Source organism: Ovis canadensis, chromosome 24, assembly GCF_042477335.2.
Source record: "Ovis canadensis isolate MfBH-ARS-UI-01 breed Bighorn chromosome 24, ARS-UI_OviCan_v2, whole genome shotgun sequence".
Classification (NCBI taxonomy): domain Eukaryota; kingdom Metazoa; phylum Chordata; class Mammalia; order Artiodactyla; family Bovidae; genus Ovis; species Ovis canadensis.
The window spans coordinates 28,000,370-28,144,548 of NC_091268.1; the positions used below are offsets into that span (position 1 = coordinate 28,000,370).

The 144,179-nt window shown below is 42.7% G+C and overlaps 1 protein-coding gene and 2 long non-coding RNA genes across 4 annotated transcripts; 2 read left to right on the plus strand and 1 right to left on the minus strand.

Moving 5' to 3' along the window:
- Positions 1-3,053: 3,053 nt before the first annotated feature.
- LOC138429066 (uncharacterized) lies at positions 3,054-41,937 on the minus strand. Its single transcript, XR_011252661.1, has 4 exons — positions 41,634-41,937; positions 41,426-41,533; positions 41,197-41,330; positions 3,054-3,663 (listed from the first exon to the last, which is right to left on the minus strand). It is a non-coding gene; the product is annotated as an uncharacterized lncRNA (long non-coding RNA).
- An 87-nt stretch (positions 41,938-42,024) lies between these two features.
- Positions 42,025-83,417, plus strand: ERCC4 (ERCC excision repair 4, endonuclease catalytic subunit). Of its 2 annotated transcripts, XM_069570164.1 has the most exons (11): positions 42,025-42,288; positions 43,913-44,093; positions 55,568-55,763; positions 57,070-57,277; positions 59,709-59,889; positions 60,871-60,996; positions 63,264-63,374; positions 65,436-66,033; positions 67,814-67,906; positions 76,690-76,802; positions 78,863-83,417. In XM_069570164.1, exons 1-11 carry the CDS (start codon positions 42,085-42,087, stop codon positions 79,594-79,596), a joined length of 2,745 nt encoding a protein of 914 aa, XP_069426265.1. In that variant the 5' UTR covers positions 42,025-42,084; the 3' UTR covers positions 79,597-83,417. The 2 variants fall into 2 exon arrangements, with proteins under 2 accessions (XP_069426265.1, XP_069426266.1); XM_069570165.1 differs by lacking the exon at positions 43,913-44,093 and having other exon boundaries at positions 42,035-42,288.
- Positions 83,418-114,493: 31,076 nt separating this feature from the next.
- On the plus strand, positions 114,494-121,172 carry LOC138929814 (uncharacterized). The gene is made up of 3 exons (XR_011445990.1): positions 114,494-114,572; positions 114,784-114,906; positions 120,921-121,172. It is a non-coding gene; the product is annotated as an uncharacterized lncRNA (long non-coding RNA).
- The last annotated feature ends 23,007 nt before the right edge of the window (positions 121,173-144,179 follow it).

Consider the following 144,179-nt stretch of genomic DNA (forward strand, 5'->3'; position numbering starts at 1 on the left):
TAGCATATAGGAAGAAATAAGTATTAACCTTTAAACATATAGGAGAAATAAGTATTAACCTTTAAGACTAATCATGTTAACCTTGGGTAGAATAAATTCCTTTCTTGATTGTAACTCACTACCCCCTCACCCTATAGGAATGTAACTTTATTTGGAGGGTGGTGCCTGGTTTAAGAAAAAACACCCTTGGAAGAAATAAGTTTTTTGGTTATCAGAAAGAAAGGATCATAAAATGTCAGCAGGTCTCACTCATGGCCAGAAGATGATGTAATATTCCTAAGACCTTTTTTTTATACATTTATGTGAAGCACCTGATTTTGATAAAGGTCAGGACTGCTGACCCCCGCACGACTCTGTATTCATCCCTATGTGTAACAAAAAGTATATAAGCAAACCCAAAAATAAAGAAATCGGATCAGTTTCCGGAAAGACTGATTCCCCCATGTCGCTTCTTTCTTGCTCCCGTTTTTCTGGCTGAATTCCCATCTGGAGCATAGATGCTATTCCACGTAATCCAAGTTATTCAGCCTCCTTTTCTCCACTAATCTTCCTACTACACTATCCATTTCTAATCTCTCTATATCTGTGATTAAATATGTATTTTTCCAAAGACGCCGACTCCGTCCCCCCACCTTCAAATCACCCTGGATCCACCGGGGCTGGACCCCGGCAAATATGCTATCTAGGTTGGTCATAACTTTCCTTCCAAGGAGTAAGCATCTTTTAATTTCATGGCTGCAGTCACCATCTGCAGTGATTATGGAGCCCCCCAAAATATAAAGTCTGACACTGTTTCCACTGTTTCCCCATCTATTTCCCATGAAGTGATGGGACCAGATGCCATGATCTTCATTTTCTGAATGTTAAGCTTTAAGCTAACTTTTTCACTCTCCTCTTTCACTTTCATCAAGAGGCTTTTTAGTTCCTCTTCATTTTTTGCCATAAGGGTGGTGTCATCTGCATATCTGAGGTTATTGATATTTCTCCCAGCAATCTTAATTCCAGCTTGTGCTTCTTCCAGCCCAGCATTTCTCATGATGTACTCTTCATATAAGTTAAATAAGCAGGGTGACAGTATACAGCCTTGACGTACTCCTTTTCCTATTTGGGAGTAGGAATACACCCACACAAAGTTAATTCATCTGTGAACAGTTTTACATAACAGCCCTTTTATAAAACCTATTGATTTAATTTTTGACTTAATTTTTTTAATAACATTTTTGGGAGGATGATGACAAAAAATTATGAAAGACCCAAATTTTCCTCTATAATAGTAGAAAAGCAGTGATTTTTGCTTCAAACTGATAAATGAAAAAGTGGAGTAGTAATCACAAGCATATTATTTAGAAGTATAGGCTAAGAAGGACACTTGGACAAACATGGAAGCTCTGCTTTAAATAGAACCTCTGCCTTAAAATCTTTGTTTTTTTGGCCTTTTGAAGTTTGGGTTTAGATTTATTTTATAACACAAAATATTCATATCCACTAATAATAGCAATAGTTTTATTATTTTATATTTTATATTGTTTTTATTTTTATCATTTTTTTATTTATTTGGCTGCGCCAGGTCTTAGTTGCAGCACACAGGACCTTCATTGCACCATGCAGGATCCTTCATGCTCCACACAGACTCTCAAGTTGTGGCACATGGGATTAGTTGCTCCACAGCATGTGAGACGTTAGTTCCCAGACCAGAGATTGAACCCGTGTCCCATGCATCGCAAGGCTGATTCTTAAGTACTGGACTATCTGGGAAGTCCCCTGGTTATCTATTTTAAATACAGCATTGTGTACATGTCAATCCCAAACTCCTAAGTTATCCTTCCCGCCACAATCATTCCCCCAAGTAGCCATAAATTCATTCTCTATAAAACCTTTTAAATCTGTCTGTTAACCGATAGGTATAGGGCAGACCTCTTATTAACCTGGCATGTACAAACCTTCTCCCATGGTCCACCAACGACTTTCCACGTGACCTCGCCACCGTGTCTACATGATCCGTGTCCATGATTTTCTTCATGCATGCAGACTGCATCTTCTGTTTCTCTATCTGCTGAACCTGTTCAAACCCTCCTTCCCCAAATATAAACTTTGAAGATTAATGCATGGTTTAGATACCAAATAATAGTCGTTATTATTTGCTATTTTTTATCATCATCATTACTGATGACTATTGCTATGGTAGACAAATTCTTAGGGTAGCCCCCATCATCCCCACCTCCTGGATTTCACATCCTTGTCGTTATCCTCCCCTTAAGTGTAGACATGACCTGCAACTAGGAGATGTGGTACATATTAATATATGCAATGGAATATTACTCAGCCATAAAAAGGAATGAAATTGGGTCATTTGTGGAGATGTAGATGGATCTGGAGTCTGTGATACAGAGTGAAGTAAGTCAGAAAGAGAAAAACAAACATTGTATGTTAACGCATATATGTGGACTCTAGAAAAATGGTACCGATGAACCTATTTGAAGGGCAGGATTAAAGATGCAGACATAGAGAACGGATACATGGACACAGAGAGGAAGGGGGAGTGAGATGAACTGGGAGACTGGGATTGCCATGTATGGCAGATAGTTGACGCACTTCACTGTACAGTAGAAATCAACATAACATCGTAAAGCAACTATAAAACTCCAACTTCAAAAAAAGGATACGGCAAAGACAACATGCTCTGTGTGATTACATTACATAAGCTTTCAGCACGTGTCTTGCTGGCATCTCTCTCTCCTTTGTTGGCACAGAGGAAACAAGTGGCTGTGTTGGGAAACTCTGAGTTGAAGAGAATACTGGCTGCCTCTGAAGGGACTGAAGATAAGAGACTGAAACCATCAGCCCTACAGCAAGGCACTAAATTCTTCCAACACCTGCTTGGAAATAGATTCTTCCCCAGCTGCAGATGAAACCACAGCCCCAATTAACACCTTGATCACAGCCTTACAGAAGACCCAGTCAAGCTGTGTCCAGATTCCCCAGCCAAAGAAATGGTAAGATAATATGTGTGAGTTGTTTTAAGCTCTTACATTCATACTAATATTGGCATGCAGTGAAAGATAACTAACACATTACATTTTAATGTACTGAGTATTAATACACGAAGTATTAAGTGATAATACATTAAGCATTCGTGTATAAGTATGAACTTACATTAAGTAGCAGAAAGAACATAGAAGAAATGATATTTAAGGAATATAGATAAGGAAGAGAAGTGTAACTTGTAGATGACTCCTAATAAATCCAGAAGAGCAATCTTTCATGCAGTAAAATCACAAAATGCCTCATTTCCCCATTTTCCAAGGACATTTTGCCTCCTTTCTGCTTCCCCCCAAATAAACACCACTTTCGACTACCAAAGAAAAGTTGCACGCAAATGAGACATCCCACTAGAAAAGAAGGATGATCCCAGGGTAGGAGACCAAACAAGAAATTTTATTTCGTGGCTCCTAACCAAGGTGCTTATGAAGCCCATGTTTCAGGGCCTAATTTATAATAAAACGCTCAGCTGGGACTTGATAAAGTGCATCACTGGAGAAAGGAGAGCGAGGGAGAGAGTCGCAGTCCTGCAGCTGCTCTATAACCATGTGTAGAGCCGTACATGCAGAGATTAATGACTTCTCACAGCCACAAATTCATTTTTTTTCTTCTCTTCGATGAGTCCTAGGGGACAAGAATCTGGTTATAATTGGATGTGTTGCAATATTGCTTTTCACTTACAATTATAGTGCTGAGAAATTAAAAGGAATAGCATAAGGCTCAAGCACGGTGGTGATTTAAAAGGATGCGCTTCAAGGTGCCAGGTGTGCCTCTCTCCCACCCTTTCCTTCACACCTGCTCCGCCCCGGTACGGCCGCCTTGGGACGAGGCAGACTCTGGGAAGCTGGAACAACCATCCTCCCTTTGGCTGACATTCAAAACAAAGCACATTTCTTCCACTTCTGCTCTGTGCTTTACCCATCTCACACAGATTATAACATTATTACCCAAGCTCAGGAATCAAGAGAAGAAGGCAACTCCTTCGTTATCTCTGGCATCTTCAGTTTTCCGCAGTGGAGCAAATGGTCATTCCCCCAGATCTTTGTGTTTGTTTCCATGACATCCACTCTGAACGCATTTACTCACGAGAGAGGACGCTAAAGGAAACAATATATCTAAGACACTTTACACTTAATGTCCAGCACTTGGTAGGTACTTAATAAATGGGGTGCTTCCACCTAGAGACTGTTATACAGAGAGAAGTAAGTCAGAAAGAGAAAGAGACAGTATATTAATGCACATATGTGGAATCTAGAGAAATGGTACAGATGAACCTATTTGAAAAGCAGAAAGAGAGACACAGATGTAGAGAACAAACGTGTGGACACCAAAGGGGGAAAGGGAGGGAGGAGATGAACTGGGAGACTGGGGTTGGCATGTGTACACTACTGTGTATAATACAGATAACTAACGAGAACCTGTAAAGCACAGGGAACTCTACTCAGCGCTCTTTAGTGGGAAGGAAATTTAAAAAAGAGGGGACATATGTATACATATAGCTGATGCCCTTTGTTGTACAGTAGACACCAACACATCATTATAAAGCAACGATACTCCAATAAAAATAAATTTAAAATGGGATGCTTCCTTCACTCCTTCCTTTTGCTGTCCGATCCCTCCCCTCTTCTAACCCTGGCCTCACTCACATTCTCACTGAGATGCTTTGGAATCAGTCCCTGACTGACTCAGTGGTTGTCGAAGCCTAAAAAGTGGTCCCCAGACCAGCAGCAGCAGCAGCATCCCCTGAGAACATGCTAGAAATGCAAACTCTCAGGTGCCAGCCCAGAGCTATGGCATCTGAAACTCTGAAGGTGAAGACTGGACATCTGAGATTTAACAAGCCCCCTAGGGGATTCTGAGCTGGGCTGCAGTGTGACAGGCTGGCTCTAATGGGATAACCACTATTCCAATTCCTTTCAATGCCTGATGGATCATCCACATCAATGTCCATCATTACAAATTCTGAATTCACTGGAGTTATTTTTGAAAAAAAAAAAAAAACCAGACGATTGGTTGCCAGAGCTTAGAAATCTGTTTGAGAAATTTCTCTTGCTACATATGGGAGAGGACTTCACTTGAATACTAGGTATAACTTCAGGATGAATTACTCTGGATCTTTTGTGTTTGCACGCACCTGCTCTCAGAGGTGTGCTGGCAAGTGTTTAACAACTGGCTCTGCAGGGAGAGGATGCCCTGGTGTGTAGCATTTGCCAGTTTCTGTGGTGTAAACACTACCATCACGACATCCACAGATGCAGAGTTGGGAAAAGACAAAATACATTGGTTCTTGCAAGCTGGCACCAGCAGGTTCCAAGACCCCACTGGGTGCTTTCCAACTGGAACCAACATTTCTCAGGGTAGAGCATATGATTTAGTGTTTAGCTGTGCCTCATGGCATACGGATCTTGGTTTCCTAACCAGGAATTGAACCCACACCCTCTACAGTAGAAGCACAGAGTCTTAAGCACTGGACAATAAAGGAAGTCCCACTTGAAGTTTTTTATTTTTTATTTATTTATCTGCACTGGGTCTTAGTTATGGCATGTGGGATATAGTTCCCTGACCAGGGATCGAACCTGTGCCCCCTGCATTGGGAGCTCAGAGTCTTAGCCTCTAGACCACCAGAGAAGTCCCCCACCTGAACTTTCAAGGGAGCAGGACACTTGACTCTTGCCCCCAATATTCTGCCAGCCCCATGAGAAGAGGACTTGCTGACTGGATGGTGACATCCGGAGGCAGTCTGTGGGCACGTTTCACCAGTCAGCAGGGTTCCGTGATAAAGGCAGGAGCCAGTCGCCCCTTCCTCTTTCTCCTCTGTGCACATGAGTGATGGGCCTCTTCCCACATCCTACATCTCATTCCACGTCGTGAGACAAGAAGCCAAAGCAGCACCTGGCTCCTTCTCCAGCAGCTGGCGGGGTCTGCGGGCCTAGAGTGTAAGCCCTCTTGGACCTTCATACACAGACACATAGGCAAAAGAAGTCCAGTTCCAAGGACTGGAGAAGGAACGCACTGGGCACCGTGTTTACCATTAATGCATTTCACATCCCTCTTGACTGTCATCCTTGTGTGGGGGACGACCTTATCCTCAAACCCTAAAGCTCTAACCCTTACTTCGTTGCTCTGACAACAGCAGGTACTTGTTTCTTTATGGCGTAAGAAGAGCCTGGGTTTGACATCAGCCCCATGCGAAGCTCAAATCCTACTCTATCACTTATGAACCAATGGCTCTTGAACAACCACATAACCTCTCTGAGCCTTAGTTTCCTCATCTATAAAATGGCAATAGGGAGAGCAACCTCTCAGAAGGATTCAAACTGAAAGGGATAATATACACAGGCAGCTTGACTGGTGTCTGGAACATAGCTGTTGTTGCTAAGTCATGTCCGACTCTTTGTAACCCTATGGACTGTAGCCACCAAACTCCTCTGTTCATGGGATTTCCCAACCAAGAACACTAGAGAGGGTTGCCATGCCCTCCTCCAGGGGATCCTCCTGAGCCAAGGACTGAACCCACGTCTCCTGCATTGCAGGCGGATTCTTTACCCCTGAGTCACCAGGGAAACCCCGGGAACATAGTAGGTGATCAGTACATGAGACACTTTTTTGTGAGTCTTGTTTCATGGTGAGGGCCAAAAGACTCAAGTTGAGTTGAAATTCAGCTCTGTGTCTTAAGTTCAGCTCTTAAAGGAAAGCCTCAGCCCCTAGAGACCCTGGGGGTCTCCCTGCCAGGTCCTCCTCAGGACAGCCAGCCCTGCAGGGGAAGTTGGGCCCCACAGTAGTCAGGACGGTCCCATGTGGCAGCTGCAATATAGAACTCCCCCCCACCCCAAGCCAGGTTCACACACACCAAGTTTTCCCCTACACAAAGTAATCTGTAGTCAGAGGGTCATTCTCTCTCCCACCTAGCAGACCTCCTGCAGGGAACTAGAGCCAAGTCCAAGTTCTCTCTCTCTGTATAAGGGTTATGCAAATCAAAGCATGTGGCCGAGCTTTTATCTCAGTGCACTCAACATTCAAAGACAGCCTTATGTAAGGATGGGTAGGCCCGGGAGCATAGAAGGAACCAAACCACAAGCAAACTTCTTAGTTCTGACAACCAAAGGAAAGGTAGATTGTAGCACTTCTCACTGCCTATGCATAAGAATCCTTCCAGTTCAGTTCAGTTCAGTTGCTCAGTCCTGCCTGACTCTTTGCAACCCCATGAGCTGCAGGACACCAGGCCTCCCTGTCCATCACCAACGCCCGGAGTTCGCTCAGTCTCACGTCCATCAAGTCAGTGAGGCTATCCAACCATCTCATCCTCTGTCATCCCCTTCTCCAGTATGTCCAGGGCAGGGCCTGAAATTCTGCATTTCTATCAAACTTCCAAGTGAGTCCAATGCTGCAGGTCGATGGGCCATATCTTTTTTTGCCATGTGAGATCTTAGTTCCCCAACCAGGGATCAAACCCATGCCCGCTTCATTGGGAGCATGGAGTTTTAACCACTGGACCACCAGGGAAGTCCCCTTTAATAGTAAAATACTGGACAGGAGTGCCAATATAGGCTGGGAGATGGAAACGCTGGCCTTCAGGGTAGAAAGCTCCAATGTAACAACTTCACAAACAAATAAGATTCTCTAACACCTCACTGCAAGAGAAGCATTTAGGCAATGAGAAAAATTTGGCTTCTTAATAAAGAACCTGCAAGAAGATAAAGTGAAGCTTATTTGCGATCTTATACTTTAAAAATTATCAGTGGTATGCAAATACCATCCTTCTTCTGTGACTCCATGCTTTCATTTTCATGACATGAACTCAGTCATAAATTGTAGTTATTGTGATTTCTAATTTAATTGAGAATTTTCTTTTATGTCATAATCGTGCTCAGAAGGAAATGCAAAATCAATATATCATGCTCTTGTGTTTTACTGGCTAGAGTTTAAATACATTTGTTCATTTGACTACTCACTGATTGCATTTTTAAATATAATCTATCTCAATGATATTTTTCTCTCCTGCACACAAAATATTTTAAGGCCATAAAATTTTGTGATAAATAGTAACTCCACTTAGAAGCCAATGCATCAGCAATTCCTTTGAAGTGTTTCTTGAAATTGACTCTTCAAAGATGTTATAATGAGGTTGTGTCTATGTGACATACAAAAACATCTGAAGCAAAACTGTTTTGTCTACACTGAGCCAAGTCTTAGGATATTTACATACATTTGAAGACATAGAGGAAAAAGAATCCTGGCAAATAACTGATTTTCACTTCACATCCTGCTCACAGCAAGGGAAAAAAAGAGCTCAGACTGAACGATGCTTAATTAATTAAAGTAAAAGCTCATATCTGACTTACAAACATTACTGGATAACCTCATTAACCCAAAGTCCTTGGTTTCCCACACCAGCCAGAAGGTCTTTCAATTTCAGAGAGAATGGAATGAAAACATAACTAAATCATGTCTTCAAAGGAATGCTGGGACAAAGCAGGAGTTAAAGCATCCAAAGATAAATAGGAAGCCAGCAAAAGCCACAAAGCATCCACAACACCCTCATGAAATTAGAGTTCACTGCAATCCAATTAGTGGCAGCCACCAGTGGAATCCAGACCGGACCTAGAAATAGAGGCGAAAAGACTGCAAGGCAGATTCTACACCAGAAGTGACGATTCTGTCTAATTGACGGTAGAGCCTGCGGACTTCCCTTGTGGCTCAGGGCTTCCCTTGTGGTTCAGCTGGTAAAGAATCCGCCTGCAATTCGGGAGACCTGGGTTCAATCCCTGGGTTGGGAAGATCCCCTGAAGAAGGGAAAGGCTACGCACTCCAGTATTCTGGCCTGGAGAATTCCATGCACTATGCAGTCCATGGGGTCACAAAGAGTCGGACTACAACTGAGTGACTTTCACTTCACTTCACTTCACTGGGGACTTCCCTGGTGGTCCAGTGGTTAAGACTTCATCTTCCAATGTAGGGGGTTGCGTTCAATCCCTGTTCAATCCCCGCTTGGGGAGCTAAGATCTCACACACCTTGGGGCCAAAAACCAAAACATTAAACAGAAGCAATATTGTAACAAATTCTTTAAAGACTTAAAAAAATTGATCCATATCAAAAAAGTAATGATAAAATTAAAATGAATAAACTAGAACTTGATTAATTCTGTTGTGATGGGCCCCAAATTGACTGTCGAGGGATCAGGACTACTCTGGGGGACCCCTAGATGAATCAAGCAATTATCACCACAATAATGCTATAGAATGAATACCACCACCACCCTCCCTAAAAATCTCAGTGGCTTATAAAAATAAGCATTTATTCCTGTGTTCATGGGTCTTTAGACTGGGTGTGGGTTGGTTCATCTAGGCTGCAACTGGCTGGATGCCTCCAGGTTACAGGTTCCATTCAGGTTTGTTAAGGGGCCTAAACCAGAGGGACAGTTGTTTCAAGGTCACCAGGATGCAAGAGGATAATCTAACTATACAAACCTCTGCTCACATCTCCAGCTCTAAAATCCCACTGGCCAAGGCAAATGATGCAGCTAAAAACCCAAAGTCAAGAAATGCAGCAAGAGCCTCTATGCAAGGCATGTCAGGAATGGGTATGACCATTCCAGAAGAAAACATCAAGTGGGGAAAAAATTAGGTGTGCAGATAACGTTTTATAAATGCCTTTCTGATCCTCAATGTTCCTTGAAGGAATCTCAGAGATTAAATTAAGCTCTTAACCCTGAAAAAAAAATGGGGGACATCCCTGGTGGTCTAGTGGCTGAGAGTACGCCTGCCAGTGTAGGGGACATGGGTTCAATCCCTGCTCTGGGAGGGTTCCACAATGCCATGGGGGAGCTGAGCCTGTGCACTATTACTGAGACTGTGGTCTATTGCCCTCGAACTGCAACTGTGGAGCCCATGTGCCACAACTGCTGAAGCCGTGGGCCCTAAAGCCTCTATCCCACAACAAGAGAGACCAGTGCAATGAGAAGCCCATGCAACGCAACTAGAGAAGTAGCCCTTGCTCACCACAACTAGAGAAAACCAGCACAGCAGCGAAGGCCCAGTGCAGCCAAAAATAAATAAATTAAATTAGGCATTTAACACACAAAAAAAAGACATGGCATCATGAAGTGAAGAACTGGAACCACTGATCTGGTCTAGCACACTAGATACATTGGTGTTTCTCAATCTTATATTCCTTGTCACCCCCTAGACAGCCGTTTAGACTTTCTTTTTCTGACCTCCCCTCCTGCTGTGAAATGTTACAAGCACCCATATATCATATATCAGTTTGTGTTCTGATTGGTATCTGTGCCTCATACATAGAAAAAGTAACATCTGAGTAACTTTACTCAAGAATCAGGTTTTGCTACCCTGGAGGCAAGAGTGACCATGAGATGCATTTGACGAGAAGTAGAAGCAAAGTCCACTCATCCTTCTCCACCCACTGTTGCAATTTGAGCTTTCTGGGAGGAAGAAACCTGGCCACGGGTAGGACACGTACAATGATCTCTCCCATCACACCGTGACTCCCACTCAGTTTGTTGTATATCTCTACTCAAAGTGCCCACCCCCTGGGGCCTGCTTCTCGCCTTGACAAACACCATTTTTATCTAAACAAATCATTGTATGCACAAAAGCCTCTCAAATGCAGTGTGTCATTACCAATTCGCCCAAGTTCATTTGGACTCTCTAACAACTAGAAAATCAGAGAGCAATGATCCTGTAGCTGCCAAGATCCCTGCTGTAACTGGAAATGCCATCTCCAATTAGGGTAATGACAGACTACAGCTATCTTCAGAACATACTGCAAACATGTATTATTGATATTATTAGCTTAAATTCCCCTTCATAACAGCACTGCAGTTTTTCACATTAATTATGACAGTGATTAATGTGCCTACAAGCATATAACAGTCCTAAATAGCAAAAGATGGTTCTGTATTGGTTAGGAATTGTATTCAGAATCTAAGAACAAATCCCTAAAAGATTAAGAGTGGGTTAAATGAATTAAGAGTTTATTTTTCTCACACACAGAAGAAGACCAGAGGTAGACAGACTAAGGATAAAAGTAGATATACACTATGAAAGCAAGCTTCTGCTTTCTTTCCACAGCATTGTCCTTAGCATAGGGCTTCCATCCTCAGTGTTGCCTCAAGGTCAAAAAAGGCAGCTAGAGCTCCAGATATCACATCCATGTACCAAGCAGAAAAAAGGAGGAAAGGGAGAAGGGCAAAGCTTGTGATTTTCAACTGACTCAAGTGAGTTAAGTACTTTTTAGGTGCTATTGATGTTATTTTTGTGTGCTATCTGAAATCATTTCATGTTCCTTGGGAGGGATGTGCTGCACACTTTGCCCACAAGCATGTGGGCACATAATGGTCACTCAAGTCTGTCTGCCCTGAAACACTTCTCTTTCCTTTATGGCAATGTCTGTCATTCTCCCCAAGACCGCCAACACAAAGTATGCCAGTACACTATTGTCACCATTCTTTACTGGAGACCTGGGTCAGTGGCAGAAGGAAACTTCAATATAAAATGTAAACATTTAAAGTTCTCACTGTTAGGGCTTTCCTTTGAGTTGCAAAAGGAAGCCATCTAAACACAAGAACCCTTCACAAGTAGCAAAATTCTTCAGGTACCATCCTGCCTGCTTTTGATCAGGCTTGCCCAGATTCAAGTCTGCGATTCTCCCCGAAAACTTCTCCAAATATATCTGCTCAAATCTTGCTCACCTTTCTAGACAGGAAGGAGAAGGAGAGCCACTATCTTCTTCCAATTTTCGCTTCTCTCTTTTTCACTAAAAGAACCTCACTTTTATTTCATGGGCCAATGTGACCAGCAGAGTTAGTGAATATTATATGAGAAATATTACATGAGAAAAACGTGTTGGGTAGAGTTTCCAAGAAGGCTTCTTAAAGAAGTCTGATTCATCCAGGAGATGTACCTTTTTCTCTCCTCTCTTGCTTTCTACCTCTTGTCTGGAAAAACTGATATAACTGCAGGAGCTCCAGCAGCCGCTCTGAACCATGAGTTACTCTGACTATGAAAGCAGACATTGTAGTAGACAAAAAAAAAAAAAAAAAAGTAAGGCGTGTAGGTCATTGCTGATCATGAAGCCACAATCAGTTCTAAATTCCTACCTCTGCACTGTTTCTATGTACAAGGGGGGAAAAAAAACTATCTTACTTAAGACACTGTTATTTTGGTTTTCTTTTACAAGCAACTGCTGAACCTTATCCTAACTCATATAGCAATCCTTAGCTTAAAGATTTCATTCTGAATGTGAGTGAATTCAATAGTTCAGTGGTTCTCAAACTTTGGATTGCATCAGAATCACCAGGAGGTTTGTTAAAACACAAAGTGTACCCTCAGAGTTCCTGATTTGGTTATTTTGGGGTAAAACCTGAGGATCTGAATTTCTAACAAGTCCCAGGTAATGTGGATTCTGGTGCTTTGGGTACCAGACTTAGAGAACCACTACAATGGCTCATTCCTAATTTATTTGGATCATTTTCTTCAAGACTGTGAAGAAAACAAGCCACTGGAGACTGAGTCACTCTTGTTTTTCTCTTTATGGCTTTTTGGCCCAAGAATTCTTTCCCCAGACACAGCAAACTGTACCTTTTGCTTGATGCTTTTGTGTCCACATCTACCATTATAAGAATCCTTGCCAGTTTGCTAAATGGACTTTGTGTGCTGGCAGAGATCCACGGAATTAATGTAAACCCACTATTTGTGAGTACTTTATCTTGTACATTTTCTATTTCCCTTGATTTAAAGATCAAGATCAAGATGCCAAAGCTCTCACAGACAACAGCTCAGAACTGTATTGCCAAAAAACAGAGGCTGTGTTTACAGCTTTTGGTTTTGCTGTTTTATTTTACACTTGAAGATAGACGTATTTTTCCCTCTAACATACTGTCTTGATTCATTATCTCTACAAGCAGGTCAGTTCACCTCATTGTGGTTGTCTTTCAGTCCCTAAGTTATATCCTACTCTGCAACCCCATGGACTATAGCCCACCAGGCTTCCCTGCCCTTCACTATCTCCCAGAGTTCCTCAGACTCATGTCCATTGAGTCAGTGATGCTATCTAACCATCCCATCTTCTGCCGCCCCTTTCTCCTTTGCTTTCAATCTTTTCCAGCATCAGGGTCTTTTCCAATGAGTCAGCTCTTCGCATCAGCTTCAGCATCAGTCCTTCTAATGAATATTCAGGACTGATGTCCTTTAGGATTGGATCTCCTTGCAGTCCAAAGGACTCTCAAGAGTCTTCTCCAACACCACAGTTCAAAAGCATCAATTCTTTGGTGCTCAGCCTTCTTTATGGGCCAACTCTCATATCCACACATGACCACTGGATAAACCATAGCTTTGACTAGATAGACCTTTGTTGGCAAAGTAATGTCTCTGCTTTTGAATACGCTGTCTAGGTTTGGCATAGCTTTTCTTCCGAGAGCAATCATCTTTTCATAGCTGTAGTCACAATCCGCAGTGGTTTTGGAGCCCAGGAAAATAAAGTCTGTCATTGCTCCACCCGTTCCCCTTCTATTTGCCATGAAGTGATGGGACCGGATGCCATGATCTTCGTTTTCTGAATGTTGAGTTTTATCCAGCTTTTTCACTCTCCTTTTTCACCCTCATCAAGAGGCTCTTTAGTTCCTCTTCACTTTCTGACATTATAATGATATCATTTGCATATCTAGGTTGTTGATATTTCTCCTGGCAATCTTGATTCCAGACTGGGATTTATCCAGCCCAGGATTTCTCATGATACATTCCCCATATAAGTTAAATAAACAGAGTGACAATACACAGCCTTGTCATATTCTTTTCCCAATTTTCAAAGAATCAACTGTTTCTAATTGTTGCTTCTTGACCTGCGTACAGGTTTCTCAGGAGACAGGTAAGGCACCCTGGTATTCCCATTTCTTTAAGAATTTTCCAGTTTGTTGTGATCCACATAGTCAAAGGTTTTAGTGTAGACAATGAAGCAGAAAAAGGATGTTTTTCTGGAATTCCTTTGCTTTCTCTATGATCCAATGAATGTTGGCAATTTAATCTCTGGTTCCTCTGCCTTTTCTAAATCCAGCTTGTACAGCTGGAAGTTCTCGGTTCAAATACTGCTGAAGCCTAACTTGAAGGATTTTGAGCATAATCTTACTAGCATGTGAAATGACTGCAACTGTACAGTAGCTTGAACATTCTTTAGCATTGCCCTTCTTTGAGACTGGAATGAAAGCTAACCTTTTCCAGTCCTGTGGCCACTGCTGGCATATTGAGTGCAGCACTTTAGCAGCAGCTTCTTTTAGGATTTGAAATAGCTCAGCTGGAATTCCATCACCTCCACTAGCTTTGTTTGTGGTAATGCTTCCTAAGACCCACTTGACCTCACACTAAAGGATGTCTGGCTCTAGGTGAGTGACCACACCATCGTGGTTACTGGGGTCATTAAGACCTTTTTCTATAGTTCTACTGTATATTCTTGCCACCTCTTCTTAATCTCTTCTGCTTCTGTTAGGTTCTTGCCATTTTTGTCCTTTCTTGTGCTCATCCTTGCATGAAATGTTCCTTTGATAGCTCCAGTTTTCTTGAAGAGATCTCTAGTCTTTCCTATTCTATTGATTTCCTTTATTTCTTTGCATTGTTCATTGAAGAAGGCCTTCTTATCTCTCCTTGCTATTCTCTGGAACTCTGCATTTGGCTGGGTATGTATGAATATATCTGGGGGTCTTTAAAGAGATAATTAATTTAAAATGAGGTCATAAAGGTTGGCCCTAATCCAATATGACTGGCATCCTTATTAAAAGAAGAAAGTTGGACGCAGACACATACAAACGGAAGACCACGTGAGGACACAGGGAGAAGACAACCCTCTATAAGTCAGAGATAAGCCTCAGAGGAAACCATCCCTGTTGACATCTTGATCTTAGACTTCTAACCCCCAGAATTTGTGACAAGAAATTTTTATAGTTTAATCTACCCAGTCTATAGCTTTGTATGGCAACCCAAGTAAACTAATACACTCCTGGAGTTGGCAAATTTTTTCTGTAAAGGACCAGAAAGTCAATATTTCAGACTTTCTGGGCCATATGGCCTCTGTTGCAACTACTCAGCTCTGCTATTTTAGGATTATAGCAGCCACAGGCAACACTAAAGGAGTGAATGTGATCATGTTCCAATAAAACTTTATTAACAAAAATAGGCAGGCTGCCTTTGGACTGATTTATTGACTCCTGCTCTAGATGATTGGTTCAGGAGTAAGCATGTGACTGAGGCCTGGGCAATCAGCATGATTCTATTCCTCCAGCCAGAATGTTTCAGTGTCCACTTAGAGTGACTCTCTGAGCTTGCTCTAAATTCAGAAGAAAAAACACTTTCTTTCCAGTGGACTATAGTTATAGGATATGAGGATGCAACAGTTGTTTTCAAAATAAAGCCCAGAGTCCTTTGCATAAATCCAAGGCACCCTGAACTTCAAGCACACAGCTGCCATTTTTCATGTTTTTAACCAGAGACCAAAATTTAGTAGGTGTATACAAATGCCTAAAAAACAAATAAGTAGCAATCAACAACTGAATTTTTAATATCAAAATGAATGGTCTTGGCTACATTTTTGAATCAATGAGCAAACTGTCCATTACCTTGTACCTTATACATTACCTTGTAACAGGAACTTTAAAAGAATAACAAAACCCTGGAGAAAAGGCAAGAGTGAAGTCGTTTGTCCAGATTCTCTGAGAATGCCCACAAACAAGCAGCTTTACAATCGCATCTGGTAAATAATAAAGGGAACTCAGGGCTGGCTGAATTTTTTTCCTCCAACTAAGCTATGATATTTTAATTTAGATCAGAAAAGACTCTGATGCTGAGAGGGACTGGGGGCAAGAGGAGAAGGGGATGAGGATGACAGAGGATGAGATGGCTGGATGGCATTACCGACTCAATGGACATGAGTTTGAGTGAACTCTGGGAGTTGGTGATGGACTGGGAGGCCTGGCGTGTTACAATTCATGGAGTCTCAAAGAGTCAGACACCACAGAGCGACTGAACTGAACTGAAGTGAACTGAACAGAAGAATGCAACATAGTTTCCCAGGATGGCTCAGATGGAAGAAAGCATTAGAACTTAAAAAAGTAAAAAATTGAACGTCAGAAATTATTTTCTTTTCAGACTAATATTTATTTCTATGCAGTAATTGTTAACAAAATCAGATGTGAAGTTGCTTAGGTCAAATAGATCTTGGTCCTATGCTGGTGTTGGATAGAGCAGACCACATTATACTGCAGTAATTGGCAATACCAGTATCTCACAGGTTTTCCCCAAGTTTGTTTCTTGCTCTTGCAAAGCCCTCTGTGTCTAGGCAGATTTCAAGGGAAGCTACCCTCTGTGTGGTAGCTGCTTCCCTCGGTGGCACTTCCACTTCAACAGACACTTCACTATGGAAGGAAAAAGAAGATGGAGAATCATACACCGGCTCTCACATGCTTTCATCTAGGACCGACAGATTTCTACTTGCAGCCCATTGGCCAGAATTAGTCACATGGCTTATCAATCAAAGGAGACTGGGAAATGTAGTCTTTTAGTTGCCCTGGAAGAGAGGGAGGATAAGATATAGGGCTACCACAGTGGAGTACCTTTGGTGCTTTGAGGGAAGGCAATAGATTTCTTGCAAATGAATGAGGAGGAAGCAGAGAGGATTAAGAGATGCAGATTAGTGAAGGAGAGGAGACTATATTCAGTTGCTACTTAGTTCAGCCTTCCTCAAAATACACACCTGTGTACCAGCCTGCCCATGACACTGTTCACTGACCTTTGTGGTATTAGAGGAAAAATAAGGATCACGTCCCAATAAAGCTAAACTGACAACATGGTCCATCATTATTGTTAAGTTGATGATAATGAATGGCCTTACATTTTTTGGTTTTAAAATGTTGTTTCTTAGGTTTCCCTGGTGGCTCCATGGTAAAGACTCTGCCTGCCAGTGCAGGAGATTCAGGTTCAATCCCTGGTCCAGGAAGATCCCACATGCCGCGGAGCAGCTAAGCCCACGTGCCACAACTGTTGCGCCTGTGCTCCAGAGTCCAGGAGTCACAACTACTGAGCCCAAGTGCCGCAACTACTGAAGCCCACATGCCTAGAGCCTTTGCTCTGCAGCAAGAGAGGCCCGTACACCACAGAAAGAGAGTGGCTCCTGCCCTGAGCAACCAGAGAAAACTCGCGTACAGAAACAAAGATGCAGCACAGACATAAACAAATAAATAAACTGTTGGGTTTTTTATGAAATGATGGTGATCATAGCTAGTAAGTACTTATTTGATGTCATAATTTGGCAAAATTAAAAGTTGGCACCCACTCATAACTTTCCCCATTTTTTGAAATTTTTATTTCAGTGTAATTGCTTTACAAGGTTGTGTTATGTTTCTGCTGCGTTTTTTAAAGCTACTGTGTCAGTCTGCAAAATGAGATTCTGGGAGTCACTGACGTAGTTAATGGTTTTGCCTAGAACTTGCTTTACCTGTTGAAGGAAATTTACTTTTTTGAGCACCCACTCTGCGCTATTTAGCATGGAAGGTTTTATTATCTCAAATTTACAGATAAAACAACAGAGACCCAGAAAAAATGGCTCCTGGTTATAATTTCTCAGTCGTTCCACTTTTTGACCCTATAATAAATTCTTTATTTCATAACACTCTCTGTAGCTCTGTCTTTCTGAACCCTTGCTGAAGCACATGGTGATCTTCACCACAGCGTCTGTTTCTGGGGAATCTGACTGGAGGCAAAATGCTTAATGAATGATAGCTACATGACCTCCCAAGGTCACATGGTCCATTAAGGCAACGATGGGCCTCAGTCCAGATCTACAGGACTTTAGTCCATGTGTTCTGTCCTCAAAGCACACTGACTTTAGACACTGAGTTACCCCAAAGTGGAGAATTAAAAGGAACTTCTGGGTCACATTCACCTAGACCATATTAGCAGAAATTCCTTCAGATGTATAGGAATGTATTTTAATATCTAAGTCCATTAATCAAGCACACTCTGCCTGTACACTCCAACCACAAGGAATTACCAGTGCAGAGACTCACACAACAGGGTGTCTGAGAGCAGAAACTGACTAATTCTTAGCACAGGTGCTCTTGGCAAGTATTGATAGCTGGTCTGAAGTCAAAATAAAGTATCTCTGGCTCTTCCTACACCAGCAGGTGTTTCTCACTCCCAGTACCTGAAATGTACGTGCCTTCTAAGACTGTAAAAATAGACATCTCTCATATTTCTCTACAGGAACACTTAGAAAAAAACAAAACAAATATCTTACATGAAGTTGTTCTACTTATACAGGGTTTTGCTAAGTCTGATATGTGATCATAGATATTTGTATATTCATGAATTCCTGGTGCTGAGGTACTTAAAATTCACTGTTCCTGAGAAAGGTAGAAAGAGGCAGGACAACTATGAATAAGTGTTGCTTTTCTTGAGAGTTCTCCACTAAACCAATTTGTAAATATTCAAATTTCTTTATGTTGTTACAACCCTCAGTGTTATGAATTAAGGTTAAAATATCAAACTTTTAGTAGCATATTGAGAAACATCTAATAAAATTTTATTTTTCTAAATTAATAAAACATTACTACCAAAATAAGGCAATTTTTATACCAAATAGTTCCCATCTATTTAAGTGTCTAATAATCTCTCATATCTAGACTGTCCTCTCAGTATATGGAAATAAGTTCTAGAGACCATAAGTTATTTTAAAACTCTTTTTTTCCGGGACTTCAAAAATACACAGAATGTACTTTCTTAGGAGTTCTCTAACTTGGGACCCATAATCCATTGCCACAAAATATCACAGATCTTATTATTCATAAGCAATGTTTTGGTGGAATAGTCAATTAAATGATGCAAAGATTTTCTTTCTTAAAATTATGATTCACATTTAAAGCCTATAAAAAAGGCACTGAAACATAAGGAAAGATAATATTACCCTAAAGGCTCAGAGAAAAGCATAATTTAAAAATGATCTTCTAAAAGAAATGGAAAGAATTTTTTAAAATACTTGTTGGTAAATAGCAAGTAACTGTACACCTATCCACAGGTGATAAGTAGGTAAGTAGGTAAATAGATAGATAGAAAATAAAAAATTGTCTGTTAAACAAAAGCAGGGAGCCTAAAAAGATGAGGGCAAAAATACAACCAAAAAAAAAAAAGTCATGTGAAATTTTAAAAAAGTAACTCAAGAAAATTTAAACTCTAGTAGAAGAATTAATTAGAGAAGGCAATGGTGCCCCACTCCAGTACTCTTGCCTGGAAAATCCCATGGGCGGAGGAGCCTGGTAGGCTGCAGTCCATGGGGTCGTGAAGAGTCTGACATGACTGAGCAACTTCCCTTTCACTTTTCACTTTCATGCACTGGAGAAGGAAAAGGCAACCCACTCCAGTGTTCTTGCCTGGAGAAGCCCAGGGACCGTGGAGCCTGGTGGGCTGCCATCTCTGGGGTAGCACAGAGTCGGAAACGACTGAAGTGACTTAGCAGCAGAAGAATTAAATCCAAACTAAAGATAGTTTAAAGCAGAAAGGACACTAGAAAATTGTGCTACAGAGAACAAATTTCAAAAACCCTAAAGAATATAGAAGAAAAAAAAAGACAATGAAATCCATATTTTTGAAAGATAGAAGTACAAAGGCAATACCCATAAAACAAAATATCAGATATAAGACCAAACAAAATATCAGATACAAGACCAAATTTAACCCAATAAGTATAAATGGGTTAAATTTGTATGGCAAATGGTTAGGAATTTCAAATGATATTTTAAAATCTTAAACTTTATTTTGCTTAAAATATATAGGAAGAGTAAAGTACTAGAGGAAGCTCTATCAGGCAAATACAAAGCATGGATGAAAGGTAAAGTAGGTGAGATTGCAGCACGTAAACACACATGAACAGGTTGTGCTGGAGGTGTCTTGTACTGGCTCACAAAGCTGACTGGAAACATCTTTTCCCACCTCTACATTTGGAGATCTGGTTTGCAAGCATATACTGTAAATACACTTCTTTGCTTCAGTTCACTCCCTAATATTTCCCAGTTTTATGGATACAATTTCTCCTTTTAGATCTTGGTTATTAAGGAACTTTCCATTATAATGATATTATAATATCATGTGCACAGCACATAAATATATATACCACACATACACCACACACACATCCTACTGTTCTGTTTCTCTGAAGATTTCTGATTAATACTCTTATCAGTTCAGTTTAGTTCAGTTGCTCATTCGTGTCCAACTCTTTGCGACCCCATGAATCGCAGCATGCCAGGCCTCCCTGTCCATCACCAACTCCCGGAGTTCACTCAGACTCATGTCCATCGAGTCAGTGATGCCATCCAGCCATCTCATCCTCTGTCGTCCCCTTCTCCTCCTGCCCCCAATCCCTCCCAGCATCAGAGTCTTTTCCAATGAGTCAACTCTTCGCATGAGGAGGCCGAAGTACTGGAGTTTCAGCTTTAGCATCATTCTTTCCAAAGAACACCCAGGACTCATCTCCTTCAGAATGGACTGGTTGGATCTCCTTGCAGTCCAAGGGACTCTCAAGAGTCTTCTCCAACACCACAGTTCAAAAGCATCAATTCTTCGGCACTCAGCCTTCTTCACAGTCCAACTCTCACATCCATACATGATCAATGGAAAAACCGTAGCCTTGACCGTTTCTCTGAAGATTCCTGATTAATACACTTATACATTACATGATTCTCTTTAAAGACTTTTTTTTAATGTTTGCATTGTTCTACAGGTATGTGTGTGCTGTGTGTGTGCTAGTTGTATCTGACTCTTTGTGACTCCATGAACTGTAGCCAGCCAGGCTCCTCTGTCCATGGAATTCTCCAGGCAAGAATACTGGACGGAATTGCCATTCCCTTCTCCAGGGGATCTTCCCCACCCAGGGATCAAACCTGGGTCTCCTGCATTGCAGGCAGATTCTTTGATTCATTTTTCAGTTGTCTAGAATATGGTGGTAATTAATTGCTTTCAGGAAGGGTATGTTAAGGGTATACAACTTGCACATGTCTAAGAATATCTTTCTGTTGCTTTCTCACATGAACAGTGGAAAAGCCAAGTATCAAGATCTTAATACAATATAATATCCTCTCCAAATTCTGTACAAGTTGCCCCACTGTCTGATTATTGGCTTTGCAGATAAGAAAAATCTTGCTCTTACCTTTTTTCCTTAATAAGTAACCATTTATCCTGTTGACATGCTCTTCATATTCTTTTTCTCTTAAAATGCACATATTTCATTAGATTGGCCTATTTCATTGATTAAAGATGAATTTTTTGTACTTTTTTATACTCTCTGGAATCAAGATATACCTTACAGTTTCTGTCTACCATATGGCAATAGTGTCGTCATTCTTCAAACACTTCTACTGATATCTCTGAAAAAATCCAAGTATGAAACTCTCTTAGATTCAATACTGTGTGGGTTATACTTTGTTAGTCTATTTTCATTAGTCTATCTTTGCTCATGCTCAGTAAACCATAAATTTAATCTTTATTCACTTGAAAAGCAAAATATCTTCTGTTATTTATTTAAATTATTCCTTTTCCATATGCTACTTGTTCCTTGTGAAATTACTCTCTTTCTCCCTCTGTTCTACATTTCCTTTCTCTCTTCTTAAGTCAATGTCCATGTCTCTGTCTTCTTCCTCTGAGTTTTGCAGACTTCCCTAGTGGTCCAGTGACTAAGACTCATGCTTCCAATGCAGAGGGCTCGGGTTCAGTCCATGGTCAGGGAACTAAGATCTCACATGCCACAACTAAAGAGTTCACATGATGCAACTAAAAAAGAAGAAGAAATGCCTCTGAGTTTGGGGAGAAATTTTTGAGCATGTCTCCCACTTCACTGATTCCATTTTCTACTATAGTGTGTGTATGCTCAGTCATGTTCAACTCTTTGGGACCCCCTGAACTATAGCCTGCTGGGCTTCTCTTTCCATGGAATTTTCAGGCAAGAATACTGGAGCAGGTTGCCATTTCTTACCCCAGGGGATCTTCCTGACCCAGGGATCAAACCCATGTCTCTGGCATTGCACGCAGATTCTTTACTTCTGAGCCACCTGGGAAGCTCTTTCTACAACAGACAACCTATAAATACATGATTGTGTCATCACAGATTTTAGTTTATCCATCGTGTATTTTCTCCATATAATCCTTCCCAATCTCCACCTCTTTCCTCTTTAAGACAACTCACAAATATAAAGTTTACAAATGCAATACTCTGAAGAATTGCATTAAAACATAATTTAGAAATATTCTAGGGACTTCCCTGGTGGTCCAGTGGTTAAGACTCTACCTTCCAACAACCCAGATGTCCAGTGACAGATAAATGAATAAAGAAGCTGTGAGACATATATACAATGGATATTACTCCACCATAAAAAGGAACGCATTTGAGTTAGTTCTAATGAGGTGAGTGAACCTAGAGCCTACTCATGGAGTGAAGTAAGTCAGAAAGAGAAAAACAAAGATTGTGTATTAATGCACATATATGGAGTCTAGAAAGATGGTACGATGAACCTATTCGCAGGGCAGTGATGGAGATGCAGACACAGAGAACAGATTTATGGACACAAGGGCAGAGGGAGGAAGGACAGAGTGGGACGAATGGAGAGAGTAACATGGAAACATATATACTACCATATGTAAAACAGATAGCCAATGGGAATTTGCTATATGACTAAATCTCAGTGAACTCGAATCTGGTCTCTGTAACAATCTAAAGTAGTGGGAGGTGGTAGAGAAGTTCAAGAGGGAGGGGACATATGTATGCCTATGGCTGATTCATGTTGATGCATGGGAGAAACCAAGACAATATCGTAAAGCAATTATCCTTCAATTAAAAATAAATATATTTAAAAAAAGAATCCACCTTCCAATGCAAGGGATGTGGGGTCTCAGAATTAAGATCCCACATGCCTCAGGGCAACTACAACTACTGAGTGTGAGAGCTTCAGTGAAGATCCCACAACTAAGCCAAATAAATAAATAAATATTTAAAAATACTCTAAACTTTGACTGTTCTCCCATTTCTTGCAGCATCTCTAGTTCACCAGGCAATTTTTGTTCTGACTGTTGTATTTGCTTGCCCCCTTTGGAAATCTGACATTCTTTCATACACTATTTGGTTTCTCCCATGTGCCTTCATATCTGTGGTGATGAGCAGCAATGTCAAAGCCATTGTGTCTGGCATTAATGGTGTGTCTGTCAGGCTCAGAGTTCAGGTAAGACATGACTCACCTCCTCCACATTCAACTTTAGGCAGTCTTTTCTCAAATCTTTCCTTCTCCTCATTCTGCAAGTCAAACTCCTCCCAGGGAATGGAATCATCCAATGTGGCTTTATTAAAGAGAAAGCCAGTTCATCTACTGACCCTCTCCAACATGTCCCTAACCTCTATCCCTCTTCTTCCTGGTAACCAGTATTTTTCCATCTCACCTCCAATGAGTCCCTTTTCCAGAGTCCAGACAACATATCCGACTTGAGTCACTGTATATTTCTTTTTGAAGAATTTGCCACATGACTGCACAGCCATTCCCTAGACCTTCATCAGTCATTATTCCTACCAAGACAAAGTACGCCCGAGAGGGCCATTTTGTATTTCCTAAAATGATGTGAGATAATTAAGATGTTACTAACTACTCCTGAATCATTTTGGAGTCTTTTAAATTCTCTACCTAATGAGATTAGGGACTTACATTAATATTATGGGAAAATAATTTATTTCTTTCATCAAAATAAACAAGCAATTGCTCACATCCCAAAAGATGGTAAACACTATCTATATTTGTGGAGTTATATTAGAGAATAGGACATGAAAAGATGAGAAAGGCTGCATAATTTATTGCTGATTTCATCAAGGTGGAAATCTGTATGCAAGTCAAATAAAACAAAAATAATAAAGCTTACTAACTGTTATATGCACACAGATGAAGGGTAAGTTCTTGCAGCTACATTCACAAATGCTATATGTGCCATGTATTGACAAAGTTCAAATTCATTTGGTCTATATTATGTATTATATAGATGTAATATATTGAGCTATATATTAAGTTGGTGCAAAAGTAATTGCGGTTTTGCATTGCTGAAACTTGGGTTGGAATACGTTTTTAAATAAATGTGGTTTTGTTATACATTACTTTAATGCACATTTCTCACTTTATTTTTGCTAATGACTTATTACTTTCTGTTTATTTTATATTTATTTTAGACTAGGGAAACGATGTTAGACAAAAAGCAAATTCAAATGATATTCTTACTTAAGTTCAAAATGGGTTGCAAAGCCATGGAAACAACACACAACATCAACAACGCATTTGGCCCAGGAACTGCTAACAAATGTACAGTGCAGTGGTGGTTCAAGAAGTTTTGCAGAAGAGTCAAGGGCCTTGAAGATGAGGAGTGCAGTGACTGGCGACTGGAAGTTGACAAAGACCAATTGAGAACAATTATCAAAGCTGATCTTAGTGGGTGCCTCATGAACTGACCACAAATCAAAAAAATCATCATTTTGAAGTGTCATTTTCTCTTATTCTATGCAACAACAGCAAACCATTTCTCAATTGGATTTGTGACATGCAATAAAAAGTGGACTCTATACTACAATCAGTGAGGACCAGCTCAGTGGCTGAACCGAGAAAGAAGCTACAAAGCACTTTCCAAAGCCAAACTTGCACCAAAAAAAAAGGGTCATGGTCACTGTTTGGTGATCTGCTGCTGGTCTGATCCACTATAGCTTTCTGAATCCCAGCGAAACCATTACATCTGAGAAGAATGCTCAGCAAATCGATGAGATACACCAAAAAATCTGCAATGCCTGCAGCTAGTATGGGTCAACAGAAAGGGCCTGACTCTTCTCCCTGGCAAAGCCCAGCCACACATCATGCAACCAACGCTTCAAAAGTTGAACAAACTGGGCTACGAATTTGCTTCATCCACCATATTCATACCTGAGCTCTTGCCAACTATCACTTCTTCAAGCATCTCAACAACTTTTTGCAGGGAAAACATTTCCACAACCAGCAGGAGGCAGAATACGCTTTCCAAGAGTTTGTTGAATCCTGAAGCATGGATTTTTATGCTACAGGAATAAACTAATTTCTCATTGGCAAAAATGTGTTGATTGTTAATGGTTCCTTTCCTATTTTGATTAACAAATAAGTATTTGAGCCTAGTTATAATGATTTAAAATTCATGCTCCAAAATTGCAATTACATTTGCACGAACTTAATAGATCTATAGTATATAGATATTATACATAATCTACATTATATATAGTTCAATACAATATATATACATAAATACACATATAATCTAAAATGCATCTGTATTTAAGCTGAATTGAATCCATATGTCTATTTTTCAGTTCCTTCCCTTGGATTTAATACTTACTCAAAATAAATTCACCCTAAAAGTTAATATTTAATTTCCATTTATTTGCAATCTTCTTTCTTTGGAACCACAGTAATTTTTCTGGAGAAAGAAATGAGGAAAAGTTTCACCCAAATATAATTTATTTAATTTTAAAAATATATTTTAATATGCATCTAGCATTAGGAATAAAATTTGTTGTGAATAAAGAGGAGAAATATTTTCTCAGAGTACTAACAATTTGATATGAAACATAGTTCTTTGAAACTTCAGCTCAAAGTAACAAAATTATCTCTGTAACTGTCTTGACATTGATGGTCACCAAGCTGCTATTCTTGCAGGTATTCACTTTATCCACAAATATCTTTTCCCTAACATTCACTGAGCTCTGACTGTGCAGCAGTTTAGGTCAGTTAATCCTCAACACATTCCCATGAGTTACATTTCATTTCTGTACACTCATTTCACAGGCCAAAATTCTGAGGATCAAAAAAATTGCCTACAGCCTTACAATTAGAAAGATACAGACGGAAGGCTCAAAGACACAGCTCTCTGGGTTTGGGGCCTGTGCTTTGCACTGGGCTGAACCTCCTTGGAATGAGACTTCTTTTTGGCCTCTGTAGTTACACAGATACATTGTCATAGACTTCAAAAGTGTTACCTAATTAGCTAAAACGTCCATGGAAATCAAGAATGGATCATTACTAGGAAATCTAAAATTTAACTTTTATCAAAAGATCAAGGAAAAAATTTGTATGATCATATCAATAGATGCTGAAGAATATCTGATAAAATCCAACAGCCATTCCAGAATTTAAATAATCTACTATAAAGGAGAAATAACATATATGAATACTACTTCAGACCAGAAGAAACATCTTTTTTTTTTTTTTAATTTGGCTGCACCGGGATCTTTAGTTGTGGCATGTGGGATCTAGTTCCCTGACCAAGGATCAAACCCAGGCCCCCTGCACTGGGAGCACAGAGTCTTAGCCACAGGACCAACCAGGGAAGTCCCCAGAAGAAATATCCTAAAATGGAAACAAACAGTCCCACTAAAGCCAGACGCAAGGCAGGACCATTATTCAACATTCTTCTGCAGAAACCTCCCAGCCAGGTCCCAGGGCTCTGGAAACCAGACTCATGTGTCCCCAAGCAGAAACCTGGTGGATTCTTCTCCCAAACAAACAACATTCATTTTTTTTTCCCAGGAGAAAAGACCTAGAGAAGTTGAAGTATGGAAATCCCTCAATGAAATCAATCAGTCCACCAGCCCCACTCACACACACAGTTTCCAGTCAGTCCTTTGGTGCTTCACTCTTTGTTAACAGCGAGCCAGGGATCGCCAAATATATGTATATGAGGACAACCTCTAACAGACAGGATGGAGGCAGGAAAAGGAACTTCTAGGAAGAGACTGGCTATTATATGTCTTTCCAGACCATGAAAAGACCATTCACACACTTTTACCACACTCCAGCAGCTGGGATATGGACAGGCATCTTCATCTGGGGCTTTGGATTTCACACAAGAGATTCAAAGAAGAAGACACAGAGGAGAATATGTCCACCATCCAGTGGTAGCCACAGTGGCTCATACTCCTCCCGCAGAGCAGCCATACCTATGGGCTTGGTCCTTAATTTCCTTGGTTTGTCTTCTTTGTAACCTGGTTCTCTAGAGCTGGTACAGTCATGTACAACTTTTTGATCCTATGGAGCGTAGTCCCCCAGGCTCCTCTGTCCATGGAATTCTCCAGGCAAGAATACTGGAGTGGGTTGCCATGCCCTCCTCCAGGGGGGTCTTCCTGACCCACGATCGAGCCCACGTCACTTACTTCTCCTGCACTGGCAGCTGCGTACTTCACCACCAGTGCCCCCTGGGATTCTCTAGACTTTCTGGCAATTCTGTGAACTACAGAATAGCTTTCAATAAATTCCCTTGCTCTTGAATAAACCAAAATCAACTTCAGTTGCTCACCATCAAGCACCTGTCTTGTACTGATCTCTAAATTAGATTATTAGCTGAAAAGCAATATGGTAAGAACAAAATCATTTGAAAGTGAAAGTGTTAGTCACTTAGTCATGTCCAACTCTTTGCAACCTCATGGACTGTAGCCTCCTAGGCTCCTTTGTCCCTGGAATTCTCCTGGCAAGAATACTGGAGTGGGTAATCATTCCCGTCTCCATGGGATCTTCCCAACCCAGGGATCAAACCTGGGTCTCCTGCATTACAGGCATATTCTTTACCATCTGAGTCACCTTAAATAAAAGCAAAATCTACTCACAAAACAGTTACAACTAAACATGGAAAAACAGACTGGTTCCAAATAGGAAGAGGAGTACGTCAAGGCTCTTTATTGTCACCCTGCTATTTAACTTATATGCAGAGTACATCATGAGAAACTCTGGGCTGGATGAAGCACAAGCTGGAATCAAGATTGCCGGGAGAAATAACAATAACCTCAGATATGCAGATGACACCACCCTTATGGCAGAAAGTGAAAAGGAACTAAAAAGCCTCTTGATGAAAGTGAAGGTGGAGAGTGAAAAAGTTAGCTTAAAGCTCAACATTTAGAAAACTAAGATCATGGCATCTGGTCCCATCACTTCATGGCAAATAGATGGGGAAACAGTATCAGACTTTATTTTGGGGGGCTCCAAAATCACTGCAGATGGTGACTGCAGCCATGAAATTAAAAGACGCTTACTCCTTGGAAGGAAAAGTTATGACCAACCATCATAGAAAGCACATTCAAAAGCAGAGATATTACTTTGCCAACAAAGGTCCATCTAGTCAAGGCTATGGTTTCTCCTGTGGTCATGTATGAATGTGAGAGTTGGACTGTGAAGAAAGCTGAGCGCTGAAGAATTGATGCTTTTGAACTGTGGTGTTGGAGAAGACTCTTGAGAGTTCCTTGGACTGCAAGGAGATCCAACCAGTCCACCCTAAAAGAGATCAGTCCTGGGTGTTCATTGGAAGGACTGATGTTGAAGCTGAAACTCCAATACTTTAGCCACCTGATGCAAAGAGCTGACTCATTGGAAAAGACCCTGATTCTGGGAAAGATTGAAGGCAGGAGGAGAAGGGGACAAGAGAAGATGAGATGGTTGGATGGCATCACCGACTCAATGGACATGGGTTTGGGTGGACTCCGGGAGTTGGTGATGGACAGGGAGGCCTGGCATGCTGTGGTTCATGGGGTCGCAAAGAGTCGGACACAACTGAGCTGAACTGAAACATATATAATAATGTTAAAGTGTGCTTCATAATTGATAAATGCATTTTCTGTCTGTCACAAGTCAGATTTTCTAGGAAGCAGACTTTGAAAAAGAGATTTCTATGCAGGAAATTCACTGGGGAATTCTCAACATCTATAAGAAAGTAAAAATAAAAAAGCGGGACTAGTCAAAAAGAAAAGTTGAATTGTGATATAGTCATAACAAGTGAAGGGTGAAGTCGCTCAGTTGTGTCCGACTCTTTGCAACCCCATGGATTGTAGTCTACCAGGGTCTCTGTCCATGGCACTTTCCAGGCAAGAATACTGGAGTGGGTTGCCATTTCCTACTCCAGATCTTCCCGACCCAGGGATTGAACCTGGGTCTCCCACATTGTAGGCAGACACTTTACCATCTGAGCCACCAGGAAAGTCCTCAGCTAATCCTATAAGAAGTTCTGGAGCTGGGTTGGCCTGGGGCAAGAGAACTTCAACCAATCCCTGCATCAACCAGTCCATAGGTGAAACCACCACTGTAAAGAGTTGTGGAGTAATCTTGAGCAAAGCACCTCTTTATAGCCGAAGGCAAGTCTTAGGAACTCAGCCAAGAAACTGCAGCTGCCAATACCCCCAGCAGATGAGAGGATGAATTTTCAGTCCTGGAAGGTAGTGATCTGATCAGCATATTACAGTATCCACTACAGTCTACCCCTTGTCAGATTCATATGTTGCACATAATTTAATCTGTGAATGGCTCTTCCAGGATTCTATTGGGACGCTTCCTGGGGTAAATTTCCAAATAATAATAAATGTGATTAACCGTGGCCCCCACCACTAAAGCAGGTCCCAGTTCCAAACTCCTTATCTTTATACCCACTCCTACAACTAGCCATTCTAGAATCCCCTCGCCTATGGCTAGCACCTCTGAAGGTCGAGGTGGCTTATCTGGTGCAGCAATTTAGACCCTCTTCTCTGTGGAATCTGAGCACCTGGTCACCAGTGTTTCTCACGCCAATCAAAATTACCATCAAAATTGGGCCAATGACTCTCGAAAGACAGCCAAGGATTTCTTTGGTGAGAAATAAATGTCTGTTGTTTACAAGCCATCCAATCTGAGCTGTCTTTTTATTCATTTTTCAGTGCTGTGATGGGCCTTCATTGCTGCATGGTGGCTTTCTCTTGTTTCAGTGAGTAGGCTTCTCATTGCGGTGGCTTCTCTTGTGGAGGACAGGCTCTCGGGCACCAGGACTAAGTAGCTATGGTGCACGGGCTTAGTTGCCTCATAGCACGTGGGATCTTCCCTGACCAGGGGTTGAACCATGACTCCTGCACTGGTAGGCAGATTCTTAACCACTGGACCATCAGGGAAGTTTCGTGTGTTATCTTTTTACAGCAGCCCAAATGGGCCAATGTCTCCAAAGTACTTTCCATTTCTTGCCCATTTGGTATGTCAATGATGTCATCAGTGTAGTGGGCCAATAGGATGTTGTATGGGATGTCCAGATGACCCAGGACCTTTGGGACTATATTTAGCAAAAGGAAGGAAAGTTAAGATAGGACTGGGGCAAAACAGTAAATGTATACTGCTGTATACATCATAAGTAAATACAAAGCCTTTCTGGTCAGGGTGGAAATCAGCACATTTCTCGGATCAACGGTCACATGCCATGTACCTAAGGACATATTAATCTCCTCCAGCAAAAGATATCATATCTGGCACAGCAGCTATGTTCCAGTTACCTACTTGTAACAAACCACACAGTGCTGTAAACCAATAACAAGCATTTCAGTTCAGTTCAGTTTCTCAGTTGTGTCTGACTCTTTGCAACCCCATGGGCTGCAGCATGCCAGGCCTCCCTGTCCATCACCAACTCCCAGAGTTGACTCAAACTCATGTCCATGGAGTCAGTGATGCCATCCAACCATCTCATCCTCTGTTTTCCCCTTCTCCTCCCGCCTTCCATCTTTCCCAGCATCAGGATCTTTTCAAATGAGTCAGTTCTTCGCATCAGGTGGCCAAAATATTGGAGTTTCAGCTTTAGCATCAGTCCTTCCAATGAATATTCAGGACTGAGTTTGTTCTAATTCTGGAGGTCAGCTGGGCTCAGCTGGGTAATTCTCAGTCAGGGTCTGTCATGTGGCTACAGTCAATTGGCGCCTGGGGTCAGGGTCATCACAAAGGCTTTCTCACTCAGATATGTGCTCTCTGGGCTGGGATGACTCAGGTAGCTAGGGTTGCTACCTGAGCAACTCAAGGGTTGCTCAGGCAAATCTCAATCTCAATCTCTCTCTCTCTTTTTAAATGTTTAACATTTATTTATTTATTTGGCTGGGCCAAGTCTTAGTTGCTACACATGGGATCATCATTGTGGCATGCAGGACCTTTACTTGAGGCATGCAAACTCAGCTGCAGCATGTGGGATCCTGTTCTCTGATCAGGGATTAAACCCAGGTCCCCTGCATTGGGAGCACAGAATCTTAGCCACTGGACCATCCAGGAAGCGCCCTCCCACTCACTCATCTCTATTTCCTTCCCTCTCCCTCACCCATCTCTCCAAATAGTCTCTCAACATGGTGGACTCGGGATCGCCAGACTGGTTACATGGCAACTGAAGGCTCCCAGAGAGAGTGCCCCAAAAGAAACCAACATGGCCTTCACTATACTAACTTTGGAAGTCACGCATCAGCATCATTTCTGCCACATTTTAATCATTAATACAGGCACAGGGTCTTTCTTGGTGGCTCAGTGGTAAAGAATCTGCCTGCCAATGCAAGAGACATAAGAGACCCAGGTTTGATTTCTGGGTCGGGAAGAACCCCCTGGAAGACAGCGTGGCAACCCACTCCATTCTTACCTGGAGAATCCCACGGACAGAGGAATCTGGTGAGGTCCATCGGGTCACAAAGAGATGCACGGGACTTAAAACTTAGCATGCAGACATGAGAGGGATGGCTACCCCTGTAATACTGTTTTTTATATACTCTTCTGGCTGATGTGAGAGAGAAGGGCCATTTCAGACACTTCCTGTTGGCCTGCTCCCATTATGACAGTTTTTACTCGACAAGCCAGGGATGCGGAGTTCTCCCAAACACCTAGTATGTCCATTCCAATCATACTTGGCTATCCCTGGAACAGAAAAGTGACCTGGGGTGAGGCAGCCCTCTTCAGCTGAAAGCAAGTCTTAGAGACTCAGATGAGAACTGTTGGCCTCCAGCATTTCCAACAGATGAGGAAATGAATATTTGTTTCAAATAGAGTGTGGCATACCAGAGCATCCACTACACTGACTGTCCCTCATAGAGTTTGATGAAATTTGATAAAGTTAAAAAAAATCAAGGATTTATCTGGAAGTGGCACAGGAGAGAAAAAAGGAAGAAGGCCATTTACTCATTTTTCAAGAATGTTTAAAGAACTAACCTTTTATTAGTCTTAAAGAGGACTCTCCATGAATAAGCTATTCACAATCTCATTTTTCCCACCAGAATGATACAAAAGCTATCATACTATTTCCTCCTTTCTCTTATTTCAAGCAACTTGTCTTGACTTCTAAACATCATTCTCACTCTAAATGTCAATGCTGTATATCATGACTCCCTGTGGAGGCAAAACTAGGCATGATGAGATCTATGTTAAATAACAATCAATTCTATTTTTGAAACGAGCCAGCTCTGAATTTCCTAAACCTATTTTTTATTGAGAAGGTACCCTGACCCAATGGCATTTCTCAGAAAAACATAAGCAGCAAACTCCAAAGCAAGCATCTAAGAGGTCAAGAAAGGACCAGATCATGAAGAAATGACAAAATGGGATATTTCAAATGGCTATCACTTATTTACATTCATTTATTTAATAAATGAATGCTTTAAACCCCAAAATCTAGTGCCATGAATAATTGATTTATCTTCTACTGAATTATATTTGCTTACTATTATTTAATTTTTAATACATTTAAACTATATGACTTAAAACAGCAAAAAGAATTAAAAGATAAACATTGAAAAAAAAAATCCCCTTCTCATCCTGAATTCCATCTGTTCAATTTCCTTTAACAGTTTCTTAGTTTCTTATATCCTGCCAGATTTTCTTTATGTACATTTGAGCATAAATCTACATTCACAAAAGTGATCTTACACAAAAGGGAGCATATGTTATACACGGTTCTACACCTTACTTTTTTCACTCAACAAAATCAAGAATTTCTGATTAATAAGAACCCCAGGGGTTGGGGGGGATTTTTACAGTAAAATATTACCGGGGATTTTTTGGATAATCATAGGATTGTTGCAGATACGCTAAAATGATAACTATGTATTACTTATAAATTACAGAATTAAGTCTGTCTGCATGTTCCACCCTAATGACAAGGTCCTCCTATAAAACTACATGGCTTATTTCCATTTAATATTAAGCCAAAGGTCACTACAAGCAATGTGGTCCAAAAATCAGACCCAAATTTAATGTTTTCTTCTATCACCCCTGCCCTCTTCTACAAGACTGCAGGTAGAACCACATTTGGAGAAAACATCGAAAGTCTACATTTAAATGACTGGGTCCCTTCTCATCTGAAACTATCACAACATTGTTAATCGGCTATACCCCAACACAAAATAAAAAAGGGTTTTTTTTTTTAATTCTACATTTAAGACCTTTATGAATAAGGTCCCCAGGCATCACTACCCCAGAATTCCCTTCTCCACAGGACTAACTCTAAATCAGGCAAAACAGATTACAACTGCAAGGTCATCAGTGCCTACTAACAAAGACAGGTAACTTAGAACATTGTCATTTGCTAGGTCAAAGCTCTTTGCCAGCGTCAGCTCCAAGGCATGCACAGTCACACAGGCTCAAGAAGGCCTCATGCTTGGTTAATTGCCCTGCTGTCACCACCTGGAAATTCTCCATTTTTTACAAAATGCCCTGAATTTTTATTTTGCACTGCCTGCTGCCTCCTCTCAGAATGCATTATAAGAGAGAAGGTGCAGTAAGGGGAAAAGAATGTCTCCAAAAATAAGGGAAAACACATTCCACAAAGCTTACTGGATTTAAGTATTATTTTCCCCAGGGGAGAGCCTCCATGGGGTTCCCCATAAATCCTTGCAAAAGGTTAATTGCTAATCCATAGGAACCACTATCATTTTCACAAAAGGTTACTTGTTGTTGCAAAGAGGGGCAGGTAATTGGTTTTTGTGTTCAGCTTCATTCTTGCTTTGTTTCTTTTTTGTTAAAGATGAATGGCTTGTCAAAACAGCACGAATATATTTATTTTAATTACAAGCCATCCAAAGTCCTTATTTCCAAGAGAAAAGATTAGTTTAATAATTAAATTCCTTCTGCTTCTGTGAGTAATAATTAGTTAACCAAATGCTGTGTCTTCTTTTCATGGACTTAACTATAGAGTATTAGCATTCAGGTGACTTCATTTTCAGACAATTAATACTGGGCTTCCCAGGTGGCTCAACTGGTAAAGAATCTGCCTGCCAATGGAGGAGACACAGGAGACCTGGGTTCAATCCCTCGGTCAGAAAGATCCCCTGGAGAAGGGAATGGCAACCCACTCCAGTATTCTTGCCTGGGAAATCCCATGGACAGAGGAGCCTGATGGGCTACAGTTCTTGGGGTTGCAAAAGAGTCAGACATGACTTAGCAACTAAACAACAACAACAAATATACGTGATACACACCAATGAATTTCCCATGGACCTCAGGTCATGGGCAGAACTCTACAGGTATTGCAACTGTTTCCCCAGTCCTGTATGTACCAACTATTGCCCACGGACAGAATCAGTAATAGACTGCTCAAGGTCATATACTAAAGTTTTTCAAATGTTTCTATTAATAGATGCTGCTGGAATTAATAAGTTAACAATTGATATGAAAGCATTGCTGAAATCGTGTGTGTGTGTGTGTGTGTGTGTGTGTGTGTGTGTGTGTGTGTTGTGTGTGCTCACTCATGTCTGACTCTTTGCGGCCCCGTGGACTTAGCGCACCAGGCTCCCCTGTGCATGGAATTTTCCAGGAAAGAATACTGGAATGGGTTGCCACTTCCCACACCAGGGGATCTTCCCAACCCAGGGATCAAACCCAAGTCTCCTATGTCTACTCCCTGGCAGGCAGATTCTTTATCACTAACACCATCTGGGAAGGTTTGCTAAATTCACAGCAGCTTTTTAAATGTATTGTCCCAACAAACAAACACAGAAAATCCTACTGCCTTTATGAAGGATGGGTCCAACAGTATTTTGAATTTGTTAAAAGGATATTTGAGAGTGGAAAGGAAGGGGACCATCTGAGCCACATGTTCAAATCTGAATGACTCAGGATGGCGTTCAAAGGCCTTCAGCATCAGGCATTTAAGGAGGCAATAGTTTAATTTAAGGCGGCAATAAGAAAGAATTCAGGTTTAGAAGCAGATGGACTGTGCTCCGTGTTCCACTCTTACCTGGGTAGCTGTGGACAAGTTAGTTATGTCTTCTCACCTGTAGGGCCTTACTCAGTAAAACTTTAATCCAATTGTCAGCTGATGGGTGGGGCTGTGCTCCCCTCCTTTAGTTGTTTGGCCTTCGGTGACCCAGTTCTGGAGTCTATAGGCTTCTACTGCTGTTTTCAGCTGCTGAGTCGGTCGACTCTGCGACCCCATGGACTGCAACACGCCAGGCTTACCTGTCCTTCACCATCCCCTGGAGTTTGCTCAAACTCCTGCCCATTGAGTCAGTAATGCCATCCAACCATCTCATTCTCTGTCATCCCCTTTTCTTCCTGCCTACAGCAACAGGGTCTTTTCCAGTGAGTTGACTCTCTTCACATCAGGTGGCCAAAATATTGGAGGTTCAGCATCAGTCCTTCCAATGAATATTCAGGGTTGATTTCCTTTAGGACTAACTGGTTTGATCTCCTTGCTGACCAAGGGACTCTCAAGAGTCTTCTCCAAAGAGGGCTTACACGAGCCACATCTCCCAGGACTGATGCTGTCAATACTTCTGTCCCCATGGCAGGCCACTCCCTACCCACGCCTGTGCAGGAGACTCTCAAACACTCACAGGTAGGTCTGTCTCAGTTCCTGGGGGGGTCACTGTTCCTTTCCCCTGGGTCCTGATGCACACAAGATTTTGTTTTGTTTGTGCCCTCTAAGAGTCTCTGTTTCCCCCAGTCCTGTGGAAGCTTTGTAATCAAATCCCACTGGCCTTCAAAGTCAGATTCCCTGGGTATTCCCAGTCCTCTGGCTGGATCTCCAGGCTGGAAAGCCTGATGTGGGTCCTAGAACCTTCAAAACAGTGCAAGAACTTCTTTGGTATTATTGTTCTCCAGTTTGTAAAGTCACCCACCAGCAGGTATAGGATATGATTTTATCGTAACTATTCCCCTCCTACCATTTCGTTGTGGCTTCTCCTTTGTCCTTGGATGTGGGCATCTTTTTTTTTTGGTGGGTTCCAGTGTCTTCCTGTCAATGGTTGTTCAATAGCGAGTTGTAATTTTCATACTCTGGCAGGAGAAGATGAGCACATGTCCGTCTACTCTGCCATTTTAATCTCGTCTCTTCTCACTCGGAAAATAAGGAGAATAACAGTTCCTACTTTGTTATCTCACGAGACATCACCCCAGACTCTTTGCAACCCTCTGGACCATAGCCTGCCAGGCTCCTCTGTCCATTAGATTTTGCCTTTTCCTCCTCCAGGAGATCTTCCTGACCCAGGGACTGAAACTACGTCTCCTGCGTCTCCTGCATTAGCAGGCGGATTCTTTACCACTGAGCTACCTGGGAAACCCCTATGGATTATTACAGGATCCTGGAAATAGTTCCCTGTGCTATATAGCAGGTCCTGTTGATTATCTGTTTTATGAATAACAGTGTATATCTGTTAATCCCAAACTCCTAATTTATTCCTCCCTCACCCCCTTTCCCCTTTAGTAACCATAAATTTGCTTTCTGTCTGTGAATCTGTTTCTGTTTTGTAAATAAGTTCGCCTGTGTCATATTTTAGATTCCACAAGTAAGTGATATCATATGGTATTTGTCTTTCTCTGGCTCACTTAGTATGATAATCTCTAGGTCCATCCATGTTGCTGCAAATGGCATTATTTCATTCTTTTTTATGTCAGCTCCATTTTAAAGATTAGGCCACTTAGGTGTAGAGAGGTTAAATAACCTGCATAGGTCACACAGCTGAGCTGGGTTTCAAATCCAAGTCTTTATAAGTTACATCCAGAACCCTTAAACCTTACAAGCAAACTCTAAAGGGCCCAAAGGTGATCTGGTCCTAGGAAAGGAGTTAAAGTCAGAAAGCATTCTCTCTTTATCTTTTCTCCAGCCTCTAGATTTAAGGCAGTCTCCATATGGATGTGAAAAACTGAGGTTGTTGAGAGAAATTATGGTGGCCTACCTATGGCAATCAGGGTTATCTAAGATGTGCTGAGTTCTACCTCAAGTCAGGAGGAAAATGATGCTTAATCTCACTGCAGCCCAGCACCAAACACCACAGGGCTGCTGCCTGACCTGTGTCTTGGTGGGCAAAACTGAAATCTGCAAAGTGATCTAGAGTGGAGATAGCTCTGGTGATCAGAGCAATCTAAAACTAAGGAAAGGTTTGGAGAATTACTGTGACAGTGGTGTGGTGGGAGGAAGAATCTTTTAAGTGAAAACCTTTTGCCCAGGGATGTGAGAGTTGGACTGTAAAGAAAGCTGAGTGCTGAAGAATTGATGCTTTTGAACTGTGGTGTTGGAGAAGACTCTTGAGAGTCCCTTGGACTGCAAGGAGATCCAACCAGTCCATCCTAAAGGAGATTAGTCCTGAATATTCATTGGAAGGACTGATGCTGAAGCTGAAACTCCAATACTTTGGCCACCCATGGAAAGAACTGACTCACTAGAAAAGACCCTGATGTTGGGAAAGATTGAAGGCAGGAGAAGAAGGGGATGACAGCGGATGAGATGGTTGGATGGCATCACTGACTCCATGGACATGACTTTAAATAAGCTCCAGGAGTTGGTGATGGACAGAGAAGCCTGGTGTGCTACAGTCCATGGGGTCGCAAAGAGTCAGACATGACTGAGCAACTGAACTGACTGAGGGGCAAAACTACAATGTCTAGACACATCTGCTAGAATTTATTAATACAAAATTCTGCTTCCCTAGATACCAACTTTTGACATTGTTGCCCAGAACACACATGAAATATAGAATTCACGATGTAATACTGTGCAGTACTGATGAAGTATTTATTTAGTACTTGGGAAGTGTTTTCTTTTGCTTTCATTATAAAAGCAATATAAGTTAATGGTAAGAAAGTCAAACAGAGCAGAACAGAATAAACTGAAATGTAAAGGTCTCACCCTATTCCAACCACCCGTTTCAACTCCCCAGAAGCTATTACTTTTGTTAAGGGCTTTTCTATGTAGTCATAAGGAAATAATGTCTGTTTACTGGTTCTTTAAACAAATGGGACCATTCTATACATTACTGTTTAGAAGTTACTTTTTGTATTATATAATAGCATGGATTTGGTATCTTGTCACATACAGCTTGGCAAATAGATGTGGAAACAGTGGAAATAGTGGCTGACTTTATTTTTGGGGGGCTCCAATATCACTGCAGATGGTGACTGCAGCCATGAAATTAAAAGATACTTACTCCTTGAAAGGAAAGTTATGACCAACCTAGACAGCATATTAAAAAGCAGAGACATTACTTTGTCAACAAAGGTCCGTCTAGTCAAGGCTATGGCTTTTCCAGTAGTCATGTATGGATGTGAGAGTTGGACTTTAAAGAAAGCTGAGCACCGGAGAATTGATGCTTTTGAACTGTGGTCTTGGAGAAGGTTCTTGAGAGTCCCTTGGACTGCAAAGAGATCCAACCAGTCCATCCTAAAGGAGACTGGTCCTGGGTGTTCATTGGAAAGACTGATGTTGAAGCTGAAACTCCAATACTTTGGCCACCTGATGTGAAGAGCTGACTCATTTGAGAAGACTCTGATGCTGGGAAAGATTCAGGGTGGGAGGAGAAGGGGACGACAGAGAATGAGATGGTTGGATGGCATCACCGACTCAATGGACATGAGTTTGGATAAACTCTGGGAGTTGGTGATGGACAGAGAGGCCTGGAGTGCTGCAGTTCATGGGGTCGCAGAGTTGGACATGACTGAGCGACTTAACTGAACTGAACAGCTTGTAAGTATTGTATGATATTCCACTCATTAGGGATGCAGGAAGAAGTTTTGACTAGTCTCCTAGCGTAAGAAATTCAGGAGAAATGTCTGCAAAATAATGACAGTTCACAAAATTGTATGATGAATAAGCATCTTCATACATAAGTTCCCCACAGAATATAAGTTCTACGGTAGCCTAGCTTTTAATCTGTTTTGTTCACTGACAAGTCATGGGTGCCCAATACATATTTGTGGGGTAAATATATTTTCACATATGTATGGATCTATATAGATATGTTAAATTTCCTAATATATTGACCAGTCATCCTCCAAAATTACTTCTTCATTATATACTCTTACGGGACTTCATCTGTAGAGCTGTTTATTGGAAATAGTGAATACTTGTGTATTAGTTTCCAGTTGCTGTAACAAATAACCACAAATGCAGGGGCTTAGAACAACCCAAGTTCATTATATTCCAGTTCTGGGGGCCAGAAGTGCAAAATCGGTTGGCAACAATGTGTTCCTTCTGAAGGCCTCAGAGGAGAATTCATTCCCTTGCCTTTTTCACCTACAAAAGGCGGCATTCTTTGGCTCAGGGCCCCTTCCACATCATTCCAATCAGGGCCCCTTCCACATCATTCCAACCTCTGTTTCCGTTGTCACATCTCCTTCTCAGACTCTCACCCTCTGGTCTCTCTCCTTCCTTTATGTGGATGCTCATAATTACAGTGGGCCCACCATGACAATCCAAAATACACTCCCCATCTTGAAATCTCTAAATGAATAATGTCTGCAAAGTCTCGTTTGCCACATAAGGTAACATATTCACAGGTACCAAGGGATTAAAACATGAACATCTTTGTGGAGCCATTACTTTGCACATCACAGCCGGGAATCAGGTTTGAATATCAGAGTTGTTACTTCAACAGGCATATCCTTCATACGTGTTGAGTCCCTGCTTATCATGTCCTGAACTAAATGCCCTAACTAGTTGACTGGTCTTGGCCAAATTACAAAAGCTCCTTGAGACTCCATTTTCTCACTTGCAAAAGTGGAGGGAGTCACGAGTCTCATAGGAATGGCTATATGGAGAATTCTGCAGACATTCTTTTCCATTTAATCAACATTTAGGAAATACCATATCCGGTTTAAATCTTGACAAAATGTAAGTAAAGTACTAGACTAAGCAGTAAGAGGTAGAGAAACAGATCCTCTTGCTGCGTGATCAGTTGCACCCAACTCTTTTGCCACCCCATGGACTGTAGCTCGTCAGGCTACTCTGTCCACAGGATTCTCCAGGCAAGATTACTGAAGTGGGTTGCTATGCCCTCCTTCAGGGGATCTTCTAGACCCAGGGATTAAACCGCATCTCCTGCATTGGCAGGCAGATTGTTTACCACTGAGCCATCAGGGAAGCCCTGTAAACTACTGACGTTGATATAAATCGGTACAGGCTTTCTAGAAGGTGATGTGGCACCAGGGATGTAATGAAAAACCTTATATATGTTTGTTCTCTTTATCCTAGTAAGTACCTGCTTCTAAGGTGCATCTTAGGGGCATGGTTGAATTTATGTCTGAAGATGCTCAATAAAGTATTATTTACAATATGACAGGGGAAAGTGGAAACAGACTCAATGTCCACTAATAAGGAATTAGGTAAATGAGGATGGTACATTTGCATTGCAGAAATCTCATCGGCCATATATATAAGAGAATTTGGGGGCTTCCCTGGTTGCTCAGTGGTGAAGAATCCGGCTGCCGACGCAGGAGACACAGGTTCAATCCCTGGGCTGGGAAGATCCCCTGGAGGAGGGAATAGCAACCTACTTCAGTATTCTTGCCTGGGAAATCCCACGAACAGAGGCGCCTGGCAGGCTATAGTCCATGGGGTTGCAAAAAAGTCAGACACAACTTAGCACCCAAACAGCAACAGCATTTCTTACAACTGAATGTGTCTGTACAATTATCCTCAATAAAACTGTCAAAAACAGAATTTTGTAGAAGAATATTAAATGCCACATTCACAGATTTATCAGATGAGAGCAACAAACTCTTGATTTAAATCAGGGTTACTCATTATATCAGTAAAATAATTATCTGTGGTGAGAATTTATATACCAAAAAAAAGACAGAAACTAAAAGCTTAGATGATGTTACAGTAGTAATTTCTGGTAATAGAATAACATTATTTCTATTTTTGCTTACTTATACAGTATTTTTTATTTTCTAATAATGGAGGTTGGGGAAAAGGGGACGTACACACAAAAGAATTCCTCTAATTAGATTAGAGGCATTTCTACCTACAGAACCAATACCTAGGTGTCCCCCTAGTGGAAGACAAGGCTACACTGGGTACACCTGGTTGTGACTTTTTACAGAGCTAAGAACCCACCTTGGAGAAGGAAATGGCAACCTACTCCAGTATTCTTGCCTGGAGAATCCCATGGACGGAGGAGCTTGGTGGGCTGCAGTCCACGGGACCGCAAAGAGTCGGACACGACTGAGCGACTTCACTTAAGAACCCACCTGCCAATACAGGAAACGTAAGAGAGGCGGGTTCGATCCTTGGCTGGGGAAGATCCCCTGGAAGAAGGCATAGCAACCCACTCCAGTATTCTTACCTGGAGAATCACATGGACAGAGGAGCCTGGCAAGCTATAGTCCATAGCATCGCACAGATTCGGACACGACTGAAGCGACTTAGCAGCATCAGCAATTATAGTCAAGACCTTTCGAGAGAAACAAGAGCCTGAGATTAACAAACTATTCTGCTTATTCAAAAATTTTTTAAAAGAGGGGCCCATTGCAAAAGAAAGGAGCAAACCTCACCCTGAGTAGCAGATGCTACCAATCCTAAGCGCAGTCCTTAGACTGACAATTAACTTTTTCAATGGACAATGTCAGCGAGCTCAGTTCCTTGGGTTTACATCTCCTCTCTCGCTTTGTGATAGCTTGTGGTCTAGTGGGTCTAGGCCGCCTGACTCTCAAATCTAAACTACAGACGAGGTGAAACCTGAAGCCCGCAGCAGACACCTGTTGAGGGCGATAGCACCTCCCCGCGGAGTCCACGAATCTTCGATTCCTCTAGGTTCCTCTTCGGCTGCGTTCGGCCTGCTCCCGTCCTGTCGGGCTCGGCTCTCTTCGGCTACTTTCGGCGACTTTCGTCTCGGTCTCGGCTCCCTTCGGCTACACTCGGCTCTCTTCGGCCTGGTCCGGCCCACTCTCGTCTCAGACTCGGCTTCCTTCGGCTACGTTCGGCCGCCGCCCCGGAAGGGCGCCCATGGAGCCGGCGCCGGCTCGAACGACTGCTATGGCGCCGCTCTTGGAATATGAGCGGCAGCTGGTGTTGGAACTGTTGGACGCCGACGGACTGGTAGTGTGCGCCCGCGGGCTCGGCGCGGACCGGCTCCTCTATCACTTCCTCCGGCTGCATTGCCACCCGGCGTGCCTAGTGCTGGTGCTCAACACGCAGCCGGCCGAGGAGGTGCGGCCGGCCGCCGGCGCGGGGGACGAGGGGACCCCGAGAGGGCTGGGGAGCCTCCTGAGCGGACGCAGGCCTCGCGCGGAGGCCGGGCCTCTGAGGGCGATGCGGAGCCCTGACGCAGGCGGGAGGGCGTGGAGTAAGGGTCCCCGAGGTAGATGCAGGCCCCTGGCGCGGGTGCGGGAACGCTGAGACGGTGGGAGAGGTCCCGAGGTGGTTGCAGGACGCTGACGGAGGTGCCAGGACCCTGAGAGGGCGGCGGGGTCCTGAGGGAAGATGCGGGACCGTGACACAGGTGCGAGGACCCTGAGAGTGTTGGAGGGTCTCTGCGAGCAGTTAGGGGAGTTCATTTGAGGAGGATGGAGGTGGGGAGAAGGATCGGAGGTCTCTGGAGAGGGTGGGGAGATACTTGCAGGAGGATATGGGTGGGAATAACAAGGCAGTCCTGAGGTTGGATATTAAGGGACTTGCTGGAGGCAGAGCAGTGAGGTCCCTAAAAGAGAACAGTGATGGGGATGGAGGAGTCGCTGAGGGGAGTGAGGACTTAGGAGACGCTGTCTGGGGAAGCCTAAGCGACTTGGCAGCAGCAGCAAGCAGGGAAGAGGACGTCCTGGGGGTTCACCCAGGCTTTGGGACGAGGGGCATAAGGTCAGAAGGGAAGGGAGCTGGAAGCTGGGGGTATTGGGAAAGGGTCCCTGGGTTAGGGAGAGGAGAGGACCCTGAGGAAAACAGGATACACCTGTGTTGTGGGATGGTGACAGGTGTCACAGCCTGCTTGACAAGTCTGATGAGCCCTTAGCTATCTAGAGCATGTGGCCTCAGGGAAAATGCCAGCTGAGAAGAGTGACCATAAACTCCTAAGAGCTGGGGACCAGGCTGGTTTATCTGGGTATCCCTAGTGCTTGACTGGGACTTAGCACAACAGGCGCCCCCCAGGAAAAGTGGCACGGAACTGAAGATGTGAAGGACCAAGGGTCCCACTGACATGATGAAATCCCCTCTAGGGGGGACCCGGACAGAACTAATAGTCTAAAACACCACCTGGGAAAAGGGTACCCTTGTTGTCTTCTCACATGGTACACGTGACTGCAAAGCCACCTCTGGCAGGCAGTATTTTCTAGGTAGCAGTCGTTTAGCCCAGGATTTTAAAGTCTTTTTGTTGCTAAACTGCTAATACCATCTCAAGTGCAATGAGTCTTTAGTGCAAACCCCAAAACAAAAACAAAACCCTAAGTAAATGTCGATGGATTGATTAGTGTTAAGTAGTAATTTGTGTGTTCATTATAAAGTTCATAATCTCTGAATAAGTCTTCATGTCATTTTAATTACAAATGCTGCTGCTGTGCTATGCCGTGGTCAGTCATGTCCTACTCTTTGTAACCCCGTGGACTGTAGCCTGCCAGGCTCCTCTGCCCCTGGGATTCTACAGGCAAGAATACTGAAATGGGTTGCCATTTCCTTCTCCAGGGGATATTCCCCACCCAGGGATGGAACCCACGTCTCCTGAATTACCAGCGGATTCTTTACCTCTGAGCCTTCAGGGAAGCTCTTTAAATACAAACACTTGCAACCTATTAAAAACTGCCTTGTATTAAATAGTCTGCTAATCCAGTTTAATTTGATTTAGGAGTATTTTATCAATCAGCTGAAGATAGAAGGAGTTGAACATCTCCCTCGCCGAGTAACAAATGAAATCACAAGTAGCAATCGCTATGAAGTATATACACAAGGCGGTGTGATATTTGCAACAAGCAGAATACTTGTAGTTGATTTCCTGACTGATAGAATACCTTCAGATTTAATTACCGGTGAGAATTTGAAGCCTTATTGTTATTTGCATATGTTTCTTTTTTTCCCATGCATGTCTGTTCTCTCTGCTAAACTCCAGACTAGAACCTTGTTGTAAACAGCATTGGATTTTTTTTTTGCTCAGCATTTTGCTTCCAGGTGTTAACACAATACCTGACAACATTTTGGATGCTCAGTAAATATTTATGGCCTGAATGAGAAACTAAATGTAAGATTGACATTTCTGTGTTTTTTAAGCTCATATTCAGTCAATGCTTAGTAATTGACTGGCGGTTGCTTTTAGAAGCTAATCAGATTTGAATGTTTATAAATATTCTTTGTGTATCCCCTAAAGTAGTTTGGTTTTTCCTCTTTAAAGAGTATTTTTTTTAACCATGATTTTGAAATTTTCAAAAAAAAATTTTCCAGTGTCTTTCACTTACAGTGTTACATTGGTTTCGGGTGTATAACACAGTTGATTCAATATTTTATAAATTATGCTCCATACAAATTTATTGTAAAGATTGACTGTATTCCCTGACCGGTACGTTACGTCTTTAGCTTGTTTCTTTTATACTTAGTAGTTTGTGCCTCTTGATCTGCTTTTTGTATTTTGCTTCTCCCCGACCCCTCTCCTCACTGGTACCACTAGTTTGTTGTCTGTTCCTGTTTTTTTACATTTGTTCATTTGTTTTATTTTTTAGATCCCACATAAAAGTAAAAACACAGCATTTGTCTTTTTCTGTCTGACTTACTTCCCTTAGCATAATACCTTCCAGGTCCATCCATGTTGTGGAAAATGGCAAAATTTCAGTTTTTATTATGACTGAGCAATGTTCCATTGGATATTTATATATATATGTAGCACATCTTCTTTATCCATTCCTCCACCTGTGGATACTTCAGTTGAATCTTATAGGTAATGCTGCTATGAACTTTGCAGTGCATGTATCTTTTTCAATTGATGTTCTTATTTTCTCCAAATACCCAGGAGTGGAGTTACTGGATCATATGGTACTTTTCTTTTTAATTCTTTGAGGAACCTCCATACATTTTCCACTGTGGCTGTACCAATTTACATTCCCACCAAGAGTGCACAAGGGTTCCTTTTTTCCCACAACCTCAGAAACACTTATAACTTCTTGTCTTTTTCACAATAGACATTCTGAGAGGTGTGAAGTGATATCTCATTGTTTGTCTCTGTTGGCCAGTGTTGGAAAAATGCCTATTCAGGTCCTCTGCCCATGTTTTAATCAGGTTTTTTTCTTTTTTTGATACTGAGTTGTATAAATTTTTTATACATTTTGGATATTAATCTTTTATTGGAAATATTGTTTGCAAATATCTTCTCCCATTCAGTAGGTTGCTTTTTCATTTTGTTGGTTGGTTTCTTTCACTGTGCAAAAGCTTTTTAATTTGGTGTAGGCTCATTTGATTATTTTTGCTTTTGTTTCCCTTGCCTAAAGAGACAGATTCAAAAAGTATTGCTAAGACAGATGTCAGAGAGCCTACTGCCTATGTCTTCTCCTAGGAGTTTTATGGTTAAATTTTGGTTTCTAGTCCATTTTGAGTTGATTTAATACAGTGTGAGAAACATGTTCTGATTTCATTATTTTACATGTAACTGTCTAGATTGCCCAGCACCACTTATTGAAGAGAGTCTTTTCCCCATTTTGTTGTGGTTGTGTAGTCACTAAGTCATGTTCGACTCTGCGACACCATGAACTGCAACATGCCGTTTCCCTGTTCTTCATTATCTCCCAGAGTTTGTTCAAGTTCGTGTCCTTTGAATTGGTGATGCCATCCAACCATCTTGTCCTCTGCTGCCCTCTTCTCCTTTCGCCTTCAGTTTTCCCATCATAAGGGTATTTTCCAGTGAATCAGCTCTTTGTATCAGGTGGCCAGAGTATTGGAGCTTCAGTTTCAGCATCAGTCCTTCCAATAAATATTCAGGATTGATTTCCTTTAGGATTGACTGGTTTGATCTCCTTGCAGTCCAAAGGACTCTCAAGAGTCTTCTGTAGTACCACAATTTGAAAGCATCAGCTCTTCAGTACTCAGCTTTCTTTATGGGCCAACCCATACTCTCACATCCATACGTGACTACTGGAAAAACCATGAATCTGACTGTACAGACCTTTGTGAACAAAATGTTTTTGCTTTTTAATACACGATCTAGTTTTGTCATAGCTTTTCTTCCAAGGAGCAAGTGTCTTTTTATTTCATGACTGCAATCACTGTCAGCAGTGATTTTGGAGACTAAGACAGAAAATCTGTCACTACTTCAACTTTTTCCCTTTTTATTTGCCATGAAGTGATGTTAATTAGTTGACCATGTGCTTGAGTTTATTTCTGGGCTTTCTATTTTGTTCCATTGATATTTGTGTCTGGTTTGGGGCCAGAACCATACTGTTCTGATTGCTATAGCATTGTAGTATAATCTCAATGAAGGTGATAGCTCCAGTGTTGTTTCGTTTTGCTCTTTGAAGTCTTGTGGTTCTAATCAAATTATTTGTTCTAATTCTTTAAAAAATGTCATAGATATTTTGATTTGGATTGCATTAAATCTGTAGATAGCTTCAGGTAGTATGGTCATTTTAACAATATTAATTCTTCCAATTCATGAACAAAATATATTTCCATTTGTCTTCAGTTTCTTTCATCAGTGTCATAGTTTTCAGAAATCAGATCTTTCACCTCCTTGGTTAAATTTATTGTTAGGTATTTTATTCTTTTTGATTAAGTTGTTAAAGGGATTGTTGTATTGATTTCTCTTTTCAATACCTAATACTTAGTGTAAAGAAACACAACAGATTTCTGTATATTAATCTTGTAGCCTACAACTTAATTTATGTATTCTCAAAGTTTTTGATGGAGTTTTTAGCATTTTCTATATATAGTATATATCTGGAAATAGTTTTACTTCTTCATTTCCAATTTGGATGCCGTTTATTTCTTTTTCTTGTCTGCTTGCTGAGGGCAGCCCTTTTAATACTATGTAAATAGAAGTGGGAAAAGTGGACATCCTTGTCATGTCCCTGATTTTAGAGGAAAAACTCAGCTTTTCACCATTGAGTATAACATTAGCTGTGGGTTTGTTATAAATGGCTTTTATTATGTTGAGGTATGTTCTCTCTATCCAACTTTGTTGATAGTTTTTATCATGAATGGATGTTGAATTTTGTCAAATGCATTTTCTGTATCTATTGAGAAGACTATGTGATTTTTATCCTTTGTTTTGTTAATGGTTCAGTATTCACAAGTCGAGTTTCAATATTGAACCATCCTTGCATCCCTGGAATAAATCACACTTGGTCATGAAGTGTGATGCTTTTTATATATTGTTGAATTCAGTTTGCTAATATTTTGTTGAGGATTTTTACATCTGTGTTCATCAGGGATATTTTCTCTTTTTTGTAGTGTCTTTGTCTGGTTTTGGTATCAGAGTAATGCTGACCTGGTAGAATGAGTTTTGAGGTGTTTCCATCCTCTGATTTTTTTGATAGTTTGAGAACCATAGGTATTTACTTTTCCTGTAATGTTGGGTGGAATTCCTAGACCTAGATTTTTCTTTGTTGGGATTTTTTTTATTAGTGATTCAGTTTTATTACTAGTTAGATATTTTATTTTTTTCTGATTCAGTCTTTGAAGATTGTATGTTTCTAGGAGTTTATCCATTTCTTCTAGGTTGTCCAATTTGCTAGCGTATAACTCTTAGTATATTCTCTTATGACTATTTATATTTTTGTGATATAAATTGTAAGTTTGCTTCTTTCATTTATAATTTTATTTGGGCCCTTCCCCTTTTTTTGTCTTGAGGAGTCTTGCTAAAGGATCAATTTTGTCTTTTAAAAAAAAAAAAAAACAACCTCTTCGTTTTATTGATCTTTTCTATTGTTTGTTTGGCTTTTTTGGTCTCTCTTTCCACTCAGGTTTTTATTTTCTTCTTTCTGCTTACTTTGGGCTATGTTTTTTTTCTAATTCCTTTAAATGGAAAATTAGGATGTCTACTTGAGAAATTTCTTGTTTCTTGAGGTAGGCCTATATCACTTTAAACTTCCCTCTTAGAACTGCTTTAAGTGTATCCCGTAGATGTTGGAAAGTTAAATTTCTGTTTTCATTCATATCAGGGAATTTTTTAACTTCCTATTTGATATCTTTGTTGGCCTATTGGTTTTTTAGTAGCATGAGGTTTAACTACATGTGTTTGTATTTTTCCATTTTATTCCTGTATTGATTTCTAGTTTCATTCCTGTTATGGTTGGAAAAGATCCTTGATATAATTCCACTGTTCTTAAATTTACTTAAGGACTTAAGTCCTTCTAGGACTAGTATGCTAGTCTTTCTAGCATTTTTCACTTTATTGTATTTTTTAGTTCTGATTGGCTCTTTTTTGTTCTTTGTTGAAGTTCTCACTATGTTCCTCTGTTCTTTTCCCAAGTTCAGTCAGTCAGTAAGTTCAATCACTCAGTCGTGTCCAACTATTTGTGACCCCATGAACTGCAGCACTCCTGGCCTCCCTGTCCATCACCAACTCCCGGAGTCCACCCAAACCCATGTCCATTGAGTCGGTGATGCCATCCAACCATCTCATCCTCTGTCGTCCCCTTCTCTTCCTGCCCTCAATCTTTCCCAGCATCAGGGTCTTTTCAAATGAGTCAGCTCTTCGTGTGAGGTGGCCAAAGTATTGGAGTTTCAGCTTCAACATCAGTCTTTCCAATGAACACCCAGGACTGATCTCCTTTAGGATGGACTGGTTGGATCTCCTTGCAGTCTAAAGGACTCTCAAGAGTCTTCTCCAACACCACAGTTCAAAAGCATCAATTCTTCAGCACTCAGCTTTCTTTATAGTCCAACTCTCACATCAATACATGACCACTGGAAAAACCATAGCCTTGACTAGACAGACCTTTGTTGACAAAGTAATGTCTCTGCTTTTTAATATGCTGTCTAGGTTGGTCATAACTTTCATTCCAAGGAGTAAGCGTCTTTTAATTTCATGGCTGCAGTCACCATCTGCAGTGATTTTGGAGCCCAGAAAAATAAAGTCTGACACTGTTTCCACTGTTTGCCCATCTATTTGCCATGAAGTGATGGGACCGGATGCCATGAAGTGATGGGACCGGATGCCATGATCTTCATTTTCTGAATATTGAGCTTTAAGCCTGCTTTTTCACTCTCCTCTTTTACTTTCATCAAGAGGCTCTTTAGTTCTTTACTTTCTGCCATAAGGGTGGTGTCATCTGTATATCTGAGGTTACTGATATTTCTCCCGGCAATCTTGATTCCAGCTTGTGCTTCTTCCAGCCCAGTGTTTCTCATGATGTACTCTGCATATGAGTTAAATAAACAGGGTGACAATATACAGCCTTGACATACTCCTTTTCCTATTGGAACCAGTCTGTTGTTCCATGTCCAGTTCTAACTGTTGCTTCCTGACCTGCCCATAGGTTTCTCAAGAGGCAGGTCAGGTGGTCTGGTATTCCCATCTCTTTCAGAATTTTCCACAGTTTATTGTGATCCACACAGTCAAAGGCTTTGACATAGTCAATAAAGCAGAAATAGATATTTTTCTGGAATGCTCTTGCTTTTTTGATGATCCAGTGAATGTTGGCAATTTGATCTCTGGTTCCTCTGCCTTTTCTAAAACCAGCTTGAATATCTGGAAGCTCACGGTTCACGTATTGCTGAAGCCTGACTTGGGGAATTTTTGAGCATTACTTTACTAGCGTGTAAGATGAGTGCAGTGTGTCGGTAGTTTGAGCATTCTTTGGCATTGCCTTTCTTTGGGATTGGAATGAAAACTGACCTTTTCCAGTCCTGTGGCCACTGCTGAGTTTCCCAAGTTCAGTGAGCATTTTTATGACTCTTATTTTAAAGTCTTTATCAGGTAAATTACTTATCTCTGTTCATTAGGGTTTTATCCTCAGAATTTTATCTTGCTCTTTTGTTTGTAGCATATTCTTCTGTATTCTCATTTTACTTGACTTTCTCTGATTGTCCCTGTGAAGTTAGGCAGCACAGTTACCTGTCCCAGTCTTGAATCCATGTCCCTGTGTGGGCATGTCCTTTGCAGTCTATGTGCCCCATGGGTGCTTTTGGTGGGAGAGCTGGGTCTGAAGAGAGCAAAGACTGCATCTTCCCTGAGGGTGCGCTGGTGGAGCTGCCTTGTTGGGGGATAGGGCTGGGGCAGGAGGGGCTGGAGTGGAGCAGGAGCCCGGTGCAGGCTGGCAGAGTGGGAGGGGCGGCAGGGTCCTGCAGGGCAGCTGGAGCACCAGGCAGCTTTCAGTCTGCTGCCTCTGCTGAGACGTCTCTGCATACTTGATCTCTTCAAGAGTGGAGTCTTGGTTTTCTGCAGCCCACTGGTAAGCCCCAGCGGTTTCCAAACCAGCCAAAGGGGCTCGTCTTCCCCGTGCTGGACCGCTGGTACCCAATGTGGGGTTCAAACCCCTCACTCTTCAGAGAGGATCCCTGAGCCTGTGAGAGCTCCCTTATCTTCTGGGCCACCCCCTGGGGCTGTGGGTCCCAACGAGATCTCTTTTCCTCCTCTCCTGTCAGACTCCCTGGGGTTCTTTCTCCATAGCCTTGGTTATAGGAGAGCCGTTCTACTGGTCTGCAGGTCATTCTGAGAGAGAGTTGCTCTGTATGTCATTGTAGTTTTGATGTGTTCATGGTGGGTGGGACGGTGGTGAGCTCAGAGTCTTCAAACTCTACCATCCTGATCCCAGCTCTCTCCCATGATTGCAATTAAACTAAGCAGTTGCTTAATTATTTTGAGAAGAATGGTTTAATGGTAGCCAGAATTAATGTAGAGATGGAATCATTTTTCACTGTTGTTTATCCTTCGGGAAACCTTTTCTGATTTCCCCAAAGATAATTTAGGGGCCCTACCCCTGTCCTCCCCAGTCAGAGAACTTCAGAACACCACACTGTATTTGCCTGTTTGTCTGTATCACTCATGAGATGGCCAGCCTCCTAAGAGTGAGGAACAACTTCATCCCAGGCTTAGGAGCTGGTACGTAGTAGGTACCAAACACATAGATGTTAGGTGAATGATGTATGTATATACTGTGGTCTTTAATGAACTTCTGAAGGGCAAAGAGGTGCTGGAATTCAGAATTGTCCTTCCTACTATATCTAACACATTGCCCTGAGCCTCGAAGACCCTCGGGAAATATTTAATGCGTAAATGTATGAATGAATGTTTTTTAATGGTCATTTGTAATACTTCATAATTTTATGTCTTTGTTTTGGCTGTGCTGGGTTTTCATTGCTGAGTGGCCTTTTCTCCAGTTGCTCTGAGCAGGGGCTACCCTGTAGTTGTGGTGTGGGGGCTGATTCTCACTGTGGTGTCTTCTCTTGGGGAGCGTGGGCTCTGGGGCACACAGGCTTCAGTAGTTGTGGCTCCCGGGCTCTAGAGCACAAGCTTACTAGTTGTGGTGCCTTGGCTTAGTTACTCCATGACATGTGGGATCTTCCCAGATCAGGGATTGAAATTGCATCTCTTTCATTGGCAGGCAAGTTCTTTACTGCTGAATCACCAGGGAAGCCCTGAACCAATGTTTTATATGATTCATGGTGAACTGATTGATGGAAAGTTTTGCTGTACTTTTATATGTATCAGTTATAAGCCATGACAGGGCTGTACAGTTAGGGTCAGACTCGCTTGACTTTGAAAGGTATCGCCACTGCTTAGAAGCGAGTTACTTAATTTTCACAAGTCTCAGTTGTCTCATTGCTTACGTTGAGAAAACAGTGCCTTGTGAAGTTATCATAAGGACTAAATGAGGTAAAATAAATATACTTGCTTAGTACAGTACATGGTACGTAATAAATAATCGATAATAGAAAAAAAAAAAAAAAGCTTTGTATAGCCCCAAATCTTCATACATTGTAATAAAATATTTTACTGCTTGTTGCCGCTGCTGCTAATTCACTTCAGTCGTGTCCGACTCTGGGCGACGCCATAGACGGCCCCCACTAGGCTTCCCCATCCCTGGGATTCTCCAGGCAAGAGCGCTGGAGTGGGTTACCATTTCCTTCTCCAGTGCATGAAAGTGAAAAGTAAAAATGAAGTCACTCAGTCGTGTCTGACTCTTAGTGACCCCATGGGCTGCAGCCTACCAGGCTCCTCTGTCCATGGGATTTTCCAGGCAAGAGTACTGGAGTGGGGTGACATTGCCTTCTCCGTTACTGCTTGTTGGTTTCTTATAAATTCAGCTTTACTTAAGTTGATAAAATGGAAAAAAGTATTGGAATGACCACTAGATGTCAGTATTACTCTGTGACTCCCAGTAACAGTTCAACCTGATTAGGCAGAAAGCAATCTGAGTCGAAGGACTATGCAAACTGTGGTTTATAGGTGGTTCCTAATTAAAATGCCATTCCCATTTCTGATGGATTCCCAGCCAGTAATGAAGCTGGAGCTGTTACTGCTCCTTGGCTGAGTAAAATGCAAATGATCCAAAGAAATGAATCCTTTCAAACGCTGCAACCCCTGGGATCATCGTCTGTCCCCCACATTCTCCCAGCCCCTGTAGAAGCTTTCAGCACAGCTGTTACAGAGCAGTGTCCTAGGAGCATGTAACCCCCTGGGGAGTCCTGAATGCACCAGGCAAAGCTTGTTCTGTCCCTAGCTCTTAGCATCACTGCACCCACCCTAGGCATCCCTGCCAGCATGACTTCTCAGCAGTGGGAGAACTGTGAAAATATCTCCCCAGATTATACTTTCAAATATGCAGGGAAAGAGGATCCTTTCATTGTTAAAGCATATCCTGACATCTCTAAACAGACCTCAGAACACACTTTCCTTGGTAAACTTAAAGGAAAAAAAAAGTTACATGTTAGATTTGCATACCCAGTGCTGTAATTCAGCTTGATTGTCATTCAGACTGTATGTCATTTTTAACATTAAATATTAGTAAAGATCACCTGCCAGTGGTCCCTTATTTGGCAGGAATGAGATCGGTGCTGAAGACAAAGATGACAAGATGGCAGGGTGCTCTGCTGAATCAGGCGGCCTCTGGGTTTGAGCTCACCGTCACCAGATGCCAGCTGTGTGACCTTGGGCAAGTTTCTCCATTTCTGTGTGGCTCAGTTTTCTCTCCTTTCTCTTAGGATTATTGTGAGGGTGAACTGACATCAGGTGTATGAAATTCTTTGCATTATGCATAGCACATAGTAAGCACTGTCGGATTACTTCTTATAATGATCTTGTGCCCAAGCAGGAGGAGATAGGTGTAAAGAAATAATTACAGTGCAGCAAAATGAGATGCAAAAATGCGGCACTAGAATCGCACCCGGAAACCTAACTTACTTATACTTTTTTAAGGGGGAGGGGTGCGTGGTCCTCAGATGATGTCACCTAGTAGGAAGAATAGAGCTGTTACCAGACACTCATGATTTGGAACCTTTGGCCTCCGTTTACTTGTAGGGTGACCATGGTCAAGTTCCTGGTCTCTATAGTAATACCTACCCCATAGAGTTATTGTGAGGATTAAATGAAATAAAAATCTGTAAAAATACCTAAGCCCAGTGCTTAGGGCTGGGATAGAATATACTTCTCTTCTCCCTCCTTCTTCTGGCTTCCAAAAGAATGACAACCTTTTGGAGCACACCATTTTCTTAACTTGAGATTCACCTTTTCTTTAGAAAAGTCTATTTTTATTATTTCTAACTTTCATGTCCTGTTTCATCCAGGCCCACAACTGTGGCCCAGAAGCATACTTGGAAAAACCCACCTGCTAGGTACTGAGTATTTTCTGAGTAGTAGATTAGCTGTGCACATATACTAGTATTGGCTTCCCCTGGAAAAAGGAAGTGGCAACCCACTCCAGTATTCTTACCTGGAAAATCCCAATCCATGGATTGCAGAAGAGTCAGACACCACTGGACAACTAAACAACAACAACATTTACTGGTGTTCTTGAAAATCCTTTGTCTACAAATTCCTACTTAGCTATTTATTTTTACTGTCTTTGAAAAGCAGTTTGCTTGGCTAGAATAAATTTCAGCTCCATCTACCTCAGTCTAAATTGAAATACTAAAATAGTAGAATCTGAATTGAGTCTATTGAACTACTGGGAGTCATGGGTTACTATTGTCATTTTTCCAGATCTCAGGAGTGATAAGAATGGGAGCAAAAACATGCCAGTGAGCTTACAGCAAATATATATGGTACCTGGCTTGGTTTAGGTCTAGAAGGCGAGAATTGTCATAGAATGATTGACATCTGTGCACTCGTGTCAGTTCACGTCTCTAATTCCCCACGAATCCTACTGCACCGCAGAGGCGTGTGTTTGTGGTATACGCACATGAGAAATCATCTGGTCCAGAACTCTCTCTTTCTAATTAAAGAAACGTGTATATCCTTGTTTTTGCAATTCAGAGGTGTCATTGTCACATCCACCCCACAAAACAGATGTTTAGGTATTTTTTTAAGATTTTTATTTCAAATAGACTAATTTATCTTTCAGTAGAATATACTCTGATTCTGAAAGTTGAATTCTTATAATAAGTGAAGCAGATGTTCTCCACACTTCTGAAAGGCAGCTGTTTTGCAAAGTTCACATCTGACTCACAGATAAAAGAACAAATGGCTCACTTGACTTTGAGAAATGCTTCCTCCACCAGGTCAGACACACCCTACCTCAGGGCCTTTGCTCTTACCCTTCTTCGGCTGGAACTCTTGGCCCACATGGTCACAAGGCTCACCCTCTCATCTCCATCCAGCCTTTACTCACTTAAGACCTCAGTGAGGCGTACCCTATCTGAAACTGCAAATCCTAAACAATACAACAAACTAGTGAATATGACCAAAAAAGAAGCAAACTTGCAGATACGAAGAACAAATTCGTGGACTGTCCAGTGGTTAAGACTCCATGCTTCCACTGCAGGGGTCATGGGTTCCACCCCTGGTTAAAGAAGTTCCACACAGCTCAAAGTGCAGTGAGAAAAAAAAAAGAGCATATGAGTGTTACCAGAGGGGAGAGGGAAGGAGGGGGCAATATTGGGGTAAAGAATTAGTAAAATGTAACTATTATATATAAAATAAGCCACAAGGATATATTGTACAACATGGGCAATATAGCCAATATTCTATGATAGTTATAAATGGAGTATAACCTTTCAAAATTGTGAATCACTGTATTATATACCTGTAATTATAATATTGTATATCAACTACAATTTTTTTTTAAAAATTAAGAAAATTGCAAACCACCATCTCTTACACATACTCCTTGTCTTCCTCTGATTCACTTCTTTCCCTCAGCACTTATCCCTTATAACAAGTAAATGTCTTACTTACTTTTATGACTTATTGTAAATGCCACAGGACAGCTTTTCGTGTTTTGTTTGTGGCTGTATCCTCAGCCTAGAATAGCTTGCCTATGCTCAAATAAAGCATTCAGGAAAACTGTGATGAATAAGTGAAAGCAAGCATAAAAATGACATGTCTTTTGTGCACTCTAAATTATGATTTTTCCCCCCTCAGGCATCTTGGTATATAGAGCTCACAGAATAATCGAGTCTTGTCAAGAAGCATTCATCTTGCGCCTCTTTCGACAGAAAAACAAACGTGGTTTTATTAAAGCCTTCACAGACAACGCTGTTGCCTTTGACACCGGCTTTTGTCACGTGGAAAGAGTGATGAGAAATCTTTTTGTAAGGAAGCTGTATCTGTGGCCAAGGTAAATAGAAGTATGTGACCAATTTCTGCAAGAGAAACTGCTGTACTTTGATTTCACACTTTAATGTAGTACTTATTGTCACTGTACTTGACACATGCTAGTCAGGTTTATAACAGTGCACCCAAGTATAGATAAATGGTCACCACAGTTGTTATTCTTTTAATAAGAAAGAGAGATTTGATAGTTATTTTTCCGGTAGTCCAAGGCCACCACTTTCCTTTTCATTTAGTGAAATCCCTAGGGATCTGGAGGCTCATGTGTACAACAGAATTAGGTGAACTACACATTTACTGGCTAAGATTCTCACTTCCACTTTGAAAACTGTCCATCAGCAGCGGGGAAGAGGGTGGGATAGATTGGCAGACGGGATTGGCATACATTACTGTATATAAAATAGAAAACTAGTAAGGACCTGCTGTATAGCACAGGGAACTCAGTGCTCTTTAATGGCCCCTGTGGGAAAAGAATCTAGAAAAGGGTGGGCATATGTATATGTTAAGGCTTCCCTGGGGCCTCAGATGGTAAAGAATCTCCCTGCAGTGCAGAAGACCTGGGTTCAGTCCCTGACCCTTGCCTTATCTGAGTAATACTTCTGGCTCAGATGTTAAAGCGTCTGCCCGCAATGCGAGAGAGCCGGGTTCGATCCCTGGGTCGGGAAGATCCCCTGGAGAAGGAAATGGCAACCCACTTCAATATTCTTGCCTGGAGAATCCCATGGATAGAGGAGCCTGGCAGGCTACAGTCCACGGGGTTACAAAGAGTCAGACATGACTGAGTGAATTCACTTTCATATGATTAAAAGTAATCCTGAAAACATTGTCACCTGGCTTTCTATTTTGCTTCTTAATTACATTTGTTGCTATTTGGTCACTCAGTGATGTCTGACTCTTTGTGAGCCAGGGGTCTGCAGCACACCAGGCTTCCCTGCCCTTCACTATCTCCCAGAGTTTGCTCAGATCCATGTCTATTGAGTCGATGATGCCTGTTTGCTCAAATCCATGTCTGTTGAGTCGATGATGCCATCATTCTCTGCTGCTCCTTCCCCTTCTGCCCTTAATCTTTCCAAGCATTAGGGTCTTTTCAAATGAGTTAGTTATTCACATCAGGTGTCCAAAGTATTGGATTTTCAGCTTCAGCATTAGTTCTTCCAATGAATATTCAGGACTGATTTCCTTTAGAATTGACTGGTTTGATCTTCTTACAGTACATTTACAAAAAGCTGTATTAAAAAGAGTATTAAACTGAGACCGGAAACACAGGGCTCTTACAGCTCTAGAAAATATTTTTTAAATGTTTGTCTTTTTAGGTTCCATGTAGCAGTAAACTCGTTTTTAGAACTGCATAAACCCGAAGTTGTAGAAATTCATGTTTCTATGACACCTGCCATGCTTGCTATACAGACTGCTATTCTGGACATTTTAAATGCCTGTTTAAAGGAATTAAAATGCCATAACCCATCGCTTGAAGTTGAAGATTTATCTTTAGAAAATGCTATTGGAAAACCTTTTGACAAGGTACTCTATTTCTCTTCCTTTTTAAGCACTGTTTGTGATGTTGTAATTTTTAAGTATGCAAGTTATTTTAATATTTATAATGTTCTCAGTAGGAATTTGTTGTCATTTTAAAATTAGGTTGGAGGTGATTTAAGGTATATCTTCTTTGGTTTACTGGAAAGTAATTTGTAGTGGAATGCATTGATTGGCATCTAAGCATAATTCTGATTTTCGCAGTTATACGGTGACTGTCTCTGTTTTTTTTGAGTATATGTAAGAGAACATGTGTAAGAGAACTTTCCTGGTGTCTCAGACGATAAAGTGTCTGCCTACAATGTGAGAGACCCGGGTTCGATCCCTGGGTTGGGAAGATCCTCTGGAGGAGGAAATGGCAACCCACTCCAGTACTCTCGCCTGGAAAATCCCATGGACAGAGGAGCCTGGTAGTCTACAATCCATGGGGTGGCAGAGAGTCGGATACAACTGAGCGACTAAACTTTCACTCCAAGAGAACAATGAATAACCTTTTGCTCTGAAATGACAACATTTGAATATCTACAGGTAGAAGAGTATACATAAGAAGGCTTCATAATTTATTATGATCTCTTATTTGGAATAAAAATAATTTGGATGAGTTTTGATTACTGAGGAGTGTGAAACTTGCTCTGTCTTAAAATTACATTCTGAAGTGAGAAAATGGTAAGACTGTAGTCTAAGAATGTTTATTTCAACTAATTTTTTCATCATAGATTAATATTAATACAGGTACATAAGTGTCTAAGATCAAATTGTATGTCTAGAAAAAACTAAAAAAATTCCAGGCAGCTTTTTTTCTTATTTTTGTAGAACAAGTTCTTATCTTTCAAACTCTGAATCAATCTCTTTGTCACTAAAAATAATGCATAGTGATTTTTAAAAGGGAAAAATTTTAAGTCCTTATTTTTCTGATTCTTCCAAAAAGTCTTTTTACTGTGAAATAATGATGCATAAAAGCCATTCCATGTGTTTTGTGCCTCCGTTTTTAAAATTTATTTTAATTTAGTGCCTAGTATACCAAAACACCTCTCACATTCTTCTGATGGTACATATATCTGTGTGGTGGTGGTTTAGTCACTAAGTTGTGTCTGACTCTTGTTACCCCGTGGAGTGTAGTCCGCCAGGCTCCTCTGTCCATGGCATTTCCTAGGCAAGAATACTGGTGTGGGTTCCCATTTCCTCTACAGGGACTCTTCCAGCCCAGGGATTAAACCCAGGTCTCCTGCATTGCAGGCACATTCTTTATCAGTGAGCTACCAGGGAAGCCCCCGTATATGTCCCTAGAAAAACAAAATATAGCCAGATATGCTTTGCACTAAATTTCTGTAAATCATCCCCTGGCCAGTGAAAGTCAAAGTATTGTTTTACGTATTCATCTCATAACCAAAACAAAATATAGGCATAATTTGCATTTGTTAGAAAATTTAAGTTTTGTTAATGGTTTTAGAAAAGATTTTTACAAAAGATGATATACAAAAGACTTATATGCCCCAGTTTATCTAGGACAGTCACAGTGTCTGCCTGTTGTCCTGGAGTAATTATTAATAGTGTCATTTCATTTTCACAAGAGGTCCAGTTTGGACAGTAGATTATTTGGTCTTCTAAATATTGCTTCCGTTCAGTATTAAATGTGTTAGATAAGATGCCATGTAGTGAGACTGCTTCTGAAGCATGCTGCATTATCCCTTTTAGTAACAGAATCAGCTTGTGAAGGAAACATGCATATATATAGCTGTGGATATACAGATACCTGCATAGTATATACATAAAGCTGTTCTGTGTTTTAGGCAATTTTTTAGGATCTTAAAAAGTATTCAGATTTAGTTGGTTGTTAACAAATATTTTCTCATCCTTGTATCACACTTAAAAATAATAATAAGCACATCTTTTACAGCAGCAAACTGTGGTCTGCTGATACTACTTTGATACATGTAGTTTCCCTGGTTTATGTCTTCTCCCTCATCATCCAGCTGGCTCTCACATCTCTATCCATACAGGACTTGGCAGAAGTTAAATGTATCTGAATTACTTGCTTTGATTCTGCATAAAAGTGAATAATTGAGTATCTGATGTTTATCAGGACCTTTGTCTGCTAATAATGTAAATGCGGGTAATTATGAATTGGCTGTATCTGATCATAAAGATTGTAGTGATGACACTCTGCTTTACATTTGAAAAATTAAACATTCTAATTAGAACATTCTGAGTCTTATGAACTTAAATTTTCTGTCCACTTCCTTGGGAGATAAGGTTTTTTGCTTTTATTTTTTAAAACCATTGTGATAAAGCTTACATAACAAAATTTACTATTTTAACCATTTTTAGGTATACAAGGGATAATGTTTGTTCCAAGTATCATTTGTATTAATAATAGCTATATTAAATATCTCTTAGCAGTATTTTATTCTTGTTTTAGACGATTCGCCATTACTTAGATCCTTTGTGGCACCAGCTTGGAGCCAAGACTAAATCCTTGGTTCAGGATTTGAAGATACTACGAACCCTGCTGCAGTATCTCTCTCAGTATGATTGTATCACATTTCTTAATCTTCTGGAATCTCTCAGAGCAACAGAGAAGGCATTCGGTCAGAATTCAGGTGGGAGATAAAAATACTAAGATTTTTCTAGAAACTGATTTGAATGAAGTAGTAGATTTTGTTGGGGAGTCAGGTGTGCAGAGTGCTATATTCAACTACATGATATACTGAGATGTCAAATTATGTTTTATGTTCATAGCACAAGGATGTAGATTTTATTGATAGCTGATGTTTCTACCTACTTCTGTCCTGTATATTAATAAATATTCATATCCATTCCAGGCAGTTTTATTTCTAGAAAAGACCATATATCACAGGCAGTCCCCAGCTTAGAAATAGGTTGTATTCTGAAAGTTTAGTTGTTATGAACTTAAAATTCATTTCCCCAAAGAAACGGCAAGGGAATATGGAGTTTCATTAGCCAAAGAATGAGAAGAGATTTGTAGAGAAGCGTACATATGCCACTGTCCACCGACTGGATTTTCTACCAGTCACATTCTTGCCTCACTACTGTGACCTTTCTCACTGTCTGGCAAGACCAGCGATTTTTAAAGTGTGGCCCAGGGGCCCCTGGGGCCAAGATTTAATAAAGTTAATATTTCTTATTGCTTCACCAGAGACTTTCTTGAGTCATAAACTACAAATACACAGTGTTGAAGAATGCATTGATTGCTAGTGAACTTTGGGTCCACTGCCTTCATCTGTGCTTGGGCACCAGCAGCATAACCCACTGATGCTTTTGCACCATTATTAGAAACGTCAACGTAGTGGGGGAAATTCAGTAATAGTATTAGTATGAGAGTAGTTTTGAGGTCACAGACCATCCCCCTGAAAACATCTTGGGAACCCCCAGGGATCTGTAGGCCGCACTTTGAAAACCACCAGTCTAGCCAGTGACAGAGACCATAACAAGGGAGGTGTAGTTGGGAGATGAATAAGCTGGTGACTGGTTGATATACAGGTCATGTGACCTTCAGAGAGTCTCTGAAGTTAACCATAAATTGAAGGCTTTTTTGTTTTCCGCTTAACTTTTTATGTTAGGTTGGCTCTTTCTTGACTCCAGCACCTCAATGTTTATAAATGCTCGAGCAAGGGTTTATCATGTTCCAGATGCAAAAATGACTAGAAAAAGCAAACTTCCTGAAAAACTGGAGATTAAAGAACAAGGTATCTTGTATGATTAAGTCTTCAAACTTGTCTTTATATTTGGTGTGGAAATGCTTATCATGATACAGTATAACTTTAAATCTCATTCGACTGTGTGAAAAATATGTGACTGCATTTAATTACTTGTTACATGTAACATATGTGATCTATGTTAAAAAATATTTGGAATGGATTCATTGGCAGGGGATTCCAAATAACAAAACACCAAGTATCAATCAAAAGTATTCTTACTACTACATAAGAATGGTTGATTTTTTTTTTAACTTCAGAATAATTACTATTTGGGCATGTAAGGTCTTAGTGGACTGTTTTAACATCCCATTTCAATTCAGTTCAGTCCCTTAGTCATGTCTGACTCTTTGCAACCCCATGTACTGCAGCACGCCAGGCCTCCCTGTCCGTCATCAACTCCCGGAGTTTACTCAGACTCATGTCCATTGAGTCAGTGATGCCATCTAACCATGTCATCCTCTGTCATCCCCTCCTCCCACCTTCAATCTTTCCCAGCATCAAGGTCTTTTCAGATGAGTCAGTTCTTCACATCAGGTGGCCAAAGTATTAGAGCTTCAGCTTCAGCATCAGTCCTTCCAATGAATATTCAGGACTGATTTCCTATAGGATGGATTGGTTGGATCTCCTTGCAGTCCAGGGGACTCTCAAAAATGTTCTCCAGCATCACAGTTCAAAAGCATCAATTCTTTGGCACTCACCTTTCTTTATAGTCCACCTCTCACATCCATACATGACCACTGGAAAAACCATAGCTTTGACTAGACGGACCTTCGTTGGCAAAGTAATGTCTCTGCTTTTTAATATGCTGTCTAGGTTGGTCATAACTTTTCTTCCAAGGAGCAAGTGTCTTTTAATTTTGTGGCTGCAGTCACCATCTGCAGTGACTTTGAAGCCCAAGAAAATAAAGTCTGACACTGTTTCCACTGTTTCCTCATCTATTTCCCATGAAGTGATGAGACCAGATGCCATGATCTTCATTTTCAGAATGTTGAGCTTTAAGCCAACTTTTTCGCTCTCCTCTTTCACTTTCATCAAGAGGCTCTTTAGTTCTTCTTCACTTTCTACCATAACGGTGGTGTCATCTGCGTATCTGAGGTTATTGATATTTTTCCTGACAATCTTGATTCCAGTTGTGCTTCATCCAGCCCAGCATTTCTCATGATGTGCTCTGCATATAAGTTAAATAAGCAGGGTGACAATATACAGCCTTGATGTACCCCTTTCCCTGTTTGGAACCAGTCCATTGTTCCATGTCTGATTCTAACTATTGCTTCCTGACCTGCATACAGATTTCTCAAGAGGCAGGTCAGGTAGTCTGGTATTCCCATTTCTTTAAGAATTTTCTTTTTAGCTTTTAGGAAACAGAGGTACTAGAATGAGGCAAATAATGGATTCTATTTCACACTTATCTATAACTATTATAATAAATATATAGTGAATATTGTTGGCTTTTTAAGCCATGAAAGTGGAAGTCGCTCAGCCGTGTCCGACTCTTTGCCACTGGACAGTCCATGGAATTCTCCAGGCCAGAATGCTAGAGTGGGTAGCCTTTCCCTTCTCCAGGGGATCTTCTTCCCAACCCAGGAATCGAACCCAGGTCTCCCTCATTGCGGGCAGATTCCTTACCAGCTGAGCCACCAGGGAAGCCCAAGAATACTAGAGTGGGTAGCCTATCCCTTCTGCAGCAGATTTTCCCAACCCAGGAATAGAACCATGGTCTCCTGCATTGCAGGTGGATTCTTTACCAGCTGAACTACCATGCTTATGTCCTGCCTAGTGCAAAGATCTATTTCAAAACGTAATTAAATGCATTAGAAATACGTTTGCGTACTTACAGAAATAAAAGTTTTATTGTTGTCTCCTTAATCTCGTGTTCAGCATTAGGAAAATCATGGAGATTGTAGAAATAATAAAAACTGTTATTCTGTACTGATTCCTTTATTTTGTGTAGCAGTTTATATATAACATCACAGTTGACAACTGACACGTAATCATCTCTTATTAGTGATCATGCATATGACTTTCTGTCAAGGCGTTATGGAGCCTGTGTTAATCTGGGTTTGAACTGTCTTCATTTAGACCATAAGGAGACCTTCTCAAGAATCTGGATTCTCTCTGTAGAGCGTTATGAAGGAAGTGCAAAAGAATGGGCTTATAGAACGATGCTTGTGTTATTTGTTGTTTTCAAAGCCTTTGGAATACTTTATGGATAAACATTATCACATAGAATGAGATTATCGTTTATTTCTGTACAGAAACAAAAAAAGAACTGGTCCTAGAAAGCAACCCAAAGTGGGCAGCACTCACAGAAGTTTTGAAGGAAATTGAGGCAGAGAATAAGGAGAGTGAAGTCCTTGGTGGTCCAGGTAGGAAAAAAGGAGATGATGACATTGGCCTTCAAAATCTGGCAAATGAGTCCTTTTGATTAGCTCTTTAAAAATAACTTAACACTATTATTTTGTCTGTAGAATAAGAAGAATAAGTGCCACATCACCCAAATCTTAGTGACAACTTCCTTTCTGTTCATTGGATGGTTTTCTCCAAGTTCAGTCATTGTATTTTCATGAAAGCAGGTTGTTTTACTGGTTGAGTTCTTGGGAAAACGTCTATTTAAAGATATAGCTAATCAGCTATTACATATAAAATGGATAAACAACAAGGTCCTACTATATAGCACAGGAAACTCAAATCAATGTCCTGTGATAAACTGTAATGGAAAAGAGTATTAAAAAGAATGTGTATATGTCTATACCTGAGTCACTTTGCTGTACAGCAGAAATTAGCACAACATTATAAATCAACCAGGCTTCAGTTTAAAAAAATAAAAGATGCAGCTAATCTCCACATATATGTTCACCAGGCTTTAAAGCTTAAAGTCTGGAATCCCCAAGGAGAAAGCTAATGGGCTTATGTTTTAAGTTGTCAGCAAGTCTTTTCAAAGAAGCCTTAATTGGTCTATGGAGTAACATTGGCCTAGCCCTAAAGAAATTCCAAGTTTTAGGGCTACTCTCTTCAAACATTAGCACCATAGACTAAACCTGAGCTAAGTTTTTAAAATAGATAAAAAATAAAACTAAATTTTAAGGACTATCTGTTGGGACTTTGACTCCTATAAATCAATAAAGGCAAGCACAGAGTCCTTATATGAGTATTATTCTGTGATATTATCATAGAACATATGGTGCTGAGATTTATGACCCTAAGTCATACATACCCACTTAGACAAAGTGAAAAGTATGAAGAAAAAAGAAAAGGGGGAACATTATGTCTTGCAGCCACTGTTAACCCTGACATATTTCCTTCCTAGTTTTCTTCTGTATATTTTCTGTTTCACGTTGTTATAGTATAGCTATAACACTATAAAGTTATAGTGTAGGTTAATTCTGGATGTAGAATTAATGAGTCAAATGATACTGACATTTTCAAAGTTCTCAAAACATATTACCACATTGATACATAGAAAATTTTTTTTCTTTTTTTTTTTTATCAATTGTCATTTCTTTTGGAAATACAAGACCTTGTCTCTTTTTCACCTAGCTAGCATTGACTGAAGATGCTGTATATATTTGTGTGTATCTGCATGTATCACATACATATAACAGTTTTATTAATTTGATTGGAGAAAAATATTTCTCTAGTTAGACATTTTGATGTTTAGGGAACTCAGTATTTTCTCAGATGCATTTCTTCCTTTGTGAATTGTGCTAGTTTCCTTTGCTGGTTTAAGGTGTGTCCTTAGTTTGTATCAGCTTTTTTTCTTTTTTTGTATCAGCTTTTTATACTTTGAAGATACTAACATTTATCATAGTTGTATAAAGTTATATTTTGTCTTTAGCTCTTTTTTAAGATTAGAAATGGATTTATCTAGAGAGAGAACATTCTGTAGACAGAATGCGGTCCATCTCAAAAGGCTTGAGAGCAGCCTGTCTTTACTTTTATAATGCACAGTTAATTCTCCTATGTATTGAGTCAGTCTTAGTTTACGGATATCAATCTTCTCTGAGATTTCTTCCATTGCTTTTAAGCCCGGAAAATCATCCTCATATGGAGAGATGGAGAAGAGTCATCTTTTTTTTTTATGATTTATTATTTAACATTTGACTTTGTAATCCATTTGGAATTTATTTTAGTATTTCCAGATCCTCTGGAAGATTGTTAATTAAAAAGAGCTCCTTTAAAGCCTCCGTTATACCACAGCTATATTTTCATAAGTCTCTAAATATTTCTGGCTTCAACTTTACCCAAAAGATTTAAGTGATCCTGGCAGAGAGGTGAAAGTCTTTGATGAGCATCTGAGACCCTTGTTAAACAAATTGTAAACTATCTTTAGCACCAAGGAGGTGAGATGGGGGGACAGGAGGAGGGGGCACACAGGGAGGAGGGGAGCAAGTGAGCTAATAGCTCCATAACGCTGTTTTTAATTTTAGGACAAGTTCTCATTTGCGCAAGTGATGACAGGACGTGTTCCCAGCTGCGAGAGTACCTCACTGTCGGAGCAGAGGTCTTCTTGTTGAGACTCTATAGAAAAACCTTTGAGAAGGACAGCAAAGCCGAAGATGTATGGATGAGGTTAAGGAAGGAAGATGACTCAAAGAGAATCATGAAATCCAACAAGAGGCCCAAAGACCTCCAAGACAAAGACAGGCCTCCTGCCAAAGAGAAGGCCCTGAGAAAGAAGAAACCAAGGATGACTTTAACTCAGATGGTAGGAAGAGCTGAAGCACTAGAGGGGGAGGCGGGTGCTGAGGAGGGCAGCCCAGGAGAGCTGACGAGTAGCCCAGAGAGCTGCACAGAAGACATTAAGCACGAGGAGTTTGATGTGAATGTGTCCTCCGATGCCGCCTACGGAATCCTGAAAGACCCCCTCACCATCATCCACCCGCTCCTGGGCTGCAGTGATCCCTACGCTCTGACACGCGTGCTCCACGAGGTGGAGCCGAGATACGTGGTCTTGTATGACGCAGAGCTGACCTTCGTGCGTCAGCTTGAAATTTACAGGGCGACTCGGCCCGGGAAGCCTCTCAGGCAAGTTGTAGGGAAGGTGAACTCTCACCTTACAGGCTTCAGCTTCACAGTTCTGTAGGATTTAGCACAGATAGACCAGTTGCACACGGGCTTTCTGATCTTTAGCACTGCCTTGTTGGGATGTTGGCTGAGTGTATGAAACGTTTGACTATTCAGACCAGTCTGGGAAGTACACCTGAGAAGGAGGCCGAATGCTGCAGTGAAACTGGGAATCTGGGGGAGTGCCTCCCTTCTTGTTAACCTTCTCTCCTGCTGTTCAGTGCCATATTCTTAATGCATCATTGTAGCCTATAGGGTGCCGTCTCTGAATAAGCCTAGGAAATTTACAATATCCTAACTTCTCCCACATGTTAATGTAATTATGACTCAGCGAAATCATTTCATAATTCAAAAATGTCTTTCATTTAAATCTGAAGAAGTGACTCTTAAGTTACAGCCACATAAAACTGAAGTATTTGGGGAATTATTGTACCAAGTTTTCTTGAGTTTCAAGAGCTATCAGATGAGAAATCTACAGAAATATCAGATGAGAAAATGGTGCCTCCCCAAGAATATAGTGTTCTGGCTCTCCAATTATCTGAGGGAAATAAACAGCAAAATTAATATCCTGAACTCAGCCTGAACCAAAAGCAGAGCCAAAAGAAACCTTTCCAGCCAGTTTAACGAAGGCAACCCTTCCAAGTAGAGATGAATGGAGGAGGTGGGTCAGAAATAACGCAGGATGGAGAGAGAGATTAGATGAAGCTGGTAAAATAATTACAGGCTGATAAATTTTTCATACTTTGCCATTGATCAGTACTGTGAATAGCTTGTGTGCACCCAAGTTCTCTGCTGCCTGATAATAGAATACTCTTGTGTGATGCTTAGAAACAAAATGTCAGAAATGGAAGGGGCTTCGGAGCTCAACCACTCAGTCCAACAGTGAGAAACTGAGGCTCAGAGGTGGTGAATGACTTGCCCGTGGCCACTTGATATATTCATGGCAGAGCTGGGGTTCTCTGGACTCATTGGCCAGTGGCCTTTTCCACGTTCACCCTTTAAAAAAATGCAGTCTAGGAAGATGAAGGTCAAAAGAAAAATGGAGGGTTAAAAAGGAAAAATATCTCTGATGGAAGGTGAAGAAAAGGTGCTTCATTCAGCTTCTTAGCAACAAATAAGAGAAAGCTGGCCTTTTCTAAGAGAAAAGAATATGTCAAATTATTTCTTGAGGTACTTGATATAATCCATATGTCCTCTGTGTCCTTGTGTTTATATAAAATGTGTGATGGCTTGGTTCTGTTAAGACATGAATAAAAAGGAACTGAGAACTTACTTGTGAAGATAAAGGTCATATAGATTTCATTTGTTTACTTTTCACTAACATGAACTTTCGTAAGCTGGCTTTTACAACTGCTCTCCAACTTTTTAAACGATTGTTTGGCAGGGGTGCAAAGAAAAAATTGAAGAAAGAGAAGCCGCTAAGATTGTGTTTTCTGATTTGTTTATAGTTATGAGGAAAGAATTATTCTATCCCTCTTTGTTATATTTCAGTGTTTACCTAAACTCCATTCCTCCTTTTGGTGAAAGAAGAAAGGAAAAAAAAAAGCCCATGTGGTAATGAGACCTTTAACAGGTGGGGTTTAGGCTGCTTGATTTTAGCAAGTGTGTGATTAATGGAACCTTTTCTTCTCCATCAAATATTTATTATTTGAACACTCTGAGTTGCTGATTTCACACTTTTCCTTCCAGGGATTAAAAATTATGTGTTTGCAGCCTAAAAGAGATCTGTCTTAACTTGCAGGGTTTACTTTCTTATATACGGAGGTTCAACGGAGGAACAGCGCTATCTCACTGCTTTGCGGAAAGAAAAGGAAGCTTTTGAAAAGCTCATAAGGTAAATACACAGGAGATCAGTATGAAGGAATCAAAGGCCTTTGAAGATCCAGAGGCTCCTCTGGATCTAGGTGGGGGAATATCTACTAGCCCTTAGGTGCTAGGGAGAGTCACGTCAAGATACACCCGTGGTCTGATAACCCCCCAGGGTTTACATGGTTCAGCACCCTTTTCTGTTTTCCCTGCCTCTCCACCATCCCCATTTGCTTTTCAGGGGTTTGATGGACTATTAGAAATGTGAAGAAAACTGCTTTTCTGTTTGTAAAGAAATAAAACCTAAAGCACCAGCAATAGAATTCTCCCCCTCCCCCATGTCCAAGATTTCTCCATTACCTTGGAATCATGATTATTTTTTTTCCCTTGTGAAATCTCCATTGTCTTGGGTGGGTGACTGCTTTACTCTTTACCCCAAAATACTTTTATGACCTGGTCAGTTCATATCAGTAGAATCACTCTGAGAAAACATTTTTATAAAAGTGTGACATTTGTATGAACAGATGTGTGTTTTTTGAGAATGAGTATCCTTTAATGTTCCAGATCCAGATAGAAAAAACTTCTAGTTTAATAGAAGGAAAATGTTCCTAAGTGAGATATTGGCAAACTGCATGGCTGCCTCTTACCTGTAGGCATCTGAGAAAGCTGATAACATCCCCCGAGGAATGTTGTCAAGGAGATGGCAGCTTGGTGAGAGAAGATGGGTCAGGTGGTCTCTCGGGGGCCCCAGGAGCCAAGGCAGGGGCTGGACAGGGAATCCTTGAGCTGAGATAGAGAAGAGGCCAGATGAGAGGAGACCGTGGCCTAGCCTGGCTGGGACCGAGCCAGACCAGTCTTAAAAGCCTCAGACGCTGGCAAGATGGCAGTGACAATGAGAGGGCAGAAGTCACTTTTAGTGGCAGTTATCCAGCCAGGACCTCGACACAGTTTCAAAATGGACAGCCATTCTCCAGCACTGGCTGTGGGCTTTCAGTATATGCCTAAAGTAAGTAGATACCCCAGTGCATCCAGGAATGGTTTCCAGACACAGGAGCACTTCCTGAATCAGTGCCTCTGAGTCCCTGTAAAGACACTCAGCACAGTATGGGGGCAGCACCTTGTGCTGTCCTTCCCTCCCCTTCCTCTCCTCTGTGATTGTGGCATGCCTTAGGCAAGGATTCTTATAGCTATCGATCCACAGTTATGGGGCAGTCCTTTCAGCCTGTGAAAATGTATTTTCTTTTTATAGTTTTTATTGAAGTATGGTTGATTTGTAATTTGTGTTAATTTCCACTGTACACCAAAGTGATTCAGTTACCCACATATAACTCCCATTCCTTCCCTCTCCCAGCCCCTCTCCACCTTGGGAATTCTTTTCTCTATGTCTGTGAATCTGTTTCATTGTTGTTCAGTTTTTCAGTTGTGTCTGACTCTTTGCAACACCATGGACTGCAGCACGCCAGGCTTCCCTGTCCTTCACCATCTCCCAGAGTTTGCTCAAACTCACGTCCATTGAATCGCCGATGTCATCCAACCATCTCAAACTCGGTTTCCCCCTTCTCCTGCCCTCAATTTTTCCCAGCATCAGGGTCTTTTCCAATGAGTTGGCTCTTTGCATCAGGTGGCCAAAGTATTGGAGCTTCAGCATCAGTCCTTCCAGTGAATATGCAGGGTTGATTTCCTTTTGGATTGACTGGTTGGATCTCCTTGTGGTCCAGAGGACTCAAGAGTCTTCTCTAGCATCACAGTTGAAAGCATCAATTCTTTGGTGCTTAACTTGTTTTAAGGTCCACTCAACATCTGTACATGCCTACTGTTCCCCTTCTGTTGGCCATGAAGTGATGGGACTGGATGCCAAGATCTTCTTTTCTTTGAATATTGAGTCTTAAGCAAGCTTTTTTCCTCTTCTCTTTCACCTTCATCAAGAGGCTCTTTAGTTCCTCTTCACTTTCTGCCATTAGGGTGGTATCTTCTGCATATCTGAGGTGGTTCATATTTCTCCTAGCAGTCTTGATTCCAGCTTGTGATTCATCCAGCCTAGCATTTCGCATGATGCACTCTGCATAGAAGTTAAATAAGCATTTAAATTAAATGAACAACTCCTTTCCCAATTTTGAACCTGTCCATTGTTCCATGTCCAGTTCTAACTATTGCTTCTTGACCTGCATACAGGTTTCTCAAGAGGCAGGTCAGGTGGTCTTGTATTCCCATCTCTTGAAGAATTTTCCACAGTTTGCTATGATGCATACAGTCAAAGGCTTTAACATAGTCAGTGAAGCAGATGTTTTTCTAGAATTCTCTTGCTTTTTCTGTGATCCAATCAGTGTTGGCAATTTGATCTCTGGTTCCTCTGCCTTTTCTAAATCCAGCTTGTACATCTGGAATTTCTCAGTTCACATACTGTTGAAGCCTAGCTTGAAGGATTTTAAACATTACCTTGCTAGCGTGTGAAATGAGCACAATTGTATGGTAGCTTGAACATTCTTTGGCATTGCCCTTCTTTGCAATTGAAATGAAAACTGACTTTTTCCTGTCTGGTGTTTTGTGGATATGTATTTTCTATTAATGTGTTCTGGAGGATAGTTTGTGGGCTTCCCTGGTGGCTCAGATAGACGGCAAAGAATCTGCCTGTAGTGAGGGAGACCTGGATTTGATCTCTGTGTTTGAAAGATTCCCTGGTGAAGAGAATGGCTACCCACTCCAGGATTCTTGCCTGAAGAATTCCATGGACAGAAAAGCCTGGTGAGCTATAATCCATGGAGGATATTTTATATGTGTGTATACATGCTTTTTGAAAAAAATATCCCAAAAAGTGTTATAACCATGTCTGTTATACAGACTTGCTCTTCCTGTTCAGAACATTTAGCTTCTCTCTCTGTCTCCTAGACCTTCATCTCCTAAGACTTAGTCAACAGATGTTTCTTGAGCATCTATTATAAGCCAACTCCTGTGCTTACATTGAAGTGCTAGACTTACAGTGGTGCAGAAAAAAAGCTCAGTTCTGTCTTCTAGAGCTTATCCCCTAGTGTAAAAGACAAACATTGAATGGTTATGCACAGTCTAATAAACACTTGCAGGCTGTAGCCTGCAGAGGTGAAAAAAATGGTATTGAATGATAGTTTGTCGGGGGGGCGGGGGGCGCTGCGTCAGGGGCAGCATCTCTGAAGGGGTGACCTTTAAGCTGACCTAGGGAGCGTGTGTGGTGGTTGCTAAGTAGACAGAAGTGGGCCGAGGGTTGTGTTGTTCAAGAGTGTGTGTGAAAGCTCAGAGGTGCAGGAGGCCTGTTAAAGATTCAGAGCTTGACTCTGAAGGCCGTAAGACAGCACTGCAGAGTTCTAAGTAGGAGAGTGACGTAGTGTGTTTTCAGAGGCTCTCTCTGGCACCAAACTCGGAATGGATGGAGTAGGGAAGTAGTCAGGAAGCTATTGCGGTTGTCCGATAAGAACCAGTGGCAGCTAAGATTAGGCTGATGGAGAGGAGAGATTTAAGCGATATTGAGGAAATAGAGTCAAAGAATTGGTGCCACTGGATGTGGGCCAGTAACCTCCTGATTGGCTCCTTCACTCTTTTTAAAATATCCTTTGCCTCAGGCTTCTCTGATTAAAGTGACTGTCTCTAGATTACATTGAGCACATGGAACTAAAATATTCAGACGAGGTTGTTGGTGTTTACGTTGAGGGTCCCTAAAGACCACCCTTAGGCTCAGTGAGTCACCAGAAGGACCCACAGGAGTCAGATAAACTGGGATGCTCCCCATTGTGGCTAATTACAGAGAACGGACACAGAGTAAAATCAGCAGAGAGAAAGAACACACGGAGCCAGGAGAAATCCAGCATGAGCTTCCAAGTGTCCTCTTCCAGTGAGGTCCCAGGGAAGCGCATAATTCTGGCATCCGTGTGTGAGAGCACACGCTCAGCATTATCCTCAGGGAAGGTTACCCAAGACTTGGGGTCCAGCGTTTTTACTGGGAGTCAGTCATACAGATGCGGTACTCAAGGGACAGACTCCAGCTCCCTGGAGATGAAACGTATTCACCATAAATCACACTGGGGCCAGCTGTGTGACCCTCTTATCAGGCGCAGTAGTCCACAGACTCAGAGCTCAGCTCCCAGAAGCTGGCCAGGGGTTTCCAGGAATCAAGCTGAGGAGACAAGCCTTTCTTGGGAATGTGCAGGGTTTGAGCATCCCAGGCCTGCTCTCTGAACCCTTTCCTGCCCAGAGCTGTAGCCCAGGGTGCTTGTAGCATCTGAGTAGGTGAGTTGTATGCTCCAGGCCTCCTTCCCACAGCTGTGTCTTCTCCAGCTCATCAGAACGTAGCCTAGAAAAGAGTGCCATTAGTGGACTGTAGCCAGGTGTTGGGGACTTGCATGCATTTCCCAGCTTATACGAGGGACTCTACACTCAACGGGCTCAGTGACAAGGCTCAGATCAGCCTGGTCTTGACTGGAAATGTCCCTCAGCAGAACCCAGGATGTAGGCTTTCTCCTACATTTCAATTTCTAGAGCAATTTCCATACCGGATTTTGGTGTAACTTTATCTATATGGCCTGGCCTAATTTTCTAACTCTCTCACTGGTGACTGTCTGTGTATTATGTTAGGTCTTTCCATATCGCACAGATAGTAGAATCTTAAGATATTTACTTTCCCAGAAAACTTGGGGAATTAGAGAAGTGTTTGTTTTGAAAAGCAAAATATATGTGAGGTGCATGGCTGAAAGAGCATCTGCACTGAGCCTGGACTTAGAGAAAAATGTAATGGGAGGCTGAGGAAATGCACTTCTGCCAGGACCTCCACAAGTGATTTTGTAAGAACAAAAGCAATGCTGCTGTTTAAAATAACCAGAGAGAAATGAATTAGGCAAGCTGGCAGTGAAAGGACTGTTTGGCTGGACTAGAGATCAGTAGATTACAGATGACAAGTAAAGAGAAAAAAGATTACATGTCTCAGTATTGATAATAAAATGTTCCCTGGGTCAAAAAATTAGTAATAACATTATGAGTAAACATAGTTTTGGAGAGGTCATCACTTTTCAAAGGGAAGGGTTAGATTATTTGAAATTTTACAGTTAAAAAAATATCACAAAATGGGTTAGAATGAGGACTTGGATAAATGCCCCATTTGAAGAGACTCCTCCAGTACTTCCTCCCTGTGTTATCACATTGTACAAGTTATAAAGATACCACTAGAGATGTTAGAGCAATATTAAGAAACCACAGTATTTCAGGTGGTTGTAGGACTCTGAATTGTTCGGTTATTATTTTGTATCTGTCACAGACAGTAATTTGATTATGCCTAATGTTGTGAACAAGGTACTGAATATTTTTAAGTATGACAAATTTCTGTTAAACTAATTTGAGTTACTAGTTAGGAAGACTTAATATTTTCTCCACAACCCTGGTTTCATTTCAGGAGTATGTTGTTTTCTGAGATTTAATTTGCAGTTACAACATTTCATACTGAACTAGCTGTTTTGTTTAACAGTATTTTTTTTTTTAAACATTTTTTTTTTAATTTTTATTTATTTATTTGGCTGCTCTGGGTCTTAGTTGTAGCATGTGGGATCTAGCTCCCCGACCAGGGATCGAACCTGGGCCCCCTGCACTGGGAGCTCAGAGTCTTAGCCACTGGACCACCAGGGAATTCCCTGTTTAACAGTATTAACTGAAGCAGTTGCAGAACCATTTGAAAGAAATCTGTTTGTTAGCATGCAAGTGCGTGTTTGGTCGTGTCAGACTACTTGCGACCCTGTGGACCATGGCCCGCCAGGCTCCTCTGTCCATGGAATTTTCCAGGCAAGAATACTGGAGTAGGTTGCCATTTCCTTCGCCAGTTTTTTTTAGCATAGTCATGGATAGTTAGGGGATGAGGTTACTACATTATAGGGCTTCCCAGGTGGCTCAGTGGTAAAGAATCAGCCTGCCAGTGCAGGAGACACTAGAGACACAGATTCAATCCCTGGGTCGGGAAGATCCCCTGGAGGAGGAAATGGCAACCCACTCCAGTATTCTTGCCTGAAAAATCGCATGGGCAGAGGAGCTTGATGGGCTACAGTCTATGAGGGCCACAGACTCAGACACGACTGAGTGACTGAGCACACACAGTTATAATATTAATAAAAGCTAATATATGGTGCTTGTTATGTTCCGGGTACTACTCTGAGTGCCCTACATATATTACGTGATCTTTATAACAGTCTGTTGAGGTTCAGTTCAGTTCAGTCCTGAATCGCCCAGTCGTGTCCAACTTTTGCGACCCCATGAACTGCAGCACACCAGGCCTCCCTGTCCATCACCAACTCCCGGAGTCCACACGAACCCAATGTCCATTGAGTCGGTGATACCATCCAACCATCTCATCCTGTCGTCCCCTTCTCCTCCTGCCCTCAGTCTTTCCCAGCATCAAGGTCTTTTCAAATGAGTCAGCTCTTCGCATGAGGTGGCCACAGTATTGGAGTTTCAGCTTTAACATCAGTCCTTCCAATGAACACCCAGGACCAGTCTCCTTTAGGATGGACTGGTTGGATCTCCTTGCAGTCCAAGGGACTCTCAAGAGTCTTCTCCAACACCACAGTTCAGAAGCATTGATTCTTCGATGCTTAGCTTTCTTTATAGTCCAACTCTCACATCCATACATGACCACTGGGAAAACCATAGCCTTGACTAGACAAGGCTTGACTTGACTTGACGGACCTTTGTTGACAAAGTAATGTCTCTGCTTTTTAATATGCTGTCTAGGTTGGTCATAACTTTCCTTCCAAGGAGTAAGCATCTTTTAATTTCATGGCTGCAGTCACCATCTGCAGTGATTTTGGAGCCCAGAAAAATAAAGTCATCCACTGTTTCCACTGTTTCCCCATCTATTTGCCATGAAGTGATGGGACCAGATGCCATGATCTTAGTTTTCTGAATGTTGAGCTTGCCAACTTTTTCATTCTCCTCTTTCACTTTCATCAAGAGGCTCTTTATTTTTCTTCACTTTCTGCCATAAGGGTAGTGTCATCTGCATATCTGAGGTTATTGATATTTCTCCGGGCAATCTTGATTCCGGCTTGTGCTTCCTCCTAACCTGTTGAGGTTAGGTTTTAGTATTCTTCCCATTTTACACACAGAATTGAGGGACAGAGCCTTTAAAAAGCTCCCCTAAAGTTAACACAGCCAGTAAGTGGTTTCAAATCCACAACATGTGGATGCAGAGTCTGAGTTCTAACCCCATGTGCTCTGCAGCCACACACAGGTAACAGATTGATTAGGAAAGGAGGCTGCCCCTGCCTGTGATGGCTTAGCCAGTAGGATAAGTGGAGATAAAGAGGGGGAAAAATCCCCCATGTTGATCCCAAATGTAAAAGAAATTTAAGAGCAGTGAGTTCTCTGGACAGTTCGCCATTTGTCCCCAGCTGGAGTCTGGTGGGTGTGACAGGGCAGTACTGAGTGACTCTGGAGCTGTGATCACTGCAAAGAACTCTGCCGTAACCACCCTTGACACTGGTGTTGAGAATAATGGGCAAGAACAGAACTGGAACAGTTGGCCTTTGCAGTCTGTTCATAAAGTGTTACACAGATAACAACTTTGCATTTGTATATTATTTCAAATAGTATAGAACTTATAAACTTGAGTTTCTGTTCACCCATGGTACCTCTTTATGGTACCGTGCCCTAAGATATTGTGTATCCAGAGTGGCTGAGGAGTTGCTCCATCTGATCTTATCTTCTTTGGTTGGAAAACCCCTGGGTATGAGCCCTTTTTGGAATCACTAGTTGCTAATGATTCCTCTTGTCTCACCTTCCGCAGACTCTTTTATTGTAGGCAGTCAGTTCCACAGTTGTGTTTCATGTTGCTGTATTTCCTCAACTCAGTTGCAAGCCCAGCCAGGGCAGAGACGCAGTCTTACACATCTTTTCTGTCGACCTGGCACAAAAGGACACACAGCTCGCTGTTTCCTGAGCTGATTCTACCATCATCTTACTGGTTTTGAAAAATCAGATGATGGCAAGCCTGGCTTAGTCTTCTGTGGTTACTGAGGGTCCTGTCATGATTCTGGTTCCTGATTACAAATCTGAGTTAGGACTCTAGAGGCTTGTCAGTCTACCAGCTTAAGGTGCTAAGCTTTCTTGAAGACAGAAATTATTGGGTAACCACATTTGTATCTAAAGTACCTCGCATAGTACGTGGGAGCCTGCCCTAAATATTTTAAATGAACAGCTGAGTTAGTGCCTCAGTACTGCTGTACTGCATAACCGGAGATGTCGATTTTTTTGTTTAAATCTCTGTTGGAAATTTGCTTTCTTTTATTAATCATGACTTTCCTTTAAAACTGGAGAGTGTTTAATGGGCCTCCAACCTAGAGTTTTTCAAATCAAAGTTAGTTTGGCCGTTTATGTTTTCATGTCTTTAATCATTGGTCTTTAGTTATCTTATGATTTCTCTGAAAATATTGGAATATAAATTACTTGAATTCTTTTCAGTGCTCAGTAACACATTTAGCACATTTGTATAAAAAGCCTCAGTAACCTCTTTGTGGCAGTCTCCACATGCTTTTTTCATGACTCAAAGTGTTTGGAGGACATACAGAATAGCAAATAAGTAAGCTTTTTTCTTTTTTAACTCCAGAGGATGAGCAGAAGTACCCAACCAAGAAACTCTTTCTGCTTCCACGCCCCATTGCTTGTCTCTGCATATTTCCTTCTGATGTGTCCTGGGTTCTCTTTTAGCACTACAGTTCTGTAGATCATTTTCTGTTAAAATTTACCAAAGATTAAAATCAGGAATTTTGAAATTCAGAAAGGTTGAAGATGTGTTCCTCCCACCCCCAGGGAAAAGGCCAGCATGGTCATCCCTGAAGAAAGAGAAGGCAGAGACGAAACGAACCTTGACCTTGTGAGAGGCTGCGTGTCTGCCCGTGCTCCCACCGACACGCGCAAAGCCGGTGAGTCCCGCCCTCTGCCAAGCTCTCCTGCTGCCCGTGCTGGCGGCTGTGGGGCTCCAGAGTCTCTCTGCAGCTTGTTTTTTCTCAACAAGCTCTTCAGTGTGGGTGTCTGCTCTCATATCCCGGTCTCAACCCTGCTGTTCACGAACCACGTCTTTCCTGAATCTCAGGCTCCTCACCCATAAGATAAGAGGGGTTGTGTTCTAGGCACCAGCATTGGAAATAAGTTACATTCCAGCATTGGTTGAGATTCAGAATGTACTTTTGCCAAGAAGCTTTTGTGAATGGTGATTAGGTTCTCATGTTAATCCTAAGAGGCCAGTGTCCTCATAGATAAGACACGGTGCATTGTTCAGGGTGCATTCCCACCCCTTCCAGGGTTTGCTGATTGCTTCTTGGCACTTTTCTCGACCCCGGGTATGTGATACTCTCACTGCCCTGCAGCATCCAGGCAGTGGCCTTCCACCGAGACATGCTGGTTGCCCCTTGCACTGTGGTCCAAGGATGACCATGTCCCTCCCACTGCCCAGATCCCCATTTCAGCAGCTGCCTTCAGCCAGGTGGTGTGGGAAAACAGTATGGCTGAGTCGCTTTCTTCTTTGGTGGGGTCAATGCAGTTAAAGCAGTATGTCTCAGAATTCACTGTACTTCAGAATAGCCTCTTATGCTTGTTAAAACTGTAGATTCTTGGACCCCACTCCATAGAAATTCTGATTCGATTGATCTGAAACGGGGTCAGCATCTGATGGAAGTGGTCCTTGGACCATACTTTGGGAAGCACGGCCTCAGAGCATCTGTGTCTTTTGAAGAAGATTCTTAACTCAAACAGGTTGGGGACATTTCATGCAGGACAGCAAGATACCTGGCAATATAAAGGAAGATAGAGCCTGTGGGTACCACACGGAAAGCTATTCACAGAAATCTGCCCTCTGAGTTCAGTCTTCCCTTTTGCTACTGTAACAAATTGCCACAAACTTTAGGGTCTTGAAAGAACATGCAGTCATTATCTAACAGTTATTATACAATCCAAAGTCCAAATGGGTTTCACTGAGTTAAAAAGGTGTTTGCAGGGCTGCGCTCCCTCTGGAGGCTCTGGGAGAGAATCCCTTCCTCTTCCAGGTCATCCAGGGCTGCCTGCTCCCTCGCTTATCGCTCCTTCCTCCGCCTTCAACACCAGCAGCTCTGCCTCTGAGCTTCCTGCTTTCCTCCTTTGCTTATAAGGGCCCTTGGACCTGTCTCAATAATCCAGAAGAATCTCCCAGTCTTGAGGCCTCTAATTTAATCACATTTCCAGAGTCCCCTCTGCTGTGTAAAGTAACATATTTGCAGCTTCCAGGGGTTAGGACAGAGACATCTTCGGGGGGCGGGGGGCTGAGGGGAGGGGGACATTATTCTACCTACAGAAGCCGTCATGTAGTCCTTCAGCCAGCAGCGTTGGCATCACCTGGGAGCTTGTTAGCAATGCAGGCTCTTGGACCCTCTTCCACACTTACAGAATGCAGTAGGTGTTGTCACTCCATTCCAGGCGATTCATATGCACGTTAGTGGGAGAAGCTCTGTGCTCCTGTTTCTCCCAGCTTCTTCCGTTTTTCTGTCTCTGGACTCATTGATACAAGCACAAAAAGCTTCAGAACTTTTCACAGCAGCTCACATGGCAGTTTATTGAGAGGACGTTACTGAGCATCTCCGGCATGCGAGGCTCTGTGCTAGGAATTGGGGTGACAGTGATCAGTAAAGAGTGGTCAGTGCAGCAGCGAGGGACCAGGAGGAGCCCCAGAGGGAAGCCGATGGTGAGTGTTGGTGCCTGTGAACTCTGTGTAAGGAAGTATTTGCCAAGAGACCCCAATTTCCTAGTAGCTCTATTTAGTTTAAGGGAAATTGCCTTCAACCGTAAATAAACCTTTTTGAAAATACGGGAAAATGTGGAATAACGTAATATTGTGTAACCAGGCGTGGGAGATTAATAGCAGGAACACAGACATCTGACTTTAATTGTGATCGTCCATCTTTGAGAGTTACTCCTCAGCAACATTTCTTAAAATGCTTCTTTTTCTTCCCAGGCGGCCAAGAGCAGAACAGTACCCAGCAGAGCATCGTCGTGGACATGCGGGAGTTTCGAAGTGAGCTCCCCTCCCTGATCCACCGCCGGGGCATCGACATTGAGCCAGTGACTCTGGAGGTCGGAGACTACATCCTGACTCCGGAAATGTGCGTGGAGCGCAAGAGCATCAGTGATCTGATTGGCTCTTTGAACAACGGCCGCCTCTACAGCCAGTGCATCTCCATGTCCCGCTACTACAAGCGGCCGGTGCTTCTGATCGAGTTCGACCCCACTAAGCCTTTCTCTCTCATGTCCCGCGGCGCCTTCTATCAGGAGATCTCCGGCAATGATGTCAGCTCCAAGCTCACCCTCCTCACGCTGCACTTCCCCCGGCTCCGGATCCTGTGGAGCCCCTCCCCGCACGCCACCGCCGAGCTGTTTGAGGAGCTGAAGCAGAACAAGCCGCAGCCAGACGCCACCACCGCCATGGCTGTGACCGCCGATTCCGAGACTCTCCCCGAGGCAGAGAAGTATAACCCAGGTCCCCAGGACTTCTTGTTAAAAATGCCAGGGATAAACGCCAAGAACTGCCACTCGCTGATGAACCACGTCAAGAACATCGCGGAATTAGCAAGCCTGTCCTTCGACAAGCTGGCGAGCATGCTGGGGAACACGGCCAGTGCGCGGCAGCTCTATGACTTCATTCACACTTCCTATGCAGAGGTCCTGTCCAGAGGGAAGATGAAAAAATGAGCAGTGCTGCCTGTTTTCTTACCCCCTGACTGTGCTTCTGAGCTGCTCTTGGCCTGCCCTCACAGATCTTTATTATTAGCCCAGTAGCTCATTCTCTTGGGATTCCCAGGGGGTCAGTGGTAAAGAACCTGCCTGTCAGTGCAGGGGACGCAGGTTCCATCCCCGGGTTGGGAAGATTCCCTGGAGAAGGAAATGGCACTCCACTCCAGTATTCATGCCCGGGAAATCCCATGGACAGAGGAGCCTGGTGAGCTACAGTCCATGGGGTCACAAAAGAGTCAGACACGACTCAGCGACCAAACAGCAAAGCTCATTCTCTTCAATCTTTGAACAGTCGTGCTGTTTCCTGGGTCAGGGGACCAGAGGCCAAGGCTGGGCTCTGAGCTTTGTGTTTAGGCATCATTTTCACTCTGCACCATCCGTGCCAGGTCTAGTACTTTCCATCTTTACATGAGGTGTTGTCAGGATCAGGGAAGGTGTCTGCAGGCGTTGATAGAAGGCTGTTTATGAAACAAGCAGAAACTTCAGTTTCCTCTCGAGACTAATAAAATGCACAGTTGCATTCTTACCCTCTGTCTGAGAGGGACCTCTGGGACTCTGAGAAGGGAGCATCTCTGCCCCTCCTCACCAGTGCTCTCCACGCTCTCCTCAGCTGCGTGCTTCTCCTAGCTGCCCGCCTCGAGGATAAGCTCACGGGACTTGCTACTGCTAATCGAAGAAAGACCACCACCTCTAGAACAGGCCAGTTGGTGTTCTGACCGCCTGAAGACGTAGCATGTACCATAACCATACCTGGTTTGTTCAAAACCAGTATTTTTAAAACATAGAATGAATTACCTATTTATAGAACTGGATTGTCTAGAAGGAGCCCTAAAAATTCTGTTTCTTTTTTTTTTTTTTAATTCTGTTTCTAAAGATCTTTAACCTCCTGAGTCCAGCGATCTCTAAGACCAAATGGCTACTCCAGGAGTCTGTTAGATGCCCTCCTTCCCAGTGTCTCCTCACCTGCCTGGGACCCCCCCCAGCACAGGTCCTCTCCCAGACCCCTGCCCCCCACTTTCCTGGGCCAGACTGGCCTCCTGCGTCTCTATGTGAGGACTGGATGCAAGCAAAGGAGGGACCCACAGTTTTTAAGATTCAATTTTCCTTCCTTGATTTGAACTACAAGTGTTGCAAGGAAATGGAAGATCAATGCATAGAGTATATAAAAATCTTAAAGAAATAGATATTTTAAAAATCCATGAGGAAAACAATCTCATTCCAAACCTTCTTGTGATTGACTTTACTTAGCTTCTTACAGAAGTATACATACAGGACTTTCACAGCATCTTTGTGCAGTTTTTAAACTTTGATATTGAACCATTATTAACTTAGATATTATTCACATACTTAGTGAGGAGTCGATCTTCTACCTCAAGAGCTGCTGTTCAAGAGCATAAGTTCACTGGCCGCATCACATAGCGTCATGTTCTGTCAGCATCAGCTGTGTGTTTGTTTGTCACAGTGTCTGAACTCGGAGTAGACAGGGGACTGTGGGGCATGAAATGGTCTTCATCTTTACCACAGTCTTTCAGGTGCCATCGCTCAGACGAATCTGTTGCCTTGACATCTTGGTTTCTTGGTATGTTGACATAAGTTAAAGTGTGTGGATTTTGAACTCTTTGCGAGGGTACCACAAGAATGAATGAAGGGGTACCGAATTGTTACCATCAGACTCTGTAGAGTGACTTGGAGAAGAGAGAAGAGGACAAGAAACAGAGATTAGTTTATGGTAGAATAAAGATTTGGGATACTCTGTCCCAGGGTTAAAAATACACCCTTGAGAATAGAAAACAAAATGTCAGGCACATATGTTAACTCTCACTTTCCTCTGCATTTCTTTCTTTAAGCACTCAGTCATAGTCATGCATTTTAAGTACATTAAAATAGATACCACCTCAGATAGGGATGGTTATCATCATTTTTCTTCACTCCATCCTAGCACTTCTGCTTGAGAAATGTAATTTCTATTTTTTACCCCAAGTATAATTCCACCTGCCTTTTATTGTTCTTTCATTACATAAAAGGAAAACCCTAACAGCACATTTTTTGAGAAGGGTTTCACTCCAAGTTTTCAAAAATAAGCTCTCTTAAAGCTACTGTTTTAAAATAGTCCTCGTTACCTGCTACAACATAGAAGATGGTTGTATTTAGTTGGTTGTATTTACAGAGCCGACATCCTCTGGCTCCCAAAGACTTACTTGATGTTGTACCTACTAGGAGGAGGGTATGGCATCCCATTCCAGTATTCTTGACTGGAGAATCCCGTGGAAAGAGGAGCCTGGCGAGCTGCTGTCCGTAGGGTTGCACAGAGTTGGATGTAACTGCAGCGATTTAGCATGCACAATGCATATACCTACTGGACATCTTAAGAGGGGGCACCGGCTCCGATGTGTTCAAATTATGAATGATAGTTTCTCATGAACTCTAAAATGGTCATTATAATTGAAACGCTCTTATTGCCACTTCCTCTTCCAACTAAATAAATATATCTTAGTGTCTCCAGTTCTGAAAACCCTTCAATATAACCATCACGTATTTACTTTACATCAACTTCTTTTACAAATTTTTGTAGCCTAAGAATCTGGCAAAGAACTAGAAATGCATGCAGTTGAAAAATCTTTATCACTTTGTTTTCTAGCAGCATTTTATTAGCTTTGCCCTTTTTTTTCCAAAATCACAAATATCCAATTATGAACTTATGCTTAGCTTTTTTAAAACCTTTTTTTAAGAACTCAAGACCAGCATTATTCTAGTTTACAAGTTTTTTGCACAAAACTTTCAGTACATGAAATATTGTGAGAAATGGTTTTCAGTTTTGTTTAAATCACAGTGCCTCTCGATACTTTCTAAAAATTATATATAAGAAATCATTTTTAATAGTGGCCATAAATAATATCCTTTTGGCAATCAGTTACTGTTTCTTTAATCTGAGGCTTAGTATATCTATGTCTGCGTATGTTTGGGTACATCCAGATTGTAGTTTCCCAGCTCATGAGAGGACTGAAAATAATTATCTCATTTATGAACCCTCTGAGACGCAGAAGGTTAAGACTAGGTTTGGTCATGTTGAGAAAACAGAGTATGGAGTTAATAAATGGCCTCCAGCAGGAAAACCTACACTGAAGTGAATGGGGTTGGGGGGGGGAGGGGAGACAGGCATTATTAGTCTTTGCTTTTGTTTTTCAAGCATAATTTGATTTTCTTCTGGCTCAGAAAACTTCTTTAGGGAAATTCCCTTCTCTTTTGTGTTCAGTTGAACCTAGGAATGTCCCCTTAAGAACCAACATTTTAGGAAAATTCTTTTCTCAGTCTTGAGCCTATTAAAATTTACCCAGACTTCAACATGAGTTGTCACTTTTCTTCATTATTTTGCTTTCTATTTTGGTTTATAGCTATTTCCTGTCTGATTCTGAGCTTCAGTACTTAATCTGCCATCTTTATCCATAGGTTTTTAGTGGCCTACACCAGTGTGTGTTTGTTTTGGGTTTTTTTTTTTTGATTCAAGGTTATATAAGCCAAAATTGGGATGGGAGGTATGCCTAACCATTTATATCAATTTGTGACAGAGTTGTTTGTGTATGTTTTAATGTGTATTTATTCAGTATTTTCCTCAACATTCTGTGGGCAAAATAAAAGTAACCAAGTGGAGTGACGGAAAGGAATACATTCCCAGTACATGATAGTTACCAATGTGTTGGTACATTTAATTTAAAATTATAGAGAATATTTCATTAGTTTTTCATACAGAGTAAGTGATTAAAGCTGAAATGCGCTTTGAACCACTGCTTTGGCATGTGACTTGCTTGGTTAGCCCACTTTCTAAGGCTCCAGTGTATTTTTCTTCTGGTTATTTTCCTTTGCTGCTTTTCATTTTGTAGCATGTGTCCTTAGGAGGAGGAAAAAATGATCCTTCTGAAAATACTCGTTTGTTGACAATTCAATGAATGTGTTGTAAGCACAGTGCCTAAGACACCTCAACTCAACAGAGATTAATTCTTGCCACCCGTGACTCATACATTTTTGTCCCTTTAACATCAAAGCTGAAAGAAGTAAATTATTCTTTTGAAACAAGAATTTATTGTAACCTCTTAAATAAGTTATTAGTTTACTAATTTGCTCATTTGGATGATTTAATTATTTTGAGCTTCCATGGTGGCTCAGATGGTAAATAATCTACCTGCCAATGCAGGAGACCCAGGTTTGATCTCTGGGTGGAAAAGACCCCCTAGAGAAGGGAATGGCCACCCACTCTAGTATTCTTGCCTGGAAAAATCCCATGGACAGAGGAGCCTGGCGGGCTTCAGTCCATAGGGTTGCAAAGAGTTGGACATGACTGAGAGACTAACGGTTATTTTGCTTCTGCCTTAAAATGTAGAACCTAAACCCTCTATAATGTTTTAGTGTCAATTTATTTTCAAAATGTTTGTGTCCCAATTAATACTTTGGTAGAATAATGAACCCTGGTAAAGTGAAAGTGTTAAGTTGCTCAGTCACGTCCAATCTTTGCGACCCCATGCGCTGTAACCCAACCCAGGCATCAAACCCTTAGTAGTAATATAATTCAGATTTATTAGCAGTTGTGCTCTATCTCTTTTAACTCATGGCAAAGCCATAAAGTTACAGATACTTAAAATTTTCTTTTACAGTGACAGAACTGAGGCACAGAGAGGTTAAGTAATTTTTCCCAAAGTCATCCGATAAATGGTGGGACCATGATTTCAACTCAAGCAGTTGGACTCCAGAGTTCATAATGAAAAGCTTGAGGGCAAAGGAGGGCCCAGTGGAGAGTGGGAAACTATGTTACTATGTTTTGTGTCTCCTTTCCTGAATCTAACAACAAATAGAGAGAAAGCAGATTGGTTTGTTTCCATGCCTCTCAGAGAAGAGTGTGCAGAGCAAATACGCGAATTGGAAACAGGTCAACGAGAATACTGAGCACCTCTTCTCTGCAGACCTGGGTATTGTCTAGTGACCTCTGCTGCCCAGGGATTATCTGATTTTCTAGAGTTGTGAACCTTTTGCTGACTGCTTAGGAAAACTATTTTGCGTGCTTATAAAGAATAGAGGTTAACTTGCAGAAAGCTGACAGCTCTACAGATAAGTCTTGTCCAGTAACATCACAAAGGTTATTGTCTGGTGGGACATTAACCTATTTTGCATTTGTTAGTAAATTTATTTCTACGTTCCTTTGACCAGCTACAAATCTCCAGGTCCTTCAATTTTCTCTTAACTCAGTCAATATCTAACTGGTTTCCTCATTAATGGGATTGAATTTTAAAAAAAAACTTTGACTTCTGTTGTTTTTCTGTTTGTATGAGAGCCCATGTATTTAACCTTTTGAAAATTGTACTTTGCAAATGATGTTGCCAACAGGAGCTCCCATATAATGATGAAACCGTATTTCCAGCCTCATTCATCCTAAAATGAAACTTTGTAAACTAGAAAGTATAAATTAAACCTCCTAGTGGACCTCTGTTTCTCATTTTATGAAAGCTCAACTGAATAATCTGAATTCCTTTTCTACGTTGTATTATCAGTGTTAAAGAGACTAATTAAATGAATGAGGAAAAAAGATATGTAGATATATATACACACACACACATACAATATGGCTTCCCTGGCAGCTCAGTAGTAAAGAATCCATGTTCAATGCAGGAGATACAGGTTCTATCTGGGTGGGGAAGATCCCCTGGAGGAGGAAATGGCAAGCCACTCTAGTATTCTTGCCTGAGAAATCCCATGGACAAAGGAGCCTGGCGGCCTAAGGTCCGTGGGATTGCAAAGAGACACAACTGAATCAACAGCACGAACAACGTGCACACACATACATAATATATGTACATGTATTTAAGAGCTGAACTTTAGAACTAGGACATTAATATTAAAACTGAATCGATTAAATATTTAAGAACCATAGATACATGTTAAGATGCTGGCTCAGTAGACCTATGTTTTTCATTGTTTACAAACACTCAACTGAATCTTTAATCTGAGTTCCTTTTCTGTGTTGTATTATCATTGTTAAAAAGGCTGATTAATGAATGAGGAAAAAAATTTCAGACATTCCCAAGGATCTATTTGCATGAAGAACTTTTTTCTACATCGAAAGAACAGTGCTCCCTGAGGGCCTGAGAGACAAGTAAACAAAACCAAGTTGTGATTTCAAACAAGGGAATTCCCTGGGATGTATGAAAACAGTAAATCAACTGGGCCTGATGAAATGGTGACGTGGATTATTTGGGAGGATATTCAGGGACACTTTTCCCGTAATGATGAGCTCCAGAACTTTGGTGTCCGAGAGAATGCCTTTCACTGAGTTAGCGATTTGCTTCCCTGTGCAACTTTGTTTCTGGGAAAGGTGACACCCAACAGAAACTTCAGGAAGAAGAAAGCTCAGTAGACAAAGGGAAGCGTAACCAGGCAGGTTTGATTTTGGCATAAGGCGTTTATTGCATAAGGCGTTTATTGCATAAGGCGGAGGACTCTGGGCTCGGTGCAGTAACAGTCTGTGCCATCAAGGACATTCGTCGTGCAGTAGAGAGAATTCAAACAAAGAACATGAGCCAAGCAGAATAATAAAAATGCCGCTAGAGAGGGATAAGTGTTCCGGGGGCCAGAGAAAGATGTCATATCCCATGGTAGGGAGCATGGATGGCCTCAGATAGACAGAATTTGAGATGAGTCGTAAAGAACAGCTAGAGTTTCGTCAGACAGAGATGCAGACAATGCACTTCAGTCCAAGTCCAGAGCAGCAGCAAAGGAGCAGACGGTGATTAAAGAAAGAGTGAACAGCAGAGTTGGAGCAAGACACGGGGCCATATGCAAGTCTCTCAAATGCTGGGCTCAAGGAGTTTGTCCTTATTTTGGTAGAAAAACGTATGTTTGAGTAAGAGAAGGGCCTGACTAGGAAGTCTGTTTTAAGGCTTAGGTCTGGTAGTGAGTTTGAAATGGAAAGGAACTAACATCAATTGAGCGTTTAAAGTGCGCCAGACATTCTACATATGTCGTTCAGCCACTGAGTCGTGTCTGACTCTCTAACTCCACGGGCTGCAGCACACCAGGCTTCTCTGTCCTTCACATACGTTACCCCCATTAAATCCTCACACCTCAAATTACGGATTTATACCTGTCTTACAGGTAAAGAGACTTAAGAGTCAGGGATTATGAAAGTAAAGTCACAATGAAAGTAAATGGCAGAGATGGAAGTCCAACTCCAAAGCCTCCTTTCTTTCTACCATAATTTGCTGTCTTGAAGAAGGGCTGGATGTGAAAACACCATTTCAGAAGTTGTAGCAATTTCAGCAACAGTTCTGGTGATGATGACCAGAACTCAAATAGCTTTGGAAATGGAAAAAGGACACAAATGGAAGAAGCATCAATGGACAGTCAATGGAATGTGGCAAAGAAAATATCTGCCTAGGAAGAGTCTAAATAACACCTAACCTTTAAGCCTTAGGGAGTGATGACGCTGTTAACAGAGCCTGGAGAAGGATCTGATTGTGTTGGGAAGATTAAATTCAGTTTTGATAGGGCTGGCTTTGATATAATCTATAGGCAAACAGTCTCAGCTGAAAATGTAGTAGATATCTGCTTAGAAATGAGAATTGAAGACATCAGATAAATGGTTAAAGCAAGTATGAAACAGGGCTTAAAAAGTGCCTAAATTTAGGAGGTGAGACAATAGAAGAGACAGACTATAAAAAGAAGATTCTGAATCATGCAGCAACCAGAATCAAAGGCAGGAGAGAATTTCAAGGGAATGGCCCACAGGATTAGGAGTGGAACAGTAGGAATGCTTATTGCCTGGGTGTGCAGCAGGCAGAGAACACTGGGCATCCCGGACGGTGGTCGCAGGGAGCTCCGGACGCACACCAGACTGAGAGGCCAAAGGAAGCCTGGACAGTGTGGATGAAGAGGAGAATGGGCAAGTACCATGGCCAAGGCAATTTTGTCTGTTGGTGATCAGAAGGAACAAAGCCAAGTGAGAGAAGGCAGATGCTGGAGAGAGGGCAGATAATTAATGGAATCCAAGCCCAGTGCTTGGGATCCTGGGGGTGGAGGAAAGAAAGAGTGGTTTTGCTTTTCTTCCTTTCACACCTACAGAAAACCTGTTTTCATACAGATTTGGCTCTTCTTAAAAATCAGCGTTTAGAGTACCATGTACCCCCTACTTGGAACGAAACTGGCAAGCCACAATAAGTAACAATGAGCCCTTTTCCAAAGTCTGTTTCAACGACAAATGCTGCTGCTTGGCACTGAGGTCTGCTTGTGTTTTAAGCTGAAAGGGGGGACAGCCCAGAACCCCTCTGTTTGTAACCTGGCTGGATAGCTCTATTATTATTTAAAGCGTCCTTTTCAGCAATTTAGGAAACCAAAATACATGCTGGCTCATGCTGTCTGGAAACTGAAAGCCTGTTGAGCAGCTCTCATGAGCCAATCCTGAGACTTGGTAAGGATTTTTATTTTGGTCGTCCTGCGCGCCTACTGTAACTGGGGCGGCTGCGTTGCTATGGTGATTTGTTCTCCAAACAGAGCGCTTTGCCTCAATACCTTGAAGCAGCAGATCAATCTATTTTACGTTGGCTTGATCATGACATCAATTCTAGTTGAAACCTCTCCCCTGCTCCCCTCAGATTCGTGTGCAGGAATTTTACATCGAGGCCAAGAGGGCACTAGCTAAAAGAATCACATCTCCCGCTTTGTAAACCTCGGCCTTCAGTATTCCTGCCCCTGAGACTGTTGGCAGAGTTCTCCGAGGGGGAGGCGGGTTGCAGCTGGGGGAAGGTTCATCACTGAAGCAATTATGTGGCTAATCGCTCCAGTGTATACACCGGCTGCAAGTTGTGACTCACGCTCCACTCTGCCACTGATAGTTGGGGGTAGTGGGCAGGATGCACAGAAAACTCGGTTGCGTTTTCCCACTTCTCTTATCAACCTGCAAGTCGGTAAGATCTGGCCTTCAAGTGTGAGAAAGGCAGACCTTCGCTCCATGACGACGTGGTCCTCCCTGTCTCCACCGGTAGGGGGCCCCATTGAGTCACCGGACGCTTTAAGGATGCCTGCACTTGAATGGTGGTGTTTCTGCCTCTAATTCTTGCCCAACCCTGACATGGGAGGGGAGAAAAAAAGGAGCTGCCTGATTTCCAGCATGACTCATTATAAACAAACGGAGGACAGATTGACTGCCTCTTATCAGAAACCGAGTATGCGCCCCAGGACTGAGGGTGAGTCATGCTGGAAGTCCCAAGTCTTTTGTTGGTCAGAGGGATTGTTTTTCCTGCGGAAGCAGTGGATTTGGGGCGGAGGCGGGAGCGGGGGTAGGGGTGTCGGGAACGAGGTGAGGTTGCTGTTGATTTCTTCAACATTATCAGTGACCCCTGGACTCCTAGGTGAGCTCCCATTCCCTCAAAACCAAAAAGGCTACCAAACTGGAAAACTGGCCATACACACATGGAAACTCATTTGGAGTTGATGGAAGTGTCCAAACTCTTACAGGGATGATGTCACAACATACACGTTGCCAGTTATCATTCAGGAAATACAGTTTAAGTATGTGATGTTTATTGTATGTAAATTATACCACAAAAAAAATTTTTTTTTAAGAAATAAACACAGTTAACACTTCGGTGGAATTAAAAAAAAAAAACCTGGCCAACCCATTTTTATGGTGATTTATTCTGAAGCTCTTGTTATCCACCCTCACTTGTCTCATGCATACCCATCTGTGGCTTTGTGAAAAGTGTGAGTCGCTCAGTCATGTCCGACTCTTTGTGACTCCATGGACTATAGCTCACCAGGCTCCTCGGTCCATGGAATGAATGTCTCCAGACAAGAGTACTAGAGTGGGTTGCCATTCCCTTCTCCTGGGGATCTTCTGACCCAGGGATCAAACCCAGGTCTCCAGCACTGCAGATTCTTTGCCATCTGAGCCTCCAGGGAAGGAAGCCCCTGTTGCTTTGTATTTGGGTGCAAACACAGATGAAGTGGCGCCTAACACGGTGTGCTGATCCCACACTCCTAGAGTGTATTTGGTAGGTGAGCTTTTTTCTTTCTTTTCTTTTTTTTTTACTGACACATGACTGCAGGAATAGGTAAAGCACAGACCGGCAACAAATTTGGAGAGGGGTAGATGCTGGGGAGCAAAGACAAAAGGAAGGCCCTTCCCTGTGCCTGCCTCCAACCGCTCCCTAGCAGCCTTGAGACTAGAGACATCTGTTTATGCCCCGGGTGCCTTTCCATTTCAGCGAATACAAGTCAGGTCAAGCCAACAGCATAACTGCACCCAGTTGTGCTACGCTGATGGGCGGTGCCGCACACGTGAAATGACTTAGCACTTGGACCCCAGCAAACCCACGAGCAAGTTAATTTAGGGGAAAATGAACACATGTGCTTAGATGGCAAAAAAGAACCCAGTGGCTTGGCAGGTGGGGCTAATCAAGAACCAGCCACAGTGAAGGGAGGGGCGGTCCAGATGTTTTTAGATGTGATCGACCTCAATTGGGAAAATATGAATATGAGTTTCTGCGTGGGCTGGCCCATGAGCTTCTTCTGAAAAGTATGTGATATTTTTCTCCTTTCGGATAACACACCCATGGTGAACAGGAAAAGTGACTTTTCCATCCTTCTCCTAGAGAGATTCTCTCGATAATTCCTGCTTCTGGCTGATAACCTTTCGGGTAAGGTTTTAATTACTTCTTTCGTTGTTCCATCTGTCTTCTGCTGTCTTTTGGTGACCGAATTCGAGGGACAAAACAAAATGATTTGGAAAATTTGACTGTCATCTGTACAAGAGGGTCATTAATGTAGGCGGGCTTTGTCTTAATCTCTTCATCTCTCTGTCACTGAATATGTGTGTGTGTGTGTGTTATTTTCTGACTCCCTGGCTTCTGAACATACTCTAAAGGTGTGTCCTTGTCAGGGTGGCTGACCTTACGTACAACAGCAGTGTGTCCTTAACATCCAAAGACAGTCCCAAATTTCAACTATCCTTCTGACATACCTCCCCCATAAATATATTCATCCTTTTTAGATTGCTTCTTGCTATATAGACATGCCTTCAAAATACCATAGGTTTGGTTCCAGACCACCTCAATAAAGCAAGTATCATAATAAAGCAAGTCACATGAATTTGGGGGTTTCCTAGCACATATAAAGGTTATGTTTATACTGTACTGTGGTCTGTTAAGTGTGCAATAGCATCATGTCTAAAAAATGATATATGTACTTTAATTAAAGAATGCTTTATTGCTGAAATATGCTCACCATCACCTGAGCCTTCTATAAGTCATGGCAGTAACATCAAGGATCGTGGATCACAGATCACCATAACAAATATTATAATGAAAGATCTAGAAATATTGCCAGAATTACCAAACTGTGACACCAAGGCATGAAGTGAGCAGATGCTGTTGGGAAAATGCCAATAGACATGATTGACACAGGGTTGCCACAGACTTTGAATATGTAAAAAAAAAAATGCAGTATCTGTGAAGCACAGTAAAACAAGGTGTGCCTGTATAAACAGGATCTGTAGAAAGGATGACTCACTGAACAAGTGTTTACTCTTGAAAGCCAAGGTCTTCAACATCATTCTTTGGAAAACAGTGCCAGTGAACTCAATAAAACACTCAGGAAGCCCCTACTACGTGACAGACAGTAAGAAGAATACGGCCCAGAGGCTGGAGTTACAGGTTGTTGGGGATTTTTTTTTTTTTCAGATCTTAAAAGAATCTTAAAAGCAGAGCCAGCTTTTGTATTTGTAATAATGGAATGACGGTAGAGTATTACTTAGATTAAACACACATGTACATATATACACACATACTCGTTGCTGGAAATGACCAAACCTTCCAAGCACTTTGATATGCATTGCAGAGTTCTGAGATGCCATGAGCCTAGGTTACCAGGGCTGTAACAGTAGACTTTGTGGCAAACTGCCCAGCAAGGCCTTATTTCACATTTAATGCCTTGTAGGAATAAGATAGCGTGAGACGAGTCTCTCCAGCTGACCCTGAGAGCTTAGCTGTCTTGAAAAAAGCCAAGGAACCAATGTCTTCAGTTGCTGAGGGTCTTCGGGCTATTCCCTGGTTTCACTGAGTGGTATCAGAGGATGCTTTTGAAATGGAAGAGAACTTTTATAAAAACAAAGACAAGCCCCAGGTAGGTCTGTTTATCTTACTCCTTAGTGCAGTTTTAGATGATACCTCTGCATATCGTTTGTAGTAGGCGCTTCAAACTTTTGATGTATGCCTTCAGACCGAATCTTCAATCCGTTGTCCCGACTCCAGCTCCCTATGTTTCCTCTAGTTAATAATTGTGTTTCCTTTATCATATTCTAACTTTCATTTAACATAGGTTTTTCTTTCTTATTGGATGCCTGATGCACAGAAGTGCATAATTCATTAATAGTCCTCGGTTCATGAAATGCATCACTATCGATCCATGCTTTAATTACTTTTTTCGTAAATGCGCCATCATTTGATTTGATTTGATTTTTTTGGCCACACCATGTGGCATGTGGGATTTTAGTTCCCGGACCAAGGATCGAAACTGTGCCTCCTGCAGTGGGAGAGCTGGGTTTTTAAAAACAAAACAAAACTTTTCTTTTAACCAAAAAAGCTAGAACCTTGACAGTAAGATTATAACCTGCATCTAACCATGTAGGTCTACCCCCACTCTATTTACCTGCTTCTCCCAAGCCAAAGTGGACCCTCGTCCTGAAGTGTGTGTTCAGTATGCCCTTCTTTTTATCTAGTCTCGCTGTTTTAAATATACGTTATATGCATTCAGAAAAGTGTATGTGTCTATTTATGTGTATGTATATTCCTAATTTTATAGAAAAGACATCATGCTATATGTAATTTTTTAGGAACTGTGCTGTTAAGATTCACTTATTATTGCATGTTGCTGTTCTTTCCTTTGTTTTGGCTCCTCTATAATATTTTATTGTATGAGCATCCCATAGTTTATCCAGCCACCCTCTCATTACCAGTCATTTGAGTTGGTCAAAGATTCTTGATATTGTAAACAGTACTTTGATGGTCTCTGGCATTACAGGCAGATTCTTTACTCTCTGAGCCACCAGGAAAGCCCAGAAAACATAATAATAAGAGTAGGCAAAAAAACTATATCTAATTTTACTAGCCAGAGATATCTTTTCTGGCATTTTGACCTGTATCCTAGGTTGCTTCCTTGTCTCTATTTACCTATATATTTCATTTAAAGTGGACTCTTCCCAGAGATGCTATTGTACACAGTTTTTCTATATGATGAATGTTCTTCTGCGTTATTTCAGTGGCACAGAGTATTTCCTTGTGTGGGTGGAATCTACAATAGTCATCAAATGTGCATGAGAGATGCTGACCAATCCGAGTTGCTCTCACACACTCATATCAGGCCTGGCCTTTTTCAAACCAGCTCTGTGTTGTTGACCCTTCCATTTCCACTTATCCTCAGTAGAAGGAATGGTGACACGCATCTCTTTTACACTAGGCTTTTGTGCACATCCATGATCATGTTCTCAGGAAAAATCCTGACACATGGGAATTCCTAATCAAAGGGTAAGAACGTGTTTTTACTTTTTGACATATCCAGCTCTCCAGAAAGGTTTTGTCAATTTATGTTCGTATCAGCAGGATACGAGAACCCAGCCTCCCACAGGCTCTCTAAGAATAGCATTGTTGTGACTTTTATTAACAGTATACCAAGCTCAATGTCATGTCACTATTTGAATTTGTATTTCTTCAATTACTATTGAGAGTAAATTTTTTCATCTGTTCTCCTTGGCCATGTGTTTTTCTCTCGCGCGCCCCACTCCACCCAGCACTTTGTATGAACTGCCTATTGATGTCATCTCCCCTTTTTTGACCCAATTTTCTTTCTCTTATATACTTGTAAGAATTACATTATTTGTTTTAAATAGAGCAGTGTGTGCCCGTCCATTCCAAACTCCCGAACTATCCCTTCCTCCCATCCTTCCACCCAGTAACCAGAAGTTTGTTCTCTGATCTGTGAGTCTGTTTCTGTTTTGTAAATAAGTGCATTTGCGTCATATGTTAGATTTCACGTATAAGTGACATCATACAATATTAGTCTTTCTCTTTCTGCCTTCATTTAGTATGATAACCTCTAGGCCCATCCATGTGGCTGCAGATGGTGGTATTTCATTCTTGTTATGGCTGAGTAATATTCCGTTGCGTGAATATGTTCCTCATCTTCTTTATCCATTCATCTGTCGACATTGTTTCCATGTCTGGACTGTTGTGAATAGTGCTGCTATAAACATAAGGTGTGTGTGTATGTCTTTTCAAATTATAGTTTTGTCTGGGTATATGCCCAGGATTGGGGGTGCTGGGTCATATGACCGCTCTGCAAAAGATGTTTTCTTTACCTGCTGATGTGAAGTAGGACTTACTTATACTGTGTTTATGTGTACATTTGGGTATGTTTCTATGCTTTTAATTCTCTTTCTGTTGATTGTTCCTATAATCATATAAGTTTAATCATTTTATAATAAATTTTAATTATTTGTTGAACAGATGCTTCCCTATTATTAGACTCTGACATTTTTATTGGCTAGCTGGCTATCCTCAAACATTTATTCTTCCAGATGAACATTTAAGACTCTCTTGGTCAAGTTTCCCCGAAAGAGTTATGTTTAGATTTTTCATTGGAGTTGTGGTACATTCATGTTCTTTTGGTAATAATGGACATCCTTACAACAATTTTAGGAAAATGGTGTGCTTTACTTCTCTTGTGTTGAAATCACTTTTTATGTTCTTCAGTAGCATCTCATAGTTTGACTCATATAAATGTTGCACATCTCTTGCCAAGTGAGCTCAAAGGTATTTGTTGTTCTTGCAAATGGTAACTAAACTCTCTTTCCACCCCCAGCCCCTAGATGAGTTTTCTTATTTTACTGCTCCAGGTCTTAGTTGTGGCATGTGGGATCTTTGTTACTGAGTGCAGGAGCTTTAGTTGTGGCACACAGAATCTTTTTTTTTTTTTTTGCTGCAAGTAGGCTCTTAGTTGTGGCATGTGGGATCTAGTTCCCTGCTGCTGCTGCTGATGCTGCTGCTGCTAAGTCACTTCAGTTGTGTCCGACTCTGTGCGACCCCATAGATGGAAGCCAACCAGGCTCCCCCATCCCTGGGATTCTCCAAGCAAGAGTACTGGAGTGGGCTGCCATTTCCTTCTCCAATGCATGAAAGTGAAAAGTGAAAGTGAAGTTGCTCAGCCATGTCTGACTCTTAGTGACCCCATGGACTGCAGCCCACCAGGCTCTGCCACAGGGGTCAAACCCCGACCCCCTGAATTAGGCACACAGTCTTAACTACTGGACCATCAGGGAAGTCCCTGCCATATAAATGTTTATTAACTTGGTAACTGGCCATCTTATTGAACTGTCATTCATTTTAAGGGTTTTTCATTGATTCTTTTGGCTATTGCTGGTAGCTCATCATTTCATTCCCCTAAAATGATAGATTTGTCTCCTTTTCAATGTTTATACCCTTTTTTCTAGTTTTTGCCTTCTGCAAGGATTCAGGAATTCAGACGTCCATGGGACTCAGGGAAGTAACATAAATGAGTGAATTGGGCCCAGTGAGGCCTCTGGCAAATGGCAGAGCCCAAGTCTTGTCTGAAGGGAGAAGTTCTTACTCAGCTTCAGCCATTCTCTGCCATTTGAGAAATAGGCCTCATGTTGATAGTTGGTCAGATATTTTTAAAGATATACCAAAGATCAGGTGTTTTTTAAAAGGTGAAATCTATAAGCCTTTTAAATGTTGATAATGAAATCAAATGTTTTAAACAACAACCAAGTCAAATATAGAATATCTGATGGTCAGGTTCAACCCAGGCTCAGAGTATGACACACTTCAGCTAGAACTTCCAGAATTTAAGAATATATTGAGTTGGAACACCAGGCATTCTTGCGTCATCCTACTTTAATCAAAATGCATTCATCATTTGACCATTGTAGACTCCTAATTTATTATTTTTCACATGAAACCTCTGTCTCTCTCCAATTTAACAGGATTATTGTAGGAAGAAAGAAATTTGAATTCTGTTAGTCGATTCATTTTTCTTCTTTGATGGATTAATGTGATGAATCCATACATTCTCTAATATTGAGCCACCCTTGCATTTGTGATTTGTGGAACTAAGCTACATTTAGTCATATTATTCTTTTATTTTACAGTGGTATTCCATTTATTTAAAGGTTACAAGATAGGAAGGGAAGAGTTTTGTTCTGTTTTGTTTTTGCAGCAAAACTCACCTATTGCCTTTATCCACCTCCACCTCCGTCCCTACTTGTTTTCTTGGGTAAATCATGTGCCACTACTTAGCAGGGAGGGAGAGGTATTACTTCTAGGGTTTGGTTCCTGGTCAGGGAACTAAGATTCCACATGCCACTAAGCCCATGCACCACAAGAGAAGCCGGCTTGCCACAGCTAGAGAAAGCCTGCACCCTGCAACAAAGACCCAGCACAGCCAAAAATATTATATCTATCAAAGTAGAAGTATAATAGTTTTTAAGCACAGTTTACAGCTGTTAAACACTTTAGCATGTAGTATTTCTATATACTCCCTTTCTACTACCAGGTTAGGTTACCAGGGTTAAGTTGGTTTGTAAAATTATTTAAGACACTTATAAAGTTTTTTATGTTCTGGAAACAACTCGATCCTATAGAAATTCTTCCTTTAAAAAGTGTTAGAAAAAGTGAAAATGTTAGTTGCTCAGTTGTGTCCGACTCTTTGTGACCCCCACAGACTATAGCCTGCCAGGCTTCTCTGCCCAGGGGATTCTGCCACTCCCAACCCCATCCAAATCATCTGAGTTCACATCTCAGCAAAGTCGTGGAGAGTTATCAGCTTCTTTTTTATTCAACTTTTTGCCTCCTTGAATTTTTTGACCTCATCTTGAGTGAATGTTATTGTCTTATTTTGGTTAGTATTTTATTAGCATAAATTTAAATAAAACATGCTTTTAGCTTTAATCTTCTTTCATGTCTTTGTTTCTCATTCTTTTTGTAATTCTAGGATTATTTACTAGTTTCTCTTTTTTTCTTATGTAACCCTGCCAGAGGATTGTCTCTTTTATTGGTCTCTTAAAAGAGTTAGTTCTTTGATTTATCTTACCAATCCTATTGTTTTTCTTTTTTCCAATTTGCTTATGTCTGCTTTTATCTTTCATTCTTTCCTTCTACTGTCTTTAGATTTATTAGTTTTTGTCTTAGTTGTTTTAGTTAATTGCTCTTTTTTTTTTCAGTTTTATTTAATAGTAAAATCACTTAACCTTTATCTTTTCTCCAGTGAGTAGCCAGCAAGCTGGATGCACTGTGAGAATGTTATAGTGAGGAGTGAGGGCCTGGACATAGAAAAGATCAAAAACGTATTTCTCTGTTAGGGATCTGACTATGGGTCCAAACCACTAGTTGTTCAGATGATGCTACTATATACATCATCTCTTTTCTACTTCTGCTTCCTGCTGAATGCTAACTGGAGGGCCATGGTGGTCTCTAGCTGCTAGAGACTGAATGTTTGTTGATATTGTTGTTGTTCAGTTGCTAAGTCATGTCCAACTCTTTGCGACCCCATGGGCTACAGGACACCAGGCTTCCCTGTCCCTGACTGTCTCCTGGAGTTTGCTCAGATTCATGTCCATTGGGTTAGTGATGCCATCCAACCATCTCTCTGTCATCCCCTTCTCCTCCTACCCTCAATCTTTCCCAGCATCACGGTCTTTTCCAATGAGTTGGCTCTTTGCCTCAGGTGGCCAAAGTACTGGAGCTTCAGCATCAGTGCTTCCAATGGATATTCAGGGTTGATTTTCTTTAGGATTGACTGGTTTGATCTCCTTGCTGCCAAAGGACTCTCAAGAGTCTTATCCAGTACCACAGTTCAAAAGCATCAGTTCTTCATTGCTCAGCCTTCCTTATGGTCCAACTCTCACATCCATACATGACTACTGAATCATGTATGAATGATTCACATATGTGATTCAAAGAATCACAGTTTTGACTAAATGGACCTTTGTCCGCAAAGTGATGTCTCTGCTTTTTGATATGCTGTCTAGGTTAGTCATAGCTTTTTTCCAAGGAGTAAGCATTTTTTAATTTCATGTCTGCAGTCACCATCTGCAGTGATTTTAGAGCTCAGGAAAATAAAGTCTGTCACAGTTTCCATTATTTCCCCATCTATTTGCCATGAAGTGATGGGACTGGATGCCATGATCTTTGTTCTTTAAATGCTGAGTTTTATACCAGCTTTTTCACTCTCTTCTTTTACTTTTATCAAGAAGCTCCTTAGTTCCTCTTCACTTTCTGCCATAAGTGTGGTGTCATTTGCATATCTAAGGTTATTGATATTTCTCTTGGCAATCTTGATTCCAGGTCGTGAGTCTGGAATTTCACATGAGGTACTCCGTATACAATTTAAATAAGCAGGGTGGCAATATATAGCCTTGACATATAACTGAATTTTATATCCCCTTAAAATCATAGTTTGCAACAACCTCCACTGTGATGGTATTAGGAGGTGGGGCCTTTGGGAGGTGATTTGTCATGAGGGTGGAGCCCTCATGAATGGAATTAGTGCCCTTACAGAGAGACCCCACAGAGCTCCCTCACTGTTTCCATCACATTAGGAAATAATGAAATGACAATCTGTGAACTAAGAAGTAGGTCCTCACAGACACAGAACCTGCCAGCACTTTTACTTGGGCTTCCCAGCCTTCAGGATTGTAAGCAACAATTTTTTTTTTACTTACTAGCCACCCAGTCTGCCAACAAATATGCCAAAAGATTTGGAAAACTCAGCAGTGGCCACAGGACTTGTCAGTCTTCATTGCAATCCCAAAGGAAGGCAATGCCAAAAAATGTTCAAACTACTGCACAATTGCATTCATTTCAGATGCTAGCAAAGTAATGCTCAAAATTCTTCAAGCCAGGCTTCAACAGTACATGAACCAAGAAATCCCAGATGTTCAAGCTGAATTTAGAAAGGGCAGAGGAACCAGAGATCAAATTGCCAACATCTGCTGGATCATAGAAAAGGCAAGATAATTCCAGAAAAACATCTACTTATGCTTTAGTGACTACGCTAAAGTCTTTGAGAGTGTGGACCACAACAAACTGTGGAAAATTCTTCAAGAGATGGGAATACCAGACCGCCTTACCTGCCTCCTGAGAAACCTGTATGCAGGTCAGGAAGCAACAGTTAGAACTGGACATGGAACAACAGACTGGTTGCAAATTGGGAAAGTAATATATCAAGGCTGTATATTGTCACCTGCTTATTTAACTTCTATGCAGAGTACATCATGCAAAATGCTGGGCTGGATGAAACACAAGCTGGAATCAAGATTGCCAGGAGAAATATCAATAACCTCAGATATGCATATGATATCACCCTAATGGTAGAAAAGTAAAGAGGAACTAAAGAGCCTCTTGATGAAAGGGAAAGAGGAGAGTGAAAAAGTTGGCTTAAAACTCACTATCTAAAGAACAAAGATCATGGCATCCAGTCCATCACTTCAAGGCAAATAGATAGGGAAATAATGGAAACTGACAGATTTTATTTTCCTGGGCTCCAAAATCACTGCAGATGGTGACTGCAGACACAAAATTAAAAGACACTTGCTCCTTGTAAGAAAAGCTATGACCATCCTAGACAGCATATTAAAAAGCAGAGACATTACCTTGCCAACAAAGGTCCATATAGTCAAAGCTATAGTTTTCCCGGTTGTCATGTATGGATGTGAGAGTTGGACTATAAGGAAGGCTGAGCACCAAAGGATTGATGCTTTTGAACTGTGATGCTGGAGAAGACTCTTGAGAGTCCCTTGGACAGCAAGGAGGTCAAATTAGGGAATCCTAAAGGAAATCAATCCCAAATATTCATTGGAAGGAATGATGCTGAAGCTAAAGCTGAAGCTCCAATACTTTGGCCACCCGATGCAAAGAGCTGACTCATTAGGAAAGACCCTGATGCTGGGAAAGATTGAAGGCAGGCGGAGAAGGGGATGACAGAGGATGAGATGGTTGGATGGCATCACTGACTCTGGACATGAGTTTGAGCAAGCTCCGGGAGATGGTGAAGGACAGGGAAGCCTGGTGTGCTGCAATCCATGGTGTCGCAAAGAGTCAGACACAACTGAGCAACTGAACAACAAGCCACCCAGTCTGTAATAATCTGTTAAAGCTGCCTGAACAGACTACTGAAGGGCTGGACTCTGTCTTTCCATCAGTGGTACTGTAAGTGTGACACTTCAAACTTTAACCCACTAGAATTCAAGGCCTTTCTGAATCAGTTTTGTCTTACTCACGGGGCCCTAAGGCCTAAGTGGCAGTTGTTTGGAATTGCATCAGCCAGTCTATGAATGCTACAGCAGGGCTTGACAGACAGCTGCGTGTGACAGGGAGATTTCCTATCCTTCCCCATTTCCAACCTTAACCTTGAAGCATTCTCAACTCCTGACTCTGCAAGGCTCACACAAGGACTCATTGAAGAGCATTAAGATAAAGATAAAAGGGAGCTGACATGGAAAGCTGATTGAAAATATAGGTCATCATTGACAGTATAGGTTTGAGGATAGAGATACAGTGGGAAGTGAATCATTTTTACAGGCTCACCAAGTCAAGTCTGCCTGTAATATCTTGAAAAGGCTCAGGTTCAAGGCACCCTGGAAAGTCAACAGAGAACGACAATGGACTATGGTTAGGATACCTGACCTTGACCCCTGATTACCAAGCGGAACTTTACATGTGTGCATGCTAAGTCACTCTGCTTTTTTGTGATGTTTTGGACTGTAGCCCATCAGGCTCCTCTGTCCATGGAATTTTCCAGGCAAGAATGCTAAAGTGGGGTGCTATTTCCTCCTTCAGGAGATCTTCCTGACCCAAGAATTGAACCTGTGTCTCTTATGTCTCCTGCATTGACAGGCAGGTTCTTTATCACTAGCGGCACCTGGGAAGTCCAGAAACTTGGTACAGGACGATGTAAATTTCCACTGGTCTGTTACAGGTGGTGATCAACATAGAGGACATATAAAATTGGGGGATGTGAGAATTGGGGTCCCTGAAGGAAAGTGAAAGTCACTCAGTCGTGTCTGACTCTTTGTGACCCCGTGGACTATACAGTTCATGGAATTTTCCAGGCCAGAATACTGGAATGGATAGCCTTTCCCTTCTCTAGAGGATCTTCCCAGCCCGGGGATTGAACCCAGGTCTCCCACACTGCAGGTGGATTCTTTACCAGCTGAGCCACAGGGGAAGCCCAAGAATACTGGAATGGGTTTCCTATTCTTTCTCCGGTGGATCTTCCCAACCCAGGAATTGAACCAGGGTTTCCTGCATTGCAGGTGGATTCTTTACCAACTGAGCTATGAGGGAAGCTGATCCCTGCCAAACCCCAACTGCCAGACCACGGAATGCAGGTCTTCACTTGTAATCAATTCACTGCAGAGCCTCAGCCCTAGCATTTCACCCCTAAAATGAGGAATAATAACAAACATTTACTGAGCCTTCCCCATGTGCTAGATATTATGCTTAGCTTTTTCTTAACAGCTTTCTTGGGGTAGAATTTGCATACCATAGGATTTTTTTATTTTTCAGTTATTTATTTTTGACTGCACTGGGTCTTTGTCGCTGCACGTGGGCTTTCTCTAGTTTCAGTGAGGCGGGGCTCCTCTCTAGCTGCGGTGTGCAGGCTTCTCATTGTGGTGGCTTCTCTTGTTGTGGCGCACAGGCTCCAGGTGCACAGGTTTCAGCAGTTGCAGCGTGTGGGCTCAGCAGCTGCATCACGCAGGCTCAGTAATTGTGGCCCTCAGGCTTTGTTGCTCCACAACACGTGGAATCTTCCCAGCCCAGGAATCAAACCTGTATCCCCTGCACTGGCAGATGGATTCTTATCCCCTGTACCTCCAGGGAAGTCCCACACCATAATATTGACCCACTGTAAGTGTACAATTAAATGATTTTCAGAAAATACATAAAACTGTGCAATCGTTATCACAATCCAGTTTTAGGCTATCCCATCCCTTGCCAAAGCTCTCTCAAACCTGTGTTCAGCCAGTCCCCACTCCCACACTCAGGCCCAGGCAACCTCAGGACTTCCTTTCTCTACAAATCTCTCTTTTCTGCACATTTTATGGAAATCGAATCATACAATACACAGTCTTTTGCAGTTGGCTTCTTTTGCTTAAGTTAAGTCGCTCAGTCGTGTCCGACTCTTTGCGACCCCATGGACTGTAGCCCACCAGGCTCCTCCGTCCATGGGATTCTCCAGGCAAGAGTACTGGAATGGGTTGCCATTTCCTTCTCCAGGGGATCTTCCCGACCCAGGATCAAACCCAGGCCTCCTGCATTAGAGGCAGACACTTTAACCTCTGAGCCACATGTTTTTGAGGTTTGTTTGCGTGGTAGCATATCTCAGCACGCATCTTCCTCGACTTTACAATGGAGCTACATCCCAATAAACCCATTGTAAACTGAATTTATCATACACAGAAAGTTCATTTAATACACTGAATCTACTAACAATCATGCCAAGCCTACCTTAAACGTGCTCAGAACACTTATATTCATCAACAGCTGGGCAAAATAGTCTAACCCCAAGCCTATTTTATAGTGAAGTAGGTAAAGTATAGTATAGTTGACTAGCTCATGTAATATAGTGAATACTAGGAATTGCCCCATAGAAGCTGCCAGGACTGCCTTGCACAGTGTTAGCACAAGGCCTGTTTATGTCTTGTCATGTAAGTGACTCCTAGTGAACTGATTGCTGTGGCCTGCGGCTGTTTATCCTGTGTTGTGTTCTTGGCTCTGTGACCTATACCAGGTGGAGTATGGATGAAAAAGATAAATATCCTGTAGTGCTCTAGGGTTCAGGAAGGCTTCTCGCTCTCAGTCCCTAACAAAACCCTGTGAGTTGATAGTTTTCCCACTTGTGCAATGGGGTTAATGGTGAGTCTGGAGTTAGGAGGCTTAGCCTGCATCGGGCAATCAAGAGGACGGCACAGGTGGTCTTGTACCTTGTTGCCTGCCCCCACCCCCAGATCCCATGCTCTTTCCTAAACAGAATCGTTAAGACTGGGAATGGATTATGGTACTTAAACCAAACAGTCGTCCCCTGCCCCTAAACTGTCCTCCCAAGTAGAAGGAAACAGGACTGGTTTTATGTATTTACTAGTTTTATGCGTTTGAATTTCTGTTAAGGCATTAACCAGGGTGATTTGATTAAAATTTTAACTGCCACATTAAAATTTTTAGCTTTTGTTTTGTGAGGAGGGGGGATAAGGAATATAAATGAGTAAATCTGTGCTTTATTCTTTAGTTTTTGGGTTTTTGTTTTTTTTTTTTCAAGAAATATCACAAGCTTACTGGGAGCTCACAGTTCAGTTGGGCATGTCTAAGTTTACTTGGTGAAATTGGAAAAAGTTTTCAAATACAGTAGCTGAGCCAAAGGCTTCTCAGGTGGCTCAGTGGTAAAGAATCTGCCTGCCAAGGCAGGAGACTTGGGTTCGACCCCTGGGTAGGGAAGATCCCCTGGAGAAGGAAATGACAACCCACCCCAGTATTCCTGCCTCGAGAATTCCATGGACAGAGGAGCCTGGCAGGCTACAGACCATGCAGTCTCTGAGTCAGACACGACTTAGTGACTGAGCACGCCACCATACTGAAAGTGAACAGTCGGATGGTTGTCAGGGTAAAGAACGGTTGTATGAGTGTATTCGTTGTTCACCTCTGCAGTCACATGGTTGACCAGAAGCTATGGTCAAGCATCATACTGTACAATTCAAAGCATAATTTCTAAAGAAAGCATATCACTTATGCACCATTGTAAAACTGAAAAATCATAAGTCAAACATCACATTGGGATTATTTGTATTTTGTTCCTTTTATATTGCTGAATAGCATTGCATTGCATGGATACACCACGTGCTGTGTATGACATTTCATTGTTCCAACTTCTTGGCTATTGTGATATAAAATAATGCTGCTGTGAACATTCACATACAAGTCTTTGTGTGGAGATATGTTTTCATTTCTTTGAGGAAGATAAAGAGTTGAGTTGCTGGGTTGTACAGTAAGCTTATGTTTAAATTTTTAAGAAACTGTCAGACTGTTTTCCAAAGCGGCGGCACCATTTTTCATTCCCACCAGCAGCATATGAGGCTTCTAGTTTCTGCACATCTTTTCTAACACTTGCTTTTGTCTGTCTTTTAATTTATAGCCATTCTTGTACGTGTACAGAGGTATCTTAATGGAGCTTCATTTTGTTATATCTAATCCCCCCACCAACCCTGTATTAGGATTGGCGAGGTTACTCTTGGTAAGAAACAGTCCTCAAACTTCATTGGCTCAAGACAACAAAGGTGTATTTCTCCTTCCTGTTACGTGTTCAGTGGTGATTTGAAGTGGGAGGAGGGGTGCCTTCATCAGAGACCCTCAGGGACCCAGACCACTGGAAACGCATGAAGTTAAAAAACAAACTGCAGATCAATTCTATTCCTAATTCAATATCTATTCACTCTGGTAGTGAGAAGTCACTTTCATTCCTATTTTGCTAACCAGCAAATTACATGGTCGTGATTAACTTCAAAGGGGATGAAAAGTATAATAATAATTTTATTATGTGTTTAGAGGTGAAATGATTTGATAAGAATTGATGTGCATCCAATAAGCATCTATTGTATAGCACATGGACCTCTAAAAAAAAAAATTGATGTGCAGGGACTTGCCTGGTGGTTCAGTGGTTAAGACTCCAAGATTCCAATGCAGGGAATGTGGGTTTGATCACTGGTTGGGGAACTAAGATCCCATATGCTGTGCAGTGTGGCCAAAAAAAAAAAAAAAAAATAGAATTGATACATAGTTTGTTTTCTAATTTCATGCGTTTCCAGTAGCCTGGGTCCCTGAGGGTCTTTGATGAACTGTGGACAGATGTTCGTGACATTGTACAGGAGACAGGGAGCAAGACCATCCCCTAGAAAAAGAAATGTAAAAAAGCAAAATAGCTGTCTGAAGAGGCCTTACAAATAGCTGTGAAAAGACGTCGAAAGGCAAAGGAGAAAAGGAAAGTTATACCTATTTGAATGCAGAGTTCCAAAGAATAGCAAGGAGAGAGAAGAAAGACTTCCTCAGTGATCAATGCAAAGAAAAGAGGAAAACAATAGAATGGGAAAGACTAGAGATCTCTTCAAGAAAATTAGAGATACCAAGGGAACATTTGATGCAAAGATGGGCACAATAAAGGACAGAAATGGTCTGGACCTAACAGAAGCAGAAGATATTAAGAAGAGGTGACAAGAATACACGGAAGAACTATACAGAAAAGATCTTCACAACCCAGATAATCATGATGGTGTGATCACTCACCTAGAGCCAGACATCCTGAAATGTTAAGTCAAGTGGGCCTTAAGAAGCATCACTACAAACAAAGCTAGTGGAGGTGATGGAATTCCAGTTGAGCTGCTTCAAATCCTGAAAGATGATGCTGTGAAAGTGCTGCACTCCATATGTCAGCAAATCTGGAAAACTCAGCAGTGGCCACAGGACTGGAAAAGGTCAGTTTTCATTCCAATCCCAAAGAAAGGCAATGCCAAAGAACACTCAAACTACTGCACAGTTGCACTCATCTCACCCGTTAGTAAAGTAATGCTCAAAATTCTCCAAGCCAGGCTTCAGCAATATGTGAACCGTGAACTTCCTGATGTTCAAGCTGGTTTTAGAAAAGGCAGAGGAACCAGAGATCAAATTGCCAATATCTGCTGGATCATCGAAAAAGCAAGAGAGTTCCAGAAAAACATCTATTTCTGCTTTATTGACTCTGTCAAAGCCTTTGACTGTGTGGATCACAATAAACTGTAGAAAATTCTGAAAGACATGGGAATACCAGACCACCTGACCAACCTCTTGAGAAACCTATATGCAAGTCAAGAAGCAACAGTTAGAACTGGACATGGAACAACGGACTGGTTCCAAATAGGAAAAGGAGTACGTCAAGGCTGTATATTGTCACCCTGCTTATTTAACTTATATGCAGAGTACATCATGAGAAACGCTGGACTGGAAGAATAACAAGCTGGAATCAAGACTGCCGGGAGAAATATCCATAACCTCAGATATGCAGATGACACCACCCTTATGGTAGAAAGTGAAGAAGAACTAAAGGGCCTCTTGATGAAAGTGAAAGAGGAGAGTGAAAAAGTTGGCTTAAAGCTCAACATTCAGAAAACAAAGATCGTGGAATCCGGTCCCAATACTTCATGGCAAATAGATGAGGAAACAGTGGAAACAGTGGCTGACCTTATTTTTCTGGGCTCCAAAATCACTGCAGATGGTGATTGCAGCCATGAAATTAAAAGATGCTCACTCCTTGGAAGGAAAGTTATGACCAACCTAGACAGCATATTAAAAAGCAGAGACATTACTTTGTCAACAAAGGTCTGTCTAGTCAAGGCTATGGTTTTTCCAGTAGTCATGTATGGATGTGAGAGTTGGACTATGAAGAAAGCTGAGTGCTGAAGAATTGAGGCTTTTGAAGTGTGGTGTTGGAGAAGACTCTTGAGAGTCCCTTGGACTGCAAGGAGATCCAACCAGTCCATTCTGAAGGAGATGCTGAAGTTGAAGCTCCACTACTTTGGCCACCTGATGTGAAGAGCTGACTTATTTGAAAAGACCCTGATGCTGGGAAAGATTGAGGGCAGGAGGAGAAGGGGATGACGGAGGATGAGATGGTTGGATGGCATCACCAACACAATGGACATGGGTTTGGGTGGACTCCAGGAGTCGGTGATGGACAGCGAGGCCTGTCGTGCCTCCCTGTTCATGGGGTTGCAAAGAGCTGGGCACGACTGAGTGACTGAACTGAACTGACTAGAGGTAAAGAGGAGTTGGAACATTTGTGAATAAATAACTTCCATAAATACCTAAAGGAAGATGCTACATCACCATTTTACACATTAGGTAACCAAAACTCGGTTTTGTTGGAGGATGCATAGCTAATAACTGAACCAAGGAATCTGACTCCCAAGCCTGTGTTCTGAACTATTGTGCTGAAGTTTTCTTCTAGATAGTATTAATGATAAATAGTCTTCTGAGACGTCTCTGGCTTCCCTAGTGGCTTAGATGGTAAAGAATTTGAATGCAATGCAGGAGACCTGGGTTTAACCCTTGGGTTGGGACAATCCCCTGGAGAAGGGAATGACAACCCATTCCAGTATTCTTGCCTGGAGAAATTCAATGTATAGAGGAGCCTGGTGGGCTACAGCCCACCTTATGGTTGCAAAAGAGTTGGACCCCACTGAGCAGGTACATACACATTTTAGTGAACAGGGCATAACGGCAGGAAACTCCCTGAAGGCAACTCCCAGCCATGCGGGGAGGGCAGCTGTGAGGTTCTAGGGACTCGCTAGGAGCACAGCTCCCAGATCACACCTCGTTTGGAATCTGGCTCTGCTGGCTGCCTATGCATCCTTGTAAGGTGCTCTCCAAGCCTCAGGGCCCTCCTGGGTAAGTGAGGCTAACACTCAGGAGGATTCACTGCACAGGGCGGCTAGGATTTAATCAGAAAACATGCAAAAAGCACTCACTCTGGGACCTGGAACTTATGAGTCTCGGTGACTGTGTTAATAATACCAATATCATCATAATCACCATCAAAGCATTCAGCAGATGGAAATAGGAAACTCTCCAGATTTGGTGCTTAGGAATTTGCTGTTCTTTGAATCATAGTCATTTTTTTAAATTTAATTGAGCTATAGTTGATTTACAATACGGTGTTAGTTTTATGTACAGCAAAGTGACTCAGATATGTGTATTATATGTTTTTTTTCAGATTATTTTCAGTTATAGGTTATTATAAGATATTGAATATAGTTCCCTGTTCTGTACTGTAGGTCCTTGTTTATTGAATGATTGATGACTTCAATCATGTGATTGAAGTTATCCTTGGATAACCTTACTTACAGAAGCCCTGCTTCTGTCAGCATGGGTCCAGGGTCATTTATAAGTTGAGGAAGGAGAAGGGAATTCAAGAAGATGATGAATAAAATAAGAATAGGATGAATGGAAGAACAGGATAAAAATAAGCCAGTGAGGAACAGAAGAGGCAGTTGTTTCTCGGAGGGCAGAACTAGCTTAGCAATAAGAAGATGGTTCTGCGTTTTTCACTGGCTCTGGGACCCTGAGTGGCTCACTTAACCTACCTGGCCTTCTGTCTAGAGGACTTAGGGAGTGAGATCATGGAGGCAACTTTGGTCTTAACCTCTTCTTGTCTCTTTACACTTTCAGTGGGTTAAGTCCTTATCTTGACATGGGATGTCAGTTTAGGTGGGAACCGAGACCTTCCTTTCACTTGTAGTTTTTTGTTTTTTTTTTTAAGTTCATGATTCCTGAGTCACAAATTAGTCTCATTTCCAAAATCTCATCCAATTATTAATAATACCTAAAACTATCATTAAAGATGAGCCTCTCTTTCCTCTTCTTCCATCTGCAACCCACCATCATTGGGCTGCTGGCCTTTGGGGAAGAGAGAACTAGACACTCACCATCTTGCCCCACCAAACACAGACAAGGGGTAGAAGAGGGGACATGCAGGACAAAGGTGGAGGGGAGGAAGGTACAGACAGACCTCGGAGGTTTCGTGGGTTTGGTGCCAGATGACCACAATAAAGCAAATATCACAATAAAGCGAGTCCCAGGAAATTGTTGGTTTCCCAATGCATATAAAAGTTATGTTTACACTCTACCGTAAGTCTATTAGGGGCTTTCCTAGTGGCTCAGACAGTAAAGAATCTGCCTGCAATGCAGGAGATAAAGACTGTGCCTGCAATGCAGGAGAGGTGGGTTCAGTCTCTGCATCGGAAGATCATCTGGAGGAGGAAATGGCAACCCACTCCAGTATTCTTGCCTGAACAATCCCATGGAAAGAGGAGCCTGACGGGCTTACAGTCCATCGGGTTGCAAAGAGTCAGACACGTAGTCTATTAAGTGTTTGATAACCTCATGCAAAGAGTTGACTCATTGGAAAAGACTCTGATGCTGGGAGGGATTGGGGCAGGAGGAAAAAGGGACAACAGAGGATGAAAGGGCTGGATGGCATCACCGACTCGATGGACGTGAGTGTGAGTGAACTCCACGAGTTGGTGATGGACAAGGAGGCCTGGCGTGCTGCGATTCATAGGGTCACAAAGAGTCGGACATGACTGAGCAACTGAACTGAACTGAACATTATGTCTAATAAATATGTTTACATAATTTACGTACATATATAATTTTTAAATACTTTTTTGCCAAAAATGCTAACCATCATTTGAGTCATAATCTTTTTTGCTGGTGGAGCATTTAAAGTATCACGAAAATTACCATGATGTGACAAAAACACAAAGTGAACAAACACTGTTGGAAAAACTTCGCCGATAGACTTGTTCAACACAGTTCAGTTCAGTCACTCAGTCCATCGAGTCCGTGATGCCATCCAGCCATCTCATCCTCTCTCATCCCCTTCTCCTCCTGCCCCCAATCCCTCCCAGCATCAGAGTCTTTTCCAATGAGTCAACTCTTCGCATGAGGGGGCCAAAGTACTGGAGCTTCAGCTTTAGCATCATTCCTTCCAAAGAAGTCCCAGGGCTGATCTCCTTCAGAACGGACTAGTTGGATCTCCTTGCAGTCCAAGGGACTCTCAAGAGTCTTCTCCAACACCACAGTTCAAAAGCATCAATTCTTCAGTGCTCACATCCATACATGACCACAGGAAAAACCATAGCCTTGACTAGACGGACCTTAGTTGGCAAAGTAATGTCTCTGCTTTTGAATATGCTATCTAGGTTGATCATCACTTTTCTTCCAAGGAGTAAGCATCTTTTAATTTCATGGCTGCAGTCACCATCTGCAGTGATTTTTTTTTTTTTTTTTTTTTTTAGTTTTTTATTTTTTAAGTTTTAAAATCTTTAATTCTTACCCCGGGTCTGACACTGTTTCCACTGTTTCCTCATCTATTTCCCATTTCACAGGGTTGCCATAAACCTTCAATCTATTTTTTAAAAATGCATTATCTGTGAAGTATAATATAACAAAGCATATCTGTACTTACTTTGGCTTTTAGAATCAAAAGATAACATTGTCTCCTCTGGGTTTGCTCAAGTACCACACAGGGTCACGGCCAGATCATGGTCATGGGTATGGAAGAGTTCCCAGTGTAGGTTAATACAATTCATACCACCAAGCCGCTGCACCAGAATCTGGTGATTCATCTCCAGCCTCTCCTGAGGAGGACTGGTTGCCCTTCTCACCCAGCCTGAGACAAAATCCATCAGTCAGCTCGCTCATGTGAAGTCCACTGACAGTCATTAGGAAAGCCTCCCTCTCTTCTTGGCTTTCTAGCCCTCTTTCATCCTGTGGATTGCTCAGGGAGTCACAACCACCTCCCTAGATACAAGGGCCGCCCAGCAAACTCTGCGTAGAACCTCGAGAAGCTGCTCTCACGAGACCTAAGGTGCAGGAACAGGTTAATCCCCCCCCACCCCCGCCAACCCCCACAAACTTCTGCGGGTGTGTTCATTAGGAGATGAATGCCAGCATGGGATTCGGCCCTCCCACTCAAGAAAAAATCATCCTAAAATTCTCTCTTCATGCCTATTGATTCTTTTTTATCCTCTTTGTGGGTTAGGGATTTGAGAAATCAGAGGGATTAGAATTGTGAACCTAATTTGAAAGTACTGTGAAAATCTACATCCTCGTCTGGGGACTCCCGTTGCAATTTCCTATCTATTTGATCTCAATGTCTCTCTGTAGCTTCCTACTTAGCCATTCTTTTACATATAAAGTGGAGATATTGTCTGTCCTTACCCTGTGGGGGGTTTTTAGGAGGTACGATGACATAACCGATGCGTGTGAAGTGCTAAGCACAGAGCAGGGCACGTAGAACTCAGATATATGCTGATATTATTCCGTCCGAATCCCTAGCACTTAATCTGAGGATATGACACATAGGAAGCTTTCAATAAATGTTAATGAATGATTTCTAAATAGCTAACTGTATTGCAAAGCAAAATAAAAATAAGGGCTAAGTAAGTGTATAAGCTCCGTATCATGGCAACCAAGTGAGGCAGTAGGTAATTGTGAAGGACTCCTAGGAGGAAGCCTCAGTAGGAAAGCAGTATTTGGGATTTCAGTAAGCAGAAAATGGGGCCATTGAGCATGCGTGTAGTCTCAGGAAGAGCCCAAATGCCAGAAAGGGGAGTGCAGGATGAGCTCTTACTTATGAATGGGGCTGGGGGGTTACTTTGCCCAAACGATGTTTTCTTATGGGCCAGTGAGGGATCTTTCAACAAGTAATAGAAAATCAGCTCTGACGGGCTTCACCAGCAAAGGGAAAACATGGCTCATGAAAGTGTAAAGTTGAGGAGTAGGTTCCGGCGTCAGGTCTAGCTGGATCAAGGTTCACAGGATGTCAGCAGGATCTGTTCTTCAGCTTGGCTCTTGCTCAGTGCTGTTTCCATTCTCAGCAAGGCTCCCCCAGAAGTGGCAGGATGGCCATGGGACCTCCTGAGGCTACCTTCCCCTCCAGAGGGAAATGCAGCTTATCTTCATCCTAACATTCCCGGCAGAAGTCCTGAGATTTGCTGTCATTGGCCTGTCCCGGGTCCCCTGTTGATGGGGTGTTATGGGCTTGGGCCTGCACCAGGCATGTGCGGCAATAAATGGTTACTCCAAGGGCTCAGTTTCTACTGTAGGAGACCAGGCTCTGGAGCTAAACTGCCTGACTTCCTATCTCATTTCCCAGCTGTGTGACCTGGAACAGGGTCCATAATCTCTGGGTGCTTCCTTTCATCAGTAAAATCAAAATAATCATGAGGACAGGGTTTTTGGAAAGATTACATGAGCTTTTTTCCAAAAAAAATTGTTTGGCTACATCAGGTCTTAGTTGAGGCATGTGAGATCTTTGATGCCTCATGCGGGATCTTTCGTCATGGTGCACAGATTCTCTAGTTCTGGCGTGCAGGCTCAGTCATTGTGGCACTCGGGCTTAGTTGCCCCATGACATGTAGGACCTTAGTTTCTTGACCAGGGGTTGAACCCTCATCCCCTGCATTGCAAGGCAGATTCTTAACTGCTGAACCACCAGGGAAGTCCCTACATGGGTTTTCACAAATAAGTGTAACACAGAATAATATCTTGAAGACCTGGCCAAATGCTGAACCCATGGTGCATGCATGCTAAGTCACATCAGTCATATCCAACTCTTTGCGACCCTATGTACTGTACCCCGCCAGGCTCCTCTGTCCATGGGATTCTCCAGGCAAGAATAGTGGAGTGGGTTGCCATGCCCTCCTCCAGGGGACCTTCCTGACCCAGGAATCGAACCTGCATCTCTTATGTCTCCCGTATTGGCAGGCGGGTTGTTTACCACTAGTGCCACCTGGGAATCTACTGTAGTTCTTGTTGTTACTATAGTGACTTGACTTTGTGGCCTCATTGCTTGATATCTATTCACAGTTATTCCAGAAGTTTCCACCCCTGCCGGGGTCCAGCCCTGGTGGATCCAGGGTGATTCGAAGGTGGGGGGACGGAGTCGGCGTCTTTGGAAAAATACATATTTAATCACAGATATAGAGAGATTAGAAATGGATAGTGTAGTAGGAAGATTAGTGGAGAAAAGGAGGCTGAATAACTTGGATTACGTGGAATAGCATCCATGCTCCAGATGGGAATTCAGCCAGAAAAACGGGAGCAAGAAAGAAGCGACATGGGGGAATCAGTCTTTCCGGAAACTGATCCGATTTCTTTATTTTTGGGTTTGCTTATATACCTTTTGTTACACATAGGGATGAATACAGAGTCACGTGGGGGTCAGCAGTCCTGACCTTTGTCAAAATCAGGTGCTTCACATAAATGTATAAAAAAAAGGTCTTAGGGATATTACATCATCTTCTGGCCATGAGTGAGACTTGCTGACATTTTATGATCCTTTCTTTCTGATAACCAAAAAACTTATTTCTTCCAAGGGTGTTTTTTCTTAAACCAGGCACCACCCTCCAAATAAAGTTACATTCCTATAGGGTGAGGGTGTAGTGAGTTACAATCAAGAAAGGAATTTATTCAACCCAAGGTTAACATGATTAGTCTTAAAGGTTAATACTTATTTCTCCTATATGCTTAAAGGTTAATACTTATTTCTTCCTATATGCTAGTTATATTCATTATAAGGGTAGGGAACATGGAGATTTAGCAGCAAACATCAACCCAACAAATGAAAATCCTTTCACCAATGCTCCCCTTAAGATCTATTTAGTCTTAAGATATGATAAAGTTACATTTTTAGATAACAAGGACACAGTGATTTATAACAAACTACAGTGATCTATTACAAAAGAGAAAATCCATTAACTCAAAAAGTCTAGTATTGCTAACATCAAACTACTATATTTCCTTTGCTATATTCCAAATACATTGATTAATATATTCTCAAGTGCCTAAGGATATGGAGGCCTGGCGGCAGTCATTGACTCAACAAGAAGAAAAAGTCCTATGCTAATTAAGACTCTCAAAATACTCCAAAACTCTCTGTGCTGTTTACGGTTGAGAGGTAGTAAACAATCATGTGCCTAGTGGCAGCAGTATGGATAATCCTGTCACACAAGCTAGTCTGTCAGCAGAGAGGTTTGACCTGAGACATCCTTGTCCCACCCAGAGCAGGGAATTAGCAGCAATTATTGACACAACAAATGAAGAACCCTTCACCAATATAATTCCTAACCAACACACTATACTAATAATTTCCAACTCCCCAAAAGATTTTGCCTTTAGTAAGTCTAAAACATCTCGTGCCTCTCAGGTTGGGAGGCTGTAAACAATCACATGTGGCCGGACAAACCTATACAGATGGGCTAGATAACCTTCAGAGGAGTCCGTAAGCTGAAACACTCTTGTCACGCCCAAGAACCTTTATTGCCTTGGAGCTGCACGTTTACTCCTTCTCAGAGAGAAACGGTTATGGGGGAGAGCCCCCCGTAAAGTCAGAGGTGTAGGTGAGAGCATAAAACAGACTCTGGTTTTGGGGTTAGATGCTCGGGAACAGGGGGTTTCCTGAGGCTTGATCACGCCTTTGCGTATGCCAAGCCTCCTTCCTCATGACCTTTGCCATGGGCGGAATTCCTCACGCTGGCCCCCAGCACACCCCCACAGGTCTCTCAGGGAGAAGTGATTCCCTTTCAAGCATACGCTCAGTGCGACTCCAAGCAGAGCTCCACCAGGCCTGGAACACATGCTTCCCACCATGAAGCTGGCCATGCTTAAAGAGGGTCCTTTTTAATTCACAGCTGAAGGTCTGAAACCCTAGTCATCCCTGTACTTGGCAGAATAGGAGAAATCAAGAAGAAATCTTAGCACTTGGTCCCTTCCCTTAAGGAGTCTGCAATCTAATCTTAAAGAGCAGAACACTCTGTCAAATACAGCCTGCACCAGGATCCATTCCCAGAGGGACCTGCCAATCTGCCCAGCCAGGGTGTTTATTGAACGACATCCTACCTCGGGGGCTCCTTCTCAGTTATAATGGCAATGAGCAATTAGAAAAGGTGATGAGGAGGACAGAAACAGGGCCGATTCCCAAGGTCTGACCCACCTGTTGTTCCCCCCGCCCTTAAACTATGCTTACAAAGAAAAAGGGCAACCCTTCCCCACGTAGTACCAGCAGGGTAACCTGAGAACATCCATTTAGCGCGTCTGTCCCTGTGAAAAGGACCTTTCAGTGACACCGAGCTGAGTGTATCCCGCTCTATTTATAGGCACTGTTTGTTTAATTCGAGTCCCGTCTCTAAGAATAAATAATGAACTCATCCTGGGGGCCAGCCAGAGCCTACAACTCTGTGACGAACCTGTAAATCCCTTTCTCTTTCCTTCTGGTTCTGGAAGGGGTTCTCTAACTCAGAGGTGAGCCACTTCCGTTCGCTGGGCTGGGGTGGGCTGGAGACCCAGGTGTGCTCGGAAGTTGGGCTTGATGGTGCTTTTTCATCATGGTTTTGGGGGAGGTTTTTGATGTTTGATTTTGGGTTGGTGATCGAAGAACCGATCTTGAACCTCTCTCCTCCTCAAAGGAGGGACCCTAACCTGATATTTGCACCCCTGGTTGCTTAAACTTCAGACACAAAGAGACCCATTTGGACTCAGATCCCTCAGTAAGGAAGATGTGGCCGTGGAGAAAGAGGACCCTTTTCCATACCCTCCCGACCTGGTAGCAGGGCCTGGGGCCAGACTGTCTAACAAGGTATAGTACCATCCCTGGTGTGTGTGTGTGTGTGTGTGTTTTTTCAGGGTGTGTGATGAGAACCAAGAGCCATAATGCACTTGAACTTGAAGTATGTAACCCCTGAAGGTGGTATAGGCCAGTCCAATAGAGCGTCTCAAGAAAAAATTATTTGGTTTGCAATCCCCCTGTCCCCATGCTGAGCTGCTGGTTTAGCAACTCCTAGAACCAGACCCACTGAGTTTGAAGGGAATGACCTCAATGGTGTCTTTGGGTCTAATGCAGGACATTGACACCTAAATTTTCAATGTCCAGTAACATCACAGAATAACATCCTGCCTTTCCAGGACTTTATCTTAAGAAGGTAACCAAGCTTTTCAGGGAAGTGTCCATTCATGTGCTTCTTCTCCCAGTATCTGTTAATCCACTTCTCCGTGCCAGATGCTATTCTAGGCACAGGAGATGCCTTGATGAGGAAGACAAGGTAGTCATGAGATGACAAGGTCTGATTTACTCTGAAAAAATTCGGCGTCTGCTCCCTTCCAACTGAGTCAGTCTGACTGTGAGACGTCTTCCCAGCAGGCCCTGAGCTCCATTCATTTGTCCATTCCTCCATTCAGAAAGTCCATGGGAGGCATAGTCTACATGTTAGGCACAGCTAGAATGCCTAGGTATAGTAGTGAGCTCAAGATCTCTCCTGCCCTTAAGATGTTTGGAGTCGAGTGGGGAAGACGGATATTAATCAAATTATTACTGAAATATGAATTTTTTATTATTATTATAAATGTTGGTGAGTTCTATAGAGCAGGAATCCGCAACCCCTGGTACCGGTCTGTGGCCCATTAGGAACCTGGCCACACAGCAGGACATAAGTGGTGGGCGAGTGAGTGAAATTTCATTTTTACTTACAGTCACTCCCTATCACTCGCCTCCTGTCTGACTCCACCTCCTGTCTGGAGAAGGCAATGGCACCCCACTCCAGTACTCTTGCCTGGAAAATCCCATGGACGGAGGAGCCTGGTAGGCTGCAGTCCATGGGGTCGCTAAGAGTCAGACATGACTGAGCGACTTCACTTTCACTTTTCACTTGCATGCATTGGAGAAGGAAATGGCAACCCATGCCAATGTTCTTGCCTGGAGCATCCCAGGGATGGGGGAGCCTGGTGGGCTGCCGTCTATGGAGTCACACAGAGTCGGACACAGCTGAAGCGACTTAGCAGCAGCAGCAGCAGCCACCTCCTGTCAAATCAGTGGTGGCATTAGATTCTCAAAGGAGCACAAACCCTACTGTGAACTGCGCAGGCGAGGGATCAAGGCTGCACACTCCTTATGAGAATCTAATGCTTGATGACCTAAGGTAGAGCAAAGACAATAATGCTGGCCCCGGGAGTGACTGCCACCATCTCCCATCATCCCCAGATGGGACCGTCTAGTTGCTCAGGGCTCCCACTGATTCTGCATTATGATGAATTATATAACTAGTTCATTGTATATCACAATGTAGTGATAATAGAAATAAAGGACATGGCAAACGTAATGCGCTTGAATCATCCTGAAACCACCCCCTCTCCTCTAGTCTGTGGAAGAATTGTCTTCCATAAAACTGGTCCCTGCTGCCAAAAAGGTTGGGGACCACTGCTATAAGGTGAAATTCAGGGTGCCCTGAGCCAAGTTCAGAGCCTAAGAGAGGAATCGACTCTGAGGGTTGGTGAGCAGTGAATTAGCAATGACTAAGAATCCTTGAGTTGCCCCAGATGGTGAGTTGTCTGTGGAGTAGTGAAACAATGATGTCTATCTGTGGGAAGTGTGTCTTCGAGTTTCCATTAGCTGCTCTGGGTCATCCACACCGTCACCTGGCTGTCCTGAGGACTGTCACGGGCCGGTAGGTCTCGGTTACCTTAGGGAGAGTTTGTGTCCACGGAGAGCATGGGGATTCCTTTTGAGGCATCAGCTTGCTAAAGTTTTGACATGACTTATGGGTCTGCCATGGACAGGGTGAAATCTTTTTCTTATGAGACGTTCTTCTCACTCTGTCTCATTGGGTCAAGGAGTAAAGAGTTTCATGGTTTTATTTGTGAATGGTAGGTAGTCTGGCCACTATACTTAGAGATCTGGATTGGAAGATGGCCACACATTCCCCTCTGCAGTTTTATGCCTTCAAATGTTCACATACTCTGGCTTTGGAAGTGGAATTTCACAGAAATTCTGCTCACAGAAGCAGTTGGCACTCTCTGGATTAATTTTGGTGCAACTTTGAGTGAATCCTTTCAGCAGTAAGCTCTTTATTTGAAAAGTAGTATATATTATCTCTTTTATGCCGAGCGTTTTGGTAGGAACCAAATTTAAAAAGCCTTTTGATGAGGGTTAAAGAGAGAGTTAAAAAGCTGGCTTAAAATTCAATGCAAAAAACTAACATCTGGCATCCAGTCTCATTGCTTCATGGCAAATAGATGGGGGAAAAGTGGAAATGGTGGCCGATTTTATTTTCTTGAGCTCCAAAATCACTGCAGATGGTAAGTGCAGCCATAAAATTAAGATTCTTGCTCCTTAGAAGAAAAGCTATGACAAACCTAGACAGTATATTAGAAGGCAGGGACATCACTTTGCCAACAAAGGTCTGTATAGTCAAAGCTATAGCTTTTCCAGTAGTCATGTAGGGATGTGAGAGTTGGACCATAAAGAAGGCTGAACACTGAAGAACTGATGCTTTCAAACTGTGGTGCTGGAGAAGACTCTTGAGAGCCCCCTGAAATCAACCCTGAATACTCATTGGAAGGACTGATGCTGAAACTGAAGGTCCAATACTTTGGCCGCCTGATGCGAAGAGCTGAAAAGACCCTGATGCTGGGAAAGATTGCGGGCTGGAGGAGAAGGGGGTAACAGACGATGAGATGGTTGGATGGCATCACCGATGCAATGGACATGACTTTGAGCAAACTCCAGGAGATAGTGAAGGACAGGGGAGCCTGGTGTGCTGCAGTCCATCAGGTTGCAAAGAGTCGGACCTGACTGAGCAACTGAAAGTGAAAGTGAAAGTCACTCAGTCGTGTCCAACTCTTTGTGACCCCATGGACTGTCCATGGAATTCTCCAGGCCCAGAACACTGGACCGGGTAGCCTTTCCCTTCTCCAGGGGATGTTCCCAACCCAGGGATTTAACCCAGGTCTCCTGCATTGTAGGCACATTCTTAACCAGCTGAGCTACCAGGGAAGCCCAAGAATACTGGAGTGGGTAGCCAGTCCCTTCTCCAGCGGATCTTCCTGACCCAGTAACTGAACTGGAGTCTCCTGCATTACAGGCAGATTCTTGACCAACTGAGCTATCAGGGAAGCCCCTGAGTGACTGAACAATGACATAAAGTTAAAGCCAAGAAAAAAATATAAGAATGTGCCTTTACCTCTAAAAGTTTCCAAGGGTTCAGAAAAAGAACTTTCATTCACTGGTCCCAAAATGTTTATTGAGCACTTATACTGTGCCAGACATAGAACCAGGAAGGTATATGTATCAACAGGACCAGTACAGCCTGCAGAGCTTGCAACTAGTGAGGGAGAGAGCTACTCAAACCATCAGGGACAGGAGAATTTCAGATAGTTTTATATGCTAGGCTGGGCAAAGAAGACCTCTCAGAAATCGTGACAGTTGAGCAGACCCTGAATGATGAGAACATCACTATGAACAAAGCTAGTGGAGGTGATGGAATTCCAGTTGAGCTGCTTCAAATCCTGAAAGATGATGCTGTGAAAGTGCTGCACTCAATATGCCAGCAAATTTGGAAAATTCAGCAGTGGCCACAGGACTGGAAAAGGTCAGTTTTCATTCCAATCCCAAAGAAAGGCAATGCTAAAGAATGCTCAAACTACCACACAATTGCACTCACCTCACATGCTAGTAAAGTAATGCTCAAGATTATCCAAGCCAGGCTTCAGCAATACGTGAACCGTGAACTCCCTGATGTTCAAGCTGGTTTTAGAAAAGGCAGAGGAACCAGAGATCAAATTGCCAACATCTACTGGATCATGGAAAAAGCAATAGAGTTCCAGAAAAACATCTATTTCTGCTTTATTGACTATGCCAAAGCCTTTGACTGTGTGGATCACAATAAACTGTAGAAAATTCTGAGAGAGATAGGAAAACCAGACCACCTGACCTGCCTCTTGAGAAATCTGTATGCAGGTCAGGAAGCAGCAGTTAGAACTGGACATGGAACAACAGACTGGTTCCAAATAGGAAAAGGAGTACGTCAAGGCTGTATATTGTCACCCTGCTTATTTAACTTATATGCAGAGTACATCATGAGAAACGCTGGGCTGGAAGAATAGCAAGCTGGAATCAAGACTGCCGGGAGAAATATCAGTAACCTCAGATATGCAGATGATACCGCTGTTATGGCAGAAAGTGAAGAGGAACTAAAAAGCCTCTTGATGAAAGTGAAAGAGGAGAGTGGAAAAGTTGGCTTAAAGCTCAACATTCAGAAAACGAAGATCATGGCATCCGGTCCCATCACTTCATGGGAAGTAGATGGGGAAACAGTGGGAACAGTATCAGACTTTATTTTTGGGGGCTCCAAAATCACTGCAGATGGTGACTGCAGCCATGAAATTAAAAGACGCTTACTCCTTGGAAGAAAAGTTATGACCAACCTAGATAACATATTCCAAAGCAGAGAGATTACTTTGCCGACTAAGGTCCGTCTAGTCAGACGTCTAGTCCGTCTATGGTTTTTCCAGTAGTCATGTATGGATGTGAGAGTTGGACTGTGAAGAAGGCTGAGCGCCGAAGAATTGATGCTTTTGAACTGTGGTGTTCGAGAAGACTCTTGAGAGTCCCTTGGACTGCAAGGAGATCCAACCAGCCCATTCTGAAGGAGATCAGCCCTGGGATTTCTTTGGAAGGAATGATGCTGAAGCTGAAACTCCAGTATACTGGCCACCTCATGTGAAGAGTTGACTCATTGGAAAAGACTCTGATGCTGGGAGGGATTGGGGGCAGGAGAAGGGGACGACAGAGGATGAGATGGCTGGATGGCATCACTGACTCGATGAACATGAATCTGAGTGGACTCCAGGAGTTGGTGATGGACAGGGAGGCCTGGGGTGCTGTGATTCATGGGGTTGCAAAGAGTCAGACACGACTGAGCAACTGAACTGAACTGAACTGAATGATGAGATGGAGCCAACTGTGAAAAGTATTAAGGGAAGAGCATTCTAACTGGAGAGAAAGGACAAATAGCAAAGCTCTGTGGCACAAAACAGATTGGTTTATTTAAGGAGGAATAGGAACTGAATGTGGCTAGGGACTGCCCTGGTGGTCCAGTAGTTGAGATTCCTCACTCCCAATGCAGGTGGCCCAGCTTTCATCCCTGGTCAGGAAACTAGATTCCATATGCTGCAACTAAAGATCCCATCACAGCCAAATAAATAAATATTTTTAAGAAAAGAAGTTTCTGTGGCTGAATGTGTATCAAGGGGGTGAGTGGTAGGTAAGCCGGGTGCAAAGTGTGAATTTTAGTTTGAATTCAGAGGAAGCATTTGGTAGGTAAATGGATGGCATTTCAGCCTGTACCTATGTTACCTACCTGGGGAAGATTTCTGTTGCCTCAGTGAAATTTTGAAAGTGACAGACCTTGAAGTCTTAGAACTCAGAACCACACAGAAACCCATAGATGGAAACAGAAGAGGTTAATGTTGGCCTGTTTCTGGATAAAAGCAGTCACCCCTAATCTCAGAGGCTTTCCTGGGCAGGAGAGGATGAAAGTACAAAGTGAATAAACCATGAAACAGTCTCCTGCTTGTTGTTCGGCATCCATTCCATCACCAAAAGGGGTCAGTGCCTGAAACCTCCTTTGGGAAATTGTTGCTTCCCTGTTCTTGGCAATCTGGTTTTGTCTCAATCTAATCAGTGTTTTCTTGACATCCCACCTCGGCACCCAAGGGATTGACTCGGGGATGGGCACAGAACCCAGTCAGAGCCAATGAAACACAGGAAGACCTTTCATGGCCCCTGCTGGCAAAAAGAATTCCCTCTCTCTTCCTTAGGAGCACCAGTCTACGGATATGAGGTCTAGAACCACTGCAACCATTTTTGACCATGCAGGAAGATTCTGGAACTGCTAGAGGTTGCGGGGAAGCCCAGCAGGTGCCTGAAGAGGAAGCCAACGCCACAGAAGGCAGAGCCAAGAGGAGAAGAAATCCTCGTGATGGCACCAAGTCCCTGGATCAAGCCTCACCTGAAGCCTAACCCAATGCTGGTCTTTTTAGTGGCCTCAGCCAATTAAATGTTCTTTATTATATAACCCAATTTAAATAAGGATTTCTATGTCTTGCAACATAAAGGGCCCATCTATAAGGAAACCTTAGAATAGGTACCCTACAGTGCCAAGGGCCTCCTCTGCACCCCAAGCCTCTAGGAGGAAGTGAGCCTGTTCCAGAACCCAAATAAAAGGTCTCTCCTCCCACTTCTCTATTTCAGGGTTTCCATGCCTCCTGTCACCATAGCACTGTGACTCTCTTGGAGAGGCGGAGAAACAGAGGAGGAGAAGGGGCCTGTTTCCAGGCTGTGTTGCCACGTGTAGTGGCTGGGGATGGTGGGGGGTGGGGGCTGGGCAGCGAGGTGGCTCCACGCTTGACATTTCAGGATATAGATAAGAGGGTAAAAATAAACCCCCAAGCGCCTGTAGCAGCGCTCGCTTCTCTTGCTTCACAGCTCTTATCTCTCTCTGCTTTGGGGACAGTAAGGTTCCTTTCAGGTCACCGCACAGCTTGCCTCCCTCCAGCCCTGGACAGGAAGGAGGAGATGTGGGTGGTTGCTTTATACCTGTCCACACCTGCCCATCCACCTCTGGGAGGTCAGGTGACCCCCTCCTTCCTGCAGCCCTGCTTGTTGTCTTGCAAATACTCTTTCACGCCTTCGCCTTCGTTTGATGCTCCAGTAGCTGGGTGGGACAAGCGAACCAGGGGGGCCAGGGTCTCCATTTTCCTGATGAGAAAAGTAGGGAGGATGGGAATGATGAAGTGTCCGAGTCACCCAGCCAATGAGTCCAAATGTGTTCTGATCTAAACCCAGGGCTTCTGCGTGTCCATCAGTGGTCAGGGATAAAAAGAATTTGACTCCCTTTCTGCAGCTCCAGCCCTCCCTGCACAGCCATGGAGGCTGGGTACAAGAGGGGGAGCATTCACATCACCTGTAACATAAGCATGAAGCAGCGTTCTGTGCTGCCTGTTGGCGCCGCCCCCTTGGTTCCCTCCCCATCACGCAGTCTCAGGGTGGTTTTGTCTATTCCAGTGAGAAAACTGTTTACTATGAAGGGGTGGCTGGGACTAGAGAGTACTGTTTTAGATTATTTTTTTAATTGCAATATAGCTTATTTACAATGTCATATTCTTTTTTGCTGTTACACATATACAGGTATCCACTCTTTTTTAGATTCTGTTCCCATATAGATCATTACAGAGTATTGAATAGAGTTCCCTGTGATATACTGTAGGTCCTTATTAGTTAACTGTTTTATTTTGGCACTGTGTGTATGTCAATCTCAAGCTCCCAATTTAAGGAATAAGCTTTTTAAAAAATATTTATTTAATTTAACTTTTTGGCTGGGCTGGATCTTTGTTGCCGCACGCAGGGCTTCTCTAATTGCAACAAGTGGGCACTACTCTCTAGTTGCAGAGGAGAGTGGGTTTCTCGTTGTGGTGGCTTCTCTTGTGGAGGAGCTCAGGCTCTAGAGGGCGTGGGCTTCAGCAGCTGTGTCGCACAGGCTTAGCTACTCCACGGCATGCGGGATATACCTGGGCCAGGGATCAAACCCGTGTTCCCTGCATTGGCAGGCTGATTCCCAACCACTGGACGACCACCGAAGTCCTGAGGAACAAGCTTTGATCACATACTAAGGTGCAAGGAGGCTTCCTGAACTTCAATCTTCTCATCTATAAAATGATAAAAATATTTATACACACCAAGACTGTTACAAGGATTAAACAAGGCATCGCATGCAAGACACTCACACAATGATTTGAAATTTGGAGCTCCATAGCACAATGACAGCCTTTCCTGTGCTGACATTTGTGTAGAGTGACAATGCCACTCACCCACGTCCACAGAACATGCCCTTTGAGTCCTTTTTCTCTCGGTGGCCAAGGATTTGCATGAGCCATTTCATCAGTTAAGACTCCCGTGGTTGCAAGTGACCGAAACTACGCTCCTGACTGGATGACCTGAAAGAGGAATTTGTTGGCTCCGAGGGGAGCTGTAAAGGCGGCCAAGGGTAGAGGCTAGCTTCAGGCACAGCTGGATCCAGGGATGGAAGCGATACCATCAGGATCAGGTTTCTCGCTCTCCCAGTCTCTCAGCTTCGTTCCCTCACTGTTGGCTCCCTCCCTTCATCTTGTGGCAGAAATGGCTGTAGAAGCTCCTGGCTCATCTTCTTAGAATCAAGGCCAGCAGGAAAGAGCCAGCCCCAACAAAAATTCCCAGCAAAAATCTCTGTGCATCTCTCTGCCCTTCCCTGAACCATTATGGTCAGAGGAATGAGTTGCCCAGAGGGAGACAAGCCCGGATGGCCTCCCAGCCCTGGAGCCGGGGTGGCTCTGCTCCACTCAAAGCGCAGGTCCGAGAGGAGAGAGCAGTGGCGTCCAGAGGGGAATCACATATCTGGTGACTGGCAATTGCCCACATTTGACAGCCTGGTATCCCAAAGCAGACGTTGATGAGTGGAGTTCTTTAATCTTATGGAACAGAACAAACTACAGCTGGGCTGCAAAACCAGGCGGACTGCCTCCAACCAAAACTGAAAGCTCTCATCTGAGGCTCCCTCAGTGCCAGCTGCTGACCGACTGGACCAGCTGACCTCAAACAGGATCCTTTCCCTGAGCTGCAGCCTACTGACTGCAAATCCCGCATCCCGGATGGGAGACAGACAACCTGGGGGCCGGTTCAAAAGCCTCCATCATTAAACCTGTTCCACCTCCACTGTGATTTACTACCTGTTTATCTTTCTTCTAAAAAGGAACCAGCCATCAATGCAAAGCTCCCCTGACGGCGCCCCCAAAATAAACATGCTGCGGAGCAACACTGTTACTCAATTGCAGCCAGTTGCTCTCACGCGCTCCAAGCTTGAGGTTTGCTGTTAAAAGGTTAGCGAGTGTCAGAAAGGCGTTAAGGACCAGCTCGAGACTTGGTGAAATTAAGACAATTAAAACAAATTAGAAAGGGAATAACTTCCCACTAGGTAATTCCATGGTGTTTATCGCTTTAGAAGTGCTATTCGTGTTCCTTGCTGACACATGGAAAATTCTCATTGCCAGGGAATGGGCCAGGCCTCCTGCTTTGTCTAATATTCAGTGCTGGTCAATCTGCAACCCCAAAGGCACTCTCGAACTTTCCCCTCTCCCGGCTCCTCCGCAAGCCTGCAGCAGTGATGGAAAAGAAGAGGATAAGAGAGTACGAATGATTTTTTGAAAAAAATAACTTTGGTAATTATGTATGCATTTCCAATGGGAGATTCTGGGAATTATTCCTAAAAGGCTGGAAAGAATTTCTTCTTTTGATCTCGGTTCTGAGCCAGAGAAAATCAAATTAAGAAAGAAAACCAACAGAGAATTCTCAGTGGGGAGGCAGGAGCTGAAGCAGGGCTGTTCCTACGGTCCTGGGGAAAAGAAAATGGAAAGAAAAGTCCCCCGACATCTTCGTGTCACGATGTTGAAGCCTAGAAGCAGGGGCGGCTGGAGGAGTCGGATGAAAGCTGGGAGGAGGGCAAGGCTGTGTCCCCACACCCTCCTGCGAGCCTTCCTTCCCTTCTGTTCCCCTGGTTCCTGTGGCTTTTCCCACCGCACACGTGGCCACCAGCCTCCCTCCGACAGCCCTGACTTCCAGAGGACCCCAACTCAGAGCCGTCACGACACAACCAGCCAGCCTGGGCGTGTGAACAGTTCCTTTATATATATATATATATATACATATATATATATATATATATTTTTTTTTTTTTTTTTTTTTTTTAATCCTCCCTTAGAGGCACCGGGAGAAATGGTCCTGCCACTTCCCTAAATCTTCTGTGGTTGCTATGCAGCCCGCCTCCGCCCCGTTCCACTTCCCTCTGCTCCGCGCCGTCGTCTCTCCCCACCCTCCACCCCCACACCAGCTCTTCCCTGCCTTCCTGCCGGGGCTCAGAAATCAGAGAACAGCCCCTGAACGTCTCCCAGCTCCGAGGGCCGCAGCAGCGCGACGGCACGCAGCCTCCCACCCTGCTCTGCCGCTCGCGCTCTTACGGCCTCGCGGGAAAGACCCTCGCTGGACCCTTCCCTTCTTCCTTCCTTTCCTTCCTTCCTTTCTTTCCTTGTCTTCCTTCCTTCCTCCCGCCGTCCCCCCCTCCCTTCCTCCTTCCACCAATAACACCAAACACTTAATTTGTCAGGATCCCTGGAGGAGCTGACTGTGGGAGCTGGCGCTCACGGGAAGCCCTAGGAGGCTGTTAGCTGACCCTGTGTGCAGCTCATCCATCCGTCAGCGGTGGTGCTCCGGTACCCCTTCCCAGGGCCCCCTGGAGGCACCCCTCTACCCCTACATGTGGGTAATGGCTATAGGTTTTCCTGAAGATGTCACAGGAGCATCCGAAGAGGAAGTTGGCAGCCACCTCTCCAAATATCCCTTCCCCATCTCTCTTCCCTTGAAGGCCTTCTCTACCTGAGTCCTCTCTCTCTCTGATCCTCTTCTGACAGCCTGTCTCCCTCCTTCGGCTCCTGCTCTCTTCCCTCTTCTCTCCCACATCATCCCTCCCCCACTTCCCTCTCCCCTTGCTGGTTTTTGCCTGTGTGGTTTATTGCCCTGCAACTTTGTGCCTTCAAAATTGCAAGAAGTTTCACGCACTGCTTCCCACGCTCATATTACCACCACCCATCAGAAAAGAGTCATCCAGTTATCTGGACCCAACCTGGGGGGGTGTGTGTTTGGGTGTGTGCATGTTCAAAACAGCACTCCAATATCATTTAGGGATTGATTAAAGAATAAAGAAAGACACATAAATGGTAGCCCTCAGTTTTAATAAATCAGTGGTTTCCTCTGATGAGGAGTGTGGGAGGGTTGTGATTTTGAGGAAGGGGCACGCACAGAGGTGAGGGTAGAGCTGAGCCACTCTAGGGTGACCCATCCTGGTTTGCCCAAGACTGAGGGGTCCCAGGATCCAGAACTTTCAGAACTAAAATCAGGAAAAGCTGGGCAGATGGGGACAACTTGGCCACCTTAGGCTGTGTTGTATCTGCAATGCTTTGTCTTTTAAGGGTAGGTGGTCCATACATGGGACTTTGCCATATTTTCTGTACCTTTTAATGTCTTTTTTTAATTGTAAAAAGAGAGAGAAAATCATCTCTCCTGAGAGATGTGTCTGGGAGCATCTAAGAGAGTGTGACTGATTGTATGGGGGAGAGCAGGAAAAATTGGGAGGACATACTATCTGAGACGAAGCTTGAAATAAAAAGGGAGACCTCCTCTGGCACTTACTGCTTCGTCTGGAATGCCTTCTTTTCTCTCTGAATACCCTGCTGAGTTGTAGGCTCCAGGAGTGCAGGGGTTGGCTGTAATGGGTAGTTTTATTCAACTTAACTGGGTCATGGGGAGCCCAGACATTCGGTCAAACACGATCCTAAGGTGTGTCTGTGCTGGTGATTCCGGATAAAGTTAACATTGGAATCAGGAGACTGAATAAAGCAGATTGACTTCTCCAATTTGGAGGAGGGGCCTCACAAGCCATTGGAGACTTAAATAGAAAATAATTGAGTAAGAAAGAATTCCCTCTCTGCCTGACTGTCTTGAAGCTGGGTTGTCAGTCTTCTGCCTTCAAACTTGGACTTGAACTTGTGCCATTGGCTCTTCTGCGTCTCCAGTTTGCTGACTGCCAATCTGCAACTTCTTGAACTCATTCACAATTGCATGCAGGAGACCCCGGTGTTGTTCCTGGGTCAGGAAGATCCACTGGAGGAAGGATAGGCTACCCACTCCAGTATTCTTGGGCTTCCCTTGTGGCTTAGCTGGTAAAGAATCTGCCTGCAATGTGGGACACCTGGGTTTGATCCCTGGGTTGGGAAGATCCCCTGGAGAAGGGAAAAGCTAGTGACTCCAGTATTCTGGCCTGAAGAAATTCCATGGACTGTATAGACCATGGGGTCACAAAGAATCGGACACGACTGAGTGACTTTAAAAAAGATAATAATGGATGAGCCAGTTCCTTATACTAAGTTCCTATCTGTCCACCCATCTATCTATCTATCTGTCTTATTAGTTCTCTCCCAATTTTTGCTGGAGAACTGAGACTGATACACTGGATCTTATTATCTCTCTATCCCCGGTACCTTGCCCAGATCCTCCATACGTAACAGATGCTCAGTATATATCTGCCAAATGAAGATAAAGAAGTACAAATAGTGAAAACTACAGGGGGGCAGAGTTATGTTGGTTGTTGTTTTGTTCTGTTGCTCAGACTCTTTGCAACCCCATGGACTGCAGCACGCCCGGTTTCCCAGTCCTGTTCTGTTGGTACCTGGCTTGTTTGGTGAGCAGAGAGATTGGGGCGGCCAGTGTGCTTGGGGGTAGGGCTCAGAGGAGGGAGGAAATGGAAGGGTGAGCAGGAAAGCAGACAGAAGTCATGCCATCTAGTGCCCCCCACCCCCAGCCTGCACCACAAGCCTTTGCCTGGAGACTAGACAGGCAACCCAGGAGCATGCAGGTGCCAGGCAGGTGATGTAATAAGGAAGGATGCTGGATGCTGGCTGTGAGACAATAGAGTGGTGGAGACTGTGCCCCGAGGAACATCTGCCTAGGGAGGCACTGTGCTCAGCTCTAGCCAACTGTACTTACGCAGGAATATAACATGGTGTCTCAAGAAAAGTTGGAAAAGCTAGCTTTTCATGCGAAACTTACAAGTTTTTCAAAAACTCAATATAGGCCAAGCAAAAACCCATCTGGGAGCCCCAGTCTGTGGACAGAGCCAAGCAAGGTTTTTAAGGCAGGTCTGTGACACAGCAAGGGGCTTCCGTGGTGGCTCAGATGGCAAAGAATCTGCCTACAATGCAGGGGTGCTGGGTTCAATTCATGGGTCAGGAAGATCCCCTGGAGAGGGGAATGGCAACCCATTCCAGTATTCTTGCCTGGGAAATCCCATAGACAGAGGAACCTGGTGGGCTACAGTCTGTGGAGTTGCAAAGAGTTGGACATGACTGAGCAACTAACATTTCTGTGACACAGCCCCATTCGGGTTGTAGGTGGATGGTTTTGGCAGTAGAGTATAAGAGGGGCAGGAGGAAGGCCTGTGGCTGTGGGTGGCAAGCTGTAACTCCCAAGAGCCCCTCAGAGAAGTGAAGGGCTTTGTGGCAGCCCAGGAGCCTGACCTCTGGAGGGCCCTCATCTAGCGGGGAGAGTAGCCCAGTTGGACCCCAGAGCAATGATCGGGAGTGGGAAGGACGAACTGTCACTTTTCCCTTGTTTCCCAAAGCCACTCGTCACATTCCATCTTGGCTGGCGACCATAGGTTAATAAGGGCCGGTCACTGGACAGATGTGGTCCCAAAGGATCATGGGAGAGCTGCAGCAATGCAGCATTTTCCAGGCTAAGTCGTGACCCCAGCAAATCACAGTGGGGGTAACTGCAGGTCAATCGGAAGTGGAGTAAGCAGGGCCTGTGCACTGATTTGTGTGGATGACATTCAGGGGAGGGAGAGTGACCAGGCTCTCCATGCTGGCCAGGACACTGCCCACCAGGCCCCTCTTACCCCGTCACCCTGCCACCCTGCTCCCCTTTCCCTTCAGCCACAGATCACAGATGGTGTTGAGACCCAGGTACAGAGGCTGCAACCATCTGCAAACCAACCAGCTGAGTCCCAGAGCGATCAAAGGCATGGCCCTGTGCCAGGTCTCTGGCCGGAATGGACATTTGGAGGCAGAAGCTTCGAGCTCAGAGCTCTGAGAACATGCTTCCCAGGTTGTGTTCTTCCCAGGTGGCTGGACTCACCTCCACAGAAGCCATTCCCCAGCAGCTCCTATGAAAAACCAGAGTGACCGGCCAGCCAGTTCAGCTCCCGGCACAGCCCAGATCCCTCCTGCCTGCCTGGCCCTCAGGCGTCCTTTGTGAGGCCCTGCTGTCCCTGCAGTGCTGGGCTGACGCTGGCAAGGAGGGTTGAGATGGCAGGGTTTACCTGCCAAGGGCCTGGACCAAGGCATTCAACCATCCAGCCTCCAAGATGGGCTGATGGAGCCCACCCGGCTATACAGGGGAAGGTTCCAGACAACCACCCACACACACCTTCATCCCCTCCTTCAGCCCCCCAGGGATTGGCCCTGTCCTGTGAGCCTCTGGGAATGGATGAACAACAGCTGGGGGAACAACAGTGACCTGGGGAGAATGACACAGCCAGCTTATTTATACACGTCTTCATTTTTAAGAGCAGTGAAGCGAGACTTTTCAAAGTGGTGAGCAAGAGAGAAAGGAAGCCTGGCTCTCAAAGTCAGTTCCATTCAGTGATTTTTGACTGACAGTGATCGCACACCGTGCAAAGGAGTGAAGGAGGGAACACATGGGAGGTGAGTGGGGCTCAGATGGGAGCCTTGGCCAGAGCAGGGGGCAGCCAGGTACCTTGTGCAGGCTTGTGTGTTCCATCTGCACCAGTTTCGAGGAGTAGGTGGTATTTTTCCCATTGATCAGTTGGAGAGGTAAAGTTCAGAGAGGTCAAGTAATTTGCATAAGGTCAAGACCCTACTGGCGGCAGAGGAGACACTCAAACAGGGACTGACTGGCTGCAGAGCTCCAGCTCTTTGCTGCAAAAATGCCAACCAAAATGCTCCAGGGATGGAACCCTGTTTGACTGCATTTTTTAAAAGTGTCTACCAAGTGTGGGCCCAGCTCTCTTCGGTTCAGGCCTGTGCTCACCTAGTCCAGGGCTCCTGAGACCAGCCTCCCACCTCACTGCATCAGACGTACATGGTCAACTTCCAAAATGCTGGAGAATGTCTATGAAAGTTTTTTACAAAGGATTTAAGCAAACAAGCATATGTACAATGGGATATTCGGTTCAGTTCAGTCACTCAGTCGTGTCTGACTCTTTGGGACCCTATGGACTGCAGCATGCCAGGCCTCCCCGTCCATCACCAACTCCTGGAGTTTACTCAAACTCATGTCCATCGAGTCAGTGATGCCATCCAACCATCTCATCCTCTGTCATCCCCTTCTCCTCCTGCCCTCAATCTTTCCCAGCATCAGGGTCTTTTCCAGTGAGTCAGTTCTTCGCATCAGGTGGTCAAAGTATTGGAGTTTCAGCTTCAGCATCAGTCCTTCCAATGAATATTCAGGACTGATTTCTTTTAGGATGGACTGGCTTGATCTCTGCACTCCAAAGGCCTCTCAGCTGTTAACAAGAATGAATGAAATAATGCCATTAGCAGTAACGTGAACGGACCTAGAGATTGTCATCCCGAGTGAAGTAAGTTAGAGGAGAAATATGTATGACATCCTTTATATGTGGAATATACAAAGAAATGATATAAATGAACTTTCAAAACAGAAAGAGACTCGCAGACTTAGATAATGAATTTATGGTTGCTAGGGGGAGGGGTGAGGGGAAGAGGTAGTTAGGGAGATAAGGATGAACATGTACACATTGCTATATTAAAATGGATAACCAAAAAGAACCTACTGTGTAGCACATGGACTCTGCTCAATGTTAGGTGGCAGCCTGGATGGGAGGGGAGTTTAGAGGAGAATGGACACCCGTCTACATATGGCTGAATCCCTTCACTGTTCACCTGAAACTCTCACAACACAATTAACTATGCTGCTAAGTCACTTCAGTCGTGTCCAACTCTGTGCAACCCCACAGACAGCAGCCCACCAGGCTCCCCCGTCCCTGGGATCCTCCAGGCAAGAACACTGGAGTGGGTTGCCATTTCCTTCTCCAGTGCATGAAAGTGAAGAGTGAAAGTGAAGTCACTCAGTCGTGTCTGACTCTTAGTGACCCCATGGACAGCAGCCTACCAGACTCCTCCATCCAGGGATTTTCCAGGCAAGAGTACTGGAGTGGGGTGCCATTGCCTTCTCTGACAATTAACTATACCCCAACATAAAACAAAAAGTTTAAAAAACAAACTAACAAAGAAAAGGTATATGGATCAATATCAGAAACACCCAATTGCTAAGCTTAAGATATCAATGTTACGAATACAGTAGAAGCACCCTGCATATCCCTCATCCACTAACTGTCCCTCCCTGGCAGTGACTACCGTCCTGAATTTGTGTGTTTCTCATTCACATACATGTCTTTATGTTTTCTCTGCACTTGTACATGTTCCTGAAAGAAGAGTGTGGTTTGCACATGTCTGTATTTTCACAAATAAATGAAATCATGTTGTGTATCCATCTGCAACTTGCTTTTTGTAATCAGCTTTATTGATACCATACACTCATTCGTGAGGTACAGTTCAATGTATCCACGTACAAATGTTTAGTATATTCATAAGCTGTATGTCTATCACCAGAGTCAACTTAAGTTACAAAAGAACACTGCCACCCCCTTAACCATGACCCCCTATCTCCCCATCCCCTCTCAGACCTTGGCAACCACTAATCCCATGTCTCTATATATTTGTCCTTTCTGGACATTCCATAAGTGGAATCTCTGGCCTTTTGTGTCTTTCTTTCCCTTAGCCTAACGTTTTCAAGGTTCATTCCATGTTGTAGCGTGCATCAGTTTTTATTGTTGATAAATAATATTCCAGTGTATGGATATGCCACATTTTTTTTTTTTCATCTATCAGCAGATGGACATTTGGGTGTTTTCCACCATTTGGGTGACCATTATGAATAATGTTGCTAGGGACATTTATGCATAAATTTTTGTGGGGACGTCTTTTTATTTCTTTTCTATGTATTGGATTGGCCCAAACTTTCATTCAGGTTTTTGCTTAATAAAAAAACCAAATAAACTTTCTGGTCAATCCAATGCCCAGGAGTAGAATTGTTGAGCCATGCGGTAGCTCTATGCCTAACTTTTGGAGAAACTGCCAAACTGTTCTCAAAAAGCGGCTGAATCATTTTGTATTCCCAGTGGCGGTACACAAATGTTCCAATTTCTCTGTATCCTCACCAACACCTGTCATTGCCTGTCTCTTTAATTATAGTCATCCTAGTGGATGTGAACTGGTATCTCACGGTACTTTTGACTTGCGTTTCCCTGGTAGCTAGTGATGTTGTGGATCTTTTCATGTGTTTATCGGCCATTCATTTACCTTCTTTGGAGAAATGTCTGCTCAGATCCTTTGCCCATTTTATAACTGGGCTGTCTCTTAATTATTAAGTTGTAATTCTTCGTTATATACTCTAGATACAAGTCTCTTATTAGGTATATGATTTGCAAAAATTTTCTCACATTCTGTGGATTGTCTTCACTTTCTCGATATTGTCTTTGAAACACAAAAGTTTGTCATTTTGATGAAGTCCAATTAATCAACTTTGTCTTTGGTTGTAATACCTGAGAATCCATTGCCTATTCCAAGGTCATGAAGATTTACTGTTTTTTCTATGAGTTTTATAGCTTTAGCTCTTATATTTAGGTCTTTGATCTACTTTTATTAGTTCCTGTTTATTGTGTGAATTGGGCTTCCCTAATGGCTCAAATGGCAAAGACTTTACCTGCAATGTAGGAGACCTGGGTTCAATCCCTGGGTTGGGAAGATCCCTTGGAGAAAGGAATAGCTACCCACTCCAGTCTTCTTACCTGGAGAATTCCATGGACAGAGGAGCTTGATGGGCTACAGTCCATGGGGTTGCAAAGAGTCAGACACAGCTGAGCTACTAACACCTTCACTTTTGAGGCCAGGGAACCAACAAGGATCAACTGAGAGTCATCAGCAGTCAGTACTCGGCTATGGGTACACTAGCTTGTGAAAACAGGTCTGCGTGGGGCATCAAAAGTGTCCATCACAGTTTCTTTATTTACTAACACGTTCACTTTCATGGTGTGAGTTAAGGGTCTAACTTCATTCTTTCGCATGCATGTGGCTATCCAGTTGTCTCACACTGTTTGTTGAATCCAATTGTCTAGGCTCCCTTGTAAAACAATCAATTGACAGTGAATGGCTTTATTTTTGGATTCTCAGTTTTATTTTGTTGGTTTATATGTCTATTATGATACCAGTTCCACACATTCTGGATTTCTAATAAGCTTTGTAATAAGTTTTAAAATCAGGAAGTATGAGTCTTCCAACTTTGTTCTTTTTTTTTTTTTTCAAGATTGTTTTTACTCTTCTGGATCCCTTGAATTTCCATATGCATTTTAGGATCAACTTGTCAATTTCATAGGCCCTTAGCTGATATTTTGATAAGGATTGCTTTGAATCTGTAGATCAATTTGAGGAGTACTGCCATCCTGACAGTATGAAATCTTCTGTCTATGAACATGGGGAGTCTTTCAATTTGTTTGGCTCTTCTTTAATTTCTTTCTACAGTATATAGGAGCTTTTCAGTTCAAAAGTCTTATTCTTTGGTTAAAATTATTTCTAAGCATTTATTCTTTTATGCTATTACAAATAAAACTGTTTTCTTAATTCATTCTCAATTTGCTCATTGTCAGTGTATAGAAGGAATGTAACTGCTTATTGCATATTGCTCTTTTATCCTCCAACCCTGTTGAACTTGTTTAATAACTCGAATAGTTTTTTTGGTGGATTCGTTAGGATCTTCTATGCACAAGATTGTGTCATCTTGCAAATATAGTTCTACTTCGCCCTTTCCCATCTGGATGCCTTTTTTCCTGAAAATTGGGTGCCTGAATAATTGTCCTGGCTAGAATTTTCAGTACAATGTTGAGTAGAATTGGCAAGAGCAGAAATCCTTGTCTTCTTCTTGATCTTAGGAGGAAGCATTCAGCCTTTCACCATTAAGTATGGTGTTAGCTCTGGGTTTTTCCACAGATACCCTTTAACTGGCTGAGGAAATTCCCTTCAATATCTAGTTTGTTGAATGTTTGTATTGTGAAGCATGTGACTTGTTTTTTTCTCTCAACATCGTGAGATTTATCCGTATGTCACTGTAATTTGTAATGTATACATTTACTAAAGATTTTATAGGGGAGAGAGAGGAGAAGGCTAAGTTGCATATCACTTATCTCCTTTAATGAAGTCTTGCTTATCTCTCTCACACCATTCCCCTAGCGCCTCTGCTACAACTCTCTCCCCACAGGCAAAGTCTCTCCTGGCTCACCCACTTGCTCACAAAATGGCTTTCAGCAAAACAGAAATTCTCCTCTCTCTCATCCATCTAGGGACAAGTATAGGAAGTGTGGAAGTCCATAGAAGAGTTCCTTCATTCTGCTTGATGACAGAAAAAATAAATCATCAAAGGCTTCCTGAAGGGGATGCCTTTGAACCTGTATTAGAAAGATGCGTAGTATATTGCCAGGGACGGGAGGAATATATTTGAGCAAAGGTGTCCCACGTTGTTACCTGACATTAAATGAAACTGAATGTTGCCCATAACAGGGTCCAAGTAGTTTAGACTCGACTTTTATCACAAAGATCTTCTACTCACATAGTAACTGCATGGGTTAGGTCTATAGACTCACTATGGTTTCTGATCTCTAGAGTTACCCTCTCCAATATGGCACCCGCTAGCAACATGTAATTATTTAAATGTAAGCTAATTAAAAGTAAATAGTATTAAAAATTCAGTTCCTTGGAGGGAGGTTCAAGAGGGAAGGGACATATGTATACCTATGGCTGATTCATGTTGATGGATATATGACATAAACCAACACAATATTAAAAAGTAATTATCTTCCAATTAAAATAAATAAATTTTTAAAGTTCAGTTTCTCATTCGTACTAGATCCATTTCAAGTGATCAGTAGCCACACAGAGTTCGTGGCTAGCAGTATGGAACATTTCCATCATCATTTCAGAAAGGTCTATTGGGCAGCATTGCTCTAGCCCTGCAGGAAGGAAAGATAGAATGAAAGATGGCTGAGGAGTGTGAGCCAGACGTTCGAATCCTGGGTGTAAGGAAAAGGCAGCTCAGCTTGGAGGTTAGTTGGCTCAGTGCCAGTTCTGGCTCTGCCACTCCTAATTCTTGGGAAAAATCGCTTCCCCTCCCTGGTTATCTCATTGCCAAGAAAATGAATCTGTTGGGCAATGTAATCCTAGGAGCCCATCCAGTGATTTATAGATTCTATGGCTGCTTAGCAGGAAAGGAATATATTAAGCCATTTCTTCCAGATGTGGAGAAAAGAGCCTTGACTCAGAGAGAACGTAGCTGGTTCCGGGGCTAGCCAGCTGGACCATCGGGCGAATCATTTAACCTCTCTGAACCCTATTTTCGCATCTGTAAAGGGGGGAGGGGCAGTTATTGGGGGGATGAACTGAGAGAATGTAAAGGAAAGCACTTAGAGAAAAGACTAGGGATACCAGGCTGCCACAAGGTCACATAAAGTGGGAGAGTGACAGTAAACAAAGCCAAATGAGTTTATTTGCTGCAGGATTCCTTTAATACGCTGATGTGCACTGTGAATCTCTAAGCAGTTTGCAAAATGATATGACCCCAGAATTCCATTTTGTGTTTTAATTCTCTTAAGGAATGTTCACAGGCATTGGTTATGATTACACGGAACACACTTGGGAATTGCCGCTTGCAGAGATGGAGCCGCAGCTTGTACTGACGGCCGTCACCCAGAGTGGTCCCTGAACAGCAGATGACCTCAGGAAGAATGGGAAACATCAGGGTTGGATGACATCATAGATTGCCTGGGTTGGGGGCAGGCAGCCACAAAGGAAACCAGCAAAGGGAAAGAAGAGGGAAGATCTGGGGGAGGTGCAGAGTGGCACAGAGAAGCTGTGGTTACTGAATGTTAGATGCAGACGACAAGCCAGGCACTGACCCTGATGTTTCCACGTGCATCATCTCCCATCCTCGGAGCAGTTCTGAGAGGTGGGTGGTGTCATACCCACTTCATACTTACTTTTTATCTTTTTGGCGGTATTGGATCTTAGTTGCTGCATGCAAACTCTTTGTTGGGGCATGTGGGATCTAGTTCCCCAATCAGAGATCTAACCTAGGCCCCCTGCATTGGAAGCATAGAGTCTTAGCCACTGGACCACCAGGGAAGTCCCCCCATTTCATACATGAGGAAACAGAGGCTCAGAGAGGGGCCGGATCTGGAGTCAAATCACTCATAATTTTGTATCCTGATGTCTATTCTCTGAGTGTGAAATATTCCCTTCCTTTGTTAAGTTTCCAGAGGAATTGCTTTTTTTTATAATAAAAACAAACCCCATCCCTCCCCCAACAAAAACAATTTACACAGGTTTCAACATGTAGTAGGTACATGAGAGAGCTGGAAGTTATACCCAGGGCTGCCTGAGCACAAAGCCCCCTCCCCTAACCTTTATGCCTCTGGGAACCTAAAATGTGATGACCCTGGAGCATTAATCTTGTAGGGAATGGGGGCCCAATCTGCCTGCAGTTTATAAACCTAGTTCTGTCATCATCTGGCTTTTTCCTTATAGCTGAGTGAGCTCTTTTAAATGGAATGAGCTTAATCCATGATCCTCCCCCAGTCTCTCCAACCTTCAGAGCTGATTCAAGAGGCCTCAAAAGCAAAGCTACAGTCAGCCTTTCATCCTTGCCACCTCCCACTCCTCACTCCCCTGGGAATCGCCAGCACTTACCAGACCAGTGTAAAGCCTGAGATTTCAGGAACTGCTTTTAAGAGTCTGACAACACCCATGTTCGGAGCCCTCTAAGTGAATCCCAGAGACACAAGCTGTTCGGATGTAAACCTGGGCTCTCCGCAAGGACTTGGAGGCAGGGCTTCCATGAATGTAATGTGTTGGTGGATTGTGCAGTCTCCATCTTGGGGACCCAATATAGATCAATTTTTGTGATCAAAAGCAGTTGTACCAATTTTTTTTTTCTCAGATCTAGGGTCTTAAGGGAACTGAACCTTAGCCTGTGTGATAAGCCCAAACAGCAAATACAAACCCTCATGTCATGTCACCAGCACTTTGCCATTTAAAAACAGGATGGCAAGTTGAGGGTTGCTTTACAAAGAGAAAAGAAGGGAAAACATTGTAAATCCTGTATCCTTGGGACTGCTTTGGCTGAACTTGAAAACAGGCATCTTCATTTGCAGTTAATTAGATTAACTCAGTTGCGATTACAGATGGAATCCCTTGCTCCGGCAACATCCATTGTTGGCTGGACATGTGTTATACTCTTGCCTTTAAACATAACCACATGTATGACATATTTTGTTTTCTCTTGGCCATTGGGCTGGAAAACTATTAAGACAACATCTGCTTTGCTTTCCAATTGAATCAGGGGCAAAGAGCAGGCCTCTCTAGTGTCCTTGAGATTATGCCTGGGGAATCCAGTTACAGCCGCCAACCACTTTCCCACTCCTAAGAATCCAATCTGGAACGTGAGTTTTCTACTGGAAGCTCAGCTCTGAATCAGTCAAAAACCAAACTGCCTTCTGACCTTGGCTCGGGTATGTGAAGTCCACCCTGGTACATCCCATGTGTTTCCAATTCACTATTATAACCCTTGTCCTTGTTTTATTTGTTTGTTTGTTTAGTGGTTCTCAACCCAATTTGAAATTGTTTTATTTTCCCTGGCCTTGTTTTTCTCCCCAGTGAGGATTTTCCCAGCCCTATATATCTTCTCACACATCCCTCTTCCTCTGGGGCCAAGAACACTTAGCTGGCAACTTGATAAATATTTGTTCAATAAGGCATGGTATTCCCCAATCCAGGTGGAGAATGAAGTAAGAGTGAAGCATTTGGTGAGAAAGTCATTGCCTTCCCAACATCACAGTACCTCTGATAGTATCAGGGATCCAAGTTTGGTATTGGTGCAACTAGGTGATGAATAGATTCAGGGGATTAGATCTGATAGAGTGCCTGAAGAAGTGTGGACGGAGGTTCATAACATTGTACAGGAGGCAGTGACTAGAACCATCCAAAGAAAAAAATGCAAGAAGGCAAAGTGGTTGTCTGAGGAAGCCTTATAAATAGCTGAGAAAGGAAAAGAAGCGAAAGGCAAGAGAGAAAGGGAAAGATATACCCAATTGAATGCAAAGTTCCAGAGAATAGCAAGGAGAGATAAGAAAGCCTTCTTAAGTGAACAAAGCAAGGAGATAGAAGAAAACAATAGAATGGGAAAGGCTAGAGATCTCTTCAAGAAAATTGGAGATATCAAAGGAACATTTCATGCAAGGATGGGCACAATTAAGAAAAAGAACAGTAAGGACCTAACAGAAGCAGAAAAGATTAAGAAGAGGTGGCAAGAACACACAGCAGAACTGTACAAAAAAAGGTCTTAATGACCCAGATAACCACAATGGTGTGGTCGCTCACCTAGAGCCAGACATCCTAGAGTGTGAAATCAAGTGGGCTTTAGGAAGCATTATTGCAAACAAAGCTAGTGGAGGTGATGGAATTCCAGGTGAACTATTTCAAATCCTAAAAGATGACTCTATGAAAGTCCTGCACTCAATATGTCAACAAATTTGGAAAAGTCAACAGTGACCACAGGACTGGAAAAGGTCAGTTTTTATTCCAATCCCAGAGAAGGACAATGCCAAAGAATGTTCAAACTTCTATACAGCTGTGCTCATTTCACATACTAGCAAGGTTATGCTCAAAATCCTTCTAGCTAGGCTTTAGCAGTATGTGAGTCAAGAACTTCCAGATGTAAAATGGGGCTTAGCAAAAGCAGAGGAACAAGAAACAAATTGCCGACATTCATTGGATCATTGAGAAAGCAAGGGGAATTCCAGAAAAACATCTACTTCTGCTTAATTGACTACACTAAAGCTTTTGACTGTGTGTATCACAACAAACTGGAAAATTCTTGAAGAGATGGGAATTCCAGGCCACCTTACCTGTCTCCCAAGAAACGTGTATGCAGGTCAAGAAGCAACAGTTAGAACCTTACATGGAACAACTGACTAGTTCAAAATTGGGAAAGGAATATGACAAGGCTGTGTATCATCACCCTGTTTATTTAACTTATATGGGGTGTACATCATGTGAAATGCCAGGCTGGATGAATCACAAGTTGGAATCAAGATTTCAGGAGAAAGACCAACCTCAGATATGCAGATGATACCAATCTAATGGCAGAAAGCAAAGAGGAATTAAAAAGCCTCTTGAAGACGGTGAAAGAGGAGAATGAAAAAGCTGGCTCAAAGCTAAACATTCAAAATGCTCAGACCATAGCATCTGGTCCCATCACTTCATGGCAAATGGAGAAAAGTGGAAGCAGTGACAGATTTTCTTTTCTTGGGCTCCAAAATCACTGCTGACGGTGACTGCAGCCATGAAATTAAAAGACAGTTGCTCCTTGGAAGGAAAGCTATGACAAACCTAGACAGCTTATTAAAAAGCAGAAATATCACTTTGCTGACAGAGGTATAGTCAAACTATGGTTTTTCCAGTAGTGATGTATGGATGTGAGCTGGACCACAAAGAAGGCTGAATGCAGAGGAATTGATGCTCTCAAACTGTGGTGTTGGAGAAGACTCTGGAGAGTACCGTGGGCAACAAAGAGATCAAACCAGCCAGTCTTAAAGGAAATCAACCCTGAAATTCATTAGAAGGACTGATGCTGCAGCTGAAGCTCCAATACTTTGGCCACCTGATGCAAAGAGCTGACTCACTGGAAAAGACCCTGGTGCTGGGAAGGATTGAGGGCAGGAGGAGAAGGGGGCGACAGAGGATGAGATGTTTGGTTGGTATCATCGACTCAATGAACATGAATTTAAGCAAACTCCAGGAGATAGTGAAAGACATAGAAGGTTGGCATGCTGCAGTCCATGAAGAGTTGGACATGACTCAGCGACTGAACAACAAGCAACAATTGCATCTTTTATACTTGCTCTCCCCCTCCTCACCCATAAACCACCCCTTCTCCTTACTATCCCCTCTCGTTGTTTTCTTTTTGCTGCACCACGGGACATATGGGATCTTAGTTCCTTAACCAGTGATGGAAACCATGCCCCCGGCATTGGAAAAGTGGAGTCTTAACTACTGAACTGCCAGGGAAGCCCCCCTCTTTTCTTTTTTAACAGAATATCTCTGGGCTTAGAACTAAGGACAGCTGCCAAGACCAATGACTTTGTTTGGTTTTCTGAATGCATCATGTTTTTCAAATAGTAGTCGTGGCCCTCCATTTATGGTGGGGGTAGAAAGTTTCCTTAAAAAAAATTTAAGTTCAAGTGTATTGTTTTAGGCAAAAAATGTAAAAGTGCAGGTGGAATAAAGCCAAAATTTTGAAGATGATACCTGTGTGATTGACATTTGGGAATGAATGAAAACTTGAATGTCTGAAAGCAGCCTGGGTGCACATTCATCCCTGGGAATAGCTGCTTCGAGCTCTGTTTTGCCAGTGTCTTGTGAAAGGCAATTCAGCAAGAAGCACTCTATTTTCCTCTCTTCCCTAATATAATTTAGGTCTGTGCCCTTAAACCCCACCTCCTAACTTCCTCCCCTTCTTCTTTTCCCAAGGCTGTCTTTATTGTCCAGAAAGAGACCAGGAAAGATGGGGGACCTGGGACAACATTAGGCCTGATGGGGGACAACACTAGCCACTCAGGACCCTGGGAGGAAATACCTAGAGCTATAATCCTGCACGCATGCTAAGTTGCTTCAGTTGTGTCCAACTCTTCGCGATCCTATGGATTGTAGCCTGCCAGACTCCTCCATCCATGGGATTCTCCAGGCAATACTGGAGTAGGTTGCCACGCCCTCCTCCAAGGGATCTTCCCAACCCAGGGATCAAACTGGTGTCTCCTGTGGCTGCTGCATTGCCGGTGGATTCTTTACTGCTGAGCCACTGGGGAATCCCAGAGCTATCATCTTAGCTGAAGCCTAAAGTACTCTTGCCTGGAAAATCCCATGGATGGAGGAGCCTGGAAGGCTGCAGTCCATGGGGTCGCTGAGGGTCAGACACGACTGAGCAACTTCACTTTCACTTTTCACTTTCATGCATTAGAGAAGGCAATGGCACCCCACTCCAGTAATCTTGCCTGGAGAATCCCAGGGACGGAGGAGCCTGGTGGGCTGCCGTCTATGGCGTCGCACAGAGTCGGACACGACTGAAGTGGCTTAGCAGCAGCAGCGAACTGCAAACAAATTGTTCCCTTTTCTGGAAGGAAGGTCGCCATCAGTCATCAGAATTCAGGGTCCTAAATGTGCCCTAAGAAGGTCTCAGAAGGTCCTAGAGTTTCCACCAGGAATGAATCGTGGCCGTGGAGTTCTGACCCTTGGTTTTCTGCCACACACACCTGGTCAGTGAATAATGCAGCAAGTTAGTAATTAAAGTGAGGGTTATGCGATCCTTAAAGATGCAGACTTTCTTGTTCCCGTCTTCCCTTGAAGAATGCCGTCACCATCAAAATTGGCTGGATCTCCCAGACGTCTCTGTGCTTACCTGTGTGATAAGCACAGGGAACAGTAGGGTCTGCTTCTTTGTCTGTGCCCACACCAAAATTGGAGCTTATGCGTACAGGGCCTAAGTCTGTCGGGTTCATCTCCTGCCTTCAGAATCTTTCATATTTAAATTAGTCCGTATTTCTACCCCTCCCCTCTCTTATCTTCCCAGTATCTCTTTTTAGCAACAAGGATCGGAATGGGTAGACCCAGTGCTCTGTTTATAAGTTAGGAAGCAAGAATTCTGGAATGGCTGTGTGATTTTAAGCATGTTACTTAACTTCTCTGACTCACAGGAGTGTTGTTAAATTTAGATCGAATAAAGGAACAGATGTAAGAGCTCTGTGTGAAGTTAGAAGATTTATAAGATGAAAAAGGTCTGTTGAGAGAGGAAGATTTCAAATCACCGTCATGACCAATAGCAGTTAGAAGCCCCTGGATTAAGGCTCCTCCCAGGTAGAAATAAGATGGGGAACTTGCAGTGTTTGCAGCATTTTTAATGATTTTGCTTTTCTAAAGATGGGTCCCATTTACATTTTTCAAAGCATAGTAAATACTCTCTGTTGGGAACTGTCCATGATGGTTTTGAGTGGTTGTTTTCACCATTCTTTTTATATGTGTAAATCACCCTCTTCCATTCCCAGTCCATGTGAGTCAAATGGTCTTGACTGGCTCCAGATGTGGTCATGTGACTCACAATTGGCCAATTAGATCATCATGTACCCCGTCCCAGGGTATTGGCTCAGGAAGGAGTATGGCATTCAGATGGGCCAATGAGGTGCAACAGTTTCACAAGAATTTCTGAGATGCCCCCATGCTCCTTTCCCATAAATCAAACCCTGGCTTCATATGGGGCTGAAGCTGCTGAAGACCTCGTGTCAGCAGGAAGAGAGAATTTGTCTGCAGATGGACAGCTTGAAGTGGAACAAGAGATGGAGACAGAGTTGTGACTTTAATATTTGAGTCCTTGCCCCCAACGGCGCCTGAATCATTGAACTTTTCGATGATGTGAGATGTAAGTTGTATTTTTTTTTCTGAAGCCACTTCAGTATGAGTTTTGTGTCACTTGCAATGAAAACAGAGTCCTGACTGACCACACTGTTCATAACATCCTTGTCAAGAGCTGTTCCTTTTTTTAAATTTTTATTTATTTATGTTAATTTATTTCTGGCTGCACTGCGTCTTTGTTGCTGTGTGCAGGCTCTGAAAGCCTGGTGGCAGTGAGTGGGGGATACTCCTTGTGCTGTGTGGGTCTCTCATTGCTGTGAGAATGAGAGCTGGTGGGGCACCGGCTCTGGGCACACGGGCTTCAGTCGTGACAGCAGCGCGTGGGCTCAGTAGCTGTGGTGCACGGGCTTAGCTGCTCGGTGGCATGCGGAATCTTTCCAGACCAGGGGTGAACCCATGTGCCCTGCATTAGCAGGTGGATTCTTAACGGGTGGCTGCTGCTAAGCTGCTTCAGCCGTGTCCGACTCTGTGCGACCCCATAGCAGACAGTTCACCAGGCTCCCCCGTCCCTGGGATTCTCCAGGCAAGAACACTGGAGTTGGTTCCCACGTCCTTCTCCAGTGCATGAAAGTGAAAGTGAAGTCGCTCAGTCGTGTCCAACTCTTAGCGACCCCATGCACTGCAGCCCACCAGGCTCCTCCGTCCATGGGATTTCCTAACCGGTGGACCACCAGGGAAATCCCCTGTTCCTCTCTTAATGTTCACTGTTTCCAGCCTCAAGTCCCATCTGAACCCACTGACCCATGGCGATATTTTAAAAAATGTATCTTATTGAAGTATAGTTGATTTGCAATGTTGTGATAGTTTCTAGAGCATGCCAAAGTGATTCATATATATATATGTTCTTTCTCATCTTCTTGTCTGTTATGGTTCACCACAGGATATTGGGGATAGTTCCCTGTGCTATACACCAGGGCACTGTTGTTTATCCATGCTATATATAATAGTTTGCATCTGCTAAACCCAAGCTCCCAATCCATCGCCCTCTGCCCCCTCTGCCTTGGCAACCACAAGTCTGCTCTCTGTCGGTTTCATAGATAAGTGCAATCATGTCATGTTTAGATTCTACATAGCAGTGATGTCATACGGCATTTGTCTTTTTCGGACTTTATATCATGATCTCTAGTTGCATCCATGTTGCTGCGTGTGGCATTTTTCATTCTCCTTGATGCCTGAGTAGTTTTCCATTGTATATTTACACCACACCTTTATCCATTCATCTGTTGATGGACGTTGAGGTTGCTTCCATGTCTTGGCTATTGTAAATAATCCTGCTATGAACACTGGGGTGCATATATCTTTTCAAGTTATAGCTTTGTTCAGATAGATGCCCAGGAATGACCCACTGAAATTATTCATCTTAATTTCCAATTTTTTGCATGTATTTTAGTACTGAAGATGGTGAGAGCCACCTATCACATTTTTCCAGCACTTTCAAAGGATTTTCACAGGTGTTATGCCATATAAGCATGTATTATCCACTTTACAGATGAGAAAACCAAGGATCAGAAAACTGAAGTGACTTTGTGCTCTAGGCTACACAATTAACAGGTGGTGTGTGGTCTCTATCCCAGGGCTTCTGCTTCTCAAGAGTATGTTCTTTCTTCTCAAGAGTTGGTTTAAGGGTCTGGGGAGATGTGGGTACCATCCTCAGAAGAACAAGATACTATCTCCACAATACCCAACACTCTTGTTCCTACAGTCTCATTCAGTTCAGTTCAGTTCAGTCGCTCAGTCGTGTCCACCTCTTTGCGACCCCATGGACTGCAGCACGCCAGGCCTCCCTGTCCTCATTACCTGTTCCCAAACCCTAATTTTCTGTTTGGAGTAGCA

Coding starts and splice junctions, on each gene's coding strand:
- ERCC4 (XM_069570164.1), top strand. CDS start 42,085: ATGGAGCCGGCGCCGGCTCGAACGACTGCTATGGCGCCGCTCTTGGAA. Junction 57,278..59,708: donor TTGGAAAACCTTTTGACAAG/GTACTCTATTTC, acceptor TTCTTGTTTTAG/ACGATTCGCCATTACTTAGA. Junction 59,890..60,870: donor GGCATTCGGTCAGAATTCAG/GTGGGAGATAAA, acceptor TTTTTATGTTAG/GTTGGCTCTTTCTTGACTCC.